General features: G+C 41.7%; 1 protein-coding gene across 2 annotated transcripts; it reads right to left on the reverse strand.

Annotated features, from left to right (window-relative positions):
• Positions 1 to 37,240: 37,240 nt before the first annotated feature.
• PIGG (phosphatidylinositol glycan anchor biosynthesis class G (EMM blood group)) lies at positions 37,241 to 121,395 on the reverse strand. 2 transcript variants are annotated; one of them, XM_065662550.1, is made up of 13 exons: positions 121,173 to 121,395; positions 117,634 to 117,839; positions 116,253 to 116,462; positions 114,017 to 114,205; positions 112,363 to 112,501; positions 109,840 to 110,052; positions 102,071 to 102,288; positions 99,559 to 99,840; positions 89,141 to 89,589; positions 82,233 to 82,424; positions 74,616 to 74,925; positions 66,624 to 66,787; positions 37,241 to 37,796 (listed from the first exon to the last, which is right to left on the reverse strand). In XM_065662550.1, exons 1-13 carry the CDS (start codon positions 121,330 to 121,332, stop codon positions 37,571 to 37,573), a joined length of 2,958 nt encoding a protein of 985 aa, XP_065518622.1. In that variant the 5' UTR covers positions 121,333 to 121,395; the 3' UTR covers positions 37,241 to 37,570. The 2 variants fall into 2 exon arrangements, with proteins under 2 accessions (XP_065518622.1, XP_065518623.1); XM_065662551.1 differs by lacking the exons at positions 37,241 to 37,796; positions 66,624 to 66,787; positions 74,616 to 74,925; positions 82,233 to 82,424 and adding an exon at positions 95,141 to 95,232 and having other exon boundaries at positions 89,572 to 89,589.
• Between the last annotated feature and the right edge of the window lie 501 nt (positions 121,396 to 121,896).

Below are 121,896 nucleotides of genomic sequence, written 5' to 3' on the forward strand. Positions count from 1 at the left end.
GCTAGGATTTTGCAAAATGAATAACTGAAACAAGGAGGCAAAAGTTCTCATGTAAGTCTCCAATTAGAGGAGTTAATGAGACAGCATAGTACCCTGTACTGAGTTGAATGGAAACTGCTAGGCTGCAGCGTGATTTTGGAAAACAGGCCATCTGGGTGCCTAAATACAGATGCGAAGTGTAATAATAGTTGTTGGCTTTAAGAAGATTGGCTATATACATTGTAGTTCATGGAAGCTGTATCTTAGTTTTGCTTAAGGAATTGATTTTTGACGTAAAAAGACAGTGTTTTACTTAAGATAACTATTTTAGGAATTATGAACTAGACAGTTCTGAAACTCCAGATGTTCCAAAGATCAGTGCTCAGGGAAATAAATGGAAAGTCAAGAAAGCTACCTATTATACTCAATTGTTTAAATGTAAACAATTTTAAACTATGAATTTTTAAGATTGTTCAATTCATAACATTTTTTTTATTTATTTATTTGGGTGTGTATGCACGTGTGTAAGTGTGTGTTTTATTTAAGTCTGCTCAGAATGCCATTGAATTGAGATATTTATTTGTGGTTCAGTTTTAGTTCCTGAATTTCTACTTTTTCTTTGTTTGGGCTTTTATGTCCCATAGTAGTTTAATTTAGTGGTGGACAGATTGCCAGAATAATGTCCAAGCTGGACTCCCACAGAAGCCAGTAGGCATCATTTCATTGACTTCAGTGGGTCTGGGCACCTACTCTAAATAATCTTTAAAGTAATGTTGATCTTCTGGCATAACAGGATGCAGCAGTGGCATATTAGTTCTCAGTTATTTATTTGTATGGACAGCAGTATTAAGGGAGGTCACCTACGGTATTATACATATTTTAAAAAAATGGGAAAAAAAGAAAAAATATAAATTGGCAGCAAATTGACAGAACAAGCCATGTTTTCTTAAAGATCGTATACAAGTGTTTCAGGTATCTGGTGACTAACTTTTCTGATAAAACACCACGCGTATTTATTTCTCAGTGAGAAGAAACTTATAAATACATGATTCAAGATGAAGCTTCACAGGCATAATTGCAGTATTGTGAAGCCATTTTTAGTAAACCTGAATCATCATTCTATCTTCTGAGCAGTAATGTTTGAGTGTATAAACCGTACTGTGCCAAAATTGAAAATAGGCTGGTGTGGGAAGTCTTGGAGCTTAGGTTAATTGCCTGAGAGGATTCATACTGTCCCTTTATTTTCCGTGCCCCATCACATGATTGTCAAGGCGAATGCAAGCCTGATCGATTCATGTCACTGGAGGATGTTAACTGCCAGGCTTATGCCTTAAGTAGCAAAACCAGGGAGCATGGGAGAGAAACATCATTTATGTGCTATCAAATCTCCATTTTGCTTAGCTGAAGTAACAAGAAGACTGCTTTTTGCCCCATAGCTTGTTGTTTCAATTTGCTTAGAGCATTACTTGCATCTGTTCAAAGAGAGGGAAGAACAGATGCAATACTGCTGGTTTGGTTACAGCAGAGTACTGATTTGATAGCAGACTGTTCCCAGCTTTCCTGTCCCTTTTGCAGGTAATAGCGGTTAGTCAAGAGATGAAATGGTGGAAAATCAAGACTGCAGTCTTTGATGCGACCTGCTCCCTTCATCTGGAAAAACATATTCCCACCAGCCTATTAGCAATTCACATTAATTATTTTCACACTCAAACATTCTTGCTTAAATCTGTTACTTAGACTTTTCATTGTAATTGACAGACAGAATATACATGAATTTAAAAACAGGGAAAAAAGGATGTTAGAAGGAAATTGGATTAAAGTAGTACAGATTTTACTCAAAAGTTTGATTTCACTGTAGGACTTCTTTGGTTCACCAAAAAGCGCTATGGTGGCTGGTATAACTTAGATATATTTCAGACATACTGTTTAATCATCAGAAAGGGTTTCTGAATGTTCACATGAGTATGGCAATCTGTTTCTGCTTTTGGACATAGTACATAAGAAAACCTTTTCTTCATTTTGGCATTTAATCTGAGATTGATCCTCAAGAAAATGTCAGTAATTGATCTTGTAATTTTAGGATCAATAAAATACGTTTTAAAGCACAGCATATCCTGTAAGAAAAGCCTAATGCTCTTCATTTCATATTCTTCATTGTCTTAGATGGATGTTTAATAGTACAGCTAAAACTAGGGATTTAATTAGCATTTTTATTATAAAAATGTGTTTTTCAGGAATTTACAACTTGTACAAGTGGAACCTTGACGTAAAATTCCAGGTTTTACTATGAAGTCAAGTCAATTTCTGTAAGTGAGATATTCCTCAGTTACAGGATGTCCCAATATTTTAGATAAATTCAATTGGTAAAAACCTAGCTCGGTTAATTTCATATGATGGTACTCTTTAAATGTGATAAAAGTTACCTTTCCTTAATTCAGGCTAATATTTCTAATTAAATGCATAAGGGTGAGTAACTCTGAATTACTTATGTTTACTGTCCAGTTTTTAAATTTCTTCATTACCTCTCAGTACTTAATGGCATATGACCAGTGCTTAGTATATGTTCCAGAATCGGTAACAGCTGATCTAATAACAGTTCAGCAGGTAAAATGAAGCCCACAGACTGATGTCATGCTGGGGGAAAAAAACCTCAAACACATGTTGCAACAATTTGGTATGCAGTTTCCTGCCAAAAGGAGGCACTGCCCAAAGTAACTAGAAGAAATCTGAGAGTTTAAGTTGGGTGCAGGGAGTTTGTATGTTCTTTCTATTACAGCAGTTCTTTCTATTATCTCTGGAACTCCTCCCCTGCATAGCTTCCTAATAGTGAAATCCATAAATTGGTGTTCTTAAAAATTGATTAAAATCACTGCTTTACTTTCTGCAGGCCAGCTGTGCTATGTATTTTCCACCCAATGTCCAGGCACCTGGTAAATTTCTGCTGAAGTTTATAGGTATGTCACCATGATGTCATCTAGATCATCTCAGACTGAAGATGAAGTCATTTAAGAAGGCCATAAGACCGTCCTAAGAAAAGTGTATTTTCCTTTACAGAGGAGACAAAAAATCCAAACTGATGTCATCTTTCATTCCTTCTTCAGATCCAGCTGCCTTAAACTTCACTGAGTTTACCTTGAGGCGGGAGTGAAGATGACATTGCAGACTGCTACTCTTTCACTTACTGAGTTTTAGATACCTGGAAGACCTCCATAAGTTTTATGGAAGCAAACACTTCCAGTGAAAACAAAACAAAACAAAACAAACAACCCACATACAAAATGGCTCTGACTCACCACCAGGTAACAGAAAATTCGATGTCCTGAGTGAAACTATCCAGTCACGATACAATCTAGCAGAAGTCTGTAGTGTTTCACTTCTGGATTTCTAGTGGCATTGTTCTGTCTACTGGGGATATGAGGAAGTTCATTTCATGGTCTTTGCAAAAGAATAATTTGTTTCACTACAGCACATAAGGATTAAACACCTGCTAAAGACTACAAGCATCCTCACCAGTTGGTCTCCTTTGTGGCCATTGTTAGCAGAGGATAAAAGTGAAGTGTAGGAGGGGAAAAAGCTTATTGTCATACTCTTAGTGGGTTCAGAAGACTACACATTCCAAAACATTCATTGGTTTTATATTAAGACACTGGATCTGGTCATGGAAGGATACCTATAAGAACTAAAAGGATTATTTTTCAGGCATATATTTTTGAAAATCTGATACTTGGGTTTAGAGAAGGTTCCTTCAGAACTCGCTTTTCCTTCCAGGTTCTACATTTTAAATGAAAGCTCATCTCACAAAAATACACAATGAAATGTCCAGACACTTAAATTATTACATTTAAGGAAATTGAGTATACCTTTCCTACAAATTACTGAGTACCACCAGTTCCTATACACCAATTCCTATTCCCTTGATCATGTAAGGGATTTGGCACGTGGTGCGGTTGGGGCCTTACATACCATCATCCAAATTTTGCCATTTCCCCATAAATGAAAGAGGCAACAGCACAAAGTTTTACTACAGAAAAGAAATTTCTAGATTACAATATCCAGTCCCAGGCAATCAGGCAGCCATGGGTTTTGGAAGAGCTACGTACAGTCTTAAGGTGTATGTAATTGCCATGTATTCATGATAAAAATAAATGCCCTCACAAAGATATCCACAAGGGATTGTTAGTAGTGGATCCGAGTAGAGGCTCAACTTGCTAGCTCTAGGCCAAACAGCTCCTAGAAACCTGGAAGAGGCCTACCAAAAGAAGGTCAGGCTTGCACTGGAAAGGAGTGAGCCACCAAGAAATTTCTACTTTGTTGCATTTTAGAATATCCACCTTTCCCTGAATGACCCAGAAGCTACCAGCTCATGTAGATTGTGTAAATTAGGTGCGAGTGTTGCAAACTACTCAGTCTGCCCAAATATTTTCTTTTTTAATTCTTTCCTTTTTTCTCTTTACATATATAATCAAGAGCTGTGTTAATTCAAGAAGCAGTACCTGCTGTCCTGAGCAGTCAAAATTACTAGCAACTGAAAAATTACTACCACCAAAGAAAACTGCAGCATTGAGAAAATTACATACTGGGGAAAGGATAATAATCAGAAGGAAAGAAATACAGATACACCACTTTGTGAAACTGTTGCTAAGAAATATGGTTTGTTATGCTGAATGGAACAGAAGGGTGCTTCTCTCAACAAATTGGGAGCAGATAGCTGCACAGAAACGCATTTGGCAGGCAGAGAGTCTTCCTCTTCAGTTAAGTCCTTGGAGAGGTACCAGAAAATATCATAAGGCACCACCATCATCATCCAGGCTTACCTGGACCATTGTTTAGTGCGTTAAACTTCATGTTCCCACATGCAGTGGACCACATGCTGTTTTACCTTGCCAGGGGGAACAAGGGCCTGTCTCTTGTGTCACCACTAAGGCAGCATATGCTGGACACATGCAGAGAGCTTCTGGACCCCTGACAATGGGTGCACTGTGGCACTGTTCTGTGTGTGTGTTGAGAGAAGGTAAGGCAAGGTATGCTGCAGCCCACGTGAAACACTGTCCTGTGTTACAGGATGGGGAAGGCAGGCTGCTGTCATGATGCCAGGGCTCCAGACTTGTTATGCAGTGGTCTTGGATGTGCAGAGGCCTAGGCTGCATGTGGGGAGCTGCTCCTGGGTCACTTGTGCAAAAGCAAAATGCCCAAGTGGAATGGGGAAAGGAGGACTGTCTTTATTCCTGCATAGGCAAAAGGAAAGTGATCAAACTGCAGATCTTCCCAACAGAGGTGTTAAGTACTGTCTTGGGTTCAATTTTTATCCTTTGCTCCCCCTCACAACTTCTCCAGAGGAGCAATGTGCACACAGGCTTAGGGTGGCAAAGTGCACACCGCCTCTGTGCTTAGGGGGAGAGTCTGACAATGGTGTGCTGAATTATTCAATCAGATGGTGAAGCAGTAAATAGAAATGAGCAGCAAGTCATGAAAAAACTTTGCCTGTGTCCCATGTTTGGTGTATTACAAGGGCTGTATAATGCTCTGAGCTGTCCTTTGCTGAAGGCTGTGGCAGTTCTTATCTGCTTAGGGTCTGCAAGATCCAGAGCTCCAAGAATGAGGATTCCTGCTTGAAGTTTTCCTGGACAGATCCATCTCAAGAGTCAAAAAGCAACTCTGGCCCTGTTTCAGTAAATGCATCTCAGCATTCAAGCATGAAAAGAAAGAAGTATAAACAGGGCAGAACTGTTTGTTCATTCATAGTTCATTAATTTTTCATCAAGGACAGCAAAAAGACAAACATTGGTGTTAACATCTCCGATCCAGAGAATTGCTTCATTTTAAGAGGATCTGAAGCTGAATGATAAGGAAGCAGCAGAAGGTAGTTACACTAGAGGAAAATGGATATTTCACAAGTCTGCTGTCACACTGTTCATGATGTGCAGCAGAGGCTAACAATAGCAGGAATTTCAGCTTGCCTTACATATGCGGCTGGAAATCTCCAGACGACTATTTGAAAACTATTTTATACATGACTAGACTAGACTTGCAGCCCAGTACCTACTGTGTTCATATGCAGCATACTGGGATTTTTTAGTCTGGTGTGTATATGCTAAAATGTGTATGCTGGTTGTGGATGATGACCATCTTCATTAGCTAGGTCACTGCCACTGGCAAGGCAAGCTCACCCATTCTCTTTGGCACTGCTGCAGCGCAGGAGAGCACTCCAACTCAGAGACTAAATCTCAGCAAAAGTGCATGCACTTCCAGCACCATGGAGCCTCAGCTGACTCTTCCCCAGTCACACTCCATGCGGGACCCCGGTAAAACCTGCAGGTCCGTGGACAAGAAGGTACCACAATACTTGCACAGGTCTCAAGAAGGACCTGTGCAAAGAGAAGGAAGAGGCAAGAGGGGGGTAGCTGAGATCTTCAGGTTCTCGCCTTACCTTCAGGCCAGTGAGGTACTTGGTAGCAGAGGCCCTCGGCACGCCACAGGCCACAGCGCACCAGGAGGCCAGGTGCCACAAGAAATGCCTTTCTTCTCCAAAGGAGTTAACAGACCACACAGAAGAGAAACTAAAGCACTCATATCCCTAACTTACAGAGCTGCACAGTTTGAAACAGGGAGAGCCATGGCACTATGCTGTGATGCCCTGTGATCCTCAGCCCCTACAGCTGATCAGCTGATGCTCACCATACATGAGGAAGTAGGGGTATTGGAATGAAATTCATGCATTTAACCACTTAAATTAAGCACAGATGGACTGGCCGAGAAGCAGAGATGGAGTTAAAACACACAGGAGCAACTTTATCCTCACCCTGCCCTGAACACATACCTGGAGAACTTCGATAGGTAGGGATTTTGTGGGGGGAAGTTTTAATTGCATCAGGTGGAAAGAAAACCACACTTTACAGTGGAAATGTCTACGTAATCCCAGAAAAAAATGGACAGCTTTTTACAACAACATGGAAACCCACAAGAACTTTCCAAGAAAGGTAGCTCAAGTGTAGAAATCCAACTAAAAAACACAGAGTTAAGCTGATCTCTTAAAATTTCACACCTCTTCTTTCTTTTGGAACAGTCATGTCAATGTGTTCTTTACATTTTCAGCTCCAGCTCTCAGGCAAGATAGAAGCTGGTAAGAGGCAGACACTGATAAAGGCTCTACTGGCAAAGTGTCAGGTGAAGGAAAACCAATTTTACATTTTTGCTCTGACAAGAGAGGACAATATATTCTAGCCTGGAAGCTTAGATGGCAGAGGCAGCAGTGATTAATTGCTCTAATTAGAGCTCCAAATAGGAGAGAGCGAGTTTCCTGAGCTACTGCATGCTAAATTTCCTCATTTCTATGAATAACTGTATTGCTCAGAGATGGGCATCAAAGTGCATTTCCAGAACAAACATTTACCCGTTTCAACTTAGAAATACCATTAGAACCTCAACACAAATAACTAATGCAAAGAGACAGCAAGCTATTTCTGCACCTGGGAGGCAGCATTATAGTCCGATTCAGCTGCTTCCTAAGGGAGCACCATAAACGCTTGCATGGGCAACTGTACTAAAAATGGGTGTGTGGCTGGTCTACCACACTGCCACTTGCTGGTTTCAGTGAACCACCAAGTTCTGCTGGCCACTAACTAGTCTCTTCTTGGAGACTTCTTGGCAACAGGGCTGGTACCCTGATCTTTTTGTGCTCTTCACTGAGGCTTGTTCCCTTCCACCCCAACCTCCCTGACAGACAGCACCAACCTTTTTGCCACCAGTGGGTGAATGTCAGGTCCTGATTCTGACCTCTGTGACGAGGACAAATGTAAACAATGCCACTGCAGTCAATAGAATTACACTAAAAACTGTCTCTTTCCATCAGAAGGGGAGCAGAGCATGCAAATTGCTGACTGTCAGCTTTGCCAAATGCCTTATGGGAAATTGTGAATGCATTTCTTAAAAAAAAAAAAAAAGGTTGGAAGATGTTAAAAAAAACAGTCAAAAAAACCCATTTTAGTTGGAATATATCCTACACAGTCCGGGAGTCAGCCAACTTTAGCAACACTCTTCTGTCATATGCAGAAAAAGCTTTAGCTTCAGCTGAGTCCAGCTGCCTCTTATTGACAATCAGATGCACTGGCACATCTAATCTGGATTGTGGCCATCTACAAGTAGCTAGAAGCACACAAATAATAAGGGTTCATCACTGCACACTGATTTATAAGAGGAGGGCAGTGAGATGCATATGTCCATTATTTTTCTTCTGGTGTTTGTTTGAACTGCTCTCTTGTCTGACTAATAAAAAGCACTGATAGAGGCCATCAGGAGAGGAGGTACTTAGCATAGGTGCGTGCCAGCAGCACTTCACAGTCTGTAAGTACTAGGCTCCTTTCATTGCCTGTGCATGTCGGAGGAGTCTCTACAGTGCTACATCACCAGAGAGCTGGCCATCTGAGCTGCAGAGGATTGCAGGCTGGTCTTAGAAATGTTCCTGCCGGTGAAGCAAAACAGAACAGAAATACGCAAAACAAAATCCACTGCTGATTGTACCCTCTCATTTGTATGCTCAATACTCTTTCAGTAATGAATCATCAGCCCAAGTTCTGCTCAGCTCATCATGGCTGCAAATGCTGCATAGTACTAAACTGTAAGGGACACGAATTCATCTCCAAATGACCATGCACAGGGGATGCTGGATGTCCAGCAAGCTGTAAAAATTTTACCCTGCTGATCTGGGAAGTGGCACAGTATGCAGATACCCATAGGAGAGTTGAATGAAGGAGAGATACTTACACCATGACAAGGTGTCTGCACTGCAGTGTGCATCTGTGGAAAGCAAATTTTATTCTGCTTTAGTCAGAGTGCTATACAAAACAGCAAAATTACCCAGTTAATAGCATACCTCCTTTAGTCAGGAAAACTCTTCATGTCAAGACATGGAAAGGCAATGCATCCCATGGGGGAAGGGAGTGTTCCATCCCTTCCCAACTGTCAGAACAATCTATAGAAAAAAAACAATGTTTTGGACAAAATGCCTTATATATTCCCCAAGCAGGAAGGCAGGTTCTGTCCCAGGTGTCTGCAGCTCCTGCCTGAACAAGGTGCTTTGAAGTTACACCATGGTGAGCAACAGAAAGGAGCTACCAGTCCCACAGACACCTGCGACTAAATACAAACTCTTTCCCAGCAATCCCATCTCTGGAAGAAGGCATGCCTGTGCCTGCCAAGAGCAGAGCTTACATGTGGAGATAACAGTGCAACATGGTGTTTTTCAAAGCTTTATGAGGAAAGAGCGAGGGGGGGTTGTTAGCAGTTTGGTTTTGGTTACAGATGTTTATGTGCCAGTCCAGCCAAGCAAAGCAAATTACAGTGCTGGAAGAACTGGAGGGACAAAACCAGCTCCCAGAAACTGCCTTCATCTGAAGTTGAACATGTGCAAAGTGCACCTTGTCATGGTGCCTTTTGGGGAAATTGCAGCAGGTAAACAAATCCAAGATACAAAGGAAATTAAAGATGCACTGATGACCTGTATAATAAAGTGGGGTTGTACATTTTTAAAATTAAAAATCTAAAATCAAACTTGTAAGGTGACATTTATACATGGAGCTATTTATCTCCAGTGTCACTGGTCTTTCAGCTCCTAACAGACTTTAGTACCTGCTTGTTGCAGAGGGCTGTATGTTTTCCATCAAGGAAATGCGGGATCTTGTATAAGCCAATCTTGAGGGAACAGAGAGGGTACAGTTTCCCATTTTCTCATAATGATCCACTTATAGCAGAGCAAAATAACAGAAACAATGGAAAGATCAGGTATGCCATCTTCAGAAACAAGGAAACAGATTTGGATGAAGGGATGATTAAATAGAGACAGAAGAGGAGGGAAGGAACTTGAAAAGGTGGATTTTTCTGAGAGCAGAGGGAATGGGGAGGTCACAACAGCTTTATTCATAAGATATACTGGCTGGCTGTGCATCTCAGCTAATGAGTGGAGAAGGATTTCCTCATGGAGCAAACGCTAGGTCCTTTAGACCATGCTGCTCTTTTTTTGTATTTCTCAGCTCCAGAAATTGCAGCCTTTGCCATTTTGCTGCTTGGCACTACTGTGGAAGAAGGTTGCATCTCTCAGTTCCGTTACAGCCAGGACATAGAGCTCTCATGGGCCAACAGCCCTTCACTAACACACTTGCTCCAGGAATTAAGCCACTTTCTTTTCCTGCTGCATTGTTGCTAGGGAGCTCCTGAGGTTCCCCTGGATACCGTGCAAAGGATAATCAAAAGCTTTCATCTGCCTGAACTGAACAGAAACTGCTATTAGCAGTTTCTCTTGCCTCCTCTCCTTATGCTTTCATTTGCTTTACTCCTGATTCGTTCCAAAAACAAGAGCATTGTTGAGGGTTGTCACAGGCAAAAGAGCATTAAACCCATGTGCATTACGCCTCATTGAACTGAAGCTGTTGTGCACGTCAGCAGCTTAGTCTGAGGCTGCTGGGAGAGCTATGACGAGTTCAAGGCTTTGATCAAGAACCTACATCCAGCCCAGGTCCTACGTGGTTACATACCACAGCAACATTTCCAGGGTGAATCCACAGAACAACCTTTCCTCTCAGTTACTCTTCTTGTTTGCCTGAGGTATCTGCTGCTGTGCACTTCAAAATGTGCATAGTGAATTAGTATTTGAGATCAAGCAAAGAGATAAATCATAGAATCATAGAATAGTTAGTGTTGGAAAGGACCTTAAGATCATCTAGTTCCAACCCTCCTGCCATGGGCAGGGACACCTCACACTAAACCATGTCACCAAGGCTCTGTCCAACCTGGCCCTGAACACCCCCAGGGATGGAACATTCACAACTTCCCTGGGCAACCCATTCCAGTGCCTCACCACCCTTACAGTAAGAACTTCCTCCTTATATCCAATCTAAACTTCCCCTGTTCAAGTTTTAACCCGTTACCCCTTGTCCTGTCACTACAGTCCCTCATGAAGAGACCCTCCCCAGCATCCTTACAGGCCCCCTTCAGATACTGGAAGGCTGCTATGAGGTCTCCACACAGCCTTCTCTTCTCCAGGCTGAACAGCCCCAACTTCCTCAGCCTATCTTCATACGGGAGGTGCTCCAGTCCCCTGATCATCCTCGTGGCCCTCCTCTGGACTTGTTCCAGCAGTTCCATGTCCTTTTTATGTTGAGGACACCAGAACTGCACACAGTACTCCAAGTGAGGGCTCACGAGAGCAGAGTAGAGGGACAGGATCACCTCCTTCGACCTGCTGGTCACGCTCCTTTTGATATAGCCCAGGATATGGTTGGCTTTCTGGGCTGCGAGCGCACACTGAAGCCGGCTCATGTTAAGTTTTTCATCAACCAACACCCCCAAGTCTTTCTCCGCAGGGCTGCTGTGAATCTCTTCTCTGCCCAACCTGTAGCTGTGCCCGGGATTGCTCTGACCCAGGTGTAGGACCTTGCACTTGTCGTGGTTGAACTTCATAAGGCTGGCATCAGCCCACCTCACAAGCCTGTCAAGGTCCCTCTGGCTGGCATTCCTTCCCTCCAGCGTATCAACGGAAACACACAGCCTGGTGTCATCGGCAAACTTGCTGAGGGTGCACTCAATCCCACTGTCCATGTCACCAACAAAGATGTTGAACAAGACCGGTCCCAACACCGGTCCCTGAGGAACACCACTCGTTACTGGTCTCCAGTTGGATGTTGTGCCGTTGACCACAGTCTTTGCGTGTGGCCATTCAGCCAGTTCTTTATCCACTGAATGGTCCACCTATCAAAATGATGTCTCCCCAATCTAGAGACAATGTCTTCTTGTGAATCCGCATGACTCATGTGCTTGCCTGTGAGGACTCAGGCTGAAATAGGCTCTGAAGACCAGCAAGCCTGAAGGAGAAGTAAGACCAAACTGGCTGGAATTATGAAATAACGCCAGAAAAGGGAAAGTGTTCCAAATACACCTGTGATTCCTCTGAGAGCAAAATTTGAAGAGGATGATTTCATCTGCTGGATTTGCAAATGAGCTAAGACTCAAAACACCCAGCATCACTGAAGTCTTGTTCATGTATCTTTCAGCTTCCTGGAAACCTTACTATTTTTCTGTACTCCCAATACCCCATGTCCATATCACACCACAGGTCTTATCTGCAGAAACTGCACAATAGAAAAAGCTGCAAGACTGGAACAGCAGGTGCAGAAATGCACTGTGTCAGATCTAGCTGATATCAGGTATCAATGGCAATTCGTCATGTCAGCTTAAACAATAATAAAATGATGTCTCTCCAAGGCTCTCAGTGCCGTAACACATCACAGCTATACTGAAAACTCAGCAATATTCAAACAATTGTACCAGACAGCTCCAAAAACTCCTTTAGATTCTTCCATTGCTTCTAGAGCCACCCATAACCCTTTCTTGAAGGCAGATAAGCATATATCCAGCCATTCTGTCGGAGGTATACTTCTTACCCCCAAAGCCTGGAATCCCCAGTGGAAATCAATTTCCTGGTTCCTTTCCAAGAGACGTGAACTTCTTTGGTGTCCCCAAGCTCAGTCTGAGGGTGGGTGGGAACCAGGGCGGTGTGACTCCTCACTCAATGCATTCTTCTAAGCCAGGACAGAGATGCTGAGCAACTGGAAGTTCTGTATGTTTTTCCTCTGGTCAAAACCTGTGAATGGAGTGCCTGTGGTTCTGCTTTTGCAGCAACTTACCCTGCAGAAGAATGACAGCAGTCAGTCCCACCTTGGTACTGCCGCAGAGCACAGAGCTAAGGCAGAGCAGAGGTGGGATGCAGCAGCATGCTATAGGCCCAGCTTCTGCCTGGACCCAGGAGGTCCTAGGCTGTGAGATACCACCTGAAGCATAATGGTGTCTCACTGATAAAAGGCAGCTGTCACACCAAGGTCATGTAAGTGGAGCTTAGCAGGGAGCTGAAACACAAGAGCAGCAACTGGGCTAAATAGCCCAGATCCAGCCCAAGGGAGTTATTCAAAACCCAAGCCTGCCTGAGCTGGCTTTTCCTGTAGCTCCTGTAAAGACTGGGCATAGGCAAAGAAAGGCAACTGGTTTGCTTCCAAGTTTTCCTCCTTTCCTACCAAGCTTTTCATCCAGATCAGCAGCCAGGGCTGCAAGAGTGGCATAACTTGCAGGCCCCTGTGCAACTGAGCTGAGAGAAACATTCCAAGAAGAGCCCAGAAAGCAACCCCAAAATTGCCCTCCTCTCGTTGCATCTTGCCTACCTTGCTGTCCCTCAAATGACCCATAGCCCTGCCCAAGCAGACTCAGAGAGAGCTGTGAAGCCAATTCAAGCAGGATGAGAGGGTGCTGCCAGCATTATCGCATCTTGCTGGTATCTGCAGTAGGAGCTGGGGAAAAGCTCATGGTCCGCATGCATGCTTTGTCCTGGGACAAGGGCAGGAGAAGCTGCGAGAAACAGAAGCATGAGACTGCACATGGAACTTAATATATGCTGGTGACAACATTCATCAGCCACCCCAGGCCAAGGTAATTATCGGTGAAAAAGCACTATGCCATCAATACCTTGCTTCTGCAAGGCACCTGTGGAGGAAAGGATTCACCAGACCTACCACACAGTTAACCAAGCACAGCATACAGATCGCTGCTTCCTACATGTCAGAGAGAAGCCAGCACTGAGTGCTCCTGCACTGTCCCCAGTTGCTCAAGATGCTGACCTGAGACTAATGGCCCGAAGACCCTGGCACACAATGTCTGTACTGATTTCAGAACAGAAATGGACTTAACGCTAATTTTGCCAAAGCTTCTCACTTCCACACAGGAGTGGAAGGAAAAATGATGGCTGCTGCTGCTTGTAACTCAGCGCCAGCTCATCTTCCTTCCCTCCAACCAGCTTCTTCCCAGAGAGTTTGTTCTCCTCCCCACAAGCTGTAAGTGTAAACTAAGCAAGGACAGCAGACACGACAGGACAAGGTGTCTTGTTTTGTGGCCACGGATGGCCTGTGATGCTGATAGGGCCCTTTTTTATTAGGATCTGTTCCTTTAGGTTATGGTCACCACATATTCATGGGATGAATTAGCTCTGCTTCTTCCTAGGGCACCACCAGCAATGGTGTCACAATTCATGCTGCTTCCTGCATTTGGCAAATCACATAGCCTCAGCAGAAGCCAGCTTTCACCAGCTACAGGCTGAGCTGGAATAGGTTATCTCGATGCATAGACACAAGAACCCCATACTTTGTGCCCCTCTTCCACCCACTGTTTGTGGCTAGTAACTCAAAATTAAAACAGTAATTAAACCTGATGGCCATATTCAGCATAAAAGATAAGATCCTGGCAACAGTGAATTACCTGCTACATTTCGTCTCCTCTTCCTCTCCTGGAGGACAAAAAAGGTAATGTCAGTTCATCCATTTCTTCTTCAAACACTATGTTCAGGGTTATGATGACAGAAAAAAAAGTTACAGTGAAAATAAAAAATGATAATTAAAAAGAAAAAATCTGCACAATTAACAGATTTTGTTTTATATACTTCCCCACAACCCACAGCATACATCTCCAGGAATGCAGAGAAGGAAACCCAGACAGATCTTTGTAAGTGTGATTAACACCAATGTCAGTGTGGCCCTGATCCTCTCTCTTCCTTTATTTCCCTCAGCCCTACACATCATTTGCTGTCCTATCTGTTCAGCTAGGCACACCCTTGACCTGTGTCTCTGAGACAATAACTTCCCACAGCGGCAGAAATACATGGTCTTAATTCCTGGAGAGGGACCAGGGGAAATCACCTAACTTAAGCACGTGAGATGGAAGCATGTACTCTGCAGTTATTAGACAAAGATAAACACTCTTTCAAAGCACAAAGCAAGGCAGGAATCTTATTTAGCTGCACTGAATTGCCCTCTGGAAGAGTTCAAAGTGCTTGCTGATAAATTAGGGGGATAATCTCCCCAGATAGCTCTGTGCTTACCAGAGATACCCAAAATGATGAGCATGGCAAATGGACCAAGTGCTTAAATGGAGGCTGGCTGCTCCACACATGTTGTCAGGGAGCTGGCCTTCATGCTGCTCAAGCATAACAGTGGTCTCCCAGCAGTCAAGGGGAAAGGAACACTTGTGGCCATTGACTCCGCAGCACACACATGCCCATCCATGGCCAGGTCTCTCAATGTTTCCATCTCCCTGAACGTCAGCTCAGCGGAGGTCTGCGACACAGCATGTGCCATTGTGCAGTGCTCAGAAATCAGCCATACCTGTGGGCAAAGCACAGCCCTGCTCCTCCTCGGCAGATGCTCAGAGGGTGGCTTCCATTACTGCCTGACCCCCGTAGGCAGGGAAGTGGAGCAGTTCAGCTGCTTGGCTAAAAATAGGATGAAAGACTTCCCTTTCTCCCTTTGGCCTGTTCAATGGAAGCTCTCCACACTGATTCAAGTCACTTTAGCAGCTGCCAGCCTCTTCTGTTCACCAGCCTTTCCCAGCTCTGACCTGCTATTCCTTGCACCTACTTTACACACCCAGCCTCCCCACCTCTCCTCTGCCATGCCACTTCAGCCTTTGCTGTCTTCCTTTGATTCTGCAGCTGCATCCTACCCCCGCAAGTTCCCTTTCCCCATCAGGATTTGTACGGCCATTTTTAAGGCATCACAGATGTAGGCAGAGGGTATACGAAGCCATAATTTTGAGTACAGCCTCATTGCTACCATGCCTTCTGATGGCAACAGCTGGCAGGAGCCTGAGTGTGATATAGGCATCTGGACCAGTAGCTCTCAACCTCTGCACAGCCACAGAGCAAAAAAGGCACCAAGGAGCATGAGCGCACACATAGCAACCAGGTCCCTGTGGCCAGCACATCAGGTTAGCATGCTGCCTGAGAACTGGAGAGGAAAGCTGACGGGGGTGGATTGAGGCACATGGCAGTGTGGAGCAAACACAGGTTCAGTTTACAGAGCTGTACATGAACTTATTTTGCTTAAATTATTGGATTTGTTCCACATGAAATCAGAATCTGGACCTATTTTCAGGTTTTCCCCCTTTGCTGCTACATCCAAAAGTTTTTTATTGCACTTGTAAGCACAGCATCTGTGATACTAGAAAACTCCAGTGGTGTATCGAGCTAAAATCCTTTGGTCAGAATCAGCTTCTCCATAGAAAGACATAACATTCTCGGGCACTTGGTTATTACCAAGTCAACCATTTGCAGGTTGTTTCTTCCCTTCTCCGACTGAGGCTGAAGGCTGGTCTCTACCTGAAAGCATACATACAGCTCTGAATGTGCTCATTACTTCCTTATAGCTCCTTTTTGAAATTTGAGATGAATACCCATTTTTGTCCTATCTACACAAGTTGTGGAATAGATGCTAAGGAACATTTTGGAATGCAGTTATCAGTTCAGCATTGTGTCCTGCTCTCCAGCTTTGTGCCAGAGTGGCACGAAAAGTCATCATGGCATTTCACTGTTATTAGAGTTTCCAACATTAAAATTCTTAGGTAGAAGCATACCTGCAGGAGCCATTTGTATTCTGGTCCCAAAGCTGCCTTATCATGCTTATGTAAGAAGTGGAGTGCTGACCACTTTTACGGAAATTAATCCACTCTTCTAATGTTTTGCAAAACACAATGCTGTCAGAACTCTGCTACACACACACACACAAAATAATGACAAGTTTATTATAGCAACATCGGCATAATGGAATTATTCTACTGAAAATATGAATCACTGCATATTTATTCTAGACGAAGACACCAGAATCTGTCCCACTCCTCTGCAAAAATTGCAGTAAAAAGCAGAATCTACGCTAGCTGAAGCAAAGCATCCCTGGTGTAGGAGACGCATAATTACATTGAAAATGTATCTCCCAAAGGGAAAAAATATCCTACAACTTCTCATTAGGTAATTGCAGATACTGTCATGAGACATGTGTTATCTACCCAGCGACTAAATGGCACTCTCTCTCCTGGAGGTGTGAGGGTAGAGCTGCATCTTAGAGTAGCTTAATATATTATCACCTCTCAGGAGAAAATAAAAGGCTACCCCTGTGTGGGCTGTACTGTACTGACTCATTAAGGTAATTTTCTGGAGTCTCCCATACAAACTCTCGCTCAGGCACAGCCTAATGGCCATACACAAGCTGGTGCCTGGACTCATGCTAAACACATTACTGTGCAACAGGTTTTTACTGATTTTGGAAGGAAGGGGGGTTTCTGGATGAAGGAAGAGACGTCAGCTGGCTTGCTTGAAGTTCTTGTGTGAATGAAGGTAAATGAAAGTAGGAACTGAAGTTTTGGCAGCCAAATGATTAGTGTTGTTGCAGAGAAAGTACAGTGCTGACAGCAACAGATGCTGGTCTGGTACTCTCACAGGGATAGCAGTAATCACAGTCCATCTCCAGGCTGTGTTTTATCCCTGTTTCTCTAATACACTGCCCCATTTGCATCAGCTGGGACAGCTGGGCAGCACAAGATGCTCGGCAGACAGTTTCTTCTAACTAGAAAATCAGTTAAATCCAACCAAGGTTTCTCTTGGACAATCAGAGTTTTAGCTAGTGTTCAGGTGTCCAGTGGGAGGAGTTCCTTCAGCTGGGAAAATACTGCCTTAGAAAGCAAAGGAAATAATGAGGAAACGACAACACTAACCAAGGCAAAGGAGACTGGAACATACTGGTAATGGGACCACTGGTCTACTACCATCTCACAAGCAGCACAATCTGCAAAACTTCAGGTCTTTGGCCGGTGAAAGCCAGAATTCTGCTTTGGGGAAGCCGTCAAACATCACTACCAAGCTCTTAGTTTAACAACTGGGAGGCTGGGTAAAAAATTAAATTAATGAAGGGTAGGTAATTAACCTGAGGCATTCTTTAATTTCTTACTCTAAACCAAACTGGTTTGGGAATTTGCAATATGGTATCTACTGTGAAAAAGAAGCATTTGTACTGGTATGCCTATAAATCCTGTGATTTGGACAAGATTCAATGTTTCTGAAAATCTGAAAAGCTTCATGAATCTCTTTCCCTGCCCTCTCCCCGCGCTCAACCTCCCACCCCGCCCAGAAAAATTAAAAAAGAAAAAGAAACTCGCTATGATTTTTAAATCTCTGTCGCAATATTTTGGGTGCAACTTTAACAATATTTCCAGATGGAAAATTTAAGATTTGTTGCTACTGCTAAACATACATCCCTTGGTAATTATCTAAGCTATTAAAAGAGATTTTTCTTTACATGAAAGAGAGTGGAGCATTTAAATTAGCCTTAAAATATTAGATTGAGATAATTTTCTATAATTAACCATTCCAACTTCTTCCTAAATAACTTCCCCCAGTAAGTCAAAGATATTTCCCTTCTTAATTCTGCTACTACTGTCTCTAAAATGAGTCTATGCCTAGTCTTATATTGCATTTTCTGCTACAGCGGACCTAATAAAGCACATTCAGAACAGAATGTACAAAGCTTTCTGGCTGCAAGGGGAGGTTGTCCAACCCGCTGGATTCAGAGGGTAATTAAAATTTACTCTCTCACCTTGCAGCTTACAGTGAATCAGGGAAATCTTGCAAGCCCACTTCCCAAAGAAGATGCTTGAGGTTCTGTGCTTATGAGGGTGGGAGATCAAGAGCTGGGAAAGCGAATGGGAAGTGGTTGCATTCACAAGAGGTAACCTGTCGTCTGGCACTGCAGTGGTGGCCGTAACAGGCAGAGGGACTAGAGGCAGAAGGGGGTGGCAGGGAAAGGACAGGTCCCCTGAATGAGGAGAGGTGACTTCAGCCAAGAAGGGGCAGCTGAGGGAGGTGAGGACAGTCATGGAGCTACAGTCAGGAAATCAGTAGCCTCAGTCTCACATCACAGAACAAGAGCCGTCATTCAACTCTGCAACAGCCTACTGCGAAACAGAAAAAACAGTTTTTCTTCATGCATCTCCCAAGGTGTCAAGAACAGGATTTTAGGAGAATTAGAAACTATCACCAAGTATTACCTCCCATATTATGCTTGTCCAGTAGCAGAGGTACTACCTGCACGGCTTCCCCCACCTTGAAGGAGGAAAGGGGGGACCGGGCAGCCAGCTGTGGCCCCTTTCTCTCTCTTGCTGCTCTCACCAGCATAAGCCAAAGCAGGACAGAATCGCCTTGCTCTTGCCAGCCAGGGGGAGTAGCAGAAGGTTATGCTGAGATAAAGGAGTGAAGGGACATGGTGCTAGATCCCCAGTCTGCAGGTAGTCCTTTCCCTAGTACAAAAGAGGCTGGTCACACTGGGCGCATATCAGCAGAGAGGCAGCACCTTCACCTCAGACCCCTGTCAGAGCAGCCAGGGCAGTGCTTTCTGCAGTGCCAGTGCCACAGAAGTTGCCAGTGGTTCAGCCTGCCCCATGTACCCATGAGCTAAGACAGTGCAGGAGAGGAGTTGCTGCTGCATTCCTGTGTGATTCCTGTGCTTTGGAGGATACATCTGCAAGTCATTGTGGGGAAGAATACCGAGCCATCCACAGAGCTGCACAGCCCTGGGACTAAAGCAAGCCCACACTGCCCTGCCAGCCTTTCTTCCTTAGGTGAAAGCGGGGATTGCTCCTTCACTAAGTTCCCTTCCATCTGGCTGAGGTTCAAGGGCAACCTCTGGAGCTAGACTGAGACCCCACCACAACCCTCAATTAACCTATCTGGTAAAAGCTACCGTCCACTTCTGCTTTGGATTTTTTTAATTTAACCTACGGTAGCTAGGTCTTTTTATCCATCTGCCTGCTTGATTGTAGAGCCCTCTGTCATCACATCCCTGCTCCCAGTGGGTCAAGTCAGGCTCTGGCCTCTTGGGTGATGTCAAGTAAATTGAACTCCCAAGTCTTTCATCACAAAAGCAAGTTTTCTGGTCTCCAAATTGTTCTCACTGCTCTTCTCAGAGCCTCCTCCAGATTAGCAGTGTGTTTCTGAGGCTCAGAGATGCACACAGCATTTCTGCTGGAGTCACACCCACAGCAAGCACAGCGGTGACACCAGTGCTCCACTTCCACCCCAGTGCTGCTGTCTGTGTCCCAGCCTTGCTCTGGGACACTCCTCCATGAGAATGTCCAGGACAAACTCTGTCACACTGAATATAGACTGCATTCTTTGCTGCCAGCTGAAAGGCTTCTGTTTGTTCAAATGGTTTGTTGCACCCCAATGAAACGGGTTCCAGGTTAGAGAAGTGATTGATCTCAGGAATGATTTCCGTTTCACATCTGTTTACCACAACCTTTGTGTTGTAACTTCTTCTCTGCCCCTGCCCCTTAAAGCTTCTATCCAACCCAGGAGCATGCAGGGGTGCAGAGATGGGGGGGGGGGGGGGGTGGGGGGGGTGGTACATGTTATTTGGCTTCCTTACAGTGGACGGCAGGATTCTGTCTTTCTAATCAGATTCTGATTCTCCCTTCCTGACAACAAGGGCAAATTTATCCAGCAATGGGTGATGTCTTGGCATACACCCCGGGCCGTGTCAGCAAGCTGTCAGTGTGAGAGAAGCTCCTGGGTGAATGCTACAAGCAAGACCCTGTCATGATTGGCTGAAATATGCCAGACCAGACAGAAAAACCTCCTGGAGGAGACAGGCTTTCCCAGGTGGAGTGGGAGTCCCCACCTCTGCACCTTGTTTAGCAGAAGCCAAAAGCAAGGAAAATGGGCAGCATGCTGTGGCCATGGCCTCACTGCCATAGAGGAGCACCACTGCAGGTAGGATCCATGCTTCTGGCTGCCTGCCTGCCAACCTTCTTGTGCCATGCTGCAGCCATTCAGTGAGCAGTGACACAAACCAGCAATTTCACATCATCATGTGAGTGCTGAAGTCCACTCAAGGACACAGCATCCCCAGCTCCCACTTAATTTTATGTTATTACATCATGGCCAATGTACATTCCTGCTGTCAGTTACTTGAGCACGTGGGGCAACCACAATTCGTCCAAGGTCTTCTTCGTGGCACTGGTCTTCAAACCTTCACCCAGCATCCGCCTGCAGCAATGCTACAATCACTGCTGCAAAGTTCAGCCCCTTGCAGAGTGGGATAAGAAGGTGAGTTATCCTTCCTTCTCCATGCCCAGCTGCTGAAACAGGCCTTGAAGGTACTCCCAGGCATTTGTGAGCTTAATCTGTGAAAGGGTCTGCCCCAGGATTTGCCCATATTTGTATCCTGCAGACAGGAACAGGGGGGTCCCTCAGTAACGCTGTGCTTGGAAAGCTTGGAAAGAGCCACCTGGCCGTCATCAGGGGGTGTTAGAAAAAAAGAACTACTCCATGATCACAAGTGGGGCTAAAGCTCCTACTGTGCAGCTGCAGACCCCAGACAGCTTTCCCTGAATGGCCCAAATCCAGTTACTGTCTCACTTCTCTCCTTCATTGCATGTTTTCTCCAGAGTACCCATTTAAGCAGTTATTACAGACCTAAATATTTTGATTAGCACAAATGTGAGTCCAAAAGGCTCTGAGGCATAGGGATAAGAAGGGCATTGAGAAACATTTTCTAGACAAACACTTGTTTACTGTCTTCTCATTTAGAAGACATTTTCATGGAAATTTCCTGGGGGTGTAGCTGAATACCCTCTCAAGGTCAATTTAACACAGGCCAGGTAAGACATGAGCACAATGGGTTTCAATTTGCTCTGAATTAATTTTATTGTCTTTCCAGCAGGTGCCAATAAACAGTGCTCTTTTTTGTTAACAAGTGTCTGCTGTATGAACCTTTCAAACTTGAAGAGTATTTTAACACCCACCAGAAGCTGTTTGGTTCCATTATTACTCAAGATACTCTGAAAACAATGGCATTTCCTTTGGTAAATATGGAGGCACTATTAGAGGGCACTAAACACAACACAAAGGAGCTTGAAAGCTAAGGCAATTTTGTCAAGGAGAAAATCCCAAGTGCAGTCATTACCTTTCACTTCTAACAGCATAGCTGTTACCCCATTGTGTAAGGAAGAGAAACCATCAATTGAGTAGACTAGTGGTCAATTTTTAGAATAAATACAGATGAGACAGTTTTGGGGTTTGGATAAAGAGTCATGCAGAGCTAACAAATTGTGTGTGTGATGTGTGTTCATGCCGAATTCCTTCACCAAGTAGCAGAAACTTCAGAAATAATGGTGGACAGCAAAAGAGCTGCAGCAGCCCAAGCAATGGACAGAAACCTCTGTCCTTCAGATCTGCGCAGTTACAGAGAGATATGCCTAAACTGTCAGCTTCAAGCAACAGGACAAGTAAAAAGAAAGGACATGAAATATTTACCATACTGTGCCTTAAGCCAAGCTTTTTGTAACGCACCAATTTCAGGTTTTAGCGGAGAATTAGGATCTGTATAAATTGATTACAAAAACAGTCCCAAAAGTGGGGTTGTGTTAACATAAGCAGAGGAAGGTCCATTCTGGATGCTTCAAGCAGAGCTGCATGGACGGCCCTGTGACTTACAGGGAAAATGAGCACTAGTTTCCTCATGTCTACAGGTTGTCCTTACACTGCAATACTTATTTCTTTCCAGAACAGCTCCCAGAAGCTTGCAAAAATACACTTGCAAGCTGCTGTCGTTAGAGTCTGTAACACAAGGCTGCCTACCTCCTGACACTGCTTCACTCTGCCTTACCATGCTGGTCTGAGGTGTGTGGGTCTCTCTTCTTCCCACTATCCTCTCCCTTCATGCCATGACTTGGCCCTGGCCCTGGGAGGAGGCAAACAGCTAGTTGTCAGCTGCTTCAGCTGCCGATCCCAGCATCCTGCTTTCCACGGGGAGATGAAATTGCCACCTCCTCGTGATTGCAGCATGAAAAAGCATCTCAAAGCCTGAAGGTGTTACTGTGGTTGCTACACAGAGCTCCCGCCCCTGATCATCTGGGGATCCCAAAGCTCCCTGGGGTTTCCAGAGAGAAGCAAGTACTAATGCTCCCAGAATCACAAGGCTCCCAAGGGGCAGCAGGATGGCCAAAGCCGTGCGTGACAGAAGCTTACCCTCGAGCATGCCAGCCTTGGCAATATGTGGCTTACTCTAGCACAAGCCTCTCCATCCAAAATTAAGATGCAGGCAAAAGGTTGTTCTCTCTGCTGTGGCAGCAGTGGTTATTTTCCCATTGAAAAGAAAATTTCTTCCCATGTACAAAAAAGGAAACAATAAAACCAGCTGCACAATAACAAATAACAACATTATTTGCTTTAAATTGGCTGAGATTAGTAGCTCTCTGTGAAGTTCTCAGATCATGGAAACTGACCGTTAGAGTGAGTAGCTTTTAAATCAATTATGTATGTATGGATATTAATAATGCTATAGCAATGGGCTGAGAGAGTGCACACATAAACACTTAATCCTAATTCAGCACACATAGATGCTGCCAGCTTTCTGTATTTCCTACTCTATGTCTTTCCACCACATAAGTCACATTATGATCACTTCCAACTCTAGCTATCTTAATTTGGAAATAATCACTTCAAAATATGTTAACATTTTAAGCATCCCACACAGAACTGATTGCTCTGAGATCTCCATTATTCTTCTCAGCATAGTGAATACACATTTAATATTTCCTAATAGGTACTAAGAAGATCAAGGCAGAAAAGGCTTCAAAAATAAATCATGCTATTTTAAGAGGATCCAATTTAAACAAGTGCCAGCTGAAATATTCCTGGATTGAAAAGTTTTCTATAGTAACTTGCAAATGCAAAATCAGTCACCAGGACAGTTCTTGCTGCCATCTCTTCTTGTCACAGATCTATACTTCTGTCCAGTTAAAAATTCCTAGTTTGAAAATGGGAAGGTGTGGGATGAGCACTGGGTTTTATCTAAATCATTGAAACACTTATTCATGTTTTTAAGCCAAAGCTTGCAGGTAAGGTCAAAGTATTAGTCTATCCAGGACTTAGTACAAGGCTTCCTCCAGCAGCTCTTAAGGAAAATGAAGCCATAGATTCTGAACACAAGATTGCTGGTCAGGATTCTGCCAATGCAAATTTGGGCCTATTGTGGTCAAACACAGCCTTCTCCATGGATCTCACAGACCCCGTGACAGGCTGCAACATCCCAGACAAGCGCGTTTGCAAGATCAAGAGCCAAACACCCAATGCACCTACTTTATTTTCATCCTGGCTCTCTTTAAATTCCCACTTCGAAACACACAGGACATTCTCTGTAATAGAAAAGGAAGAAAATACAGTCCTGTATATAAACGAAGGTGATGACCGATGTCAGGCACGCAGATGACAAATCTGTTGAGTAATTGTGTTGGTTTGTTTCCAAACAGTTCCTATTAAAGCCTGTAGGAAATGTCATATTCTCTGCCCACCCATTTGAAAGGCAGGCTGCAGATCTCAGCCTCTACAGGAGTTTCCAAGCACCTGCCTTTCAGCAGGTGGTTTCCAGACTCCAGACTCTTGCCACAGCCTCCTGTGACTCCAGTTGCTCTTACTGTGTCCACCCAAGCCAAATAGCCCATTACAAAAAGGTATGGTCATCCAGGTATGAAAGGTAAGTATCATAATGCTCAGGCAGGCAGGGAAATGTGGCACATCCTCTTCAGATGTGCTGTTGCCGAGGGCTCACCTGACCACACTGCTGCTGGACTGTGCCATGGAGACTGCAGCCCTCATCCAATGTGTGCAGGAGCCTGCCCTTGTTCTGCTCTGAACAGCTGAACAGCTTGGTGAGCAGCCCCCCTCACACAGCAGCTCACCATGTCCCCAAACTCCTCTGCCCCCTCTTCAAAGCTTGTTCTTTCTATTCAGCTGCTTTACTCCCAACACTGAAGATTGGTCCCCATTAGGCAGAGGGTGAATTCTGCAAGTGGAAAAAGCAGATTGAAGTGCAGGGAATAGTAACTGCTTAGCCTCAAAGAAGTGGCTGTCAAGCAGTACAAGTCCCTTCCTAGAGAGGTCGAGGATGTGGAGATCTCCAGTGCAATAACAGAGCAATGTCCAGCACACAAGAAGATCTGTAGGCCTACACCTTGGTGATAGAAAGTCAGTAAGATCAATCCACCAGGGATGGGGGACCCAAGGCAGAGCAGCACTGAATTGCAGGCTTGCAGCTGCACACATAACTTCTTCCTGTGGCTCAGGTGGACAGACAAAACACAGGACATCATGAAGTTCATGTATTGATGTTCTAAACATCAGTTAATCCCCAAAAGTCCACAAACTCAACAGAAAGCTGCCTGTGGTAAAACACGGGACAGCTGGAAACCCAAATTAATGCATTCTGGTTATTGCTGCCAAATTATCTCAAGTGAATTGATGGCAGCAGATAACAAACAAACGAACACAAAGCTGGGCTTTGGTTTATTGTTCAGTTCACAAGAACACGTCTCAGCACAGGCTCCATGCACGGACATCCAGCTGCTCAGACCCTGAAGCAGCCTTTCAAAGACAGGAGGCGAGGGGCTGGGTCCCTGATTCAGCGATGTGTGTGTCGGCATGCACCCGTGTTCAAGGACATCATGAAAACCACCTGAAACCAGCCTGTGGAGAGACTTTGTTGGCGCAGGGCTGCGTTGTACACCCGCTCTGTTACACCCCGCAGTTGCTCACCATCATCTATGCCTCAGCATAAGCACCAGTGGTGGGGTTTCTGTCTTCCCTCACAACCCACCCGTGCCAGAACTTCACAGTCTGAAAAACAGAACCTCTCAAACCAGCCCTTACAGACCTGGTAAAACAGTGGTGCCTTTCAGAAGCCAGCCGCAGATATTGAAAGCTCCCCATGTGCCCTTTCAGTTGGGAAGCCTCATCCTTTGGCACCCTTGGGGTTCTCCAGGCAATGTCCCCAGGGAGCTGCAAGCTTGCCTGTCAGCACCTCATAGACTGACTTGTCGCTTTCATTGTCTGCACTCCAGAGAGCAGCATGCCCAGCAGCACCCTCTCTGCTCGATTAGATATCAGAGGTCTGTGCACAACTTCAGATTACTCTGTTGTTAACAGGACACATGCCCGGTGTAATTCTGTGTTGCTTTCCTTCCAAGCTGTCCCTCTGGACCAGACATAACCCTGCTCAATCCACACAGTTAGAGAAAAATTCTTGCCTTTTCCTTACAAGTTCTCTTTGAGGCCGCGAAAACACTTGATCTCGGGGTCAGGAAGGTGTGGAGAGTGACGACACGGACTCTGGCGGCATATAAGCCAAAGACATTTACTGCTTCACTAACAGGCTTTTTATACTATCATTCTACAAACGTGCACCATCAGAAACACTCTGATAGGGTACTGCCTTGTGTTCACGCGCTTCTACTGCTATACTGATTGGTTCAGTGCTGCGGTCCACGCGTTCCTCCAGTCACTATCCAAGTTCCTTCTTTCCACCGCAAGTTCCTTCTTCTCCTGCCCTCCTCCACTCCAAGGACACAAAGCCAGCTCATCGAGGTTAAGCTCACTCTGGCCCTCATACTGTCCCACAGGAAAGTCTTCAGCTTGGGAAGAACTTGAAAATTCCAAGCTCCTCTCAGGTCAAAATGTTGCCCCACACACGAGAGCCTCAGGCACACCAGAGGAATCACTCCTGTCTAGACACTTACATGGGCATTCACAAGTCTAAACGTGACTGCTGAGCCCTGTCTCAAAGGACACCAGTCAAAAGCCCTGTCCTCCTGCATGCCAGCTTGCTTCACAAGCCCTTGCATAAGGCCATGTATTAGGAGACATCATTAGTCAGGGTTTCTGGAAGGCTGCACATGGTTTCCTTTGCCTCCGCCCTGCCTTTACCCCTGGTATTTCGCTCACATGCACGTGCTATGTGTACCTGTGCATACAAGGACTTGCCTGATTTTTACCTTAACTATTAAAATTGGCTCCCTCTCCCTGCAAGCCTTGCCTCTTTTCTTTCAGCCACTTGGCAAGAACACATGCCCTTTCCAGATCTGACATTTCCAGAAAGACTGTCCCCGTGCACACAGACATCCTGCCTGGATCCCTGCAGGTCACACTGTGAGCTGTGCTGAGGGCAGCTCTCCTTGATTTCCCACCAAGCTCTTCAGCTTGTGTGAGACACGTAAATATTCATAGTACACAGAAGATGACAGCTCACTAACTGGTGGGGAGGAACAGCAGCTCCAATGGACACTCAGCTGCTTCATACAAAGGAGAACAGAGTCAGAAGAACTGGGTAAAATACATACCAGTGATACTGGGGCAAGTGCTCCTGACTGTCTGGGAGCTGCAGGAACTCAATCAACTGTCCCCTTGTCTTCCCAATGCTCAGTGCTCTAATCAGAGGGCTCTGCAGATAGATCTGCCACTGCCCCTTTTCCGCCCCAGCCCCATTTTGTGGCTGAACTCCAAGTTCTCCACTTCCCCTCCAATCATAAGATCGATGTGATGAATTCAGTCCGAACTGGGGGAGCTGAGCACAGCTGGAAACTCATTTTCCTGGAAATACGTTACTCGGTGCAGAAGAAAGTATGGGATGGCTCTTCCCTTTCTGCCCTCTTTATGCCTCCTTCTGCAGGAGCAGAGCCTGGATCAGCTACATTTGCTGGGCAGTAGCATGCCACTGACCTTAACGTTTACCAGTCTTAAATACTTGTTTCCATCAGTGTTGCCCTCACACAACATACAGCAGTTATGAAGAAGCATGCAGAAGAGGATGAGTGCTATCTCTGTCATATAGTTTACTGGAACAGGATATCAGACACTCCCCCAGCAACCCGTGTAACAAGAAGACAGTAATTGCCCAGTGGAGATAGAGACAAGACTACTATCTTCCAGAGGTTTTCTCCATCTTAAAGCTAGCTAGGTCTCTGTCAACACAGCTATGTGAAATGCGGGAGGTGGAAAAACATGCACAGAAAGGCATGCACAAAGCTGAAAGAAGCACCCTGGAAGAGGTATATATGACTGACAGCGGTGTTCTCACAAGCTGGCTTGTGTGCAGATGAGTAGTGCCGGGATGCAGCAGCTGCAGTAGATTGCAGCACAGGCTGCAAGAGAGTAGAAGTTGTCTGGGGCATTAGAATGGGTGTCAGAGAAATAGGCAAACCAAGCAAATACACATGCTGTTTTTCACTTGTAGTGATCTCACATGTACCTGTGAGAGGGCATGTCCAGAAAAAAAGGTATTTCCCAGCTGTAGTACCTCTTTGTAGATTGCTGTGGGTTTTCTTTTACCACAAAACTCTCTCTTTGAAGAAATTCCGCTTCAAAGAAAAGCCACTTTCAGGACTTCTGGCTTGGTCCTTCCTAAAACAGTCTTCCCTCCTTCGTTCACAAGCTGTGTGAGGGCCTTTCCTCAGACATGACTGTCAGTGAGCAGCAACCCAGTGAATTAAGTAAAATGAGTGTTTTGCAAAATACTCGTGCTTGAAAAGAAAATTGTTCTGAACTACAAACTCTAGCAGTTCTCAGAATGTGACATCAATGGATATTTGTACATTACATTTACAGCTTTCCCACTTCCTCCCTGTTGTTCACAGAATCATAGAACAGTTTGGGTTGGGAGGGACCTTCCAAGTCATCCGATCCAAGCCCCCTGCAATGAGCAGGGAAATCTTCAACTAGATCAGGTGGCTCAGAGCCCCTTCCATCTCGGCCTTGAATGTCTCCAGTGGTGGGCAGCCACAACTTCTCTGGAGAATCTGATTCAGAGTTTCACCACCCTCATTAAAAATGTATATGTAGTCTGAACCTACCCTGCTTTAGTTTAAAACCATTACCCTTGTCCTGTTGCTATAGGCCATACTAAAATTCGTCCCCATCTTTCTTATAAATCCCCTTTAAATATTGAAAGGCCACAATAAGGATTCCCCAGAGCCTTCTCTTTTCTAGGCTGAACATCCCCAAGTCTTTCATCATAGGAGAGATGTTCCATCAGAAACTGATCATTTTTGCTGCCCTATTCTAGACTTCCTTCAACAGGTCCATGTCTTTCTTGTACGGGTTTTTACCTCCACTACATCAAGACAGGGTGCTCCGAACATGTCTGTAACTGTGGGGGTGACCATGAGAAGATCTTGTGCAGTGCTGGATAGTCAATAAACCGGGATAAAGATGAATAGGCCACACAAGCCGCTGTGAATTATGAGATCTCAGCATGCTAAGCTTGCAATGTGGGACACCGCTTACGAGGAATCATGCAATGTAGAACAGAATGCGTGTTCCTCAAAATGGAGGGGTAGTCAGTAAAAGCAGGCAGTTTGAATTGGTAACTGTTACAAATGCCACTGGTCTACAAACTGCAAACTGCATTTTCCAGCACTGCTCATTATGTCCAGCCCATCTTTCCAACCCCCACCCCCTTTTATTTTCTTGGTATTTCAATTCAACAATAGAATGAAGTGAAGCTAGTCACAAGCCCTCTACAACACCTGAAAAACAGATTTCAATCTATTTTTTCATGTTAGCACCAGTAAGTTGAAGGATCAATGCCTGACGCTGGGTTCACACATTTTCCAGTCTTCCTTTCTTCTTCCTCCATGTATTTGTATTCCTGGTGCTTCCTGTGCACCACCTGGCTGCTTCCAACTGATTCCAAGCACTCCATCCGCCCTGCTATTTTCCTACCTCCACCAATCCTCTCCAGTCCTTCTCCTCTCCTGCCAAGCCTCTCTCTCCAACGAGCAGTACTACTCAGAGATGAGATGCTGCGCGCTTCTGATGGCTTCAGTGTGCTAAATGTGGACCCCAGCCTTGAACACAAGAGTAGCTGGATGTCTGTGTCATCCCTTGAGAGGGCTTTCTCCACATGCTTAAGCATTTGCAGGATTTGGATCTTTGATTCCTAGACCCTTGAGTCAGAGAATGCATCATTCTCTTTGCATGATCAACAGCACTTAAGGCAATTACACTCAGAAAATAATGCTCAATATGCATATGCCTACATAAAAGCAGCATGACACTGACATTTGAAATGCAGAATTAAACTGATTTGGCCTTTATTTTCTAAGAGTACTTAAGACATTTCAAACAATACAGCATCAGGCAAGCAAAAGATTTGAATGATGGGAACTGGAAATGGTTCGCAAGTTAGGGCTTTCTTGGCAGGATGAGCAAAAATCCCGATTTCAGTGGGAATGGAGCAAGGCTATTAAACAATAACATCAAAAAGCCCATTTGAGGCAAATAGTCTCTTTAGAGGATTTGGGGGGTGTGTGTGTGTCACATATAAGAATACAAGAAAATCCTACTGATCTCATTAAAAGAATCCAGCAATTTGGGTTAAGCATCCCACAGCAGGTGAAACTCTTCTAGAGAAGTAACACTTGCTCTGTATTCAGCTAAGACATTCTCAAACCATCATATACAAAAATACGAACTAATTATAATCTCTGCATCAACGAGGAAAACTGCCCAATCTCTGTGCTTTTGTTTCAGCTAATCTACGTTCACTGCACTCTTCATGCAAATGAGCACATTTGTTGGAAATGGAGTAAAATTACTCTGCTAATCATCCAGTATTTTATCATCAGAATTTCAGGCTTTAAATAGCTTGTTTGTGTTATACCTGTCTGCTAGCCATGGTATACTTTTGGTATCAGAGTGCTGTAAAACTCACCCTAGGGCAAGCAAGCAGGCTCTACACAAGTTTCCCAGAGGATGCAGAAGGAAAGACTGACCTTTCTTTAAGTGTGTGCCTCTGTTGATCTGCAAGGTGGAAGTGTACTGTATGTCCCTTCTGGGAGCAGACATTCCTCAGGCATGTCCGCACAACATGCTGTGAAGGGAAAAAGGCTTTTACCCCATCTCACAGCCCAAGTCCAAGGCAGGCTGGTGAGAGTCCAGCACAGCTGGTGTCACATACACTGACAGATGCAACAATACAGCCAAGGAGGAAAGGGTGTCTCATTTCTACCCTGCACTTGTACTCGGAAGCCACAGCAGCTGTCCAGACTACTAAGCTAGGGCAGAGCTGAATGTGTTGACCATGGTCTGAGCTAGGAAGCCTATATCCAAAGCCCAGTAAAATTCTGTCACTGAGACACATTTGTCAGGTCACTCCAGCTCCCTCAAGTAAGAGGAACTTGTAGGAGCTTCTTCAGTATATATTTGAAGAAAGGTGTTGCCGGACCAGGGGAACTAGCAAAGCCTGGTTTCAACACGCATCCTTTGCCCAAAGCATACCTGCTTAGACTGGTCTGACAGCTGCTTTTATGTGGAGTGGACAGGAGATAAATCCTGCCCAGTCTTTAAAGGGACCATGCCCTGAGATCCTTGTCCATGACATGCTGCTGATGCTTAGCAGAGAGAGGCATGGGAACTCAGGTTATCCTAAGGCCTCTGCTTTGCTCCAGGTTTGGCAGAGACAGGTCAGCAGCATGAATAACATCGCACTGAACACACATTTTATTGTGTTATGTCCCCTTCCTCCCCCACCAGTAAAACTCTTCTCTGAGTAGGATGTTGAAATGAAAGCATACTGAAGTCAGCTATTGTGAGCTTATGTGTAGGTGAACTATTACTCCCAGTCAGATAACTGTCTTCAGTTTTTATTTTGTTTTCTTCCCCCCTCTGGCGTTTTCACAGAATGGTTTCATTTTGGCGTGCTCAGAGACGCTGCATGTGTTAAAAGGGCAGATGTGATTTACAGCACTCTCCCCTGGGCCTGCCCACCCTGCAGAAACTACCCCACAACAGGAAAATTCCTCCCACTTGCCTCCAGTTAACTCTGTTTTGTCCCTGTACCACCCTCACCACAGCTCTGTCGTACCCATCCCACTTGGGGGAGCCCCAGTGCCCTCACAGGACTTCCCCGTACTCCTCTCCGCTCACCCAGCCCTGAAGAGCATGGAACTCCTTATTACCTCTCAGTGCCTGCTTCTAAATATGTGAGTGAGAGGAGGGTGCTTTTCCACATATTAACATATGCTCTGCACACCAAGCTGTGCTTTGTAAACCAAAGCTGTGCCACATGCTGCTGCTCACAAAAGGAGTTATCACATGCAGACACGAAGTGCTGTGCTGTGGTCCCCTGAGTGCTGTGTGCACGTTCACCTCCATGGTATATCTCCACAGGCTAGTCCACTAAGTTTATGGGAAAGCAGGAGGGAAGCGTAGGATTTCTGTGCTATGGCGTGCTGCCTAGCAAGATTAAACGGGCAATGCTGCCTGTTGGTACCCACTGCAGAAAGGCATGTCCACACCCCCCCACACGTCACTGGCAGAGCTGCAGACAACAAAACGCCAGTCATAACTGCATCCCCAGCTGTGGCAGCTCTCTGTAGCAGGCCTCTGCCTTTTCTTAGCAGCTGTGTCGTGTGTCCCAGTTGTGGAAGAGGAGTCCCAAGAACCTTCCTCCATGGACAAGCATGGCTTTTCTGGAGGAACGACGCGTTTGGTGCTCCTGCCAAAAGTGCTGATCAGTGACGTGCAGGGAGAGTTCATGTGCAGCCAAAATGCAAGAGGATGCTTGCTCACTCATAAGCTGCTGCTCTGAGCTGTTGATGCCAGCCAAGAGAGCTGCATCAATTGTGTTGGTCTCTTTTTAAGCTGCTCTTCAAAACAAAAAGCCACCCTCAATACATGCAAATGTATTCTATCCCCATGCCTTGTGTTTCTCATCAGTCAAGCACCTCTGGGAGTCTACAGCTGACTGTAGGAAGTACTACATGCAGAGGCTGAGGCAGAATTAGGGCCAGTAGATCTTTGTTACTTTCCATTTTAAAGCCAGCTTTCAGAGAATAAGATGTTGATTTCAGTGGTATGATTCAGTGGCATGTTGTCTTTAATTTGATCTTGTGCCCAGCCACCCAAAGGATCTACAGACTAACTCTGCCCAGCAACTGCTGTACACAAATGGTGACAAAACTCACTTGTGCCAAACAAGCAAGCCTAAACAACTACAGACACTATGCCACACGCCAATGCCATTTTCAGGACCACAGGCTCAGCTTTTCCAGGGGACCATCCCAGACAAAAAGCTTTTGCAGCTTTGCAAAAGCCTGGGACCAGGTAGGGTTATTTTGACCCACTGGGAAGTCTTACAGCCTTCAATGACAGTGCTCTCCAAGCAGCTTTCATCTTTTCTATCAGGAAGAGTTCAGCTCAAGCCTTCCTACCTCACCATAACCAACTCTCAGGGTAACAGCTCTAGTGGCTTCTGAGTGTTTTGGACCTCGTGTCTTTCTGCTGGTGACCAATACAACAACCATCTGCTGCGTGAGCTGTGCTGTGTCGTCTTCTGCATCACCAGTGGTCTTTGCAGTAGACATCACCAAATACAACATGCTTCAGTGTTAAAAAACAGAGGCATAAAATAGGCATAGGTGATTAAAGCTTTATCATATATAGCCCATCTTGCATTCAGCATCATGCTGAAGCCCATCTCTAATGGCTAGCACCCTCATTCTTAAGACGACAACATTGTCATGCTAAAAATGGTGTGCTTTAAGCTACAGATTGGGCTTCAGTTACACCTTAAGCTAATATCACATGTCCTCAACACCCTCCAGTGGGGAGGACAACTGTGTTACACTGAGTGGGGGAGTCAGCTACTGCTCCTCATCACAACCCAAGCTTTTTATCAGATGTTGAGAAGTTACAGGTTCTTTGGGATGAACCTAAGTCTCCGTTGGGCAAAATGCAGGAAGTAATGTCTGCAGGCCTAACTCTCCTGGCCTGAAGCCAGGAAAACAACTTCAGAAAGTCAGTCACCTGTGTGTGCATCTCCTAAGAAACATAAGCAGGGCATGGGCCTACAGAGATCACAGCAAGGCCACAGCTTTCAGTTCAACCCTCATAGGCAAGCTGAACATTTTGAAGAATCATCTGAATCGTAGCAGAAGCAATGGCAAAACAGGACCCTCTGTCACCACACCTAGGAATCCTGAAGCTACGGAGGCAATGAAGCCTGCATGGCTAAGGCAGATGGCATTAAAGCTCTCCTTACAACGACACTCCTTGTATCTAATATATAAATACATGGCTACATAAAATAGAACTGGCTGGAAGAGACCTCTGGAGCTCAACAAATACAACCTCCAGCCCACAGCAAGGACAACTAAATGGGGTTGCTCCAACATGGGAAGATCTCCAAGGCTGGAGGTCTGGGCCCCATCCCAGACAGTAAGAACCCAGAGGAAAAAAGGTCCCTCTGACCTTCTGGCAATGCCCTGTCCTGCAACATGTGCTTGTCGCCTTTGGGGCTGTCCCTGTGCCCTTCTGAGCATAGTCTACTTCCATCATCTCCATGCCCTCCATCCTGGGAGCTGACTGCAGCTAAAAGAGCTCCCCAATTCTTTCTTATCCCTAGGCTGAAGCAAGGAACTAATCACTGTGAAGACAGCTGATTGAAGACTTCTTGTGGTTAACAGAAAGGTCTGGAGAGGGTCAGATGAACAACGCCATGCTGAGGATCTCTATAGCCTAATCACTTAACCAGTAATTTGTAGTAATTTATTTAGATGATAATCTAATCACTCACTAAGCAATTAGACAGTTGTCCCTGGTGTGAGGCCCACCAGGAGTAGTCAACCATAAAAACTCTTCTCCTGGAGGACCTTGCAGAGTGAAGGAGCTTACTGCCTGAAGGAATACAGAACTCATTCTGAGATACCCCAAGAGCACGTGGGAATTCTGTAAAATTTATGGGGCACTTTTAAGGGGATTGATGGAAATTGGGATGAGGAGGGAAGGGGAACTGCTAACTAGCGAGATTAGAATCTGCATTCAGGCATTTGCTTTTTCTGTACATTCAGACCAATTGCCAAAATTTTGGGTTGATTTAAAATAAAATTATTTTTACATAATTCCCCAGTTCAAGTCTGTTTGTCTCTGGCAAGAACCAGCTCATTTCTTCACTGCCTCAGCCTTGCACTGCCATAGCCCAAAAGCTGATAAGTTAAAATAGTATTTAATTTGTCCATACCCAAAGAGAAAGGCAAAAAGGAATAAAAATGGCAATTCTGAAGTTGAAAGCACCATGCTCTCTTCAGGTATCACCCATGTGTAACTCAAGTCAGAGATGCAGTTCCTCCTTCCCTTCCTGGTCTTGAAAACCTAAGTAAGAGTTTTTCCAAGGGTAGATTTAATCTGGACATCCTTCAACTTCAGAGAAGGAAGGGGACACTATGATTATTTAACTAAATAACATGAAGAAATGCAACCTTAATACACACACAATAGTTTAGATTCCACTATTTGATAAAATGCCCAAGAGATAAACTAGAAGAAAAAATATCAGAAAGAAGGAATAAAAGATCTTGTGGAAGTCAACTCACACTACTTTAGGATTCTGTACCCCAGACCTACTTCCTCTCCACCCTTTCTTTCTCTTTATTATCACCCTTTCCCTCTGAGTTGAATCTCTTGTAAAGGTATTTCATATGAATATTAGGGAGGATTGCTCAGGAATTAGCCAAGTAAACAGAGATTATGTCAATAATCCCCATGTGGTTGCTAGCCAACAAATAACCAGAAAAATACCTAGAATAATGAAAACAGTAAATGTGTACAACACTCACAAATAAAAACTGTTTTAAATATTCCACAATTTGCAATTAAAAAAACATTTTATTAAAAGTATTTAATTTTCAAACTCCCAACTGGTCACAGTGAATGACATTAAGATCCAGCAGTCTCTTCTCCAGGCAAACAGCAGTACATGGCCACAGTACTGAAAATTCTGTTGTTTTACAGTTGAAAAAAGCTTCATTTTTAGAGATTAAGATGGCTCATTATCAATGTATACAAACTAAAGGCCTACATTTTGAGATTTGCACTACTTGAAACATGAGATGAAAAGTGTATCTGTGATCCTAACAAATGCACTGCTGGCTACACAGGGCTTAAAAGCTTTTTATTTTCAGATTAATAACAAAAGTTAAACTTTCCTATGTGCCTTTCTTCTGCTGCACCTCTAATACATTTAGATTAAATCTTACTGTCTGCTAACATGGACAAAAATATGAGGAAAGAAGAAAAACCCACGTAAAGAATACTGACAGGATAGTCATCAATGTTTATCCCCTTGACAGAAACAAAGAAAACACCATTGTTAGGAATTAATTATAGCACATTCAAATGAGGTGGCCAGACAGGTCACTAAGAGGGAAGGTGATGCAAACACACCTTTTATTCTGCTGGTAACTTAGCCATTAAACTATTTTGTGCTCATGGGTCATAACTCTCTACCCTAGCATGGAAAACATGGTCAAATGTTCAGCACAGCTGCCATGAACCTGGTTAAACATTAGACATTAATAAAAAGAAACAACATTTTAGCAGTGGACAGACTCCATAAAAGAATCATTGCTTTGTTAGCCCATTAGTCCTTCCTATCCAGTAACTGAAGTCATTGGAGAGACAGATCGAAATACATTGCAGACAACGGTTGCACTCATCTTACAGAGAAGATACAGCCTTTAAATAGAAATGCTGCATATGCAAAACAAATAAAAAATATTTTACCTGGAATATTTGTACAATAATTTAATAACAATTTCAATGCACACACTAGAAACAGAACAAACAAAAACCTCCAAGGCTAATGAATGAGACCTGGACAGGCTGGAGAGTTGGGCGGGGAGAAACTTGATGAAATTTAACAAGGGCAAGTGTAGAGTCTTGCATCTGGGGAAGAACAACCCCATGTACCAGTACAGGTTGGGGGTTGACCTGCTGGAAAGTAGTGAACGGGAAAGGGACCTGGGGGTCCTGGTGGATAGGAGGATGACCATGAGCCAGCAATGTGCTCTTGTGGCCAAGAAGGCAAATGGCATCTTAGGGTGCATTAGAAAGGGAGTGGTTAGTAGGTCAAGAGAGGTTCTCCTCCCCCTCTACTCAGCCTTGGTGAGGCCGCATCTGGAATATTGTGTCCAGTTCTGGGCCCCTCAATTCAAGAAGGACAGGGAATTGCTTGAAGGAGTCCAGCGCAGAGCCACAAAGATGATTAAGGGAGTGGAACATCTCCCTTATGAGGAGAGGCTGAGGGAGCTGGGTCTCTTTAGCTTGGAGAAGAGGAGACTGACGGGTGACCTCATCAATGTTTACAAATATGTAAAGGGTAGGTGTCAGGATGATGGAGCTAGGCTTTTTTCAGTGATATCCAGTGATAGGACAAGGGGCAATGGGTGTAAACTGGAGCATAGGAAGTTCCACGTTAACATCAGGAAGAACTTCTTTACTGTAAGAGTGACAGAGCACTGGAACAGGTTGCCCAGGGGGGTTGTGGAGTCTCCTACACTGGAGATATTCAAGGCCCGCCTGGACAAGTTCCTGTGTGATGTACTGTAGGTTACCCTGCTCTTGCGGGGGGGTTGGACCAGATGATCTTTTGAGGTCCCTTCCAACCCTTGGGATTCTGTGATTCTGTGATTCTGTGATTCTGTGAATGCAAGGTCTTGTGAACAGCACGAAGAAATCCTCTTGGATATTTTTAGGATTCTGTCATCTAAGAAGGTAAAAAAAGATTGTATGTGCAAAAGATTTTTTCAATGCCTGTGGTCTTTACTCAGATTAAGATGCACATTTTTAAATTCAAATCACATAACATTGCCATTCCATGATTTGGAAAGTGCTATAATGACAGCTATAGGACAAAAGTTATACATGAAAAATACAGTTTATTTAAATTAAACATTTTTAAAGCAAACTCAAGTTTTAAAACAGCACAGGCCCTTCAAATCCTGACTTTGACCAAATTAAACAAGGTTAATCTTCAAATTCTGCACAATAATTTGAAGCCATTATTATCCTTCTTCCATCCCAGTGTCGCGCCGGACATTGCAATGCAGATCTGCGTACCGCACACTTATTTCAGTCTTGCACTTTGTGAGAATGGTTGTGATCCATGGCTGTGAAGAACAGGCAGATCGCGGCTGTGATGAACACATGCACTCCCTCATAAAGTAATTTTGGCGAGAAGACGCTCCATATGAACAGGTGGTAACGCAGACCTGTCACCAAAACTATGTATACGGCAACTGGAAGGGAACGCATTAGAGCATAGCAGAAACAGCCGTGACCCACTGCTGCTGCATTCCTGGTAACAGAAACAGAGGAGTTCATTCTCAGGCAAACTTAGTAAAGACTTAACAGTTTCTCTACTTTAGCATTATTTCCCAACCAAAGAACACTTACAGATCTCCATTTTGTGTCAGGATACTGATTATTGATGCAACGATGTAACTAATAAAGTTTGTCCTTATCATCTCTATATATCCTATAACATGTAAGTACATTAAGAGTAAGCATAGCAACTGCCTCTGCATTAAAGGCACCCTGTAGTGCACCTTAGAAGGTTCTGTGCTTTAATATACTTTGTTTTAATTGCTAAAGTCTCCATTAAGCAGTTTCCAGATAGCTTCATCTCTTGTTGGCCTTCCAGTGCCTTTCACAGTATCTGGATGGTAAGAGACAGAGAAGAAAGACTTCAGCACTCTTCACAAAGCTGCCTAACCTGTACAATGGATAATCAGATGGAGCCTGCTCCCCCTGTACAGGGCATAAAACTTCTTAGAGTACACTGCTGCCTACAGCCAGTAATATTGTACAAAGCAATATAAAAACTGCTATTACCATACTTCGCAAACCTAGCTAATGTAACATTCTCCAGAGAACACTATATTCTTAGGCTTACATGAGTGATACATTCCTGTCACAGCAGATTAGCTCAGCTGGGTCCACTGTATTGCTAGAAATGTCTGTCCCATATGTAACCTACATGGTCCAAACCTGCCACAGTAAGGTATTCAGTGACAGGAGTCAGATGGAAATGAAGTGAAAGGGTTTTCTGCACTTGATTGTTCTTCCCTCCCAAAGTGCCAACTCACAGCAATGATGCTGGGTTGGCACATGTCCCTTCTCCCCAAACCACATTTACAGAGACTAATTTGCACCAAATTCAGATGCTTACCTGTTCAGACAGAAGGAAAGAATAAAGCTATTTCACTGAAATAATAAGCAGAACATTTTCCTCTCCCCATCAATATATTTTACATCATCAGTCCCAAAAGAACATATCAGCTGAAAGCAGATATGATTTACATTGACATCCCGATTTGAAAAATCTGTTCTGCTCCTCCCAGATTTTAATTCTGATCTTGTTCCAAGTAATAAAAAATTAAGATGATTAGCACTTCTGTGAGATGTGAATTAGTCACGACTAAGTAAGCCACAGAATGCAGTATTTTACATAGTAAAACTATTAAACTTATAATTTATAAATCAAAATAATTGGGATACAGTTCTTTTTTCTAGCAAAGTCAAGAGCAAAATTCCCAAGGCTTTCAGTGGAAAGAAAAACAGGTCATGAAAGTGGAGCTAAAAAATCAGTTAAAAACAGTGAGTGTGAACAATTGCAAAACATATATTCATTTCATAGAAAACTATTTCCCTAGCTGCTTAGCCAAGGAAACTGTGGCTTGGGAGTGAACTAGGCTGCTCCCTGCTTCTGCATAACTATTTTAGTCTTCAGTGAGCTTGTGTAAATAACCAGCTTTATGTTTAATAACCGATTTTGTTGACAAGGATTAAATAAACTGCAGTTCACTCATTCTTAGCCGTTTTCTGTATGAGTAAAATGGTATTTGTAGTAGTTGGATGATACAACTGAATAAACAGAGGAAATGCGTTCTGAGTCAGATAGGCAAACAAGTGATTTTTAAACCATTTTCTGGAGTAAAAAAATGCATTTTCTTGACCAGCTAGATGAAGGCTATCAGTGGTAGTGGCTATCACATTTATTAAGCTCATGATGGGATTTTTCAAGGGAATACTAAAAGAAGGAAGTGAGCATACCCATGAACTTTTACATCCAGGTCTTTCAAGAGCCCTGCATTTTAAATTTCAGTTCATATCTCTTTCCTTAGTTTGTGCTCCCCTAACAACATATTCAGTGCCCTATTGTGAGAAAACTCCTAGTCTTAAATCAGTCGTGTTAAAATTAAAAAAAAAGTACTTTTTTAATTCTGAAGAAATTAAATTGGAAGATTATTATATTGGAATATTATCGGAATATCACTGGAAGATAATAATGAAAGATTGTTTTGAATAGAATTTCTGTGAACTCACTTCTTTGGCTCAAAAATTAGATAGATGTGGTATTTTAACTACTAGCATTTTAAACTGGAATGACAGCCCAGAGTAATCTTTACTAATAACATTTAAAGTCTGCATTTTCACATTATGATTTCTAGCAAAGAATCCCCAAGTCCGTAAGTAAATGGTACAATTCTTTCTATATTCTGATACAGTAAAAATAATGAATGCTTTTCTGCTTATATGATACCTTTACTTCCAAAAGGTCTCAGAACTCTCTTCATCTCTCAACAAAACATAGACACCTACCTGCAGAAGGAAATCTTGGACAGTTCCACTGTAAAATGCAGCAGTGCAATTCAGAGAAGGCAACAAAAGTGTACTGTATTCACAAAGTTGAACTGTTAATGGGGTTCAATAGCAGAATAATCCCATTTATTTTGGAGCTCGTATAGGACTTCACATGTGTGTTGCTGCAGCAACAGCATCAGAATGACTGAGCCCAAGCAGTTTGACCTACTCGGCTGTTCTGATGCTAAGGCACAGCCCCATGCCTTCTTCTTGCTTCTGCCAGGTACCTATTTGCTGAATAGCTAAGAATAATGACTTTATGCATTCCTACTCATGCTACACACAGAGTGGCCACAAGGTACAGGGCATAGGGTACAGGGCATAGGAATCAGGCTGGTGCTGCTAACATGACCATGGCAATCCAGGTAGTTCAGCTGGCTGTTGAGTATTCCAAAAGAAGTCACGAGGAGAGCACAGAAAGCTAGCTGTAGCATGCCACTTGTACCCTACCATTTATGAGCTGGAGCAGCCAGTAATGAATAACCTTGCAACCTCTCAGTGCTGTTTCAGTGAAAACAACATAAGATTACAAGGCACATCTAAAGCATAAACCTGTAACTACTCCATACAGAGCTGTCTCTGCAGCAGTCAATGCCTTTTTTTGTTCAAAGGAGAAGAACATAGGAGGGATGTAAACTGTACACACTAACACCATGTTCTGACAGAACCAGCCTCTGCATAATGCAGGAGTTGAAAAAAACAAGTACCTAACCTCTGATATTGAGCTCACTTAGCTAGTTAGCTTCTTTGGACTTGAATGAGAAATCCAAATGTGTTAAAGATGACAAAGCATATCCAAACTTCACATGAGACTGATGCTGAAGATTGCTAGGATCCAGAAAAGACAATGACTTAGAAGAATTCTGAATCAAAGAACACTAAAGATTCACATCACTGAACACGCTATATTTAGACTGCAAATAGTCTAGAGCACATACTGGCTTTCAACAAAAATCCTCTCTTTTAATTGAATATTTAATACATAGAAAAATATGGGCAAGAAAGTGTGCTATTAATAGATTTTTCTGCTGCTTTGCATCTCCTAGATCTAACTGCCAATGGTTTGTCAACAAATCTTTCACCTCTTTATCTGTCTCTAAGGTGCCATTAAAATGGGTAATACAAGGTTTATAAGACAAAAAAACTATGATGCTAAAAGCGTGAAAGAAAAACCACTCTTTTCTTGTAAAAGCATGTCTCCCAGTTACGTAGAATACTTGGCAGATGGTGGCACAAGTTTTGTAGTTTAAAAATAAAGCAAAAAATCTCTGCAGGCAGCCCTACAAATGCTTCCAGAAGGAATTTTAAAATACACTATTTTACATTGTTCCAACATTTGTTCTAATCCACCATATTAAATAAACATTTTAGAAATACGCAAGCAGATGAGTGAAGAATACCCCAGGATTGTAATTTCTCTGGGACTGGGGGAGGAAGGGCCAAGTCTGCAGGGTTTCAGTATGAAATATGCTGAATCCTTTCATTAAAAGTTATCCTCCAGCATTTCTACCCTTCCAGCTTGTCTTTTCTAGCTGAGTATCACTGCCTAGATTACCTCTTACAGGGATACTGAATTTGCATATTTGAAGGCAATTTGACTGGATTAACATTCTTTACTGTATTAATGGCATTTTTCATTCTAGGGTTTCTGCGACTTCAGTTTGCAAAATCTCCCTGTTTTAATGACCTATAAAAATAGTTGGCACTTTGTTAATCTGCCCTGTTTATAAACTAATAATGGGTTGCAGTCAGCAACAAATCCTGTAACACTCCAACTGTGTCTGTGACATCCTAAAGTACCTGCAATCTACAAGAAATTCCCCTGATCTAAACAAATACCAATTAGCTTAGCAGCAAGAGCAAACTTGCTACGTCTCTCCCACATCCCGTATTCTCACCTAGTATAATCCTTGCAGTGCTATTTTAGATTGTAGCATACAATCCTGCATTGTCATGGAAAAACACTTTTTAGCAATTTTTAGCAGATTCAAGGGAACCAAGAATCCTTTGAAAATTTACGTGATCAACTCTGTTACAGGCTGTCAATCAGAACAACATTAATTCTACAGAGTCACAATTTTTGACAACAAACCATATCAATGGACAGATGTCAAAAAGAGTAGGTGGCACCCATCTAAAAAACTCATTGAGTATATTCTACAGCTTGGGGATGACCACTGATTTTCCCATGCATCCTCTCTCCTAGTAATAAAGGTGGAGAAGCTACAACTAACTACTTGAGCAAAGTCAAATGGCCATGGCAGTAAGTTACAGTGCACTGTACTATGTATGGACTGTAGTGTAGAGTCCATCAGGGTCTCATAAAGATTTAACTGTAAAAGCCTATTAACTCCTGAATCTTTAATACTCTTCATTTCAGCATCAAGAGCAGGAAAAATAAGATTGTATCAACAGGTTTGCCTGTTTTCACTGCTGACATAATCAGTTGTGTTGGGAGTTTCCTGTCAGGAAAAGAAATAGCTACAGTCACACAGCAGAGCTAACTCTTTTTGCTGGCATGTACTACCAGCTAACCTGCTTAGAACAGAGATCTACCTAAAATACAGAGCACATATCAATTAAATTTCAGTCTTCTTTTTTCAGTCTTCAGTCAGGCTTGGTCCCTAAGAACAGTTCCAGTGGAACCCCCTACACTGGATACCTAACAAAGATTTACATTAGATTGCAAGTAGGAATCCAATTATGCTGACATTGGGCCAGAAGGTCTGAAAAGCCACTCTTAATGGCTATCATCACCATTTAACTGGGTACCTTTGGTAATGGCTCCTAGAAATCTTAGCAACCCAACTAGAAAGATGTTCACTACATCCAATTCACCTCTTGCATGTGATCATTTCCCCAGATCCTCTGGCAATCAACTTAAAATGGACTAGAAATTCTCTGCTTTTCAGCTTTTACTTGATCAGTCCTCACCTTCCCTCACAGAGGAGAGAAAACACTTCACAAACTAAATCATCCATGTTTGTTCCAGAATTGCAGGCAAAAAGATAGCACTCTAGGCAACGTGGCCGCGTAATACATAGATTCCTTCACCACAGAGAAGTTTTACTCCTTTTCATCAGATACCTTTGACATTTTACATGCCTGTAATGAAGAAAATTCTTCTACATTACAGGCATTTTTGTCATTATAGGCATTTTCTTCATTCATGGCAGTCCATGCTGGTACACATGTAGTGACTGTTCCTGCCTGTTACCACTGCTTCAAGCTTTCTCATAAGGCTCTGCTCAGTTTAATACTTAACACGTTACTCTACTAAGCTCCAAGAAAACCAAAGAAGTTAAATCAGGCCCAGACTTTAAAGCAGCAAGATATAAACCAAATCATTAAAATTCCTAACAAGCAAAACACAAATCCTAAGTATTTCAAAGCCCAACATTAGTCAATTTTCTGCAGAGAATTCTCCTAAAATCAAGGTAGCACTTCTAAAGACTTCCGGTAGAAAAAATCCTGAAGCATTTTACATCAGCATAATACATGCAGGGAATAAAAGGGAAACTTATAGCTTGATTTTCTGGTAGGGCGCATCTACAGGCTTTCCTGCCCTCTTTGTAAACAAACAGCTCTTCTTCATCAACTTAGATGAAGATGTAAAGAAAAATAATATATGACAATTTTTCTGGACAGGAAGGCTCCGAAGAGACTTAAATAAACAGTTACCATGTTATTTAATTAAATTCAAACTTAACAGTTTAGAATATACCAGCCTAACCGGACATATGAACAGTGTCACAAGGCATTCCTAGGGAGGGCTCCCCAGGGATTGATACTGAGCCCCAAGCTGTTCAACATTTTTGTAAGTGACCTAGATGACAGCACTGAAAGCATGCTCACCAAATTTGTTGATGACGCTAAACTGGGTGGCGAGGTGGGCATATCAGAAGGGAAAGTCATCTTAAAGAGAGACCTGGACATGCTGGAAGAGTGGGCTGGCAAGAACTGTATGAGATTTAACAAAGACAAGTGCAAGATCCTGCACCTGGGACAGAATAACCAAAGGGCCCAGTACAGGATCTGTGTGGTGGGGAAACAGCCTTGCTGGAAGGGACCTGGGGATGCTAGTGAACAAGCTGAACAGAGTCAGCAGAGTGCTGCTGCATCAACAAAGGTAAATCACGTGCTGGGCTGCATCCACAAGGGCATCACTGTCAGAGAGAGAGATGTGATCATTCCACTCTGCTCAGTGCTTGACAGGCCACACCTTGAATACTGTGTTCAGTTCTAGTTCCCACAATTCAGAAAAGATGCAGACAGACTAGAGAGGGTCCAAAAGATGGCTAGGGATGATCAAAGGGCTGGAGAGCCTGCTCTACATGGTAGGACTTGGGTCTCTTCTTGGAGAAGGCTCAGGAAGATCTTATTATAGTATTCCAGTAGTTACAGGGTGGCTACAGAGAGGATGAAGGTGCTCTCTTCACCACGTACACCACATGGAGAAGACAAGAGGCCATGGGTATAAGGCAGAGATTTCACTTCAGTACAAGGGAGACATTTTTTACATGAGAAGAATCAGTCACTGAAATAATCTCCCCAAGGACATGATAGAGTCCCCGTCACTGGAGGTTTTCAAGACGCAGCTGGATGGGTAGGTAGATGATCTCATCGAGGCTCCCTTTCTCACAAACGGCTGGACCAGACGATCTTGTGAGGTCCCTTCCAACATGGGCTATTCTATAGTTTGGTGAAGCAATGCTCACTCTTCTGCACTGAAGGCGGAATTTGCTCTTTCTTTCTTGTATTTTTTCATTACAGTAACTATTTTTAAACATGTGACTGAACTAGAACAACAGCTCTCTCCTCAAATTACTCCTGCCACCCCAATACCATACACATTTGAAAAGAATTTGTGCACTTCAAGAAAAGGTGTGAGAAAAGAGGATAGAAAAATCCCAGATAAATGCAGAAGGACAGCATCCAATATCCCATGTACAGTCCTATCCACAGCTACCAGAACCAAGCAGCCAGTTTTTTTTTTTTTGGCCACAGAACAAAGAAAAAAAAAGAAAAATAGTGAAAGAGAAAAACCTGCAAGTTAGAACAGTAAGACAAGACTATTAACAGCGAAAAGTACAGTTTATATCTAGAAACATTTCTACAATAATTATATAAATAAAAGTCTAAAAATATGGTCCTCTCTTCCCAGAATTGCCCATGAATGGCTCTGCTCCTGCTTGAGCAGTCATACAAGCCACTGACAACCCAGCTTCATCATGCAGCCCTTCCTAATTGTAGAGAAGAAATAAAGTTTGTACTATGCTTCAGTCTGAAGGTTACAGTTACAGAATTAAGAGGAAGGAATATCCAAAGTAATTAAGAGAAAGGGGAGAGCATTCCTTTAGTGCACTGTGTATACTTCATGCAGTGTATCAGAGTATTGCCCCCAGCTTTCCTCACAGAATCTTCTGTTGCAATGTTCAGTGGATTCATCTTCAGAGACTCATTATTCCTAGTGGCGCAATGAGATGACTTCTGAGATTATGCAAGGATACTCTTACCAAGCCCAAGTGTCATATATACTTTTTATGTGGGCAAGTTTATATGAGTGTTAGACTTAGAAATAACTTGCATGAAGCTGAGTAATTAGAAACAATATTCAGCTTTAGCATAAAGACTGTAGAGCCCCACACGCTTTCTCTTGGAAGCAAAATGATGCTCTACAAAGGATGAGACAATCCTAATACTACTAAGCACAAAAGGAGCACTAAACAAAAATGGTTTCACCTTGGCAAGAAATCGAGTTCAAGACCAATTTGATTTTTGAGGAAGATACCTTTATATACTAGCTGCTGACCCTCTTCCTTACTGGGCTCTAGCTGAGAAAAACACAAAAAAATCAAAGTAAGACTTTTTATGCCAGTATCTGGTGATACTGTAATGCTAATCTTGGCTGATAGAGAAAACATAGACAGAACACAACTTTCAGAGGTCGCTTTCAACTTAAACCATTCTGTGATTCCATGAAGCATGAATGAAAGGAAAGGAAAGGGTAAAGGAAAAGGGAGAAGGAGAAGAGTGAAAGGGAAAGTAGTGAGAGGGAAAGAGAAAGGTGGGAAAAAGGGAAAGAGGGGGATACGGCATAGAGGCAGAGTGAAAGAGGCAGAAGTAAAGAGCAAGAACGAAAGGGAGTGAGTGTCAAAAGGAGCAATCAAGACTGAAAGACAGGGATAGGAAAAGGTACCTAGAGGCGGGAAGCGTGAGGAAGAGTGGAAGAGAGGCACAAGAAAGCACAAAGAAGATGGGGAAAGCAATCAAGACAGGAAGGAAAAGAGAGATAGAAAGTGAACGAGAGAGAAGTGTGCCAAAACGCAGGAAAGATGCCAATTGAAAGGGAAAGAGAAAAACAGACTAAGCAAGTGGGAAGGCGAAAATGGATATGAAAGAAAATCAGTAGGAAAGATGAGAAATGAGATGCATGGGGGATCACAGACAGAGGGAAAGAGCGAAAGTGAGCACAGAGGAAAGAGTGAGAGATAAAGGAAGCAAGAGGATATGAGAAGCAGATAGGAGAGATTCTGCGAGCCAGGGCAATCAGGAGGGAAGGTGAGATGGAGAGTGAGAGGACGACACTGGGCAAGAGATGAGCTGAGACAGAGGGAAAAAATAAAAACAACACATGAAAGTAAAAGGGACCAAGCAAGAGGGAAAGAGAGGCAGAGTGAGAGAGGACAAGACAGCATAACAGGGTGACAGAGAAGAAATAAGGAAGAGTGAAATAAATCAAAGAAGAGAGGAAAAGGAAGAGAAATAAAGGAGGAGAGCCAGATGAAAAGAGGGAAAGACTGAGAGGGAAAGAGTGGGCAAGAGAAACATTTCAACAATAACAAAAAGCACATAAAAGTGGGAAAGTGTGCACGACTGTGGAAAGCCATGCACAGGAGTGGGAAGGCTGCATGCAACAGAGAGAACGGTCACACAAAGAGAGGGAAAGACCACGAGAACAAGAGGAAAAGCATGTGAGAGAAAAGGTACATAGAAGAAGAGGGCAGCATGCGCACAAGGGAAAGCATGCAACAGGCAGAAAGCATAACAGAGAAATGTCTGACTGAAAGCAAAGGAGAATGATTGTGCGCCCATGAGAGAATGAAAGAATGCTCAAGATAAGGGGCAAAAGGGGAAAGCAACGACGGTGGGGGGGGGGAGCGTATCTGCATAGGGGAGAGGGAAAACACATGACAGAGGTAAAGGCCATGAGAGAGAGCAACACAGCACATGATAGCGAGAGAAAGCAAGCTTGCAAACTGGGAGAAAGTGACAGAATATGCAAGAGAGAGGGGACACTGAGAACACATGAACACACATGCAAGGAAGTGGCAGAAAGAACACACATGCAAGTGGCACAAAGAAACAGAGAAAATCTGTCACTGAGAGACAGAAGGAAAACATGGGCGGGCGGTGTACAGCAGCAACAAGTGCCAGAGAGTACCAGACAGGGAAAGGGTGTGGGGAGGGAGGGTGGCAGAGACTGCAGGCAAGACAGGAAAGTAAAGCACACAAAATAGAGAAACTATTTGGGGCGTTAGGAGGGGGAGGAGATAGAAAGCACATCAGTGAGAAAGGAAAAGCGCAAGAGGCAAAGAAAGGCACAAGACAGTGAGAAGGAAAAAGCAGGCAAGAGAGGGAAGGAGCATGTGAGGGAGAGAGAGATGGGAAATGCCTCAAAAAAAAGTAAAAGCATGCAAAAAAGGTAAACAACACACAAGAAACAGTAAGCAAGGGAAAACATGAATGGGTGAAGTAAGGAAAGCATGCAATGCATAGGGAAACTATCAGAGAGGGACAGCATGAGCAAAGAAGAAGAGGAAAACTATGCATGAGAGTAAGAGGAAACGTTGCCACATACAACAAAATGAAAGCACATGCAAGGAAGAGGTAAAGCATGTGAGAGACAGAAAGCCTCAGGAACAGCAAAGCACTTCTGAGATGGAAGTACACAGAATGAGCAGAAAAGTGTGTGTGTGAGACAAAGCGTGAGTGACAAAGGGAGAAGATGGAAGGTGTGCTCATTACAGGAAAAGGCCATTAGACAGACAGGAAAACATGCCAGAGAGAAATGGAGACTGTACAAGAGAGGGAAAGCGTGAAAGAGAGGTGAAGAATAAAAGAGGGGTGGAGGAAAACAGAGAGAAAACACACCAATATTTTAGTTATTGCTTGCATATCATGAAGATGTTCTCAGTTCCTCATACTGTCCAGCCAGTAACTAGGCTGGGGGTGTACAAGAATCTGGGAATAGACACAGCTGGGATAGCTGACCCCAAGTGACCAAAGGGATATCCCATACATTGTGCTCAGAAAAACTGCTGGGGAAAAAGGAGAAAGGGACGTGTTTGTGTCTTTGTGTCTTCCCAAATAAGTGTTATGCATGCTGAGGCTCTGATTTTCCGAGAAGTGGTTAAACACTGGCCTGACAACGGTAAGCACTGAATAAATTCCTTATTTTGCTTTGCTTACACACAGAGCTTTGCTTCACTTACTAACCTAGCTCTATCTCAGTCCATGAGTTTTCTCACATTTGCCCTTCTGATTCTCTCCCCCATCCCACTGGGAGGGGAACAAGCAAACAGCTGCGTCGTGTTTAACTGCAGGGTTAACCCACAACAGGGGGAAAGTACATGAGAAAGGGAAGCCAACAAACAACAGACAGAAAAAGGATGAGAGAGACTGAAATATGCAAGGGAGAAAGTAAGTGAATGGCAAAGTGTGCTACAAGAGAGAGGGGAAGAGTGCACAAGAAGGAAAAGCAATTTACAAGGAAGGAAGAAAATATCAACGAATAAAGAAATAGCACATACAAGAGAAGAAGAACACGCACTGGATGGGGGGAAGCATGTAAGAATGGGAAAGAATGCAAGAAAAGGCATGAGACAATGTAACAGAGAGGTAGGGAAAGAGTGCACAAAAGGTGAAATTGCACAAGAGACACAAAAAGCCCAGACCAGCAAGGAACAGCATGCAAGAGAAAGAGCATGCACAAGAGAGAAGGAAAGCCCTCACATGCAAGAAAGGGGGAAAGAGCATGGCAGAAGAAGGAAAAGGGAGTCTGGAGGGAAGGCGGGAAGCACAAGAAGAAGAAAAAAGGAAAAAAGGAGAATAAAGGAAATTGAATGCAAGAGAAAAAGACAGTGTGCAGGTGTGATGGAGAGCAACTGCCAGAGACCAAGGGAAAGAGTACACAAGAGGTGAAAATGCACAGAATATGTAAGGAAAGCAGACACATGAGAGAGAGGTAAATGGCATGAAAAAGTTCATCAAAGAGGTAGACATGAGTTACCGGGAGAGCCTTAGATAGGGGAAGTATGTAAGATAGGAGGAGAAAGCAAAAAGGTTAGCAAAAGAAAGCTCAAAGCAGACAAAGCACAAGAAAAAAGAGGAAAGCAGATGTTATATATGTGAAGTGCACGGGAAAGTGCAGACATAGCAGGAAAACACACAAGGGAGAAACAGAAAGCATGATGAAACAGCACTTGTGATAAAGCATGTGATAGAGAAAGTGTACATATGCCTAAGAGAAAGAAAACAAGGGAGAAAGACAGGGAAATTGCATCCATGAGAGAGGGATGGTGAAAGAGGGAGAGGAAGTGTACCAGGAGGGACAGGAAAGCACATACAATAAAGGAACAGTGCATGACAGAGAAGCAATGCAGGAGAGAGGGGGAAAGCAGAAATTGAGAAAGAACTGAAAAGCATGAAGTGTCCAAGAGAGTGGAGTGGATGCATGGGACAGAGATAAAGATGTAAGAGACGGAAAGAAACTTTGCAGTGTTGAGAGGAAGAGGGATCATTCATACAAGAGAGAAAGAAAAAGCAGGAGAGATACACATTCAACAAAGAAGGAAAGCACTTGAGAGGGAAAGTAGCCACAACAGGGGGAACATATGTTAAATGAGAGCACTCCAGAGAGCATGTAAGTGAGAAACATTCACACTAGAGACAAGAAAAGCATGAGCAAACAAAAGTGTATATAACAAAGTGAAAGAGCATTTGAGTGAATGTGCATGATGGAGCAGGAAACTGACTGGGAGAAAGTGCATGAGAGAAAGACAAAAAGTATGAAGGCAAGGGAAAGCATGCCAGAGACAGAAAGAGAAAGCAAACAGCACAGTGGGTGGGGAGGGCAGGAGTGTGGATATGAGAAGGGGGGACCAAGAAAAGGAGGGAGCATGCACAAAAGAGGAGAAAGGTGCAACAGAAAGAGCAAGGAAAAGGTGCCAGAGACGGCAAAGACACACTAAAAAAGATCAAATATATCAGAGAGGGAACGTATGTAATAAAGAAGAGATGTTCATTAGAGGCAGAATGGAATGTGCACATGGAAGAGGGAAAGCTGGTGCGCAAGTGAGAGGAAAAGCATGCAACACAGCGCAAGGGAGGGAGGGAGGGAAAATATGCCCAGGACGGGGAGAGTGCAAACAAGAAAGGAAAAAGGAAAGCACAGCCAATAGAGCAAAGTTGCAGGAGAGTGACAAGGCGACAGCATGCAAAAGAGGAAAAGCACATGCAAAAGAAGGGAAATACACAGTAGAGAAGGAAAGCACGTATGTAGGAGAAGGAAAACTTGAGAGAAGAGGGAAAAGCAATAAAGTGTGAAGGAAAGAGACGGAAAATGTACTGACACGCGAGAAAGAAAAGCGTACAAAAAAGGCGAGAAAAACTGCAATAGACAAAAGGAAAAGCACAAGCATGAGCAGGAGGGTAAGTGCACAGGGAGTGAGAGAAGTGCACAAGAGGAACAGAGGGAATACATGATAGATACAGAGGAAGAAGCACATGCGCAAGGAAAGAATTCATCTGTGAGAAATGAAGGGAGAAGTTCAAGTTAGTGAGAGGGAAAGCACACGCAATCGCGGTGAAGTGCACATAAGAGTAGAAGCACATGCAAGATAAGTAAAGTACATGCATGTAAGAGAAGGGAAGCACACATGCAAGAGCAGGAAAGCACACCTGTGGAAAGGAAAGCACAAGAGATAAAGCACTGGAGAGAAGGCAGAAGAAAGGGAAATTGCATGAAATGGGACACACAAGTGAGAAGCACAGTATATGAGCGTGAAAGCACAGAAGACGGAAAATGAGAAGAGAGGTTGCAGAAGTGAGAAAGAGTGAGAAAGGGTGTGTTAGAGAGCTCAAGAATGCCAAGTTGCACGTTACGGCATGTTCAAGATACAGAAACTGAGACAGAAAGGATGTAACAGAGTAAATGTGAGTCAAAAAGCTTGTAAGGCAGAGAGAGAAAGCTTATTTAAGGGACGCAAAAAGTGTGCAAGCAAGGACCGTACAGCAGAGGCAACGAGCATGCCAGAGACACAAAGTATGTGCAAGACAGGCACAATACTTGTGGGAGAGGCAAAATGTCCAAGAAAGAAAAATAAGTGAAAAAAAGGAACAAGAGAGACAGAGAAAAGAACAGTGACAGATGTGAGAGAAAAAGTGTAAATGTGTGGAAATTATGAGAAAGGGAAAGGGAAGGTGAGTGTGACAGAAATGTAGGGGTGGTGAGAGAAACATAAAGAGATGTAGGGGCAACAAGACAAAGAAGGGGGCAGGAAGCAAGACAGGGAGAATAAATGGGGGGGAAGGAGGCAGTACAGGCAGTGAGAGGGAAAGAGAGGAAGGTACAGCAGCAGGGGAAGAATCAGGGACAGGGGCAGCGAAAGACCAGAAGGAACAGTGGGGGATACAGGAATGAGTGTAATAGACAGCAAGAGTAGGGAGGAACAGGAAGTGAGAGAGGGAGGAAAGGACACTGAGGAGGAAAGAGGAAAGGAAGAGAGCAGGGACAGCATTTGACAGGAAGGAACAGCAAGAACAGGAAGAGGGACAGATAAAGGGACAGGGAGGGTGCAACAGTGAGAAAGATAGGGTGAAAGACAGAGGGCCAGCAAGAGAGGCAGAGGAGCACCTACAGAAGTGGGAGGGCAGCACGGAGAAAAAGGGCATTGAGTTATTTGGGGGCAACAAGAGAGGCAGAGGGACAGGAAGACGGGGTACAGGAGAGGATGGGGTGAAAGGGGGGACGAGAGAAAACCTGACAGCGGGAGTGAGAGAGAGGAAGATTGAGTGCCTGGGAAAGCATGCAAAAGCGAGGAAGAGCAAACTGACGAAGACAGGGGGTGTGCAAGAGAACGAAGACACAAGAGTGAAGGCACACAAGAAATGCATGGAAAGCAAGAGAGGGGAAAAGCACTAGCAAGACTGAAAGCATGAGTAAGGGAAAAAGCATGCAAGAAAGAGGAAAAGTATGAGAAAGGTAGAAAAAGATGCAAGCAGGTGTTAGCAAGAGGAAGTGATGAGAGAAAAAGGTAAACAGTAAAGGACAAGGCAAAGAAAATGCATGCAAGGGAAGCAAAGCACATGACAGAGAGGCAAACTGCATGGCAGCTAGAAGCAAGATGTGTGTGAGTGAGAATGCATGATGTGGAGATGGGGTTAGTGTGTAATAGTGAGTGGAGGGGGTAGCATACATGAACACACGGGAAAAGCACACCACGGAGACGCACAGTGGGCAAGAGTGGCAAACTGTGACGCTGAATGAGCACGTGAGTGAGGGAGAGGAGGCAGTGACAGAGATTAGGTGGGTGGGAGTTGAAGAAAGAGGAAAGGGGAACCGAGGACAAGAAAGAGGGAATGGGATGAGAGGTGGGGAAGCAAGAGAGGCATAGCAGGACAGGAAGAGAGAGAGGGAGGAGTGTCACTAGTAAAAGACAAAGCATGAGGGAGATGGAAAGTGCAAGCAAGAAGAGAATCTGGGTGAGACAGCAAACGAGAAAGACAAAGAAGGGTAATAAGACACATGAGCTGAGGGGGTGAAAGACAATGACAACAGCAAGCAAGGAAAAGCACACATGAGATATAAAGAAAGCATGAAAGAGAGGCAAAATTCATGTGTGAGGGAAGCACATGAGGGAGAATGCACGCAAGAGGGAGGCTGTTGAGAGACAGACGCAGCGTGTACCAGAAGCAGAAGAAAAGGACATGGGAAGCCCAAGAGAAGGAAAGTGTGGGAGAGAGGGAAAGCACCCAGGAGGAAAAGCACATAAGAGAGAAGGAAAGCATGCAAGAGTGGGAGGGGATGCAAACGGAAGGGAGAAAGCACGAGAGAGGTAGACTATGTATGTGAGAGGCTCAGGTAAAGTAGGTGGCAGAGAGACAAAGCCATGTGATAGGGAGGCAAAGGTGGAAGATGCAAACCACCTGAGACTTGGGAGTAGGGGAGTATGTGAGGGAGAGAAGGAAAGCAATATGTGGGGAAGATATGTCTTAGAGAGACAGAGGAAAGGAGAGAGAGAGAGAGAGAAATGTAGTAGGGGGGGAGGAGAGGGAAAGAGGCAAAGCAACAGAAAAGCCAACCAAGGCAAGGATAGCAGGAAGCGGAGGGAGGAAAAGCACAAGTAGACAAGCAAGCAAGAGGAAAAGTACAATAAAAAGAGAATTGTGTGAGAGAGGCAGGAAGCGTATGGGGGAGTGTGCAAGATGAAGATGTTAAAAGCAATAGCCTTTGAGAGAGGGAAGCACCTGATAAAGAATAAAGGTACAAGACAGCAAGAGCACATGAGAGGGAACAAAGAAGCAAAGTGGATGTAAGACAGAAAGCAATAAAAAGAGGAAGGTAAAGCATGTCTGGGAGAGAGGAATTACATGGCAGTTAGAGCAGAGCAGGAGAGAGACATGTAAATGGCATGATGGAGACGTGACGTGAGAGGGAACGTTAAGGGGGGTAAGGAAGGAACAGAATGGGAGGGCCGGAGATGGAAAGGGCTGGAATTAGAGAGAGGGTGGCAAGAGATACAGAGTGGTAGCATAAAGTAAATAAAAGCACAGCTAAGAGCCTGAAAACATGAGCAACTGGGAAATCACATCAGAGAGGGGGGAAGTATGCCGGAGTGTGCAACAGCATGTAACAGAGGCAGAGCAAATCCACAAGAGCAGGTAAGCATCTGAAAGAGGAGAAGCATGTGCACAAGAGAAGCAAAGCACAAGTAAGAGATGAGGCACATCATTCAGATGAGGTGGCCAAGACAGGGGGAAAGCTTAAGAGAGGGAAGAGGAGAGAGCAAGCACATAGGAGAGAGAGGGAAAGCATGCCTCAGGCAATGCTGGGAAGGCAAGAGAGACAAAGAAGGGGGGTAGCAAAAGAAAGAGAGGGATGCTAAGATGTAGGGCTAGCAAGCAATAGAAAGAGAGATCACAAGTGACAGAAGTAGGGAAAGCATGAGCCAGAGACTGCAAGCATGAATGAGCAAGAGGAAAAGTAAATGCAAGAAACTAGATAAACGTGCCAGAGATGGAAAACCACCAAGGGAGGGAAAGCATAAAAGAAAGGGTTAGAGAGTGAAGAGAGCGAAGTGTAAAGAAAAGTAAAACGCACAAGAGAGGGGAGAGAGGTGAGAGAGGGACAATGGACATAAGAGGATCTGTGAGAGGCAAAAAATGTAAGACAAAAGGGGGAAATGTGAGAGGGAAAGAGGAAGAGGAAAGTGTGTGAGAAAAAGCAGAAGCAAGGAGGGTGAAGAAAGACACCAAGGGAGGAAATTGGAGGGTGGAAAGACAGACAACAGGTTGAGAAAGATAAAAGAAGGCCACTAAGAAAGAAGGATGGTGAGAGATAGGGATAGCACAAAAGGGGAAGGAAAAGCTCAAGATGAGTTAGGGAAAGTACAGGCAGGAGAGGAAGGGATTGTGTGACACAGAGCATGCGAGGGAGGGGGAAGAGAGGGAAAAAATGAAGGAAAAAATGAAACATGCAAGACTGTGAAACAACAGAAAGATAAAAAGTGCACATGACAGGGAAAGGGCACCTGTGAGACAGAAGGTCAAGAGAAAAGAAAGCAGGTGACTGATAAATTATGCAAGAGAGCACAAAAATTATACAGAAGAAAGCTGCGCCAGAAAGACAGAGAGGGCAAATGAGGAGAGTAGTGAGAAGAAGAGGTGAAAACAAAAGGAATAGAGAGGGAAAGCAGAAGTAAATTGAGAGGGAGAAAGAAAGAAGGGGGAGAGGGAGAAAGAATAAGAGTGAATAGGAAAGTAAGTGAAAGAGGTGGATAGCAAGGGTTAGAAAGGGCTAGAGCAAGAAATGGAGGAAAAATCACAAGGTAAAGGAAGCACAAGCAATAGGAAAGCTACAAGCAGGAGAGATGAAAATTGGTCAACAGGGAGAAAGCATGCAATATGAGGAAAAAAAGAGAATGGGAAAGCAAGACAGAAAGCAAAGGCAAAAGAGATAGGGGAATGCAAAAGGAAAGGCATGCAAGACAGTTCAAGCACATGAGAAAAGGAAAGCATGAGAGTGTAAATGTAGGGATAGTGGAGAGTGCGTTGTGCAATAGAGAGGGATAATGAGCCACAGGCAGGAGAAAGCACAAAAGAGAGACTGAAAGAACAGATGAGGGAAAGTGCCTGCAAGGAAGAAGATGTTTCAGGGAGAAAAGCATGCAAGAGATGGGGAAAACAAAAGACAGACAGTAGCAAAAAAAGAAGGAGAGGGAGAATGAGGCAGAACAAGAGTGGAAAAGATGGGAAAAGAGGCTGGGTAGAGGGGAGGGCATGTCCAAAAGGGAAGACAAGCAAGGGGCAAAGGGCAAGAGAAGAAAAATGCATTGGAGAGAGGAAATAAACCCCTCCAAGAGGCAAATCACATGAAAGAGGCAAACTGTGTGTGAGGTGAAGCCATACAAAGGAAAGGTGTGGCAGAAAGAGGAAGAGCACATGATCAAGAGCGACCGCAAAAGAGGGAGGTAAAGTACAAGGAGAGGTGGGTCAGCTGTAAGGTATGTGTGGAAGAGAGGAGAGAGCATGCAAGAGAGGGAAAAAGGGAGACAGACAGAAGAAACATGCTAGAGGGTATGCAAGGGAGTGTGAGTGCACAAGGGAGACAAGGAAAGTCTCCCTTGGGAAAAGAGAAGCACAAGCATCCGGAAATGTTTACCAGAGAGTGGGAAAGCATGTCCAGGAGAAAAGCAAAGCACATTCAAAAGAGCAGGAAAACATGTCAGACAAATGGAAAGCTCAGGAGAGAGAAAGCAATAGAAGGAAGAAGTGAACAAGGAAGAGTGAAATGTGAACAGTAGAGCGAGGTTACAAGCAAGAAACCACAAGCATGAGAAGGCAAGCACATACAAGAGGAAATCTGTCAGAGATGGAATATCATGTGAGACATAGGCAAAGACAGCCCAAGAGACAGTGAAAGCAAGAGAAAAGGGAAATGTGAGAGTGGGACAGCAACAAGTATCAAGGAACAGCACAAGACTCAGGGAAGAAAAGCACAAGTAGAAGACCGAGCATAACTGGGAAAGTGCAAGCAAAAGAGGAAAACACAAAAGCAGGTACGTGCTAGAGAAAGAGAAAACACACACCTGAGACAAGGAAAGCACATCCAAGAAAGTAGGGAAGAGAAAAATACTTAGGGAAAGTGAGACCAAGAGAAAAAGAAAGCAATGGGGAGATGGGGCAGGGAAAAGTGCAGAACAGGGAAGAAACAGAAAATGGAAAAGAAACTTGCAAGAGAGTGAATGCTCACAAGAAAATGTAAGGAAACCAAGAGGGGGCAAAGTCTGTCACAGGCAAAGTACATCAGAGAGAGGAAAAGTGTGTTTAAGATTGTGAGAAAGATGGCGGGGGGGGGGGGCAGGAAGAGAGAGATGGGGAGTGAGATGGAACATACAAAGGGGTTGGGGGCGTGACTGAGAGAGGGGTGTGGTGGTGAGAGATTTGTGGCAGGGCAGAGTGGGGTAGTGAGTGCAACAGAGGGGGACAGTGAGAGACTGAAAGACAGTGCAAGTAAGAGAGAAAAGCTGGGAGATGGAAATGCATGAGAGGACAGAACGTGAGACAGGGAAGCAAGAGAAAATGAGAGAGCAAAGTGCCCAAACTGACAAAACAGCAGCAAAGTGTGTAAGACAAAGCAGCAAAGTGCGTATCAGAGAGGAAGAGTGCAAATAGTGTTCACAAGAGGCAAAGCCTGTATGCATAAGGTAATAATGCATGAGCACAAGAGACTGAGAAGTGAGGGAGAGAGGTACAAAGCAGATATGCATGCAAGAAAGGGAGAAAGGCAAAGTGCACACATGAGAAGCAAAGTGCAAGCAAGGGAGAGGCAGAGAACATGAAAGGTAAAGCATATGTGGGAGGCAAAATGTGTGCAAGAGAGGCAACATGTACATGATAAAGAACATGCACGAGAGAGAGAAATGCACATGAGGGAGGAAGTGTGCAAGAGGGAAAGCACACAAACGGAAGGAAGTGCACACAAGAGGCAAAGAGATTGTTACAGGCAAAGTGACAGAAAGAGATAGGGAAGAGGGTAAGCAGAAGACAAAATCACGTCAGAGAGGCACAGTACATAGGACAGGTTAAATGCCAAGGGAGGCAAAACATGCAGCATTAGGGAGTAGGGAAAGCATAACAGAGGGAACATACAGAATCATTTACGTTGCAAAAGACCCTTAAGATCATCAAGTCCTAATGTTTCCTAATATCCAGTCTAAATTTGATGCTATTTCTTCTTGTTATGTCACTCATTACCTTGGGAAAAGACCAACACCCATCTTGCTACAACCTCCATTCAAGTAGATGTAGGGAGCCTTAAGGTCTTCCCTGAGCCTCCTTTTCTCCACACCATCCCAGCTCCCTCAGCCATTCCTCATCACACTTGTGCTCCAGACCCTTCACCAGCTTCATTTCCCCTCTCTGGACCTGCTCCAGCCCCTCAATGTCTCTCTTGTAGTGAGGGGCCCAGAACTGAACACAGGATTCGAGGTGCAGACCCACCAGTGCCAAGTATAGGGGGATGACCACTGCCCTGGTCCTGCTGGCCACACTATTGATGATACAGGTCAGGATGCTGTTGGCCTTCTTGGCTGCCTGGGCACAAGCTGCTCATGTTCAGCTCTGTCAATCAGCACCCCCAGATCCTTTTCCACCAAGCAGCTTTCCAGCCACTCTTCCCCAAGCCTGGAGCATTGCATGGGGTTGTTGTGGCCCAGGTACAGAAACTGGCACTTTGCCTTGTTGAACCTCATACCACTGGCCACAGCCCATGGATCCAGCCTGCCCAGATCCCTCTGCAGAGCCTTCCTACCCTCCAGCAGATCAACACTCCCACCCAACTTGGTGCTGTGTGAAAATTTACTGAGGGTGCACTCAATTCCAAAGTCCAGATCACTGATAAGGATGCACATAAAGGCAGGCAAAGCACATCAGAGAGAAAGGCAAAAGGCACACAGGAAAAGTGTGTCAGAAAGAGGGAAATACTGGTGTACAGAGAAAGAGAGGAGAAGCTCAGAGGCAGTTGGACACAGACACCAGAGACAGGGAAGAGGAATGAAGAGATAGAATGAAGAGGGATGAGAGAAGGCAGAAAGCCGGTGTGTGTGAGAAGGTACTCAATAAAGCTTGAAAGACAGAGGCAAAGTGCATACAAGAGACAGGAATTAACCCAAGAGAGGGAAAATGCAAATCTAAGAGGGAGGGAAAGCAGGTCCAAGACAAGCAGAAAATAGGGTCTGTGTGGGGGAAGCTCTACAGATTGAGAGGAAGAACTGTAGATACAGTAGGGACAGAGATCTAGCAAGGAGAAAGCACAAGTGAGAGACTGCAAGATTAAAAGAGGGAAACTGCATGCAAGAAAGGAAAAGTCTGTCAGACACAGGAAAGCATACAAAGGAGAGAGAACGTTAGCAGCAAAGAGTGAATAAGGGAAGGAAGTACAAGAGAAAGGAGGCAGGCGAGAGAAAAAAGGTGAGAGAGATGTAAGCTATTGAGCATGCAACAGAGAAGGAAAGTGCAAGTTATTTTAATTTGAGAGAATCTGAGTGTGTGAGAGAGAGATGGAAAACGTGTGAGACCTGGGAAAGCATGCACGAAAGGAGAAAATCTGTACAGGGAAGGGAAGACAGAAAAAGGAAAAGCAAGAGACAGAAGAGCATGCAAGAAAGACACATGAGAGCAAAAGTGCACAAGGAGGAAAGAAAGCAAGGGAGAGACAAAGCACGTAAGAGAACACTTGAGGAGAAGCACGCATGCGCAGGGAGGAGAGTGCATGTGTGAGAGGGTAAGCAGCGATGGGGGGAGAGATGCATGTAAGAGGGGAACACACAAAGGAGGGGAGGAGCACACAAAAGAGATGGAAGCATGCCAGCCAGGGGATGAGTACAAAGGAGAGGGAATCAGGCATGAAGAAAGGGAGAGAACACATGAAAGAAGATGGAAATGCATTTGAGAATGGGAGAAGTGTGTAAGAGAAGGTGGATGTGCAAGTGAGTAGGGGAGAAAGCACAAACAAGGCGGGGAGAGTGTGTGCATGAGAATGAGAAAGCACAGCGAAGAGGGAGAAAGTATGCATGAGAGAGAGGAAAAGCATGATGTGTGATTGTGAGGGGGGTGAGTGTGAGGAAGGAAGCGTTTGAGGAGGAAAGCGCATGGACAAGCACGGGACGAGAGAAGAATGCTTGCAAAGGGGCCCAAGCATGAGAGGTACAGAAGCGCATGGAAAAGGAAAGAGCAAAAGTGGGGAAGCCCATGAGAGAGAGTAAAGCACCTCAAGGAGGGGAAGCACATGTGCAAGAGGTGGGAAGCACACATGTGAGAGGTCAGAAAAGCCTGCAACATGAAAGAGATGGGGAATACCCATGCATGAGAGAGGATGAAAGCGCCTCTATGGAAAGAACCATAAACCCCTCAAATTAGAGCTTGGGCAGAAATAAAAAAAAAAAAAAAAAAATCAGAAATCTTTCCTTTCAGTGCAAGACTACCCACAAAGTGATAGAAAATTTAAAAATTAAAAAGCATTTCTGACATGCTTACTTAAAGTGGCCTCTACTTAAACCAGCAGTTCCATTGGTGAGAACAAATCTCATAGTAATGGCAGTACACAGCATCAAAAAGACCATTTAAAAGCTGCATGGCCAACTCTACAATGCATTTGGGTAGTAGCAAGCACATTGGACCACAAATTCTCAATTAGGGTTATCAGTCATTATGAGAAAATAAGCCTCATTGGAACTGGATATGCCAATTCTACCAAAAAATTAGATTATAACTTTTGAAGTTCCAAATCTGTTCAGATGCTTACTTCTATCTACACAAAGCAAAAATAACCTAACCCAGCCCAAATCTGTGCATTTATAAATTTTGTGCACAGAACTTTCCCTAACATTTAAATAGAAAGTGTTTCAGCTCCTATAACACAGCTGCGTAGTTGGTCCAGGGAGCAAGAGGATGACATTTATTTTGCAAATGGCTTTCAAGCAATTTGTCATTTGTTTATAGCGTAGAGGCAACTGCAGGCAATCCTACTTAGTTGGATCACTTTTCATTAAGAAAATACTCATCAGTAGTAGAAGCCATGGCTGCCTAAAAGAATCCTCATAGGAAAAGTCAGTGTCTCACCAGCATGACAAAGGAATGAATAAAGAGACAGCACTAACAACATATAAGAGATATCTCCAGCCATCACTGCAATGACTGCATATCAAGAAATACCTGAGTAAAATGCTCTTCCAGCTTGTCGAAATAAAAACTCCATTCTAGTTTTATCAAATCACTTCCAGATTTCCATGCACATCAACAAAAGGTAGGTACCTTCTTTTATACCTTTTTTTAATTTTGTTTATTTATTTAGAGAAAGGGACGACTACCAAACACAATAGGTAAGAGATATTACCATTCTGGAGAAAGCAGCAGTATAGTCATAGTTGCAAACATTTTTGCAGCTTTAATTAACCAAATTAATTAAGAGAGAATGGGTGAAACCAGAATTAAAAATTACTTGGTAAAATATTGAAGGGTTCAGTATTTTCAGACAGGCTATGGCAGGAAGAAAAAGAATTAATGTATTAACATCGACTGTGAATGGGGGACCCTATGAATCAAAAACATTAGGTTGAAGATGGCAAAAGCTGATGCTGATTGCGGAAATTCCCTTAGCTAGCATGCCTTCCTAATTCTGTTTAGATCAGCATTATAAAAGAATTTGCAGCAAAACTTAAGCTTGCTGTGCCAGCATTCTAAATTAAGTCACAACATAACAAGTCTGTCAACTACTAACATCCTTCTGTTGGGCATAACTGCTGTTTTCAATACCTGAAAGCAATTTGCTAACATCAAAGCACTGTTAAAACTATTGATAGCTAATGAAGAAAATCTAATGAGCATGCAGTCTTCTAATGCTAGGAAATGTCCACCAGTTCATCCTGACACTTGACTCATTAAACCAATTAAGACACAGATTTCAATGTGCTAGAAATCTGAAAACTAGCACAATGCCTAGCTAAAGAGTGGTAATTACACAACACTGTGAACATCACCCACATGACAATTTTGTTTGGGTGGGAGCTTGAAAACTGAATCCATCTGGAGCATACTGCACAGTGAGGTCACATAATATAGGTCAGATTATCAAAAAACATGGCCCTTTTCCTGATCATAAGGATCCCAAAATCCAAAATTCTACTTCAGATCAGAGCAATAGTGGCCACTGTAAAAATTACCCTTTACATGAATCAGGTGCTGTATGGAATTTATGCAAGTCACACACAGAATACTTGGTTAAGTTCAGACATCCGTTTAATCAGTACTCTGTCTCAAAAATAGTTTCAAGAGTTATTGCACAGTTTCCATGGAGACTGAAGCCAGAGAGTTGTTCTTTCTATTTCTGTCTGTGCAAATCCCATCACATTTAAGCTGCCAAGTTTCTCAGGAGAGCCTGAAGGACTAAAAGTGGCAGTAATACCCATGTTACAGTCTATCACAAGCCACTTAATTATTTTAGAAACATATTTACCTTTCCATATGAGAAGAATATTTCATAGTTCCACGTGTTTGATCAGATGGAAGCAAATTGTTTAAGGAGTTAGCAACTACATTTCCACAGCAAATGTATTATTTCAAAACCTAGTTATCTTCTACTCCATTTTACTATATTGGTCAAAGGTACATCAGCTGCATGCATCTAATGCACTTTAACCTTACAAGGAGGCTTTTAACACCTTCTTCCATAACAACCTCCCAGGCAAACTAATGCAGTTAAGGTTAGGAAAGTGGACAGTGAGTTGGACTGAAACCTGCTCAAATGCCACGGTCACAGGGCTGTGATCAGCAGGACAAAGGCCATCTGAAGGCCAGTCACTAGCAAACAACCACAGGGCTTGACACTGAGCCTGATACTCGTTAACATCTTTATTAACGACCTGGACGATGGGGCAGAGTGCCCCCTCAGCAAGTATGCATGCTATGCAGAACTGGGAGGAGTGGTTGATAGAGTAGATGGGTCTGCTGCCACTCAGAGGCACCCCAAGAGGCTGCAGAAATCATCTGCCAAGAAACTCAGTAAGTTTAGCAAAGGCCAAATCCTGCACCTGTGGAAGAAAAATTCCATTAAGTAGGACAGGCTTGGGGCTATCTGAAAAACAGTTTGGCAGAGAAGGACATAGGTTGTTCCTGGTGGATGACAAATTGATCATGAGCAAGCAATGTTCCCCTGAACCAACCCAGCTGTCATGGGAAAAGAAGAACCATCAGACTGCGGAAGGTGATTTTTCCTGCCTGCTGAGCAGTGGTGAGATCACATCTGGGATTGTGGATCCAGTTCTAGGCTCCAAAGTAGAAGGCAGACATGGCTGTATGAGCAAGTTCACTGAAAGGTCACAAAGACAAGGAAGGGACTGGAGCATCTGAATAAAATGAGAGGCTGAGAAAGCAAGGATTGTTAAACCTTGAGAAGAGAAGGCCCATTAGGGATCTCACCAGTGTTCATAAACATTTAATGGGCAGAAATAAGACGATGTACCTAGACTCTTCTCAGTGTTGCCCAGTGAAAGGATGAAAGGCAATGAACACAAACTGAAATATAACAAATTCCCCTTAAACATCAGAAAACAGCTGGTTTGCTGAGGGGGTTGTCATACACTGGAACAGGTTGCCCAAGGAGACCCTGGAGTGTCCACCCTTGGAGATGCTCAAAAACCACCTAAACATGGCCCCGATGAACCTGCTCTGGTTGACCCTCCTTTGGACAGGAGGGTTGGACTCCAGACTCAATTATTCTGTGATTCCAAAAATGTGAAGTGCAGAGAGAAGGAAGGATACACATATATACTTGCCCCTAGGAAAATATGCCCCAGTAGAGCTTAGCTTCTAAAAAATCCAGCAAGAAGCTCCAGTAAGCCAACCCAGCTGATGCAGCTATGAATTACACGAGCTCTGCTAAGTGTCTGGAATAAACAAAAGCAGTTAGCAATGAAGTCAGGCTTCCCTGTCCAGGTCAACTTCCTCAGATGAAACAGTACTAAAATAGGCTGCAGGATGCAAGGGACTTTGTCAAGAATGGCACTGCTGAGCAGTTCTGGGCACGCCCATTCTGCTAAGACTGTACCAGGATGGCTCAGGAATCCTGACAACATCCTGTGGTTATCTAATGAGATCTACTCAGCATACTCCCTTTGGAGGAGCTGGCAGCTGGATTAGACCTTCCTATCTGGAGGAAGACTGGATTCTTGCATTCAAGACCATATTGAAAAAGGGGCTGAATTTCACTGACCAAGGCATATTGTTTATAAATCACTGAATAAGAATCCTTTATGAAGAACATTCAAAAGCTTCCACAACTTTAAAATTTCGGTCTCCTATACATTTAAGAAAACACACAAAGCAGCTGAACCTCTGCCTTCTTCAGTTTCAGCTTTGGCTTCAAGGAATAACAAAGTAATTTGGGCAGCAACAACAAAACAGAAGAGTAAAATAAAAAGTGTACAGACCAAGTTCTGAGCACCATCACACACCAATTTAAAGAAGTTCCAATGGCTACAGAGATTCCAGTCCAGAGTTATGTACTGTTCCATAGAGGAAAGAACCTTACCAGTTGACCCAAATGAACTTTAAAAAGGCTACAGACACAAGCTGCTTGATGGAATCTACTTACATAAGTGATGTGGGTATTACAGGTCACAGCTACCCACCTGAGAGCAGTTTAAATGAGCACTGTACCTGGCAACACTACTAGCTGAGCTTTTAATCTGCAAAAATCCAATCAAGAAAACATCAGAACAACCAACATGACTACAGAGGCACATTATTTGAAACAGTGCTAAACAAGTGCAGAGACTTAAAGATTTTGTTAAAGTTCTTTAATATTTTGTTAGTAGAGCACTGAAAAAACATGCTGTATGGTATCATTTTCTTTTCATTGTATGTTAGTGTTCATCACAGTCTGCAGCCTAAGGTTTAAACAACATTAAAACTTCAGCTTTTTAAAAATATTATGGGTGGTCTTACTCTTTCCTTCTCCCTTCCCAGACAATGGCACTGAGGCAGTTTACTCCTCTGTCCTCAGAGCCCCCTAAGCACAAGCAAAAAATTCTAGTTCCAAGGCATCTTCAATGTAATAACAAAGAATGGAAAGCAGGACTGCTAAAAAAAAAAATAGACAACAACATGGGAACATGTTACCAGTGAAACTGTCTAGCACTATTTTAAACAAAGCATGACAGAGGTATAAAGGAGTTGGAGAAAACAGTAGATTAATAGAATGTACGTAATACCCTGGGCCACGGGTCACGTATTTACTAGAAGACAAGAGGTAGGGCTTTATATGAGATATATGATAGGTCTCTTTAAAGAGATTTGAAAGAACGGAGAAAAACTTAAGAGCTTTAATACTGGGAAGATGCATTGATGGAGCAAAGCAGTAACTAAATCTAAACTTAGGAGCACTAGAAACAGGGATTTAATACTGAGTTTGGTGTCAAGTCACCAGACAGGAAAATTCAAGGAAGGGGTTTCTGTGGTAATACAAATCCAGACATAAGTATTTAGTGTATTTCACATGTACTCTTCTGAAGCAAAAAAAATATCAGAATGAACAGAGAAAGTGATGGGTTTCAAAGGCATTATAGATAAAGACCAGCACTCAGACAGTACCAATCTATGTAAGAGCAAAGATGACTCTATGGTAGGTAGCCTCAGACTAAGAGCTAATATTCTACAGTTTGTCTTAATCTACATTATGGAATGCATTACTAGAGCAACACAATGACCCAGCACTGGGCTGCATAACTCCACTGTGACGAAGCAGAGAGAGACAGACATCTTTAGAGAGCAATATGGCAGACAGGCAAATTGGTGAATTAAGGTGAACAGTAACTCTACCTGCTAAAAGGTGCTTGTTAATATGGAACAATGGACACAATGACTATGCAGGAATTCAGCCTATTAGAATAGGATCTTCCTGGCTCAAAAACCTCCAACAAGTCTATCCAGCTTGGTCAGCTGGGGGTCAAATCTCCGTTACACTTCTGTTGGATGCACACTTGCCAACACAAGTTCACAGTGTAGGTATAGCCCAGAACAAAAAAGGCATACAGAGAAGAGAAAACAGAAAACAAAAAGCACTCACAGGATGAGACTGGGTGACACTCTGCAGATAAAGCTAAGTCAGAGGTTTAAAGAGGATGACCATGTGTGAAAGAGCTATGACAAAATAAATACTTCTGAAGTCCCACCTGCCAAGCCTGCTGCAAAATTTTTGTCCCCCATTAAAAAAAAAAAAAAAAGAAAAAAAGAAAAAAAGAAAAAAAAAAGAAAAAGTACATTTATATTCCACAGATAACACAGAAAAGACTCTGGGATGGTATGAACTTAGTCACTGTCAAATGTTACATCTGTTAAAATACATAAACTTTTTGCATTGCTATTATACAGTAAGGAATTTACAACTCCTCTATTATAACATATTGCATCTCACTTTGAATGTCCTGGAAGATGAGTTAAATGCAATATCAGAGAGTCCAACTGGATTTTACATGCACACGCTAAGTTACATGAGTATTTTCCAATTATGTGTTCTTAAAATTTCAAATGCACTAATTAATTTTCCGTTAACCAACCCACCACACAAGATACTAAAAAGTATGAATATTTTAGCTACAAATGACTGCAATAACCAGTAACATACAATAAATCTGATTTATCGATAAGACATGTCAAACGCAAAAACGTATGTCACTATGCCAAACAAGGACAGACATTCAAAGAACAGCCCATTAGTTAAGTTTGAATTCTGTTCTATTACTTTAAAAAGTCCTTTTCAGGTCTCCTACTTAGTAGGTTCCAAGAAGAATGTTTTTAGGCAGCACATGCTGTTACAACAAAACATAATAAAATTGTAAGTAACTTAGCACAGCAAACTGAGAACTCATTAAGAAACAAAGTTAGTAAAACACATATCCCCAGTGCAAAACTTCTGCAGAGAAAAAGGAGCTGGAAGAGTCAGCTGATGGAAACTCATACAAAAAAAAAAAAAAAACCAAACTAAACCCAAACCCCATGCATTTTCTTACCAGACAACTAACTCCCAAGGAAGAACATTATGTGACCAACACTATTTGTTTGGGAAGGAATACACTATATGGATGCATTTGTATGTGCAGGACACAGAGAGGAGTATTACTTTAATACAAAACATGATTACCTGCTAACTTCAGAACTCAAGTAGCACAGCAGATGAATGGCCCAAAGCAAGGGTCCTGCATATGTCGCAAATGCTGTAAGAAAGATTGCTGGTATTTCCACGTAGCTTTCTAGTCCCACAAAACCTGCTGAAACATCCACAGTAGCAATGCCATTTGAATTTCCCTGAAAACAGGAATAAAAAAGTAAGCTTCAAATACCTCTGAAGAAACATTTAGAATACTTATAATAATATAAATTATTGTACCAGCTGAACACTTACTCTTTAAGCCACTTTACAATACAGCCATATTCTTTACATCAGAATTTCAGTAAAGCAGCTTACCAAACAAGAGCTTTTATTGAGGATTTACAGACCAGTAAGGGCATAAACAGCATGATCTTTCATTTGTCTCATTTTGCGTGCAAATTAACATGGCTATTGTTTAATAAATTACATCCAAGAAAAGAGTTTAAAGCAAGCAGCTACTCCTGCTGATTTCAGTCACAGTAATGAAATTAAAAATGGGTTTTTCATCACGCATGGTTCAAACCCAAGATTTTAGGCTTGTTGCCCAAAATTATACCAGGAGATTAATATTTCCTGCTGTTAGAGACAGAAGGGCTCCAATTTAGACCTGTAGAAGAACACTACACTGCCCGCCTGCCCTATGACACAAGCTGCTGCATGCAGCCAGATTAAGGCTTACAAATTCAGAGACATTTCTGCTTTCCAAGACTCTATACCACATTTGCATTGAAACAGACCAAAAGTCAGCCTAGATAGACTGAATCATCAATAAAGGAAATTTAAAATATAGAAAGAGAAAAACAGAAGGAACATACAGTAATGAAAGTATTAACAGCTGTCCAAGACTTGTATGTTTTACCTAGTTTTCTTTTTCCAGTGACAAAGACCACAAAGTAACAAAGGATAATATAAAATTGAAGGAAGTATTTTCTAATGAAAATGCCTAAGTATTTAACTTTATTCAAATACCTAAAGCAGAAAACACATCCTGTGATTAAGGCAGAATATTTCGTAGCAGGTCAAAGATAGGTTTCCTCAGACTAGTGTGAAAGCTCTCATATATTCTTGCCATATCTGGGGAAGCTGATCAGTTTCTACAGCACTGGTATTCTAACAGCCATCAAACTCTCCTTTTTCCCCCCTACAGAATTCCAGACCAACACAAAACTAAGTGCTGTAACCACCAAGACCCCTCACATCCAGTCTCAGCAAAGCATATAAGGAGTGGCAGCTCCCCCTTTCCCTCCAACCTGATCTCCTCCCACCTTAATGAGCAGTCTTGAACCACCAAGATATCCCAGCAAGGAAGTCTTCTGATCAAATACATGTCTGGGTTGCCCACAAAATCCAGAGCACACCAGGAAGCACGAAGACCAGATAGCTTTTTCAACTACGTAAGTAACTAGCCATGAGGGACAGGAAAACCTGTTTCTGAAATAGCTCTAACAACTAAGGAGAAAAAGACCATCCATGATGACAGAACAATTCAGAGCTCATCACCAGTACTTTCCCTGTGAATCCTACCATGAAGATCTCCCCAGAATGTAAGAGGATACTAAAGCTGTAAGAAGGCAGTAGGCTATGGATTTTACCAACACACCATACAGCAAAAAGATCTTGACTTATGAATGTCAGTCTTCCTCATTTTGACCTTCACCATGCACCACTGTTGTGACTGTTACACTGCACCAGTGTAACACATTATTGTTATACGTTTAGTGTAATGTTCAGCAATGACAGGAGCAGAGCAAATAACTATAATGAGCCACTGAAGTAAAAGCTGATCTGTGCCTTAGTACCTGTAAGTTGAGACTGGAAAAGAAAGCTGTAAAGCAAAGCTCCTCCTCAGGTTTAAGGCGTACAGACTGAGGACAAGGCAAGAGCAGAAAGGTCAAGTGCAACCCTTTGAGAGCACGGCAGGGTTCTGCTCTTCAACAAGTAAGTTTGCCAGGGACAGGTAGAGAGAGAACCTGCCTCTTTTCTCCCAGTCCTTGTCCAAAGTAACAGGTCTTTCCCCCACCACACCTATTTATTTTCTCTTCTCTCCTTCTTCTCAGTATAATGCATGCAGAGTAGAAAAGCTGAGACATCAGGCAATCCTCCTCATCTTATGAAGAGCTGAAAGGTCTTTTCACATCGTTTGCTCTTCCTGGACATGTACATGGTTGATCCATGGTACCTCGGGGCAACTCCACATCTCACTGCATGTGAGAAGGAGCAAGAATAATACAGCAACTAGAAGTGCATGTCACTGGTCCTGCACAAAAGGGCAAAAAGATGTACTCTCCTCTGGAAAGTAGTGAGGACAGAGGAAGGAACCAGATGAAGAAGTAGTGCTTTCCACCTTCTGAACTTCCTTTCACACAGGGCTCACGCCACCTATGTCTGACATTTTTTAATGTGATATAGCTGTAGAACAAGGAAAAACAAAGATGTACTCACTTGAATCCACACACTTACAACTCTGACCACACTGTATGTTAAGTGTCCAAACACTTCACTCTCACCCAGCTCCAAAGCTACTATTGAAAGAGCCCTGCTGAGCAGTCAGCAGCATTTTTTCTTCATGTTAGATATTTTTCTCCAAGACTAGTTCATACATTTGATCTGAATTTTAGTAGCTTGTAACTTCTAATACTCCACACAATACAAAAATGTCAATTCAGAGTGTCTGCTTTTATTTTAAAGTATCACTCAAGTATTTCAATGGTCTAATAGCTTATTGTGGTAAGGGCAGAAAGTGACAGGAGACAATGCACTATTGCATAAAAGCTTTCCATGATAATCCATCATCACCTAGACCAATGAAGCACAAATATAGGAACACTGGCTAAAGAAATTACCCAGCATATTTGCTACAGAAACAAAGGAAAATCCCTCCATAGACAGTAATGAAACAATATAAAACCCTCTCCAAAGCTGCAATGATTTTTCTGAAAATGTTGCTGATAACACATCACTCACTGAAAATGAGCAGTATCTCAATGACTCTCACTGAACTGAGAAGTACAGAGGTGCAAGACAAAAATGACATGCTTCTGGCTTGTTTAAAACTGATTTAGCATAGCAGACTGTTACCGCACTTTCACACATAATTTTTTGTCTTTCTAGTAACTGGAACCCTATGAACAAGCACAGATTGAGGAATTTAGTTACGTGAAACAAATAATTTAAGCAGAAAAAAAAAAAGTGGAATAATTTGAAAAAAATAAAAAGGAGACAATTCTGCTGTCTCTACTGTTGGAGGTTTCAAGACCCTGAGCAACCTGGTATGACCCCTGAGAATGGGATTGAGCTGTGGTCCTGCCGAGGTCCTCTCCAAACTAGGTTATCCTACAGCGCTTTGAAATCATAACAAGAGAAAGCTATCAACCACTTCGAAATGTCACTCAGTCTTTCTCTTTACATAAAGGCAAGATGAATTGGATACAAATTATTCTGAAAATGTACAAACCTATTCTGTTCTCCTCCAGTAATTAAAATTAACAGAGTATAAGCAAGTCTTAAATATTTTGAGAAGCTATTTTTTTTCTCCTCTTCTGCAGATATACTGCTCTAAGGATGGAAACAAAACCCCACAAGACTAATAAATAAATACCTGGAATTTTTGTTCATTTATGAGCTTTCACATAGTAACAAAAGTATTTTAAGACATATTTACATCAACAATTTTTTTAGGATCTGCTATAGTCAAGAGAAACAACCAAGATATTTATTTCTAGGGCACATAGTATGTGGCATATATTCTAGGCATATATTCTAGGGCACATGTATTTGAAGGGTACATAGCAATCCTAAAGATATAATATACTTCTGGGAAGTGACTGATGAGTTATGAGATGTGAACAACACAGAGCTTAGGATAAAGCAATCAATCATTCAATCTTGCTGAAAAATTCATCAAGAGGTTCTCAAGCTTGCAGTAACGTCCTGACAAATAAGTGGCATTCTGACTAAATGTATTAATTTCACAGTTTTTTGACAATAGCCAAATATTTTTAACTTTGCTTCTCTTCATTGAATTAGACAAAACAATAAATAATGCAAAGATCCTAACTACTAAAACAAGCCTAAAAACCAAAGTGATTGTATCCAGCTCCACATAAGTAACACATGACCTTAGCTACTCAAGCTCTGAAAACCTCCAAGTGTGAAGATTGCACAAACTGTGTGAGTAACCTTTTCCACTGCTTACCATTCACAAGTCTTGATGAAGGGCTGGAAATACAAATTTATGTCTAGTATTCCCAAATTAAAACTGTTTAATAAATTTGCCTTTTAAGTTCACATTGTCAGAAAGCAGCAAGCGCAAGCTGGTTCTGCATGGGAAGGTTAGATGGGAAATGAGCGTGAAAACAAAGCAAGTGAGAGCAGTAAGTCAGGAGTACTGGGAATGCTAAGTGGCATGCTCAGGTCACAGCTGGATCCACAGACAGTGATCAGGGCCAGACTCAGTCCAAGGGTTACACAGCAAGTCTGTAGTGACACGGCAGATTCCACATTAGGCCAGAAAGCCCAGACACCATGTCCAAGTCCAGATCAGGATCAAGAGGGTAAGAGACAGGCACAAACATCCCTGCCTACATCTGTGACACAGCTCAGGCAGTAAAGCACCACATTAAAGGCAGGTCTCACAGAACAGCAGGGCCAGGCCCTTCTTTCTAGCTTTTCTCCCAACAGCTCCTCTCAGGGAAGGAGATCACCTTGAACTCCACTAAACTAAGCTCCTAGACAGGAGATGCACTCAGGGTCCTAGCACAGATGAAGCATGGAATGCAAAACCAAGTGTAAGTTCAAGGCACATGATTTCAATCCATACTTACTTTGGTTTTCTTTCTACTTCTACTTAAGATCAAAATATTAGATTCCACACCCAGGCACTTTATTTCCCCCCACACACACACTTTCATCAACTATACCAACTGATTAATGGAAAATTGTATTTCTTCCTATGCACCTTGCTTACTCTGTACACAGGATTTTCACAGCTGTACTTCCATAAAGTCTTTCAGGACACTACAATATTTTTTTTGACAGAACACTGCCTCATTCATTAAATATGCTATCCTGAACAAGGCTATTTTTACTCACTATCATATTCGAAAGGCCATCACTTACATTCAATACTTAGCAAGACAGAGTGACTTTTTTTTGTCATTGCATACCCTCTTGCCAACCAAAATTTAATAAAGGCTCAGCAACATGGGCAAGAAGTCTCATTCTTCTCATAATCACACCAGGACATGTGCAAAAAGTAGTTCTCTAAATCTCTCATATTTCCAGATGAAAAGATTTTAGATTTAGTTTATATTTGTCTTCTCCTGGCTCATTTAGCTAGCACAGTTTAAATTTAGTATCCAGTCTCATGTACATCAACAACAAATTTCAGTGCTTTTTTCATTTCTGTATTTCAATCATAGACCTGCTATCATTTTTGTATGCCACATTAGATCTTTATGCCTGTCTGGAAACTAAAAACCTAGCATCACTGTGAACCCAGCCAGTTTAATAGTGGTAGCTCCACCACTCTGCTGAACCACAAAACTTGAGGAAGGAAAGTCAGGGAAGACATTTACATCTATGCCAGCAGTGAACATCATGCCTTATAATACAGTTGTGCTTTCTTGACATCTCTTCCCTAGCACTCAAGCATAGGTATCACTCACTTCAGAAGTAGTAAACAAATGACTAGCTGGTACCTAGGCAGGCTTAACACAGGTCAATACTGAAGCTGAGCACTTTCACCTTACAAGGAGGCTTCAACACCTCTCCCGTAACATCCTCACAGGCAAACTAATGCAGTCCAGATTAGGAAAGTCGACAGTGAGGTGGATTGAAACCTGCTCAAATGCCAGGCTCATGGGGTTGTGATCAGCAGGACAAAGTCCACCTGAAGGCCAGTCACTAGCGAACAACCACAGGCCTTGACACTAGGGCAGAGTGCCACCTCAGCAAGTATGCACACTATGCAGAACTGGGAGGAGTGGTATACCAGATACACCAGGTGGGTCTGATACCATTCAGAGAAGCTAGAGAGTGAGCTGACAACAAACTCATGAAGTTCAAATGAGATGTCAAATCTGGCACTTGGGGATGAAAAAAACTCCACGCTTTGGGTCAGGCTAGGGGCTAGGCATACGGAAAGCAGCTTAGTAGAGATGCACATGGGGTCTTGGTGGGCACCATGTTGTCTATACATGCGCCCTTTGTGTAAAGACACAGTATCTGGGACTGCATGAGTCAATTGAGCGAGATCCTCCATTCCCTCTACAGTGAGATCACATCTGGGCTGCTGGGCTCCCCAGCACAGAGCAGACATGGATGGAGCACAGAAAGTCTACAGAAGCACCATAGAGATCATGATGGGTACAAAGCATATGTCATCTATCTGAACAAGCTGGTCTGTTAACCCTCAAGAGGAGAAAGCTCAGCAGGGATCATAATAATGTGTATAAATACCTGCTGAGGGGAAGTAAAGAAAATGTAGCCAGACTTTGACCTCCTCAGTCACTCAGTAGTGACTACTGAAAGCAGGAAAAGCAATGCACACAAACTGAAGTACAAGCAGTTCTGTTTAAACACCAGGAAAAGGTTTTTTACTGGCTAGGGTGCTCAAGTGCTGCTATCAACTGTCCAGAGAGGTTGCACAGTCTTTGTCCTTGTACGTAACTAAAATCGGACTGGACACCTGACGTGGCTGACCTGTTAGATGGTGGAGGCTGGACTGAATGATGTCCAGAGGCACTTTCTGTAATCTGGTGGTTCTTTGAAATCAGCAGATAACTGTACCAAGAATACAAAATCGCTGAAAATGGGTGCTTTATGAAAACATTCAAGCCATTCTTTGTTAGTCCCTTTTTCACAGCCTGGATTTTATTGCTAGCCTACCCACCATTAAACTTATGGCAGCTACTTTTGCTTTGTACCTTAGTACTGAGAGGCCCTGCCTTCAGCCTCTTGACAGCCAAACTAAGGCCTGACTGCCTAAACAGTAACATTCAAGCCATGCAAGAGCTATTCAACCAGGAAGTGTTATGTCCTCCGAGCAGTAAAACTGGGTAGGAAGGAACGAATCATGATGATCTGATCCCCACCAGCAATTCCCTGTCTTCACAGGTACTCTCAGAGAAAAGTCAAGCCAATCCTTGGTGAAGTACTAACAGGATCAGAAACAGAGTAGCAAAGGACCCTAAGCTTGACTAGGCCTTTAACATCCTCAGACATGACTTAGAAGTAAAGCCAACACAGGTCTCGCCTTGACATTTTGCAACAAATCAGAAAGCCTCTCTTCCTAAACCATAAACAACCCAATTTCCAGTTTAACAAATGCCCTCCTAAGACAGTCTGCTACAGTAAGTTTTCAGTGTTATTAGAAGTGGAGAGAACCTCTCCAGCTTCAATATTAAGGAAAGTCTGTGGAATTGCAACCTTATTTGCAATGCAGAGACAACATTATTGAAATTAGTAAGCCTCCTCAGGAATGAAGATACCATTCGATACAATAAGAATGGCAATTAGTTCTGATTCTCGTAAGAGACATTACCTTGTCACAGAAGTTCCCTTCAGTCGTAAACTGTATGTAGACCTATTGTGATGCTACCAAAGGTTTCATAAGCCTCAAGAATCAGGGACAAAAGACATCTGCCCTTTATTGGTATTAATCAACTCAGCTGAAATTCTTATATTTATTATTACCAGAACAGTACTAAGGAGGCCCACTAACAGACCAAAATTACCCCTGGTATAGGTATCTGATATTTTTAACACTTTTGGAAATCTGTACTGCGGATAAGTGATCTTTCCCCTATTCTGAAAACCAAACATTAGTAATACAGTTAGAAACTAAGCGCTTCTGAGAACTCAGTAAATCCTTTTTTTTTTTCTTTTTTTTTTTGAGATTTAGCTGGTGTTTTACTCACAATGAACGTTTCTTTCAAAAACTATTCTCCCTCCCACCCCTGTAACAAAGAGTATTCAGCTTACCTGAAAATAGAAGAAAGCTTGGCCAAACCAGTAGTGCATGACAGTAATCTGTGCTGCATCAAATTTCAAAGGTCTCCAGATATATTTTGTCATCATTGTCTGAATCAACAGACAAAACACCAAGACTGGTAAATTGTGAGGTCTAAATAGAAGAGCTGCTAATAGAACCAATCCACTATATACTTCCCATAATCCTGTATTCTTCACGGCAGAGTCTGATGAAATAACCTGTGACTTCAGCACGTCTTTGGTACCACTGAAGACTATGCCAAGAACAAAGACATAAACAAAACGAGCTTCAGTAATCCCCCTAAACAGGAGGGGAAAAAAAAAGTAATAATAATTAATAAATAAATAAAACAGAAATATTAGCTACTTACTAATGTCTATTTCACAGGTCAGAAAGTCTTTCAAGAGAGGTGCAGACCAATGCAGTTCTGCCAAACAGGTTAAATTCTAAGGCTAGTACTGGCAGTTTCATGAGAGAGCTTTCTCAAATACAAAACTCTAAAAATAGTTTAAATTGCAAGATGTCCAAATCAACTTTAGCAAAGAAGGCAGCTTGTGCGAAAAAACTAACCTATAAAATATCATATTAGTGTAACATGTCAATTAATGTAACAAAAATAAATTTATGTTATTACTATTTAAGGTCTAGATCCATAAATATATTCATATAAATATGCCATTTATATGGCATAATGAATTTCCCCCAAAATACTCCTTGGACTGATATGGAATATTCATTTCAGGAATTAAAGTTACTAAAAAATTACTATTCCCTTTAAACTGCTCAGTAATTTTCTGCTGAACATTCACACAAACATATGCTTCTTTTTAGCCAACCGAAAAGATAGTGATTGTATTTGAAGATCCTTTTTTGACTCTGAAATTTCTGCATACTTCAGACATCTTCTCACCTCACACAGCTGCAGGTATATAGACTTGCTGGTTTATACCAGCACATTTTTTCCTTGTAACTGTACACATTTTTCAAACCCCTAAGCAATCCCATTACAAAAAAATTGAATGCTTTAAGTTGTAAGTGTAATTAGAACCTACTGCTATGTTCACTGCACCTATAAATTCATTGCCCTCTTCATTTCCAGTGAAAGCTGCCTTCTGAAAAAAACACAGCATCTCATCCAAAAAAGCTGACAAAGACAAGGAGAAGTAAACTTAAAAGCTGTGACCTGCTATTCTAGGAATACAAGGCCAAAGGAGCGAAGAAAGTAAAAGCAGATATCCATCAAAATGCATGATATTATGTTTACTGGAAAAAAAAAGTCACAGATCCTATTAATCTAATCATTAGATTATTAAACTATAATAATAATAATCCAATGAACTCACCAAATGAGCAAATTAAAAAATTTGTTGTTTTTGAAAAAGATAAAAAAAACCCCACATTATCTACACATTTTATCCATAACGTAATACTCATCATCTTTAGGGATTAGCAGGCACTTTATACTTGAATGGTGAACAAACATGTTCTCCTACAAAGTTAACATAATTCACTCAGAACTGAGGATTGTTGAGTCATCTGGACTTAATACATGGAGAATTAGACCATGACACTAAAAATAGTAAAAGCCTAGTTATACTTGGTGGAAATAATGTAACCAGCTGACAACAGAAAACACCACTAATAAAAATTTCTAAAAATAAATTTCTTTTAACTTTAATTATTTTTTCAGACTTGGAAAGCCACTTTTCAACTACTGCTAACAAATGAGCTTGAATTCAGTATTTATTTTCCACATACAGGAAGAAGAACCAAAAAAGCATGAGGAAAAATAATAAGCAACAGTATTTATAAATTCAGCTTTCTTTTTGCACTCACAGAACCAAGAAAAAAAATTAAACCACCACATGACAGTGATGTGGCCTTCCTAAACCTGAGCACAGTGCTATGTTCTGTGGTTTAGCTTTCAGAGATGTAAACTCATACATAATGGTATAAGCAAAGGCACTTTACTATTTTATTCCCTTAAATATCAAGCCTTTGTAAAATCTCTGTAGGGTCATTGGCTTTTTCCTCTAGGGGCAAAAAAAATGAAAAAAAAAAAAAAAAAACCCAAAACCCCAAAACAAACCAAAAATCAACCCAAACCAAAATCCATGAAGTTTAGACAGTTCTTCCATTTCTGGCTAAGACAGAAATTCAGTGTCCTTTTTCAGCATCTCTGGTAATTCTGATGTAATAATTACCATAAAATATTAAAATACATTCATGCAACTTAGAAGTAAAATTTCAGGAAATAGGTTTGGGTATTTGTCACTATTAAATGAGTTAAGTGAAAACTGAAATTAACCACTTGATGGAAATTCAGACTAAAAAACCAATTTCTCAGCAAATGCACTACTATTATTTTGTTTGAGTTAGTATGATACTTATCTTTTTCATTTCACAAACTATCATTCTTTAACAATGGAAAATGGAAGGCAAATTACTTCCTTGCATATTTTAATTTAGAGGTTATCTTAGTGTAAGCCATAGAAGGTGGGATATACTTCAATTGCTTCTTGTCCCTCATCCACCTCTCAGCAGCTGTCACATTCAGAGAAAAAAAACCACCTTATCTTCAGTAAAGAGTACAGAGAGGAGGAGTTTCAGAGCAAAAGTTCTTCATCGTACAGAACAAACATTAGGTATGAAAAATGCTTTGGCTGCCTACAGCTTTTTCTCATGTTACACAGAATTACCTCTTCCTTGCACCTGGATTTGGAGTTATTCTGCATCATGAACACACATGAATAAACGTACCTCTAGACATACTTAAAAGAAAGTCCTGGTTTTGCTCCTGGTGGTATTTTAAATAGGCCTTTACCATTTATCACACCAGCAATCTAAGGAGCTAGGATTACTATGACAACACATCAGCTAACATCTCAAAACTACTAAGATGTGTGTACCATCTTTTTTGACATGCTGTATTGGGAGCCTTGACAAAGATAACATGTTTGACGAGTTAGCTATCTTGGGCAAATCATGTCTGTTCTATAAAGCCTTGTACTTCAGGCTTGAGAAGCTCACATTACCATGAGCTTCTCAATGCTCTGGCAAGGCACCATGCTGGAGCTCCTGTGATGGCCTGTGTTGTGTGCTGGGGGTGGGGGGTGGTGGTGGTGTTACAACAAAGATAATTCTGACAGGGTAGGAGCAGAGACATGGATTTGTTTTGGTTTGGTTGGTTGGGTTGGTTGGTTTGGGGGTTTGTTTTGGTTTGTGTTTTGGTTTTTTTTGTTTGTTTGTTTTGTTTGGGTTTTTTTCAGCATAAAATAAAAGGCACCATAGTATGGGAGGGAGGCAGAACAGTAATTTTTAGACAAGTCTATAACCAGAGATATATAAAGACCTATCATAATTTAAGCAAATCACCATGTTCACTATTTATTTACAGTGAAATAACACAAAAAGCCAGTATCTATCTTGTTATAATTGCAATCAATACTCTGATTCTAGAATGAAGAGGTTCACAGTAAATGCTCTGCCTTTAGTATGTAAGTACTCCATTTATTTCTCTAATTGCATTTTATTTGTGGCTCAATTGCTGTATTTAATGTTCAGTCCCACGCTGCAGTATTTTGCTTCTCACTGCAAGGGCAGCATTCTTCTCCAGGGACTGTACTCAAACACAAAGCAAAACTAGAGGTCACACTCAGAAATGAGGCATTTCCAAATACAGAGCCAAATCCTGCAGACTGTGTAAAGAGTTCACATGACTGGAATGTGGTCATGGATGGCTATGTCCTTTTTAGGAAAGATAGGTCAGCAAAGCGAGGTGGTGGAGTGGCTCTTTACGTGAGAGAGCAACTAGAATGTATTGAGTTCTGTCCGGGGTCAGATGAGGAGCAAGTGGAATGTCTGTGGGTACGAATCAAGGGGCTGACTGGCACGGGTGATACAGTTGTGGGGGTCTATTACAGACCTCCTGATCAGGACGAAGGAGTTGATGAGGCTTTCTACAGGCAACTGGAAGTAGCCTCGCGACTACATGCCTTAGTCGTCGTGGGGGACTTTAATTACCCTGATATTTGCTGGAAGACTCACACAGCCAGTCATTCACAGTCTAGGAGGTTCCTCAAGTGCATTGATGATAATTTCTTAATGCAAATGGTGGACGTACCAACTAGGGGAGCAGCGCTGCTAGATTTAGTACTCGCCAACAAGGAGGGTTTGGTCGAAGTGGTGACGGTCAATGGCAGCCTTGGCTGCAGTGACCATGAGATGGTGGAGTTTAGGATCCTGTGTGGGAGGAATAGAATACCTAGCAAAGCCACAGTTCTGGATTTCCGAAGGGCCAACTTTGGCCTCTTCAGTCAACTGCTAAGGGAAGTCTCATGGGAAAGTGTACTAGGCGGTAAAGGGGCTCAAGATAGTTGGTTAGCATTCAAGGACCGCTTCTTCCAAGCTCAAGATCGGAGCGTCCCAATAAGTAGGAAGTCAAGTAAGGGATCTAGGAGACCGGCGTGGTTAAACAAGGAGCTGCTGGGCAAACTCAAGTGGAAAAGGAGAATCTATGGATTATGGAAGGAGGGGCTGGCCGCTTGGGAGGAATATAGGACAGTTGTTAGAGGATGTAGGGAGGCAATTAGGACAGCTAAGGCCTCCTTGGAACTCAATCTTGCTAGTCGGGTTAAAGACAATAGAAAGGGCTTCTTCAAATACATAGCAAATAAAACTAACACAAGAGGCAATATAGGCCCACTGCTGAACGAAGTGGGTACCCTGGAGACAGAGGATATAAAGAAGGCAGAGGTGCTGAATGCCTTCTTTGCCTCTGTCTTTACTCCTGCAGACTCTCCCCGAGGGCCCCGGATTTCTATAGCCCCAGAAGGAGTCAGGACAAAGGAGGAGTTTGCTTTGGTAGATGAGGATTGGGTTAGGGATCAGCTATGCAATCTGGACATCTGTAAATCGATGGGTCCGGATGGAATGCACCCACGGGTGCTGAGGGAGCTGGCGGAGGTCATTGCTAGGCCACTTTCCATCATCTTTGGTAAGTCGTGGGAAACGGGCGAGGTGCCTGAGGATTGGCGGATGGCAAAGGTCACACCAATCTATAAGAAGGGCAAGAAGGAGGACCCGGGTAATTATAGACCGGTCAGCCTTACCTCCATCCCTGGAAAGGTGATGGAACAACTTATTCTTGACTCCATCACTAGGCATATCAAGGATGAGGGGGTCATTAAGAACAGCCAACATGGTTTTATGAGGGGGAAGTCATGTATGACCAACCTTATAGCCTTCTATGAGGAAGTGACTAGGTGGAGGGATGATGGTAGAGCGGTAGATGTAGTTTTTCTTGATTTCAGTAAGGCATTTGATACTGTCTCCCACAGCATCCTCATAGATAAGCTAAGGAAGTGTGGGCTTGACGATCAAGTAGTGAGGTGGATCGAGAACTGGTTGAAAGGAAGAAGGCAGAGAGTTGTGGTCAATGGCGCAGAATCTAGCTGGAGGTCTGTGACTAGTGGAGTTCCTCAGGGGTCGGTGCTGGGACCGGTGCTGTTTAATATTTTCATCAATGACCTGGATGAGGGAACTGAGTGCACCCTCAGCAAGTTTGCTGATGACACAAAACTGGGAGGAGTGGCTGACACACCAGAGGACTGTGCTGCCATTCAGCGAGACCTGGACAGGCTGGAGAGTTGGGCGGGGAGAAACTTGATGAAATTTAACAAGGGCAAGTGTAGAGTCTTGCATCTGGGGAAGAACAACCCCATGTACCAGTACAGGTTGGGGGTTGACCTGCTGGAAAGTAGTGAAGGGGAAAGGGACCTGGGGGTCCTGGTGGATAGGAGGATGACCATGAGCCAGCAATGTGCTCTTGTGGCCAAGAAGGCAAATGGCATCTTAGGGTGCATTAGAAAGGGAGTGGTTAGTAGGTCAAGAGAGGTTCTCCTCCCCCTCTACTCAGCCTTGGTGAGGCCGCATCTGGAATATTGTGTCCAGTTCTGGGCCCCTCAATTCAAGAAGGACAGGGAATTGCTTGAAGGAGTCCAGCGCAGAGCCACAAAGATGATTAAGGGAGTGGAACATCTCCCTTATGAGGAGAGGCTGAGGGAGCTGGGTCTCTTTAGCTTGGAGAAGAGGAGACTGAGGGGTGACCTCATCAATGTTTACAAATATGTAAAGGGTAGGTGTCAGGATGATGGAGCTAGGCTTTTTTCAGTGATATCCAGTGATAGGACAAGGGGCAATGGGTGTAAACTGGAGCATAGGAAGTTCCACGTTAACATCAGGAAGAACTTCTTTACTGTAAGAGTGACAGAGCACTGGAACAGGTTGCCCAGGGGGGTTGTGGAGTCTCCTACACTGGAGATATTCAAGGCCCGCCTGGACAAGTTCCTGTGTGATGTACTGTAGGTTACCCTGCTCTTGCAGGGGGGTTGGACTAGATGATCTTTTTAGGTCCCTTCCAACCCTTGGGATTCTGTGATTCTGTGTGATTCTGTGATAACCCTTACTTTCACATCCAGCAGAACTAGCACACAATGTTAGCTTAACACTAGTATACAACTAGAATTATCATCAATATTTGGAGAGACAGAATGTATGTAAATATACCTAGATGTACATACATACACGTTTGTTATAAAACATGCCTTGTTAGCAAATCTGATCTTTTACATGTCCTAAGATCTTCTCCTGTAAGGAGAGGATTTTTCCATCTCTGCATATCTTAAGAATCTCTGGCTCCTGATTAAGAAGTGCCAGCAGAAACCATTTGCATCCATATCAAATTCCATATCCATATCAAAACATCAAAAAAAAAAAAAGTGTGAGAGAAACATTACGAAGTCCAGAAAATAATTGTTTTGCTACTTCTCGTCCACAATCCCTTCCTCCTCATCAAATCACCTGATTCTAGAAGTTTTCCACAGCTCTCTGACATTTACAAAAGCTTGAGGCTGCAGAGCCAGAGACCATCCAACAGTAAAAAGTATCATAATAAAAGTAATTCCACTTAGCTATATATATATATATATATATATATATATATATATATATTCCAGAACTACCTGCTGATGAAAGAGCTAACAGCTTCCTTACAGTTACAGACTAGTTCTATAAGAAACTTAACATCCACACAAAAACCCTTAGTATGCATTCTGCAGCACGCCTAGACCTCAAGAGGGATTTGGTTACATCTTGAAAGGCCATACAGTACAGAACAGTCACCAGCAAAGGAAAGATATGGAAAAGTAACTCTCCAAATTACTGCCTAGGCATTTTTCATAACTAAGAAATAGCTAAATGAGCTTGGCACGTGCTCTGCTAAATGTGGCAACTCCATTTAGAACAAGAGGAGATAGTGCATTTGAAGTTTCTTTGCAGCTAAAATACAGGGTATGAATATTTGGGTTTTCCTCATATTAATTCATATCTGATTAGCTTCTAAACTGTCACAGTCGAAAGACACTTCATGGAGCTCAAAATTATGCACACACTACAAAATCTGAGTGCTGGCCACCTACAAAATAGAGTTTTATTCATAAGAATGTGATTTTAGACTAGACATAATGTCCCCTCCCACTTCATTCCTTGATATCCAAAGCATTAACACCTCTCTAGAAATAGAGTTACATATCTGTTGATTAACTTACTTTGAAATATCTTTGCTGCCATGTTGCCATGGAAATATGACATTTCCAATAGCTGCCCGGTAACTGTAGACTCCCAGGAGCCCGAGCGCCATAGCAATTTTTGAAACCAGGGAGCATCTTCTTTGAACCAGAAAGAAGATCATAAGTAGGGATACTGCAGCCAAGAAGGACAGTTCAGATTTATGTTCAGAGCTGTAAAACAAACAAGCAAACAAACCAACCCCTTAAAACCATTGTAATTGCTGTTTAAAACATTTGACACAGCTACAGCACTTTATATCCAAATTAATGACTGCACTGACATCTGTTATGAACTTTCCGAGAGGTACGGTAAAATATTATAGTATTTTTAGAAAAGCAGTTTTTTAAATGAGGTTTTCTATTCAAGCATGCATGTTTAAAAGTATAATTATTGTGTTCCACCATATGCTACTTACTCTGTTAATTATATAAAAACTGAGCTGCATATTGCATAATGGAAAAGGGACTAATGCACTTAAACTAGCATTTTGTTATTTATACATTTTGAAACAGTGCATTTTGCTTATAGCACAGCATTTCAATTTCTAGCATAAGGCAGAAAATAATTTTGCACTATAGAATTAGACCTATTCTCTTTTTTTAAATAACTGGTAATTTAATTTTAAACATACAAAACATTACCTAGCCAACATTACCAGAAGTGTACTTACATAGATTAAAACATACACACCCAAATGTATTACCACAGTAAGATTCCTTTACACAACTACAGCACTTGTATTGGATCAATACATACAAGGAATAAAGACACTAAATTTGTATCATGGCCAAGAAGATTACAGACATGGTTTGTTTGTTCCCCTGCATCTTAAATAGCTAACGCTCATTCCAGAATCAAGGGCATTTCATTGAGCATGCTGCCAACATTATGTATTTAAATCTATAGTGATTATCAGTTACCACTGCAAAATGTAATGGGGTAAGGTAAAGATCTGAACTCAACCCCTACCATAGCTAATGATGCAATTCCAGAAAGCCCGCTGTAATCCAAGAATTGTTAACATTTGCTTACTGCAAATATCCCCAGTACCCCAAATGACCTATAACCACTTATTTTGTTAGATTTACTTACTGTAAAGAACATCATGTATAGTGCGAGAGCCAAGGGCTCCATCTTCTGTCTTCCACACTTCAAAATGCCGTGATAGATCACTAACTTCAGCAACCTGACAGTAAGTCCTGGCTGTTACCTGCATTAGCACTTACGAAATTCCAGTTTTCACCTCTGATTTAATCAAAATTACAGTACTTCAAACAGGTTTACTTTTCTGTTCCCCAGTATACGCTTTATCAGGACATTCACCAATAGCTGTCTGACCTATTGTGCTTGGAATTCACAGAGGAGAGGATATGGGGCAGAAAAATTGTCCTGTTAGTCCTCCCTGCAGGACCCTTCATGCAACTTTATAGGATGCCCAAGAGATGCACTGCTCTCTGCAGGCCAGTAGAAGAAAGTAAGAGGAATAAATACTGGAACATTACAGGAGAGAAAATGTAGTCTTGATGTTTCTCCTATCTACAGGAAGAGCCAGTAGAAGCAGTGAATACATTGCTGCAGCAAGACAGTGCACCTACCATCTCTTATGACCACAGAATCATAGAATGATTAAGGTTGGAAAGGACCGTAAGATCATCTAGTTCCAACCCCCATGCCAACATAAAGAACTGATTTAGCAGCCACTGCATTTTTCAAATGAGCCTTTGTGGAAAATTTTAGAAGGTTTCAGGCTATATTCTCCTTGGTTGCTCATCGTATGAGAGTGAGATAAATCACAGATAAATAACAGCACATCATCATCGTCATCTTTGTCTCTTTATCTAAAATAGTCGATACACTTCTGTTAAGAGACTCTTGCAGGCAAATCCAACATAGCAACACATAAAAATTAAAATAAGCATTCCTAACTGCAAGAAGTAACTGCTATATCAAGCAAGACACTCACTAACAGCTGCAACTTTCTAGAGTGAACACCTGAAATTATACTCTCACCCCCTCAAAAAGAAAGAACATTTTCAGAGAAGGCCCAGTGGGCAGCAAGGTTCAAAGTCCTTTTGCACATCAGTTAGTAATGGTGTGTTCTTAACTCCTAGCACAGGAGTCTACAACCAACTCATATCCAAGTTTTCTGGGAATAGCCCTCTGTGTTTTCTGTTTTAAATTTTTTAGAACCATGTAAATTTGTTGGAAAAAAAAGGGGGGTGGGGGGAACAGACCAACCAAACAAAAAAAAAAAAAAACAAACAAAAAACCACAGTGTTTCAGAGTTTGCTGATAAAACAAAACAAAATAAAACAAAACATAAACACAATAAAAGGTTTTATAGTAAGCGAAGTCAGTTCAGTATAAACCAGCTACATTTTCAAGGCTTTGCAGCCAACATTCTTACAGTTAGGCTGCTAAATGCATATCAAATTAACACATTTTTAAAGAGTATTGTCATTGCTCAACACAGAGTCCGGGCATTTAGCAAAGTTCTGAGTTATTTTGATATTCTACTCAGAAATACAAGCATTAACATGCTACACTGATCTCAGCTGAAATGTACTGGGTTTTGCCTAAACCACAGAACTGAAAGTGAAGAACCAATGGTTTTCTGAAACAGAACCTGGGGAGGGGGAAAGGAAAAAAAAAGACTGCTTCAGCTATATGTTTTTACTGTAACAGCTTGTGGCCTACACTGTCATACTTCTGGTATCAGAATGAAGATTGAAGACATTTCCTTCCACTGCTTTGCCCTAACCTCACTACTGCAAATCAAGCAGAATGAAAGGAATTATGTATGTGCAAAGTTCGCATTTTATGCAGATTAAGTCTTTTTTAATCGTTTACTTTCATTCTACTGTGTACAATAGAATATACAAGAGTCACATGGAATCCTAGCTTTGGGGGGAAGGGTATTTGGGGATGATTAAGTACATTATTAAAAGAAAGTACTGCCATCTTCCTATGGTGCTGCTTCTCATCACTTCTATTCAAGCTGATGCTGTCATTGACACCTTTTCCCTTCCACACTGAGCTATGTAGCAGCTCTGACATCTGAGTATCAGTTTTGACCAAGATTAACAGCCAAATAAAGCTAACTGCATACCAATTAATTAAAAAGAAAACCCAACTTCCAAGCAAATTTAGGAATTGCATGTTCTCTTCCACTCCATCTACAGTCTGATTTTATCATGCTCTTTTTTCCAAAGTCTTTTCTTTTTTTTCCCCTTTGTACCAGGTTTCACAGAGCTCTCTGCAAATAACAAAGAACATTTCCCTTATTTCAGCACTGCTGAATGCATTCCTAGTAGCCAAATTCAACACACTATAGCTAGATTGATTTTCTGGGTTTTGCTGCTTACATTTTTCCATGCACAAACCTTCACAATAGTCTCCCTCAAATGCTGAGCCCCTTGAGCACTGTCCAGATAAGCAAAATATTAGTCTGAGTATGATGTCTAAAAGGCATCATTAAAAAATGTGCTATTAAGACATAACTATGCAAATTAAACACCTCCTTAAAATAGAATAACAATCAACCCTACAGACTAGAAATGCATTTTGGGAAGAGGAGTAAGTGCTTTATGGAACTCAGCTTATCACCAACTTTTAATTTATGCTATAAGGAAAACACATCATCTCAATCCTGATCAACACACTAGGAAAACAGACATCTCGACCACCCTGTTCTCTTGTGAAGGAGAAGCAACAAAGATGTTAAAACTTCCAACAGAAGAAAATGCAGGCATGCTTGCTGAACAGGAATTCACCCTACAAACCACAGGATGTGAAAAGATTTAGTTGCATCATTGACTGATCTTTCCAGAGCTTGTAGAGTAAATCATTTCCTACTAAAAAACTCACCTACATCACATCACTCAAGTCCAAAAACTGTGCACTTCAAATGCTGCTATTTTGAGCAATCTTTTAACTCTATACAGCAACTGAAGTATATGTCAACATGGTGACATATATTACATTTTCCTTACCCTAAAAACTGCTCCATTGATTTAAGTCAGGATGTAGCTCCACAGCAGCCCAAGCCAACCTGTGCCAGAGCTGCCAGGGTTCTGCTCTTTCACCTGCTCCTTAAACATGGCAGTAGTTACGCCAATGAAAGAAAGAAAGCATAACTGTGGCAGCCCAAATGGCACATCTTTTTAGCCTGCCACGGCACTCTGAACTGTTCCATAATCTTAAAGCTCCCAAAAGTAAAAGTTTGTGAATCATTGTTTCTTTCTCAGCCAGATTTGAAAGGCAACTGGGTTTCTGTAACAAATGCTTGACAGTGGTAGAAATTAAAAACTGTTCATGTCTGCAGCACTTAAAAGGATGCAGATAATTCCAGGTTTGGAGTTTTTTTTCCCTACAGGAATTTCAACACCAGCAGTGCTGGTTTGAACACTCTTCCCTCCCTGCATTTGTATTACTAAGCCAGACCATTTACTTGTGAAGCTGGATGGTAAATCAGAGCGGGAAGTGGTCCACATGAAAGCCAAGAGTCCCCCACACCATCCTGGGTTATTTTTCCAGCCACGTCTATTCCATGATTTAGTTCACCATTTAGTTCACAGCCATGATGGTAAAATATAGGGCCAGTGAGGGGAGGAGTAAGACAGCAGGTACTTTGCCTTGTAAGGCAAGAGGTCCTTCCATATCGACATTTTGGAGGAAGTACAGTGAAGGACAATGAAAATGATGGTGATGAGACTGCAATATCTGTCATACAAGGAGAAGCTCAAAGCACTGAGACCATCTAGCCTCAAGAAAAGAAGGCTCAGTATGGGTGTTACCAGCCTCACTGGAGGTGGAAGGCGTTAAAAAAAGCTGAAGACATATTCTTCTTCATGGTACCCAGCAAAAGGACAAGAGGGAGGCAATGGACACAAACTGAAATAAAGAAAATTCTGTTTAAACAGATGGAAAATTTTGGAGGTACAGGGGAGAAAAAAAGAGGTTACCCAGAATAGCTGTGGAGTCTCCATGCTTGGAGATACCAAAGACCCAGCTGGACACAGATCTGAATTATCTGTCCAAGATCACTCCACTCTGAGTAGGGTGACTGAAACAAACCGTTTCCAGATATCCCCTCCAACCTCAGCCATCCTGTGATTCTGTGGTTTTTAAACACGGATAGGAATTCTGCAAAACACACCGAATCACAAGAAAAGAAGAAAGAAACAAAAATAGCCTTCTCCTTCCCTTTCCCCGCTCTCTCCCCAACAACTACAAAAAGACTAAGCCATAGCAGGTGTTAGGAGCTTTGGATTACTTGAGTGCATTGCCTGGAAGCTCCTAAGAGGCAATAGTGTTAGAGCTGGGCATACAGGCTCTCCCAGCTCTTGTTATAAAATCAGGAAGCCCTAGAAGCACTTGCTCTAGCTGTAGACTACATTCTACCCATGATGTCTCCCTGAGTCCCCACAGCCCAAGGCTGTAAGAGGTTTTGCTGCTCTATAGGCATTCCTAGCACCAAGAAGTCAGAGGTGGGAGCACACTTAACCAGACAGATTCTTAGAAGTCCAGGCACACACACACAATTTTTAGAAGGCTGGTAACATTTCCAAGTATCAGTAAACATTCCTGGGGGACCATATGAGCAAAGGTTTATCTCTATAACAATGCAATTTTTCAGCTGAAAGAACGTCAACTCCTTGTTTCACAGCATTGTGGCACTACTCCACTCCAAAGGAAAGGGCTGACATTCTGAAGACGACATCTGACACAGGAATAGATCTAGATAAGATCTAGGCAATAGATCTTCAGGAGGTGCTAAGGATTAATTACAAAAATCCTCCCAGTTGCACCAAATCACACCTAATCCTGCTCTCACACTTTCTTAAGCTCATAACAATTTGAGTTCTCTGTCGTGTGGGACTTAATGTTGGGAATGTAACATTCCTTCCTCAATCCCTTGCTTCATCTGAAAAGAAGGAATGCATAGCAAAAGCTTTGGTATAGAATTGCTATAGTGCAATAAATTCCCTCGTAACTCATGTCTTCCAGCACCCATGCCTGTCACAGCAATTAGCATTTTATCTGTAAGGCTGCCAATAAGTAACAAGTTTCATATTGGTTCATTTGCTCATGTCACTTTTAATGAATGACGAATGACATTTCTTCCACGTGGAATTCTTCCACAAGATACTAGCAAGAAATCTACTTATCTTACACAGCACAGCCCCCTCCCCCCATCTGCTGTCTGCAAAACCCTGACTAGTCAGCTACAAGGTATTGCATCTCTGTCCGCCAGATGAAGTAGACAGTTCAAATATTAAGTACTCCTTGTATCTGCATAACGACTGTAGTTGTTCACAATACTAAAAGCTAGTAGAAAAAGTAGAAGCCCTTCTCCGTTATACCTGAAGTTTTAAAAAATGCTTTCTTGTTCATCATACTACATTTGAAAAACTCCTTCAGTTTTCTACCCACACGTTTTATGTCTGTGAGAGACAAGGAAGAATCCTATATGCAGCATCTTCTCCTGCAATTTCATAAAGTTTGGAACTAAGCGAAACCTTCAGCCTTAATTTCAAGGGTTTAATTCCATTACACAATTTTTAATTTCCCAAACCAGACACTGTTGACTTCCACATGGAAAATATTTACTTTTTGCCTCTGATAAACCTATCGTGTGTAATTGGCACTAATTAGATAAGCCATGGTGCAGGGCAAAGATTATTATTGATAGTACACAAGGAATTACTCCTGCAGGAAATAGAAGTGAAAAATTCAGTATGTTACTTCACTATTTACCTGCTCTGCATCTTTGCAGCACTTTCTAAACAGAGACTGTATAGAAATGTATATACATTTTTACCAAATGAAATATGCTTTAATTTTTAATTAAGACAGAAAGTATGACAATAAATCAAATACCCACCTTGTCAACCAGTGTCCAAAGTCTGGCTGATGAGCCCACTGGACACCTGTCTGATTTAAGGATCGAAGCAGCCGACAGCAAATAAGGATGATCCATGGACTTGCTAAGCTTATCCACTTATCTGATCCTCTACCAAATTCAGCTGAAGTGGTGGCCTTGCCCAATTTTGAATTATCTGCTGCTGGAATGTCTATGTTCTTGTACTCAGAGGCTTCCCCAAAATTTTGTTTTACAGTGGTACTATGTTGAGGGTCATATTCTTTCAGAAGAAAATTGTTCCTACAAAGTTCCTGACCCAGCACCAAACAAAGTGTATTAATTAGAAAATACCAGGTTTGATGCTCCTCTTCAACAAAACTGCTTGCCCCCAAACTCAGAACATGGCCAACTGTTCCAGCCAGAATCAGCAAATCAATTTCTGACCAACTGGAACTGGACAAAACTGGATTCTGAAAAACAAAACAAAACAAAACAAAAATTGGTGAAAGTATACACAAATTTCACTTGTTTAAGCATCCGTATTATGCTTACAAAAATTTCTTCTAAGAAAACAGCACGACAAGTTATTTCTGTCTTGACAAATACAAAAAATTTATAAAATAATCATTTCGGTGTAGCCTATTTAGCTAGCATTGCAACATTATCATACCTTTTAAGGTGACATTCTTTTTAAAGGAAAAAGCTTCTCTACAAATAATCACCACAACTCTACAGATGAAGATTCCCTACCACCGTGACAGCAGGTTTGAAACAAGCTCTCTCCCCACTACATATTTGTAGAAATTCATGTAGAAATCCTGCAGAAATCAAACCCGAGATATAGAAAACAGGTAATTTTCTAATAGTTTCAATCTGTGCTACCCTTAACTCAGTACAGTGACAGCCTTCACTACTAAAATTAACAAAAGTTACTAGCAGACAGTATGATGGCATCTTCTAACCTTGCAGAGCTTGAAACATGTCGTTCATCATAAAATCTACTTTAAACCTTACCCATCAATTATTTATTTCACATGCTGTGCCTATCCAAACCCACAAAATTCTCTAAAGCCTCCACTAGTCTGATTTTCTGCTCACAGCAGCTACTAGGAATTGCCTCATCATTACTGCCCTCAATTATACAGCTAAAAAGAGAGCATAAGGGCATGTGGAAGGTGAGAGCATCTGGTCCATCAATGCTATCAGGTAAAGGACCTTTTCAGCTCACAGGGAATACAAAGTAACAGGGAAAGCCATAAAAAGACCACACAGAGACACAAACCTGCTAAGCAAGCACTACAGGAGACCACAAAGATGACCAAAACTCTTCAGCCATTAATTGACAGGCCATTAAGAAACCGCAAGCTTAGCTGTGAAGAGCATCAGCCTGGACTTTGTAACAGATAACGGGGAAATGACAGAACATGAGTATTACAGATAACTGATGGCGCCTGTAGATCTATAAAAACTCACTAAACAAAGCTTCAGGACAGTGTCAAAGGTGTGGGAGGAACAGGCTCGAGGCAGGGGGCAAAGTGAGAGGAGGAAGGGATAAGGAGCCAGAGTCACACATAAGCAGGTGCCATTCAATGCATTTCACTGGCTGAGACCTGTGTCTGATCACTGTGGTCTATTCTGTATTATTAAATCCTCTCTTATCTTTCTGTGTGGCTCCACTCCTTGTCCCACTTTGGTGCTGCAAATTCTCACTGTAACTCAGAATAAGCCTCCATGCCAGAATTCGAGACAGAGCAAGTAAAAGCAAATGCCTGCAACTGGGGCAGGATCATGGGTCATTGGACCCACACTTCTGTAGTGCCAGTGATTGCAGCACATGAGGGTCTATGTGCCTGAGACCTGAGTAGGGACAACAGGTCATAGGGACTGTATGCCCGAGGCATCAGCAGCTGGGTGATCAGAGTACAAGAGAGGTCAGGGTGTCGGCAACAGAAGTGACCATTGATCATCAAGCTTGTAGGGCTACATCAGCAGCTGGAGGGCCCAGAGTGCACACCTATGTCTGAAAAGTAACATGACGCACCTCTGCCTGTTTAACTTCTCCTTGAAGTCTGATCCAGAGGCAGGGACATGGGTGAGGGCTGAGTCCATACAGCTGGGCTCCAGCAGCAGGGCAGGACAAATGCCCCAGCTCTGGATGGCAACAGGAGCCTGGAGAGCAACCAGAGCCAGCAGGGCTTTCCCAAGATGCCTTAACAAACAGGGTTATGTACTTGTGAAGCATTCTGAGAAAGGGAGTGTCAAAAGTCATCCTTTACCATTTTATTTTCTCAATTTTGCCTCTACTAGAGAATGTCACAGACTATCTCAGACTGGTATTTTAAACACCTAATAAACAACTTAAAAGCCACATTAAAACTACTGCATGCCATTTTTTCTTCAGAAAAAGGATCTCTGAACCTACTTCCACGTATTTCTTTAACTGCACACTTCAAGTGCATCATCCTCCTACATTTGACCTTACAAACAAGCTTTAAAGGACAGCCTTGAATATTCATAGAGATATTTCTCATAGAGAACGTACTCACATTCAAAGATGCACAGTGTATTGTGATTCCTGAACTGTTTAAATAATTTGCTAGAAGAATACAGAAACTCACTAATCTTAGAGCAGGTACACAAAAGTGGCTGTAAACAGTAGGAGTATCTAAGTATCTTACATGTCAGTTTCGCTTATGTTTAAGATACACTGACAGCAGTACATGTATTTTTGATCAATAAGCAAAACTACATAACATGGAGAGAACAACAAACATACTTGATGCAAGAAGCTAAGACTATCTGGAATTTTGCTTTGAGGAAAACAAATTTTGCAAAATCAAGATTTTAAAGACGTGAAAGAATGCAGAAGGTATAGTTAAATCAAGTACTCACATCTCCTCCATTTCTTGTGCTGTTAAAGAAATAAAATCATGGAACCATAGAATGGTTTAGATTGGAGAGGACCTTAAGATCATGTAGTTTCAAGACCTCCTGCCATAGGCAGGGATGCCTCACACTCGACCAGGTTGCTCTCAGCCCTGTCCAGCCTGGCCTTGAACACTGCCAGGGATGGGGAAGCCACAGCTTCTCTAGGCAACCTGTGCCAATACCTCACCAACCTCATAGTAAAGAATTTCTTCATTATAGTCAACCTGAAGAATTTCCAATTTAAATTTGAACCCATTGCCCTTGTCCTATCAGTACAGTACTTGATGAAAAGTAATATATTACAAAGTTACTTCACTTAAAAGAAAAAAAAAAAACCAAACACACAACAAAAACAAAAACAACCCCCCCCAAAAACCACTTAAACCCCAAAACAACCCACCCCACCACCAACAAAAAAGAACTCCCCATGAAGCTACAGAAAACAATAAGGTGGGGGGGAGGAAATACTATAAATTTAGCACAAGAACATTCATAATCAGAAAAACTGCCCAGACACAATCTAAATTTACTAGCATTTGATTTCTTTGGTGCTCTGAAGACCACTCCTTTTTGTTTAGTACTCTACTCTGAAAAAATAAATACCATAAGCTGGTATTTGGAACAAAAGGACAAGGTAGTCCGTCCAAAGACCAAAGACCATGAAATTCACAAAGCTGAGACAAAATCAGTACATGACTAAACTACAGAAAATTTAAACTCCAATAATTTCATCAGGCTGACCTTAAAGATCTTGGCTAACTAAATAATGAGTGAGCACGAAAGCACCATCTGTTTGCAGAGACAAAGGAATCGGAGATCCTCAACAAATGAGAATGAATCGGTCTTCAATACAATTCATCTTCTTTATAAGACAACATAAAATCCACGTAAGTATTGCTCTCTTGTATTTGGTTGCTGTTAGAACTGATAGGAAAACTGAAAAAGTGATGTATTATTAATAGCGAACACGCAAAAGTCTCAAAGTGATGGTATTAGCGTGACTGTCCCAGTGTCAGACAGAAATCCATATTTCTTGCCTGCTTATATGACTCTCAAAACTAGAGAGAAAAAAAACAAAAAAAACACATTGCTACTATATTCCCAAAGGATTAAAGCCCAGGGGCATCTATTGATGAACCACATTTCAGATCAGAGTTGGGCACATGGAAAATTAAAACTTATCCTGCAAATTATAATCTTCTGAGCCTTAATGATCTGAGAATACTGAAAATAACTTCATAGCATTTTTCTAAATGCAGTGGTAACCCCTCATGTATGTACTGTGCCTTATTAGGAATGCCATCATTACAGGGTTTTTTATAGCCTCACCTCAGATTGCTTACACTAAATTTTTTAGGTCTCATTTACAGGCACAGAAATGTAGGTCCTACTCTGATAGCTGCAGCTCTGTCTTTCTAGCTGCTGAACACCTCCAACCCTCAAGAACTCAGCAGGCACTCCAGATACCAAAAGACTCATATGACTCACACCAATATCTTGGCACACAAACTTAATGAAGAATCTTTGGTTTAGAAATTCATAAATGCCAGACTTTCAACTTAAGCCTACTATCTTTATCATTCGATGTATCAGCATTAGTAACTAAGTAATACAGAAGTGGACCTTTTTGCCCTACCTTTGAACATATCTTGCTAGTTTGCAGAAGTGTCAGAACATAAACAATGGAATACATGCATCTCTGCCTATGAAACTTTCATTTTCTTCAATCTGAAATAAAACCTCCTGTAGTCTATCATCGTGGTCCAGTTCCACTGATGTGGCTTCTGTGTGGTTGAGACTATAGCTCTTTCACAAATATTAACCATCCAAAGTTAATGCCTGAGCAATTTTTCAATCACTTTCGGAAGAGAAACAATTTCTTTTTCATGCTCACCATCACCCACAATTTACATACTTAGCATTCTATTCCCCTCTGATAATTTGAACTCTCTGCACCTTCTTGATTCCCAGTGACCATAATTTTCCTATGACAGAGTAATACAGACCACACTTTTTCCTATACTTTTTGTTTTTCCCTAAGTCAAAAAAAAAGAAAAAAAAAAAGGGAAAAAAAGGTTCAATTGCATAAAAATGTTTCATTGTTCCATTCAGCAATAATACCACACAGAGGAGGAAAAACAAAAATATTTTAAAATTAACAGGGTGTTTTAAAATAAACAGAAGAATATTTCATTTACATAATAAACTCTACAATTCTGCATAATGAAAATTCTCAAAAGCTGTATTTGACAAGCATTAACTTTTATGCTCTATTTTTAAAAAACTATCAGTTTAAAAACTATCAGTTTTATTTCTATCAGAAATAGGGAAAAATAAAATTACTAGTAGTAAATATCATACTTAATGTCAACTACCAAACAATTACAATGAAACCATGAAACATGAAGTCAGAGTTTTTGTCTATTTTCTGTAATTCATAAAGGGCTGCAGAACTATTTAAAGCCTGAAGTGTCATTAAAAGAAGGGACTGGTGCTGCTAGAAATATAGTAATCAGAACCTATAAATAACAGTCAGGAAGCAGATGCTAACACTGCCTGCACTGGTCTTCAGAAAATTCATGAACTTGGTAATCAGTTTCTATATTCAGCCACAGTGGAAAGAAAGCATTACAAATGAGAAGCACTTCAGAGAATCTTTAGATGTGAACGGAAACAATTTGTAGAAAAAAAGCTCTGAAGCCATTAACAGGAGAGCTTATCTTAATTACTTTTAAAATACCTACATTTTATCATATAGCATGAGCTTAGAAAATGCTTTTAGCTTTTTTTAACTAGCAAAACCCTGAACCAGGATTCTACTCCTGCCATCAGAAAAGAAGGAATTCACAGCTCTTTCAGAAGCGGAGCCCATATGCAGATTTGCACTGCAGAGACGCACAGGTCACAGACACAAATTCAGAGATATTTTAGTGCAAGTAATAATCCTAACTCACATAAAAAGCCCTTCAAGATCAAGACACAGCATATACAGACAACCAGTTTCTTCTCCAGAGTCTAGGTATTCTACTGGAAAGAAAGAACAGAAGGTGGTATACGAAGATTTGTGAATTGCAGTGGTTTTGCCCAAGTTACCGGTAAATAATGTCTCACATCCACACTGCAAGCAACACCAGATTATCCACTGCTCCTTCTGCATCCTCCAGACTCTTTATATAGGTAGCCATCTGCAAAAAAAACACCATACTGTTCTGCAACAACCCTGAGACTGGTAAAAATGTAAATGAAATCTAGGTCACTGCTTTTACACACATCTGGAGTGGAGGTACTTACTAATTAAACCTACAAAATATATTGCACTTTCTTTGGAACTTGAGCAGAGACAGCAGAGCCCATCTAACTTACAAGAGGAGATACATATCCAGCAATTCAGTCACTTAAGGAATAGGACTGAAGATGAGATGACAAAAATGGATTTCTATACATCTAGATACAAAGCCGTATCTGCTTCAACCAGAATTACTATTGCCTACACTTCATAAAACATACTTCACCTTCCCACATCTTCAGGTATGTCTCATGTAGGAATATGATCACAGATGGACCTGCAGTGGAGAATCCATTATTTTTTATTTCTATTTGTCCCACCCTTGCAAAAACAAACACACGAACCTCCTGGAAATCATTGCTAAAAAGCTTCTCATTCACTTATTATGAACTTGAAGCAATTTATCTCTTCATCTGCTGGATTCCTGGAGGTCCCAGCTGGGTAAAACTCCAGGAAACACTTATGCATCAATTTCAGATATTCCCCCACCTTTCTAGTTCAAATAGGAAATGCCTGAATTAATAACTGTTCTGTTACAGCCAAATGGATATATTTTAAAAGGCAATGTGAAAACAAGCATCTCCACATCCAAGACACACTAATTCCTGACCTAATAGAAGTGCACTTGCTAGTAACGCCAAATCTCACTTGTGAATAAAAGGATTTTTTTTCCCCACTTCTTGAATTCCGGATCGTCTACTCATTGGTACCAATAAGGAAAAGTAGACAACTTGCTGCTGGAACATTCTTCTTCAAGTAAGAAGCGATTGGATCTAAAGCCCCAACATCAAGCAGCTAGAAAGCTCCAGCTGCAGTGGTCCCTCAAATGCAGAATGAAGGATGCTGGAGGCAAAGATACAAAACTGTATAAAGTATCCTGGATATAATTTCTAATCAGTTTGTCTGGTTTTGCTCAGCTTGTCCTCAAAGGCAGATGTACAGACAAAGCAGGGGTGGGGAAGGAAGAAAACTGACATAGAAGATAAAGACTTTTCACACATACTCCTGTCCATTCTCCCTACGCATAGCTGATGAGGAAGAATCATCAGAAATGGCCAATAGATTATGGGTATGTAAATAGCACTTTCTCCTCTAAAGTTCCTCAGAAAAATTCATTCTGGAAGCAGAACAGCATAGGTTGTATGAGTGACTGTATGTGTACCTTGAGGAATGATTTGCCTCCATCAGGGAGCCAGCAATTAATTCCTTTCATAAGAAAAGCCTTTCTACTAAATTCAAGTTTTGAATTATAGAATCATAGAATCATAGAATAGTTAGGGTTGGAAAGGACCTCAAGAACATCTAGTTCCAACCCCCCTGCCATGGACAGGGACACCTCACACTAAACCATCCCACACAAGGCTTCATCCAACCTGGCCTTGAACACCGCCAGGGATGGAGCACTCAGAACCTCCCTGGGCAACCGATTCCAGTGCCTCACCACCCTAACAGGAAAGAATTTACTCCTTATATCCAATTTAAACTTCCCCTGTTTAAGTTTTAACCCATTACCCCTTGTCCTGTCACTACAGTCCCTGATGAAGAGTTCCTCCCCAGCATCCCTATAGGCCCCCTTCAGGTACTGGAAGGCTGCTATGAGGTCCCCACGCAGCCTTCTCTTCTCCAGGCTGAACAGCCCCAACTTCCTCAGCCTGTCTTCATACGGGAGGTGCTCCAGTCCCCTGATCATCCTCGTGGCCCTCCTCTGGACTTGTTCCAGCAGTTCCATGTCCTTTTTATGTTGAGGACACCAGAACTGCACACAATACTCCAGGTGAGGTCTCACAATTCCAGGAGATATTTTTCAGTTGCTGCTGTGATCACTGACAGAGCTGCTGTATTAGCAATATATAAGCCACCTAACCTACAGGAAGTTGTCCACACCAGCAGCTGTCTCTCACCAAGAATGAAAACATGCCAAGAACAGATGGGAATGAAACCCTAAGACTCAGAACTAACTAAAACAGCAGACCTTGTACCTGTCAACCAATAGCCTATTCTAAACTTAGTAATAGCCAAGGAATAGCAATATTTTCCCAGATTCCAGTCTTTGAGGTAGTGAGAAAGCATTCTTCCTGGGTTATATAAGGTTACTTTAAAGTTAGTCCTATGGCAGTGGGTGTCCCAAGGAATTATCTGTGGGTTAATAAATGTTTGGAAACAGCAGAAGTGAACTGAGTCCGTTTAAAGACCAACACACAACAATGTACCAACAGTGCTAATACACTGTAGAGCTAGTCATCTCATTCAACAGATTTCTCCATTCACATTAACCTCACCTTCTTTTATCTGCCATATAAAAAAACCCAACCCACAAGCATCACTAGCTTTGGCAGCAAAACATTAACATTACTTTGACACAAAAATTTTCAGTACCAAAAGCAAACTGTGATTTACGCTGACAAAGACTGTTCTGTTAGCAGTTATACATCTGAGCTGAAACTTCTTTCCCTGATTTAATTGAGCAGACACTGTTAGCTGACTTGTTCCTCTATTTTAGTCTGCCTAAATACCTGCATTCAGCTCTGGAGCTGAACGTAAGAACGTGGACCTTTTGGAGGCCACGCAGATGCTCAAAGGGCTGGAGCACCTCTCCTATGAAGACAGGCTGAGAGAGCTTGGATTGTTCAGCCTGGAGAAGAAAAGGCTTCAGGAAGGCCTTAGAGCAGCTTCCAGTACTTAAAGGGGCCTACAGGAAAGCTGAAGAGGGACTTTTTACAAGGGCATGTAGTGATAGTACAGAGGATTACGGTTTTAAACTGTGAGAGGGGAGATTCAGATCAGATATTAGGAAGAAGTTCTTCACTACAAGGGTGGTGAGGCACTGGCACAGGGTGCCCAGAGAAGCTGTGACTGCCCCATCCCTGGCAGTGTTCAAGGCCATGTTGGACGGGGCTTTGAGCAACCAGGTCTAGTGGAAGGTTTCGCTGCCCATGGCAGGGGGTTGGAACTGGATGAGCTTTAAGGTCCCTTCCAACCCAAACCATTCTGTGATTCTAAATGATCAACAGACACATCTAAATTTTATGTGGTCAATAAATAAAAACATAGGAATGAAATACCATGTTGTATCAACAACTCCCTTTTTAACAGTTTTCAATACACTGAAACAAACTGCACTGAGTGCAGCATTAATCTCCACTCAGAAGTGGTGAATTTTTTTTTAATTATATGAATACAGCAGTTATTAGATGTTTCTTTAAGTCAGAAAGCTTGCTTTTTAGCTAGAAGAAATGTCATCGTATCACTAAAGCGACGCACTTTCCACACATTGTCATACACTAAAAAAAGAGATACAAAATCCCAAAAGTGATTCAAAGAAACCCAGATTGACAAAGGACTATACTGCACAGAGGCTACAGCACTGAATAGAGCGCTATGAGCATTAAACTTACTGAATTTCATATACCTTTGAAAGGTACGACTAACAAGCATCAGAAAAAAAAAAAACCAGCTAGAGTCTGATTTTATGGTCTTACTGACAGTTCTTAGCACACTAAGTTTAACAATGAAATAAGACATTGTAAATTCTATGTCCTTGATATTACCTGAATACTACTTAATACAACGATAAAACTCATCAACCTATTTTACAGATGGTAACTACTCACACAACTGGGAACATTTCTGAGCATTCCAGATTGTAACAAACTCAATTTCATAAACTTAAAAAACTTCAAAAGTTAACTTAAAGAGTAGAAGAGCCAGATTAATTTTGCTTCCACTGTTACAGTTTCAAAACTATTTTTGAAAAAGCATTAAGAGTACAAATATAAGAAAGGGTACTGGCAAAATGTTTTCTTATTAGTCTTAGAGCACTAATGTATGTGGTATTTGTGAAAGGACAGATCATCACCACTGCAAGTTGTTGCAAAATATCATACATCTACTTTAATTGCAATTGTGAAATATCGCTGTGTAACAGCATAAAATACCCACACAGCATAACTGTTTCTGATTTCATAAAATTAACTGCAAAATAATTTATGCTAATTAGAACACTTCTTTAAAGTAATGTGAAAATAAGCACCTCTGTGTTCTTCTTTATAGGTATTAGTATCATGCCACAGTGAACACAACATCTTTCAATTACAAGTTTTAATTATTCAAGCTACATTACAAATAATAATTTAAGTACACACAAAGAAAAACTTCATAAAACTTTATCTGAAAGTATGCCATAATGAGCAAAACATTTTGAACAGTAATTAATGCATGCTCTCACCTTCACTGGAAGTCTGGAGTTATCAAAGATCTTTGCAATGGCAGACAAAATACCACACATGAGTGCAGATATCAGCATCATCACTCCAACTGCTGTGAACCAGGACATACTGCAGAAATAGCATAAACTTTCTGCCGATGTGCATACAATGACGTGAACTGCACAAAGCATCAGACACACCAAGTAAAACAGCAGGGAGAAGAGTGGAGGGGAAAGCGGCACTTCAAATTCTGCCCTGCTGCTCAGGGCTTTTGGAATGCTAAGCAAAAGCAGCAGCAGAACCTAGAATAAAATAGAGAATTAATACTTAAAGAATCTGGGTTACCTAAAGCATAGAGTGAGAATTCACACACACACACACACACACACACACACACACACACACACACACACACACAAAAAGAAACATACTGTTGTGATTCTGCTAATACCATGTCATTCTGCTAATATACACACTTCATCAAAAAATCTGTGAAGAACTATACTGGATTTTTTTATCCGCAGAAAGATATTATCTTTAATTCTTTCATTTATATGGTAATGTTTCCATTTATTAAGGGCTTGGACACACAAGTTAGCAGAGTTCAATAAATTACTGTGCACCTCCTTATCTGTGGTAACTGATCACATGCATGATTTTCATTCCCTGCAAAAGTTAAAGGTTTAATACCCAATATCAAAACAGTTCCTAAGTGAACAAATTTGACCTATTATTTGCCACATATAAATGGCTAAAGCTACATACACACACTGCCAAAGGCCATTTATCTCACAATGTGAGAGATACACATACACAGAGATACTGAGAGTTACTTTCCCAGATCAGGGAAAGTTCTTACACTATCACACAAGTGTATGCTGCATTTCAAGATTATTAATTATCCTGGTATTAATTTTTTGTACCTCTCCTAATCTTCATTTGATTGTCTGGTTTTACATTCGCTTTGCCCTAACCTGCACACAGATCAGGAAGAATACAAAGTTTCCTCTCAAGTAACTGTAGCAGTAGAGATGAATAATATCATGAATAATTTCTGCTACCCACGTACAAACCTTTACAAGTAAAGGGAAAACTCAACCACATGCTAAAATGCTTTGCAAGGGGCACAGGTAGAACTAGAACTAGACTGAGTTCAATCAGCTTGAGCTAGGGCAAAATGAAAACAAATCAACATAAAAACCATGTCAGACCAGTGCCAACCTGTGATTTTCACTATCACTTGGAAGACCTCTGCCTAAACTTCTTCCCGTAATACAGAGAGGTAAAGTAGAACAAAAAATAATCAAAGTAGTGCCGCAGTCTTCCTTCTTCTTAGTCTACTTCAACCAGTTCATTTGCTTCCGAAAATATTAAGTTATCATAGCATCGAACTGGCTTAGGTCTTAACCTTTAACACAACACTTAAAACATAGACAGCATACATGATAGGAAAACGCTTGAATTGTAGTTACCTACAAACCTAAATTTAGCTCTTTTGATCAAATGCACTGTTATCAATTCACATCCTAGAGGTATTATCCTCATCTGAAATGCAGGATAAATTACATTCATAGGATGGTGTAGTTTGAAGTCACCTGTGAGATTCCCTACCCTTATTTATTCAGTAAAGGTTGGAAAATACACATCAGGACAAAAAGATTTTGAAAAGCAAGGCAGTTTCTGGAGCACTGCACTGGAGGAAGGAAGACATTGTCGCAAAATATTAAATAGGTGTTTATGTACTGTTATTTGTTCCAGGCACTGACGAGGACCAGTGCTATAGCAATTAAACAGTCTTGTACAGCACTATACACATGCAATTACTAAATTAAGCTTAGAGTCGTTATTTCCACGGAACAATGGAACAGTGCTTATCCTTACAAAAGCTGAAACTCTAACAGGTCAGTGCAAACTCTGATACATAGAAGTTCAGTGTCCATGCCCGTTTTCCCTTAAGCATGATTCTCAAAGGATTCCCACAGAGCGTATTTCTAGCATTTGAGATTTGACCAAATTATCAATTGCAGACAACCACTTAAAATTCCAGACATGTGATATCTTATCTTTATTCTTACACGAGATACGAAGTGGTAATCCAGCACCTTAGAGCAAGTATTTATTTCAGGGCTCTACACCTATCAGTACGAAGAACAACGGTGAGAATTGCAAAAATTGACCATACAAGGTATTGTTTGTTCTCAGCAGCTATGCCTACTATTAGATAGAGAGGTACAGGTAGGAACTTACTTGCCAGATGTTGAGGTTTTTCTTTAATACAGTAAGGCTACTCAAAAGGTAGAAGCACATCTGCGTATTTACTATAACTAAGTAGCTTCTATCAAAAGCTTTCTTGAACCATTTTAGAGACCAAGTCATACAAGAATACTAACCTCATCCAACCAGAAAGTCAGCCAACTCTAAGAGATCATACTAAGTAATTCTAAAGACCAACAGGATACACGAAATAGTCAAAACCAAGAAACTTTTACATTTGTGCACTTAGGTTTTTCACAGAAATATATATTTTCCTACCTCCATAATGATCACAATCCCAACCATCATTGAATACATGTCATATTGTGCCACTTGTTTGCTTAGTGAAGAACTCAAAGTCTTCAGGGCCTCCAAATATTGCTTCAGGACTTTTTTGCCAAGATTTAAGAGTATTTCTGAATTATTCCCCTCTAAATACAGTTTGATCCAATTAGCATGGGACTTTTCTGCTATCTTAAAATGTTCATATCCAGGATCTAAGGAGAAGGGGGAAAAAAAAAAAAAAAAATGGAAAGGTAAGAGGATCCACAAACAAAGGAAGATTAATTAGAGATGTGGTATTTTGTTTTGTAGAGTATATTAAAAGAAATTGCTATGGGGATTGAAATGTTTTTCGCACCTAGAATGTTACGTTATCTTTCTGCAGCAAGACCGTAATGAGCCAGTTCCTCAGAATAAAAGCAATTAATCTCTCACCTGATAAAATGTCAAGACTCCTAAAAGTGACAAATTTATTAAAACACCCATTTACTCTTACAAAAGTTTTCCAGGACAAACTTATTCAAATACTTTAAACCCTGAAAAAAAAAGAAAAAAAAGCCAAATTGTACAAGCCAAATGGGAAATGATCAAATAGATGATCTCAGGACAAAACACCAAAAACCGTACACATCATATTAGGGACCTCGATTTTGCAGCAAAACTAGGGAGAGTCTGTTGCTATCGTGAAGTTAAACACATGGGATGTAAGATTCTGAAGCAGCAGTAGAAAAGTTAACAGCTGAAGTGCACAGTTTGGCTTCAGGCATTTGGACTATGAAGCTGGTGCAAAGCAATCCTCAACCATGAAACTCAGTAATTATGCCATAGTGTAAATATGGCCCACAGTCTAACTTGATTAAAATAGAGAAAACCTGATGGCTGCCACCAACCTGTGAAAGCAAGACCCTCGTGGTGGAAAGTGATTTCTTAGTGACCTATCTAAAAAAAAAAAAAACACCTGACCTGAAGAAAAACAAAGAAACCAACCAAATAAGCAAACAAAAACCAAAACCAAAAACAAACAAACAAAAAAAAAAACCAAAACCAACCAAAAAAAGAAAAACAAAACCCAAACAATAAATTAAGAAACCCTCAGTAGGAAAAAGAAAATAAAGAGGGGAAAAAAAAAACCCTCCAGGCCACATATCTGTTGTCTATACCTAGGTAATATTTTCTTTAGAAATGTAGTTTTAATTAACTCTTCTGATACAGATACATGTAAATGGGTTGAAGCTGAACACACACAACACACACCAAGACTTTGACCTGCTTTCAGAACCACAGAAGAGGACATGACTAGCGCTAGGCTATGTCCCTGAAGGAAAAAAATTTAAATCAACCATTGAATTCTGAGGGTTCACATTTCAATACAAGTATGCTTTTTAATACAGGTACAGAGATGCTACAGTTTCTTTTCTTTCTCATACTGTTGAAACATGCTTGCATTACTCTTTTCTCGCTAAATGTATTTTAAAAGCTTGAGTGAGGAAAACAGGAAAGAAGCAAACAGCCAAATCCTACATTTTAGAAGTCCTTCCCAAGTACAACTGTAGTAGCTTTCTTCCTACATATATTCCTCTCCCTAGTTATTCCAAAGAATCCTTACTTTACACCATTTTTCCTGCTCATACATGCCAAAGGGTAGGTGTGGACAGATACTGATTTGAACCAATTCAAAGGACACATGAAAGTACTCTACCCCTTTGTTGTCCCACCAACTAATGTTGATTTTCATCATCAGCTTTCCCATTATGAAACATTTAAACAAAAAGCTGCAGCACAAAAAGCTGAGTCTCAATAGACTGCTTACTTCCCAAAAAGATATATTCAGCAGTGACAATAACCAGATTCTGCACGTGAAAATAGAAAAGCATCGCTTTGTTCACATATTAAAAAAAAAAAAAAAAATTGTAGAGTGCTCATTACAAGCATAAAGGTAAAAAAAAAAAAAAATTAAAACCATTTCTGCCAGAATTATTACTGTGGATACTACATGCACCTAAAGAGCATTCTATTCACTACACGTCAGTTTAATTTCCAGATTATTTTTTTCTTTAAATAGAACAATTAGGTTAGTTTCAATGTATTACTGTTAATGTGAAAAATGGTGTTGCTCCTGAAAGCACTTAAGACATGTTTTCCCTCTTCACTTTATAAGGGCATCACCCCACAGTCCAACATGCCACACAGTATTTAAAATATTGGTCTTTTGTGTATAGTATGCAATCAGATTCATTCAGTATGCATTTAGTCAACAACACAAAGAAAACATGAGCGTAACTTTCACAAACTTGTATCTCACTGGACATTATGCTATGTGTGAACATTCACATACATCTTCATTATTTGCAAGAAATATATGTTTAGTTTCACTTCACATTAATAATCCTTGCAATTTCACTTGAAAGCTAATGACAACTTAAGGGAAAAAACAACAATCTGGAAATTTCAGATTTGGATAGATTATCATCTTCCCATCTTGCAACCTTTACCTTCTTGACTAGAAGTAGGGCAACACACTTGCTGTGTAGTTTCAGATGACAAGGGTTAATGCAATGACTGAAATAAGGTTTGGTGTCAAAAGAACTTAAGTTACAGTTAATTTTTATTCCTGGTAGATCAACAGTATATCAGACTTGGGAAAAAAATACCATGTTCTTTGCTAAGCCTTTTCAGCAAAAGCGCATTCTCAAACCCAGAAATTTAAATTTTATTTCAAGTGAATGAAGATGAATGAAGTATTTCTGTTCACAATTCTAGTACAGTTACGAAAGAACTGTGCTTACCATTTGTAAGTCTCTTATCATTGCATGACAATTTGCGGTCTACTACAGCCTGAATTCAAAGTTAGAATTTTAGAAAGTAATGTTTAACTGAATGTCCAGTTTAGTCTCTCAAGCCATCTCAAAGCATGCAGATTCTGCTATGCAAGAGGCTTACGGGTATCTGCTAAAATGTGCAATTCAGCCAGCAGCAAACACTTGTATACTGAAATAGTTGTCAGTGTTCATGGGGCCTTTCACTGTTCTAGAGTAGTTCTTTAAACAGTGAATTCCACAGAAAGTTCCTCTTCCAGTATATTTGAAGTAAGATACATATTCATTCTTTTGATGAAATCCAGAAATCCAGACAGGATCTTCTAAAATGAGCTTTAAAAAAAATGGACCTTAAGATTTGAAATGGCACTATCCAAACTGAGATTTGAGTTGACAATATTTCATTAAACAGAACATTGAAATGAGTTCAAGTTTCATTTTGAAATCTAAATAAATTCTCTCCTGATATTCTGCTCCCGTTCTCCCTTTTCATGCTCAGTTTACCTCTTTGTTCCTTTCAACATTTTTATTTCATTCTCATTTACCTTAGCAGTTCAGAGAATCAGTTGGAAGAGACGTTAAAGATCACCTCGTTCCAACCCCCTGCCGTGGGCAGACACCTTCCACTAGGCCAGGTTAGTCAAAGCTCCATCCGACCTACCTTGAAACCAACCTTAAACCAACCTCTTTCCATAAAACTGTCCAGCAGACCCACACTGTCCACGTTAAGAAAGAGGACTGCTTTAGTCAAATCCACATTTATATCTTTGAGATACATTAAGTGAATGATTTAAAGATCCTACAGAAAGAAATAAAGGACCATGACTACCAAATTCCCTTTGAGAACTCCAAATCTGTTCAATGGTACATTTATTTGCAGTAAGTATAAAATGAGACAGGTCATAGACTGTTAAAAAAGTCGTCAGGTATCTGGTGAGTAATATTTGCAAGTCATTTCTGGATGGGATATTCACAAGTTAAACTTGGAGCAAAATCCAAAGCAAGCTTGCAAGTTACACGATTCCCAAAGCACTGGCAATGGTTTATTTGCATATCATTTCACCAGCAATTCCTGCTTCAGCAGTGTTATCACAAGCAAATGGCGCTGCTTCTCAAGCATCTGTTTGGTAATAATTTCACTTAGTTCCACTCACAGGCAGCAATCATTTTAAAAGAAAGCTATATTTGTAAGAAAAGAATGGATAACATACAAGTGATTTCTCCAGTTTCAATATATAAATCTTCCAGTAACAATCAATTTATTTCAATCAACACATGCATCTAACACAAGTTCAGGATTAGCTCCAAATTGAAAAGAAGAGATTCATTTTAATAACAACATCCAACCACCCCTCAAGCGTGACTCTTCATTCCACTATGAAGTGCCTTTCAAAGAAACAATCCTGTAACAATCCTACTTCATCATTCAGCTGCATGTTCAGAAGTTCAGAACAAGGGAAGCACTACTACCTACAGCTGCCTACCTTACACTGAGATATGAACTCTCTCAGAGTTTCTAGATACTTCCCTTTCAGCTTCTTCATTTCTGTCAGCTGTTTTTATCCTCCTCTTCAGATTTTTTTAGCTGCGTGTGTCCATCTCTATCAAAAGAAAAGCTAATGCCTCACATTAGCATTTATTAATACATTTCAGAAAAAATCATTCTCAAGATAATGAGGCCTTTAGTAGACCTTCAAGTTCCTCATTAAAAATTTACCTAAAAATAGGTTTAACCATGAAGATTCCTCTGTACCTCAAAATCCAAGTCCCATGAAATGCTGTACAAGCTCTTGGTTTGAAAATGAATGTTTGCATGAACAAACACTGGGGGGAGAGGAGAGAAGTTACTAAGCTGCCTCCATTCCGCTCTTCATTAAACAGATACACTGAAAGCACACTTGAACAATATGATATTTTTGTGTACTGTACTGGTTTGTACTTAACATTGGAGTGGCTGAATCCAGAGCACTCAATGTCTTCTTCATAAAACAGCATGTAAAGGTCATTTTGCCTTTCAGCTGACTGTGATTCATCTTAATCAACATCCAACTTCATCTTTTTCCATTTAAAAGGGAATGAACATTGCTCCAAGAATGAATATATACATTATGCTCTCTATAGCTTACAATTGGCGATTTTTTTCTTACCACAACTCAGTTATCATATTCAAGGTACTGATAGCTGGTGCCCTATCTCTGTGCTGCAAATTACAATAGCCTTTTGCAGGAATTCCATGTTTTCCCCTTCAGAAGAACCTACTCTTTTTGTACTGAAGAGTTGAAAAATAAGAACAACTAGGAAAAAAAAAAAGCAGCAACAAAGTTTAGGCTATCCCTGCAAGTACCTCTCACTTTAAAACAAAGCTCCAGTCATAGGCATTTCTCTTAGCATTTATCATTTATGTTATGATCCATCAGTTGTTACTAGCCAAGAACCAGCATTGGAAAGCTTGAACCTGCAGCAGCAAATGTGAGTGAGATGTCTAACTAGGTTATCTTCTGGAGTTTCTTTCCCTCAAAGAAAGTGGCAGACACCCTGTCTGTGGAAGAGATGGTTTGGCCCAAGACTTGTCAGCACAACTCTAAAGAGTGTCCAAATGGTGCACAAATAAAACCCAAATGCTCAGAGCAGGATATGCTAGTGCAGCTTGCTTAGAGCTGTGTCCAATCGTGTCTTGAATATCTCCAGGTATGGAGCCTCCACAACCTCTCTAGGCATCAAATTCCACTGCTTGACAACCCTTACATAAAAAAGATTTTTCTTCAATTTAAACAAGATTTCTTTTATATCAGTTTATGCCCACTGCCTCTTGCCTACTCACTGGCCATCACCAAGTAGACTCTGGTTCAATCTTCTTTATTCCCTCCCATCACATACTACCCACACTGATACAATCCCTGCTGAGTCTTCTATCCAAGCTGAACAGTCCTAGCATTCTAAACCTCTCCTTGTATGACAGATATGCCAATTGCTTCATCATCTCCATGGCCCTTTGCTGCACTCACTACATTCGCGTAGTATGAATTCGCATAGCACATCAATGTGTATCTTTTACTGGGGAGCTAAGAATTGGACCCCACATATGCCTTCCTTCCACATGGGTATACTGCTGGCTGATGTTCAGCTGTTGTCTCTAAGATTCCCTTGTCCTTCTCCATCAGGCTGCTTTTCAGCCAGTCAGTGCCAAATCGTCACTGAATCTTAAAGAGGTTCCTCTCAGCCCTTTTCTGCAGCCTGAGGTGCCTCTGTGTGGCAGCAGACCCATCTACTGTACCAACCACTCCTCCCAGTTCTGAACTGTGTGCAGGCTTGCTGAAGAGGTACTCTGTCCTGTGAGCCCAGCAGCTAAGTCAGTCTTCAATCCATCTTACTATCCCGTTACCCAGCCTAAATTGCAAGAGGATGGTTTAAGCGCCATATGAGCAATACAGACAGTGAACATGAGGCTTCCTCAAGTTGTCTGAAGGGCTACTACCTCTTCCCATCAGGCTGTCTGTACCAGACACCCACAAAAATATTGCCCTGTGTTTTTCAGTCCACTAATCCCGAGTTGCTACTAAGACTCTCCATTACTGAAAAAAGAGAAGCTCATGAGGGGTGCTTTTGCTCCCACCCCCTTTCCAGTACGGTAGCACTTCTCATAGCACTTTGCAAAGCAAGAGCAGCATAAAAATTTATCACATTTCCATCCTCAGCAATTTTGATTAAATTTCTCAGATTAAAGCTACAAATTGAAATTAAGCTGCTCCTGGGCATAAAATGAAAGTGAAGATGTAAATCAGAAGCTCCTAGAAACCTGTTTCACCAGTGCTTGCAGAAATACTGTGAGATGGAGCTTTGTGTTGGAATTTTCAGTAACACAGCCATATCCTTAAACTCCATCCACAGTTTAATTTTCCTCACTTGACACAAACAGGTTAACTGAGAAAATCTGTGCAGACAAAAAACTCAACTCAGAATTGATGGAACATGGGTCCTGCTACTGACATGTTGCTACCATGAGCAGCATTTGTTTTGTTACACTCCTGGACAGGGTTTAATTATGATTAGAAGCTGTAATGCTGAAAGATAATTAATTCTTGACCTACACTAATCACCTTGTTAAACTTTATGTTATCTACTTTAATTATTCATAGCTGTAACACAGCTCTGCATTCTCATCCAGTTATTTTAATGATTCAACATTATAAATCGTGACAAGGACTTCAAGCTTCACTGTCACTTTAAGACAACTTCTTCTAATGTCCATGGTAAAATATTCTTCCTTCATCCTCCAACTCAATTTTATTTCACACAATTATCATATTAGCTTCCCTAGTTATATTGCAATTTGTAACATGCTTCATTACAATATATTACATTTTGCTAGATTTGGCTTATTTTTTCCACTTGTTTTTTACCCTTTCCTCCAAATACACACACACACATCTCCATACATGCACTTTTAATAAACAACTCTGCAATCTTCTACATTTTCACTCCAAATTAATTCATACATAAGAATGAATAAAAACATAACTTACCCTAAATTATTTCCTAATTTTACCTAAAGCATGCTTTTATTTAAACTAGAAAATTCGACTTCATTGTGCTATTCTTCCAAACAGCTCAAAATCAGTGCCCTATGTAGGATACCTTAGAAATAGCAAGTACGGAACCACTACAATTTCACAACACTGGGAGTTTCAATTTAATCTTACTCTCTCAGTATTATTTCTGCTCTTTTGCCTAATAGGAGTAATACTTGTCATCGAGAAAACCTTTGTTTAGAGACAGTGTGCCAGAGTAGGTTACAGTAAAGACTGAACTCAGTATCATTTCTCCAAACGCTACTCTCAACTGAATAGCTACTTTGCAGTCCCATGCTATGCTCTTGACTGTAAATGCCCACATCAAGTTGCAAACAATTTCCTTTTGTACATGTAACTTTTTTTTTTTTTGCCGATTTACCTTTTTCATATGCAGGTGTATTCTCTTGCAGCAGTCTACTAAGCTGGAACCCATTCAGGTGCACAAAACGCAGTTGTTCTCTCATTGTCCTGCCTCCCACAACTGGCAATATAAGGTTCCCAACACTGTTTCTTGAAATCGGTAGACCAAGACCTACTGCCAGAGTGCTAGCTAAATCAGTTTGTTGCACAAGTTCAGGTTGTGTTAGAGGACCTAGAATCAACCAAAAAAGGAAAAAGAAAGAAGGTGTTTCAGTAACAGGTCCATTCTATTTCTCCAGAGACAGCTGGCGTCTTGTTAGTTTCAAAGTTTTTTCCATTGGTGTTAGATCAGCTATCTGGAGTAACATACAAACAGATGAGTGATCTTTTTCAGCTGCTGTCCTCTGCTGTTGTAAAAACAAAATTTATTCAATTCTCAGCAACTGCTATAAACACAACATTAATATTATACCTGTAAAAAAGCAGGTAGTCCAGGAGATCACCTTAATACCAAGTTGCAGCCCACATCATAAAAGGGTTTGATAACTTTTTCATTAGAAAAATAGAAAGCACTACAGTAGACTAATTTAACGCATGGACAAAGAATGAGAATTTAAAATAATCTTGACAACATTCTGCAATGTTCCTGATAATGACAACAGCTCAAGATATAACTAATATCAGGTTGCTAGGCAAACAGAATTAGAGGTCAGATAAAGAATGCTGAAACCCAATTCCATGGCTCTGTGCAGGCAAACCTAGCGATTTTTAAAGAGTTCTGTGCAGGATGCCATTACCTTCCTGCAGTTATATGGATTAGCCTTCAGTCCCACAGACATCTACACAGATGAATGATTTCACGAATGTAAGTAATCTTTTGTTTAAGATTGTCTTGTCAATTGTTTCTTTGTGTGCTTTAGTAGTTACATAACACTGTTTTTCTATTATGCTTTTTCTTTGTTCTCTTTGTAACTCCAAGCACTGAAGTGTTTTGACTTAAGTACAGTACAGAAAGAATTTTATATGCAGTCTTTATAACTCTCAAGGGTCCCTTTAAGAGCATTAGAACTTCTCTCATTTCTCACGTAGCTCTGATTAATCCCATACTTGTACAGAATGCCATCTATAATCCCTAAAACCTCTTTGCATGAGTGCCTGCACGTCAGCAGTTTTCAGATTTCATCTTTAAAGGCAAGTTCTTCACTGGTTAAAGAAAGACAAACTACCAAATGCATTTAACCAATCATGGGTGACACATTCCTCTAGAAGGCTACACAAGTAATATTCTGACAGCATACTAAATGCAAAAGCCCACAGGATTACTATTTTGAGATCTACCAAATTAACCACAGTACATTTTGTTTACAATAGGATCATAAAAAGCAGTCACTAGAATTCTGATTAGTGTAGCAATGAGAAAGCTGCTGTGTATTTACATGAGCATCATCAGAAATCACAAATGTGATCCCAAAGACAGGTGAACAGAGGTATTTCACTGTATTGTAAAACCTGCATGTTTGGTTTAAACCTAACAGAAACTAATCACAATGAATAGGAGATTGCATTTACAGAATCTACACTCTCATGGCCTGATTCCTAACACATAACAATGAAATTTGTAAAGCAAAAACTTACCTGAGCACTATGGTTAGCTCTTGACTTTGTTTTGAGTTTATATCTGAAAAGAGTTCAATGACTCCTCAAGCAATGCTTTCTATTGTAGCTGGATAACAGCTTTATAAATGACAGAGATAAATGTACTTCCACCATGCTGCAGAAACCTCTAGCAAGATAAACAAAGCAAGGTTCTGCAAACAAGGTTCAGCTTTAAAAATAAGTAAATCAGACTGACATGAGCAAAAAGCAGAATGAAAGGAAGAGGGAAGTACTATTTTGAAGAAAATATTCAGTCCTGGTATAACTACATTTCACCAATTCACTCAAGTCAAGGAGTTTCTTTAAACAAAACTACATATTAGATTAAAGATTCTCTACCACACTATTCCCTTCTTGCCTCTTACCTTAAGCTGTACTACACAAGTAGAAAATGAGTTTCAGAAACAGATAAACTCACAGAGATAAATTCAGAGAGGAAAAGCAATTCTTCCTCTTTCCTTTTACACTCAGAATGAGAAATTATCATTCATTCCTCTATGCCGGCTCTCTGAGATGGAAGAATGGAGGCCAGGGAAATACTCTAGCCAAGAAAGACAAAACTCAGTTTAAACAGAATTTTATTTCTGTTCCTATCCATTTACCACTATCCCAGGATCCTGACAACAGATCACATTAGATCTCAACACTCAAGTAGGACAGTGCTGCAAAAGGTTACCATCTGAGGATTACCCAATTCTCTCAGTGGGAGTGAAGCCTAGGTCATGGTTTCATCACGATACAGGCGCAAACTCCGGCTAAAACTAGAGTTCTAGGTCACACAGAATAACCTTGCCAGATATCTCTAGAATTCGTCAGGAAGAATTCCAGAGCTAATATAGGGATGGCAATGTGTTCTAAAAAAGGTCAAAGAATTTTTGATCCTTACCACTTCTCTTTTCAAAAGTGGAGCTGATAAACAGTAGTGGTGTGTGCACTTCTCCAGCTGAAGAACCACCATGACTACCTGTTTCAGACATCCCATGATCCCCACAAACAACTAGCAAGTTGGGAAGAGAGGCTTCTTCCTGCAAGTCACAGAAGAAAATTAAAGATCCTGTGCAAACAAGATACGCACACATAACAATGATAGTGAAGCGTTATTTTCACACATGGTTATTTATAATTTCCATTTTTTAAATTAGCTCACAACACCTGGGGCAGATTACAAGAGTCACCTGCAACTGCTATACAATAAAATTAATTTTTAACAGTTTAGGCACACATATGTACGCTACGTACGTTTCAGCACGTTGAAAACAAAAAACCCCACAAAAAAGCTCAAAAAAAAAAAAGCAACATACAGAGTCACAAGAAACTAACTGAACGATTAAATAATCCTATGGTGGGGGGGGGAGGATAAAATCAGGAGTCCAGGAGCAGTAGCGTGATCAGAGAAGTATTTGCCCCTCCATTTCTTCAACTTCATGAAGTTTTTAATATAAATGCTAAATTACTAATATTGTAAATGTAAGTATTATAGAAGCAATATAAAAATAATCCTATTTCTAAGAGTCTCTATTCTCTCAAGTGCTTTTGGGGTAGAAATATGGTATGACTGAGCTTAAATTATGTTTATTTTTCTGAAGAAAAAGAAACATAAGCATAAATGAAGCCTCTCCAACAACCTCAAGCTAACAAAGACAGCAGAGAATAAATATTGTCATTCTATAACAAAGCAGCTTTTTGTCATCTCTAGTTATTACCAGTACCTCTTGTTTCCAAAAGTAGTGATTTCATTATTTCTGTACTCTAAAACCAAGATAAAGATTTGCATATGTTTGGCAAAAGCAAAACATAGTAACAGACTGCAGCAAAACCCCTGCAATGTTCATTAAATCACAGCTTCCACAAGCAGGATTTAATCTCTCTTGTCATACAATAGTATCTGACTAAAAATACTATTGAAATTTTGTGAGCAGCTACTGTGAACTGCAGTTGCCAGAATCAAATAAGAAAAAAGCTTCAGGCCACATAAAATTAGGATTTAGCATTTCAACATCCAGACTATTTAGTTAAGTGACATCCTGTATTTTCATATCTAAAACCAGATTCAGCTTTAGTAATTTGTGCTACATCTAACATAAGAAAAATGCTGCTTACAACCATCATTTCTATATTAATGTTTTCAATATCTAAGAATTAGGTATGACTTCACAAGTGTAGAAATCAGAGCCAATAGCTATACATGCGTATTAGTCCTTCTGCTGAATTTCAGTACCAGAAAGCACACCAACCACCATTTTAATTTATGAGTGATACGAGAATTTTGGCATGCATTCCTCTCCTCTTCCTGCACACCAAGGGGGAGTTACTTCCCACAGCTATTCAGAAGAGGCTGCTAACAGATGTTACTAAGGTTGGTCAGTAAATCCTTAGAAATGATACTACATGCCGTTAACTGGAGAATGGCCAGGGAAGTAAAAGAACAAAAGAATGCCCATTTCGGTCTAGGAATAAACAAGCCACCACCCACAACCAAGCAAGCATTTTAAAATTAGTCCACAACTAACAGAAACTGATCCAAGAAGGAGCTACATTACCTTTGAAAGAAGAGAAATATGAATCTTCTTCAGGATGTTATCCATTTCCCGCAGTTTTGTTCCCACTAATGGGCTGTTTGGCCCAGTCACGTGTCCAATATGGTCCAAGCCCAGGTAATGCAGTATTAGGAGATCCCAGTCTTCTCTCTTTAACACTCTGTCCAAATGCCTGGTAACATTATCATCAACCTCAGAAGTAAAAGGGAAAACAGTTAAAAGGTAAAAATTGTTTCAGTCTTGTGTAAAGCACACAAAAATGAGATCACACTACCCATGAAAATTCTGTAAAAGCTGATGAGAATTAGAGTCACTCACAATGTTAACAGAGAAAAAATAAAAAAATAAAAAAAAAATCAGATTGATTAGTTCAATGTCAGGCAGTCAAAAAATCTATCTTAACAACACAGACTCTTCACCCCATTTCACTTTTTTCTGGTCATGAGGCATCAGATTACATGGAAACAGAGAAAATCGGTTGCCATGCTTCCACAGATACTTTTAACAACTGCTTTAAGAAATTTTCAGTTACTTCTATCCTTCACATTCTTGATTTATCACTTCAGAAGTAGGTATAGGGAAAAGCCTCTCTTTTGTGCTTGGAAGCACAGGGGGAAAACCCACTCCTTTCCACTCAATTTTTGCTACTGTGTAAACACAAAAAGATTGTACTTGCTGTAGGCAAAAGAACTGACAACACAGCAAGAAAGAAGAATTATTCAAAAAGTGTTATTTGGGGCCTAATTCATATGTTCTCCTGCTTAGGCTCACAACCTATTTTTAGTTGCATATGTTTCTCCCTGGGTATTAAGAAGCCTTACAAAATTTCACATGCAACACCATTTTGATGACTAGATATAACTACCTAAAAAAAAAAAAAGTTTCTGACTAATAGACTATAGGCAATCTTTATGCTTTCTGAATAATGAGCTTGAGAGACATGCAATTGCAACCAATTAAGTGTCTTCCAGTGCACATGTTAGACCTATCTAACTTCCTTAAATGTGGTAATGAGAATACTTAATGTCAGTAGCAGCAGGTTGGTAGCCTCAGGTTTTACAAAACATAAAGGTTCAAAATACAAACTAGAATTGCCAAACCATTTACTCTTTTAGCATGCCCAGAATAAGAAATTTCTTCATTTTTGTTTCATTTACTTTCTATGCTCCCTGTTTGATAACATACTGAAACACTACTCACATTGCAACTACAAAAGCAAAACAATGCTATAGAAAGTGTGGCTATAAGAATCATAGAATTGTTTAGGTGGGAAGGGACCTTAAAGCTCATCTACTTCCAAGCCCCCTGCCATTGGCAGGGATACCTTTCAGTAGACAAGGTTGCTCAAAGGTTGCTCCATGCAACCTGGCCCTGAACAGTGCCAGGGATGGGGCAGCCACAACTTCTCTGGTTAACTTCTTTCAGTGCCTCACCACCCTCACAGTAAAGAATTTCTTCCTAATATATAATCTAAATCTACCCTCTTTCAGTTTAAAGCCATTACCCCTTGTTCTATCACTGCTCACACTCTTAAGAAACATCTCTCTCCAGCATTCTTGTAGGCTAACTTTAGATAGTGGAAGGCTGCTCTAAGGCGTACCCCAAAGCCTTCTCTTCTCCAGGCTGAACAAGCCCAACTCTCTCAGCTTGTCTTCACAGAAGAGGTGCTCCAGCCCTCTGAGTATCTTCATGGCCCTCCTCTGGACTCGGGATTGCCCTGACACAGGTGCAGGGCCTTGCACTTGGCCTTGTTGAACTCCATGACATTGGCACTGGCCCACCTCTCAAGCCTGTCAAGGTCCCTCTGGATGGCATCCCTTCCCTCCAGCATGTTGACCACACCACACAGGTTGGTGTCGTCAGACCACACAAGTGAGATTATATATGAACTGGCCCTTTAAAGATGGCACACACTAATATAAATGTGATAGCAAACTGGAAACACGGATAGTGGAAGTGGTGTTCCTTCCTAACACAAGCTTTGTGAGACTACTGCAAGTCAGGAAAGTTATACAGTAGCATGTTCTTTGTTACTGTATCATCCAAACACTTCCCACAGCATATGCACAAGGGACTGAAATGCTTATCTCCACATTGCCAATACTGAAAACACATATAAATGCAATTTTGTATTTAATTGTCAGGTTTGTATTACATAAGCATAGTTGTAGTCATTCATTCTTAGAAGTTGCAACTATGTTTGTACTCATTTAACTTGAGATTATACAAAGCCTCTCACCTCTGTGAAGTCTGACACAAAAAAGGATGTTGTTCCATCATACTCCACAAAATGCTTTGGAAACAATTTAACCCAAGTATCATCACCATAAAAGATTATTCTTTTCCCTGCTGTTTTTGCCTGCCATATCAGGTTGTCATCCAAAAGAGCTGGAGAGTTGAGATTCACAATAACATCAATGAAACCAGGTATGCTACCCGTCATCAAAGCCTACATAAAAGAAGAAAATAAGAGAGACATATGAACAGAAACCAAAGTTTCCAGAATTCAGAGCACAGTGTTAGTGTAAGAAGAAGTAATGAAGTAGACAGCAGAGAACTTATACTTTCAATGAACAAAATAAATTAAAAAGAACACATGAGCTGCAATGCCACATTACATCACCTGTCACAACACAGTGCTAGCTGATAAAAGAAATTTTAACTTCTTTGCAAAAAAAGGTAAAAATTTTATTTTCTTAATTAACAGACAGCAAAAAGACTTTGTATGCCAGCTGAAATTCACTTCATTTACTAGTCAGTAAACCACCAAAAAGAAGACCCAAGTAAACTGACTTAAGATAACAATCACCATGGAAGCACATTCAAAACAGTAGTTAAGCATCTTCTGGAAAAAGTAATGAAGTCAACCTATCAAGAGCTACCAGGCTGTCTCCCCTTCACTCTCTCACTGACCTTCCAGCTGACCTACCAAATCTCATTCCCTCAGCTTCTTCAATGCAAGAAATGTCACTCAGATCCACCGCTGAGAAGCCTGGATGATCAAGTATTTTGATGACACAGTCACAATACGTATTTTAGTTACCTGGAATTTGGCAGAGTTTCATTTTCAAGCTCTGCAAAAACACCCCTATGACAAAACAAACTTACGCTAAGCTGGATTTCCTATCAGAAGTTATAAGAACACAGACAAATAGCAATAAACATGCTCTTGAATAGAAGACAACTGGAAAATGTGATAACTGAGAAGCTACTGCCTTCCCATGATTATAAATAAAAAGATTACATCAATCACTTATGCCAGCACAAGGGCCTTAACTGCCCTTGGCTGATTCTCACAGACCTTCCCACCACAGAGCTACCAACTGAGGAAAAAAAAGAGGCAACATGACTTGAGTTGAAGCTGCCACCTCTTCCTCAGCCCCCTCTACATTCCTTTGACCTCTGACCTGACCGTTTCTTCAGGAAAAACCTCTGGGCCACAGCAAATCAGGACTCTATCCCATACACCACAACAGCAAAGCGAGTTCCAGCCACAAAGTGCAGTAACACAGCAAACCTACCCTCTATGCCAACTTCAAGTATATGAAATAACCCAGCCTTAAAAACTTTCTCAGTTTTTAAAAGAGAAACTACCCTAAGTGGAAAAAACACCCACTTACCTTAATTCGAGGCATAGTCACAGTGGGTGGCTTTGCTTCAGCAATGAAACTGTAGGATGTCCCTTTTTCAATAACTTGTTTAGTATATGGCATGAACTGTTCACCTTTGGACCCAAACACAAAGTCATCTCTCAAAGCATCTATCAGCACAATGACAACTTTTTTGAAAAGTGGTGGTGGAATTTTGGTCCAGTTAGAAACCATTCCTAAACAGCAACAAAAAAAAAGGATATTAAAAGTCATTAACAAATTTTAACAATGGCTAAACAGATGTCAAAGGACAACTTCTGTGCTAAATTTATATTCATAAGTGAGAAGCTGCAAACAATAGCAAACATGAGAAGTATTCAGAGGAAGCAGAGTTTTCAGGCCATCCAGCATAGGAATGACACAATAAAAAATCCAATACACCATCCAGGAAGTAAAACGAAACATGAATGGAGTGCACAATGGGAAGCATCATGATGGAAAAGCTGTGAAATGGAGAATGCTCAAAGGAATAAGAAGGAATAGCTGCTAGCTTCTCTCTGGCTAATTTAGTAAAACTGAATTACATATACCCAAAAGACAACTTTTATGAGTAAAAAAGATGCAGCATTCACCTGCGCTAATATCCACTTCTCCATTTCCATCAAGGCTTCTCAATCAAATCCAATCATAAGAGAACATGAGAATTACAAACAGACAGGTCCGTTGAAATTCGAAGGGAAAAGATCTGTGCACACAAGGTAGAAGCGTGTATGCCAGGAATGTTCAGTGATGGCAGCTTCAGGGTGAAAATCCAATTCCAGAATGCCCTGAACACGCTACATGACTGAGCACAGCAAAATGCTGCTGTGCATCAGGCAGTAGGCACTGTCTTGCCTTCAAGCCCACCTCTTTCTCTTTTATGGACTTAATGCTGGTTGCAGCAGCTCCTCATTTGCATTGAGCTTGGTCCACACATTGACATTTAGCTTTCACAGGGGTAGGTTCTGGCCCAACCTCTAAAGGTCCCATATCTCTACCAGAAAAACGCACAGAAGGACAAAATGGAACCAGAATGGATCTTACCCACCGATCTCTACTTAAACAATATTGTGGTGAATCAGCTTCTCAGTACATGCATTATATAAGTTAGCGGGTTTACACTCCTTCACAGTAAAATGTGTTTCTGTGTAAGTGGTTGACAAGTTGGAAAGGTCACAGATAATGTTGTGTCTAACAAACAAACCTTAAAAAAAAATCAACCTCTGAAACTGTGGTTTTGGGTAGATAGACAAACATCAATAAATTCACATTCACAGACTCATTACTGCTAGCAATTTTGTCCAGATAAGGAAACTGGGGAAGGGGGCACAGCAGGGGGAAGAAGGAAGTCTCAACAACAACAAATCGCTAAGTGCCAGCAACCCTGATTGAAATTATAATGTTGTTTTTCCAGGACTTGATTTATCAACTTAGGAGACATGCTTTAGCTCTCAGCAAAGGCACAACTGGAGGCACTATACTGTTGGTTAAATCTTTCTCGGCATTTACTCCTATCCATTTGACTAGGGAAACAAAACTTGTTGGACACCAAAATTGTTCAGATCACATACACGTCCTTCTCACAACTCCCTCTTACAGTGTTATTCCTCAGCGAGTCAAAGTATTGAGAAGTGGAAATAGGACTCAATGACAAGCCACCTTAAAATACTTATTGTAAGACAGTTAAAGCAATACATTGTGTAACTCTTGGCATGTGACATGCTAATTCATTCCTGCTATGGTTATTTAGAAAACAGTTACTTTAACCTGAACTTCTGTAAGGCATCAAGAAAACCAGAGGTTCTACCAAAAATTTACCACAATGAGGTAAGGTTTCACTGTTGTACAGTCATCCCACAGGCAAGACAGCATGGATTCAATGGCAGTCAGGACTCACAAAGTGAATCGTTCAAGAAATTTAGAGCACTGAAGAAAAATTATTTTCTGAACAGCTCTAAAGCAGACTGAAAGCCTTGTGTCATGGTATCGTAAGCAATCTTCTGCCTTCAGAGTTTATAATCCAGACCAAGAGATAACTCTGCAAGCAAACTGTCATGCATGAACTACAGAAAGGAAGTTTTCTTCCACTGTCACTCCATTTCTGCCTACATCTACCTAGAGTACTAGTGACATGCCTAAATTTAAACTGCTTGTAGAACCCTGGGGCACACATTCATAATCTTCAGTTCAAAGCAGTCTTTTCAAAACTCAATTGTCTGACACCTCCCTCCCAGCCAAACAGTCCCCTGCTATGGTAGTCTCCTGATAATAATCACATGTGAATGGAACATTTCACTCACAGCAGCCTATCAAACATCTCTGACAGTCTTGGTAATCTCCAGCTAAACAGCAACCTGCCGTTTGGCAGCATCCACACACTGTTACCAGATTAGATTCTTTCGCTGTTCCTGCTGAACTGGTATCAGCACACCATGCTCTAAATTACACAACCTTCTCTTCCCTCCGCTCTCACAATTTAAGTAAACCTGTCCCAACACGCATAATGTCATATACTTTAGAAGGATTAACAATAACACGCAGATAAAGGCCCAGTTTGGCAGGTACAGTCCTGTTCCATCAAGTTAACCGTAAGTGGTGGTACTGAGCAAAAGTTTTGTATGTGCAAAATACTACTCAACTCAGCTGTCCACTGATCCTGAAGTTCCACCCAAGCCCCAAACACTGGTAAAGAACACCCCTTCAAGTACACATTCCTCTTTTTCACATTATTTTAATGTAACTTGTGACTGGACATGCGAGACAGCTATGGGTCAGCACATCCTCTACTGACCTTTCATTAAGGAGATGCTTGAAGACTTTGATTTCACAGTTTCAGCTAAGAGATACTGAGCAGGACCTGTAGTGACCATGATTTCAGAGAAACGGTAATGGACAGCAATACTGTGCATTTTGCAATCTGACCAGACTGTGATGCAAACCTTTATTACTGCAGTTGGTTTCCTCACTACTGAAGTGTCAAAGTGTCACTGAAGTGGCATTAAGACACTCATACACCACAGAAACAACCACTAAGTTAACACAGCAAGCACGCAAAGCATTGTAACTGAAATGGCATTATTTAATGTGAACAGCCTGCCATTAAAGAGCATCGGGATTGGGAAAGGGGACTAAAGGACAGAAAAGCACACCCTCAAAAAACGTGACAGCTGATGCTCAGGCCTTTTTGCGAGCAGGCTCCGCTGTCAGTGACCGACAACTACGTGCAAGATCAGTGAAGTTCTAATCGTCTTCGGAAGCAGGTGCGGAAGCACGCTACAGACAGCTGTCCCGCCTGGTCGCACCGGCTGCTCCCGCCTCTGCACCCCACAACCCGGTGACCCAGCACACACCGACGGCGCACACGCGATGGTGGGCAGCACGACACCCAGCCCCGCCGGGGCCCGCCGCCCGACCCTGACCCCGCCGCGCCGGGAGGCAATGGCCGTAAGCGTCGCCCAGGGTGAGACGGGGCGGGCCGGGCAGCAGCCGTGGCGAGCAGGAGAAGGGGAGGAGTGGGCTGCTCGGATTACCTGGGCCGGGCGGGGCCGGTTCAGCGGGAAGGTCCCCGCTAGCCTCTCTGCGGGGTAGGGACCTGACGGGCACCGGGAAGAAGCCACGGAGGAACAGCGCGACTCCCAGCACCTCCACCAGGAGGCAGGAGGAGGCGAACACGCCCGAACGCAGCCGCATCCCGCTCCCCCGGAACGGAACGGACCGCCACCGGCCCCGTTCCGCCGGCTTCCCCGGAGCGGAGCACACCACCCCACCCTTAGCTCCGCAGACCAATTAGAGCCCGCAGTACCTGCCCGCCGAGCACTACTATTGGCTAGCGGCCAGCCAACCCCTCCGCGGGAGGCGTGGTCCCAAGGCGGAAGTAGACCCGGCACTCGCAGCTGCGCGTCGTGGGTGTCTTTTTGCGGCCGGAAGAGGGAGGTGCGGAGGTCTTAGGTTGGTGCCGGTGTTGGAGCTGGTGTTTGCTGCAGCGATAAGCGGCGCTGAGCGCTGCTTGCCCTGAAACAGGGGCTGGAAAGCGGGGCCGTGATGGCAGGGAGATTTCATGTGAAGTTGCAGTACCGGCGTGGCAGGCGAGAAAAGAAACAAGTTGGAGACTGTTGCAGGTGTGTGGCAGGCAGGATCTCCCTACATGCATATGCATTTCTTTTTGCTGAGTAGTATTAAACCTTTTAACCTTTCCATTGATAGGAAGCAGACTAGCGGGTGTGCCATGGCAGGTGAAAGAGGAGACGTAAATTT

Source organism: Lathamus discolor, chromosome Z (genome assembly GCF_037157495.1).
Source record: "Lathamus discolor isolate bLatDis1 chromosome Z, bLatDis1.hap1, whole genome shotgun sequence".
Lineage (NCBI taxonomy): Eukaryota > Metazoa > Chordata > Aves > Psittaciformes > Psittacidae > Lathamus > Lathamus discolor.

Coding starts and splice junctions, on each gene's coding strand:
- PIGG (XM_065662550.1), bottom strand. CDS start 121,332: ATGCGGCTGCGTTCGGGCGTGTTCGCCTCCTCCTGCCTCCTGGTGGAG. Junction 116,463..117,633: donor TGACTATGCCTCGAATTAAG/GTAAGTGGGTGT, acceptor TCTTTTATGTAG/GCTTTGATGACGGGTAGCAT. Junction 102,289..109,839: donor TACACCTGCATATGAAAAAG/GTAAATCGGCAA, acceptor CCTTCTCCTTAG/ATCCTGGATATGAACATTTT.